The following is a 144,179-nucleotide window of genomic DNA, read 5'->3' on the forward strand; positions in this document are numbered from 1 at the left end:
TTGGGGTCACTGGCCTGCACAATACCTGATAATGTCAAAGTGGAATTATGTTTTTTGCAATTTTTATAAATTATTTAAACATTTTAAGCTGAAATGTCTTGAGTTAGTAAGTATTCAACCCCTTTGTTATGGCAAGCCTAAATAAGTTCAGGAGTAAAAATGTGCATAGCAATTCCCAGAATACGTTGCATGGACTCACTCTGTGTGCAATAATAGTGTTTAACATGATTTTTGAATGACTACCTCATCTCTGTAACCCACACATATCTGTAAGGTCCCGCAGTCGAGCAGTGAATTTCAAACACAGATTGAACCACAAAGACCAGGGAGGTTTTCCAATGCCTCGCAAAGAAGGGAACCTATTGGTAGATGGGTAAAAAAACAAAAGTCACTACAAAGATACAGGCGTCCCTCCTAAAGTTGCGAGAGGAAGGGAACCGCTGAGGGATTGTCACACCCTGACCTTAGAGAGCCGTTTAATTTCTCTATTTGGTTAGGTCAGGGTGTGATTTGGGGTGGGCATTCTATGTTTTGGCCGGGTATGGTTCTCAATCAGGGACAGCTGTCTATCATTGTCTCTGATTGGGAATCACACTTAGGCAGCCTTTTTTCCTTTGTATTTTGTGGGTAGTTGTCTGTGTTAGTGGCCTGTATAGCCCTAGTAAGCTTCACGTTTGTTTTTGTTGTTTCTTGTTTTGTTGGCGACATTTATAACATTAAAAGAATATGTACGCTCACCATGCTGCACCTTGGTCCGGTCATTTCCCTGACGACGTTAGTGACAGGGATTTCATCATGAAACAGTTACAGAGTTTAATGGCTGTGATAGGAGAAAACTAAGGATGGATCAACAACATTGCAGCTACTCCACAATACTAACCTAATTGACAGTGAAAAGAAGGAAGGCTGTACAGAATGAAACATATTCCAAAACATGCATCTAGTTTGCAAAAAGACACTAAAGTAATACTGCAAAAAAATGTGGCAAAGCTTTTTGTGTTATGTTTGGGGCAAATCTAATACAACACATTACTGAGTACCACTCTCCATATTTTCAAGCATAGTGGTGGCTGTAGTCTTGTAATCGTAAAGGACTAGGAAGTTTTTCAGGATGAAAATGAAACAGAATGGCGCTAAGCAAAGGCTAAATCCTAGAGGGAAACCTGGTTCAGTCCATTTTCCACCAGACACTGGGAGATGAATTCAGAACAATAATCCAAAACACAAGGCCAAATCTACACTGGAGTTGCTTACCAAGAAGACCGTGAATGTTCTTGAGTGTCCGAGTTCCAATTTCGACTTAAATCTACTGTCAAGACAAATCTATGTCAAGACTTGAAATGGTTGTCTAGCAATGATTGACAACCAATTTGACAGAGCTTGAAGAATGTTGGAAATAATAATATGCAAATATTGCAGAAACCAAGTGTGGAAAGCTCTTAGAGACTTACCCAGAAAGACTCACAGCTGTAGTCGCTGCTAAAGGTGATTCTAACATGTATTGACTCAGGGGAGTGAATACTTATCTAAATGAGATATTTATGTATTTCAATTTTAAATAAATGTGCAAACATTTCTAAAAACATGTTTTCACTTTGTCTTTATGGGCTGTAGATGGGTGACAAAAACATTTATGTAATCCATCTTGAATTCAGGCTTTAACATAACAAAATGTTGAATAAGTCAAGGGGTATGAATACTTTCTGAAGGCACTGTAGGAACAATGGTGACATTTTTTTTATTTAACCTTTATTTAACTAGGCAAGTCAGTTAAGAACAAATTCTTATTTACAATGACGGCCTACCAAAAGGCAAAAGGCCTCCTGCGGGGACGGGGGTCTGGGATTGAAAAAATTAAAAACAATATAGATATAGGACAAAACACACATCACAACAAGAGAGACACAACACTACATAAAGAGAGACCTAATAAGCTAGCATTCTCAGGCTAACATTCTTCAAGAGTCATCCACAGGAGGTTGGCGGCACTTTAATTGGGGAGGACGGGCTCGTGGTAATGGCTGGAGCAGAATAGGTTAAATGGTATCAAATACGTTTTTTATATATTTGATGCCATTCCATTTGCTCCATTACAGCCATTATTATGAGTTGTCCTCCACTGAAGTCATCACAGGGACCTTAGAAGGACAGGATCTACATCCGAATGACATTTGACACATTAAAAAGAAAGAAGTTTAAGTTGCTTGCCACTCTAATACTGTATATTTGGTTTTTCTTTGAATCGGGTAAACAACATCTACTAGCCATTCACATTGAACCCCAGTGAACAGAGTGGATTGTGAATGAACATATTGTACCAGGAGAGGGCAGCAGAGAGTCAACATCAGCATGTTAACCCTGGAGAATACTGTGACACACACGTGCAGGAACACACACTCACATTGACATACGTTTCATACTGACACAGACTTGTATTCACACGCACCTAAAGCAACAGAGAGTCTCAGACCAATGAGTCGCTCTTTCCCTTTTAATAGATTAAATCCTTTACCTGAACAGATGGCATCAGGTTGACCATCTGATCTGCAGCCAAGTCAGTATTCACCATCCATGTCTGAGGACGTCGGGAGATGATGTTGAAACCTGTCACTAGGGGCAACAGTGAGCGCTGTTACCTTCAAGTAGGTTTCGGGTTTGCTAGGGCGTTATGAACGGGGATGGGGGATGGGCGTTAGCATCTGCCTCTGATTCCAAAGGTTGCAAGTTTGAATGCAAAGTTGACGTTTGGAATAACTTCGTAATGTTAGATTTGTGAAACAACGATGACCGTCTAACTCTTACGTGAGACTGTGAGAGCTGGTAGCTGTTTCATTACTCTTTCATGAGAACTGTTCTGAGTGCTCTGGACCTCAAGGCAACATGGGTCTCACAGATCACTGCCTTCCAGCATAGGAGTGATACCAATAACACATGCAAGCACACAAACACACACAATGAAATGCATGCATACACAAGTACACACACGTGCGCACCATCAAACATTCTCACACGCTAAGTCACACCAAGTACTTTCCATGTTCTTCACACACTGTTAGTGATCAGCGCATGATGAATAATTTCATGAGCATCAAGATGGAGGAGGGAATAAAGATATGAGTGTCCGTGGTGACAGCAGTCACGTTTTGCTGAGTCACTCACGACTCATGCCCCAGACAGAAGATGGGGGGGGGGGGGCACTGGAGATTATGTCATCAACAAGATCTAGACTGAAGCAGACGTCTCAGACTCACACGCACACTCACGTGCGCACACACACAAACACCACAGGAGACGTATAGCGTCAGGCCAGATGGTGTGCTCTGTTACAGTATGCAGAATACAGCAGGCAACGCCAACACAGCAAGCAGAGAACTGCCGAGAACTGGAACACCCCAGAGCCCAATGCCTAGTCTGCAACATCAGCACAGAGAGGGAGAGCAAGGTTATCTGTGTGATCTGTCATACTCACACACTCAGACAAACATGGTCACACTGTCTCACCTTCACACCAACACACACCTATGCCTTGACCTTAGTGACATTTCATCAAAGCACAGCAACTGAGGAGTCAGAGAAACACATCGAAACACATGATGATGAACTGTTGTTGTTGTACACTTTCAAATTAAATCAATCAAATCAAAGGGGGTAATGTAAATAGTCTGGGTGGCCATTTGAAGCTCATCCAGAAGTGGCGCTCCTATTGGCCGGGGATTTTACAGCAGGCAAACTTGCAAGCAAAATTAGTTTAACCTAATTTCTACCAGGATGTCACATGTGCAACCAGTGGGGTCAAAAAACCTAGCCCACCTTTACTCCACACACAGAGACGCATACAAAGCTCTCCCCCGTCCTCCATTTGGCAAATCTGACGATAATTATATCCTCCTGATTCCTGCTTACAAGCAAAAACTAAAGCAGGAAGTACCAGTGACTCACTCAATACGGAAGAGGTCAGTACGTGTATAAGTGCACTCAACTACGTACCAGGCGTACGTGTGTCTGGAAGGACCAGGAGGATGTGAGAATAGTCTGGATCAATTCATTATTTATGAGTGTGACTCCAGCACTGTTCCTCCAGTGCAGTGTGCCAGGCCCAGTTATTTACAACGTCTGCTGATGTCTGGAGACACAGTCGCATTGGAGAGTTCTACCAACACTGAGGGATAGGAAGAGAGAGAGAGAGAGAGAGAGAGAGAGAGAGAGAGAGAGAGAGAGAGAGAGAGAGAGAGAGAGAGAGAGAGAGAGAGAGAGAGAGAGAGAGAGAGAGAGAGAGAGAGAGAGAGAGAGAGAGAGAGAGAGAAATGGAAAGACAAAGAGAGAGCGAGAGAGAGAGAGAGAGAGAGAGAGAGAGAGAGAGAGAGAGAGAGAGAGAGAGAAATGGAAAGACAAAGACAAAGAGAGAGTGAGAGCGAGAGAGAGAGAGACAGAGAGAGAAAGAGATCTATAACAAAGAACAAACAGCAAAATATACACATGATCAATTACAAATCTTAGAATCAGCTATTAAAGACTACCAGAACCCACTGGATTCTCCAATGACATTGAATGAACTACAGGACAAAATACAACCTTCCAACCCAAAAAGGCCTGTGGTGTTGATGGTATCCTACATGAAATTATATAATATACAGACCACAAATTCCAATTGGCTATACATAAACTCTTTAACTTCATCCTCAGACCTGGCATCTTCCGCAATATTTGGAACCAAGGACTGATAACCCCAATCTACAAAAGTGGACACAAATTTGACCCCAATAACTGCAAAATTGTCTTTTTACCAAATTACCGTAGGACAGACCACATATTCACCCTGCACACCCTAATTGACAAACAAACCAAAACAAAGGCAATGTCCACATGCTTTGTTGACTTCAAAAAAGCTTTTGAATCAATTTGGCATGAGGGTCTGCTATACAAATTGATGGAAAGTGGTGTTGGGGGAAAAAAAGGACACATTTCTTTCCGGAGGGCCGTGGGGTGAGACATGGTTGCAGCTTAAGCCCCACCCTCTTCAACCTGTATTTCAAAAAATTGGCGAGGGCAATAGAACAGTCTGCAGCACCCGGCCTCACCCTACTAGAATCTAAAGTCAAATGTCTACAATTTGCTGATGATCTGGTGCTTCTGTCCCTGACCAAGGAGGGCCTACAGCAGCACCTAGATCTTCTGCACAGATTCTGTCAGACCTGGGCCCTGACAGTAAATCTCAGTAAGACAAAAATAATGGTTTTCCAAAAAAGGTCCAGTTGACAGGACCACAAATACAAATTCCATCTAGACACCGTTGCCCTAGAGCACACAAAAAACTATACATACTGTACCTCGGCCTAAACATCAGCGCCACAGGTAACTTCCACAAAGATGTGAACGATCTGAGAAACAAGACAAGAAGGGCCTTCTATGCCATCAAAAGGAACACAAAATTTGACATACCAATTAGGATCTGCCTAAAAATACTTAAATCAGTTATAAAACCCATTGTCCTTTATGGTTGTGAGGTCTGGGTTGCGCTCAACAACCAAGAATTCACAAAATGGTACAAACACCAAATTGAGACTGCATGCAAAATTCCGCAAAGGTATCCTCCGTGTACAACGTAAAACAACAAATAATATATGCGGAGCAGAATTAGGCCGATTCCCAATAATGATCAAAATCCAGAAAAGAGACGTTAAATTATACATTCACCTAAAAGGAAGCGATTCCCAAACCTTCCATAACAAAGCCATAACCTACAGAGAGTTGAACCTGGAGAAGAGTCCCCTAAGCAAGCTGGTCCTGGGGCTCTGTTCACAAACAAAAACAGACCCCACAGAGCCCCAGGACAGCAACATAATTAGACCCAACCAAATCATGAGAAAACAGACTCAGTGAGCATAGCCTTGCTATTGAGAAACGTCGCCGTAGTCAGACCTGGCTTTCAAGAGAAGACAGGCTATGTGCACACTGCCCACAAAATGAGGTGGAAACTGAGCTGCACTTCCTAACCTCCTTCCAAATGTATGACAATATTAGAGACACATATTTCCCTCAGATTACACAGAGCCACAAAGAATTTGAAAACAAACCCAATTTTGATCAAATCCCATATCTACTGGGTGAAATACCACAGTGTGCCATCACAGCAGCAATATTTGTGACATGTTGCCATAAGAAAATGCAACCAGTGAAGAACAAACACCATTGTAAATAAAATCCATATTTATGTTTATTTATTTTCCCTTTAGTACTTTAACTATTTGCACATCGTTACAACATATGTGTGTGTGTGTGTGTGTGTGTGTGTGTGTGTGTGTGTGTGTGTGTGTGTGTGTGTGTGTGTGTGTGTGTGTGTGTGTGTGTGTGTGTGTGTGTGTGTGTGTGTGCGTCCATACGTGCGTGATTGTTGGTCGAGACAGGAGGAATACCAAGTCGTGGTAAAGTCATGCTACCACAATGTCTACTGCTCTAATCCAGTTCTCCACGACAACAGTCTACATAGTTAACTGTCTATACACAGTGCCAAGCGAACTCTGACCCCAGTAGAAGACATAATGATTCATAGCCATACCACAGACCTAATATGATTGTTACGTGTACTGACTTTGCAAGTGTTTGCATTCTATTAGTAGAATTGCGTCTCTTTGTTATTGCTTGAATGAGAGAGTATTACTGACACACACAAATCACACAAGGCATTTCCTCTGGTATGAAACCATTTCCTTTCTTCTGGTATGAAACCATTTCCTTTCCTCTGGTATGAAACCATTTCCTTTCCTCTGGTATGAAACCATTTCCTTTCCTCTGGTATGGAACCATTTCCTTTCCTCTGGTATGAAACCATTTCCTTTCCTCTGGTAAGGAACCATTTCATTTCCTCTGGTATGGAACCATTTCCTTTCCTCTGGTATGGAACCATTTCCTTTCCTCTGGTATGGAACCATTTCCTTTCCTCTGGTATGGAACCATTTCCTTTCCTCTGGTATGAAACCATTTCCTTTCCTCTGTTATGAAACCATTTCCTTTCATCTGGTATGAAACCAATTCATTTCCATCTCATAACACTGACCCTGAATTTCACACTAATGGACATCCTGTCCTTTTTACCTGTGAATGTGGTGTTGACAACACCAGAGTTGTGAGTTTGATTCCCACATGGACCATTATTACTTCAGATTACAAACATCTAAATGGCCACAAGTTGAGAAACCTTTAATGATTGCAATGACAAACCTGCTTCCTCATGTCTTGTTGTTCTCATTACAGGGGAGTTTTCACTGGCTTCAGAACTGGGTCTTTCCATAAATAGAGTACTGGAATTGAATCCTGATGAGGGGAGGATGCCTGGAATCACTAAAGGCTTAGAGTACAATGGGAACAGGAGGCATGTGTTCTCCCCTCTTCACTGAATAAGTGTGTGTGTGTGTGTGTGTGTGTGTGTGTGTGTGTGTGTGTGTGTGTGTGTGTGTGTGTGTGTGTGTGTGTGTGTGTGTGTGTGTGTGTGTGTGTGTGTGTGTGTGTGTGTGTGTGGGGGGGGGGGGGGGGGACAATAATGGAGCGCCACACAGAGGGCAGGCAGACACTCCCACTCCACAAATAAATCAAATCAAATCAAACTTTATTTGCCACATGCGCCGAATACAAGTGTAGACTTTACCGTGAAATACTTACTTACAAGCCCTTAACCAACAGTGCAGATCAAGAAGATGAAAATATTTACCAAGTAGACTAAAATAAAAAAGTAATAATAAAAAGTAACACAATAAAAAAAACAATAGCCAGGCTATATACAGGGGCACCGGTACTGAGTCAGTGTGCAGGGGTACAGGTTAGTTGAGGTAATCTGTACATGTAGGTAGGGGTGATGTGACTATGCATACATAATACAGCTCTGACTCACTCCTCGTGATACACTTGCCACTTGCCTTTACAGTAAAATTATATGAATATACAATTACTTTCAGCACCATTCTACGTATTGCTTAGCTGACATTCATAAATAAACAGTGTGCTTGTTCACATCCGGCAGCAATGAAACTCAGGAGAGTTAGTCACCTCTTGCACCTTGAATAACTGTGGTAAACTGCTGTTGGCAGAGGTTTACTGTAAACACTTTGGGGTATTCTAAAAAAGTTACCAAGGAAGGAGAATAATTAAATGCGATGTCAGAGGCTGAGAAGTAGCACAACTGATCACAATTACCAAGAGAGAGGCGCGATGCAGAGAAGGAGGGATGACGAGACCAGACGGAGAGAGCGTGTGAGAATGATTCGGTTTGACTGCCGTCACTCCTTATATCCATCTGTGTGTGTGTGTGTGTGTGTGTGTGTGTGTGTGTGTGTGTGTGTGTGTGTGTGTGTGTGTGTGTGTGTGTGTGTGTGTGTGTGTGTGTGTGTGTGTGTGTGTGTGTGTGTGTGTGTGTGTGTGTGTGTGTGTGTGTGTGTGTGTGTGTGTGCGCGCTTGTGGCGAGATGGCGAGACAGAGAGTGGGCATCATTAGAAATGGTAAGAGAACAGCTGAGGTATAAAGCGAGAGGGAGAGAGGGATGAGAGAGAGGGAGAGATGGATGGAGAGAGAGAGATGGAGAGAGAGTGAGAGATAGAGAGAGAGGGAGACAGAGGGGGCATCATTAGGAATGGTAAGAGAACAGCTGAGGTATATTGCGGGTGAAGTGAAATGCTTGTGCTTCTAGTTCCGACAGTGCAGCAATACCTAACAAGTAATATCTAACAATTTCGCAACATATACCCAATACACACAAATCTAAGTAAAGGAATGGAATTAAGAATACATAAATATATGGACGAGCAATATCAGAGCGGCATAGAGTAAGATACAGTAGATAGTATAGAATACAGTATACACATATGAGATGAGTAATGCAAGATATGTAAACATTATTAAAGTGACATTATTAAAGTGACTAGTGATCCATTTATTAAAGTGGCCAATGATTTCAAGTCTGGGTATATAGGCAGCAGCCTGTCTGTAACGATATGCGCTGAGAGTCGGGAAGCAAGTTCAGGGAGTGAGTGTTTTAATAAAATAAACATAATCCAAAACAAGAAACACTAACAGCACACAGACATGAAACAGAAACAGAAACAATGACGCCTGGGGAAGGAACCAAAGGGAGTGACATATATAGGGAAGGTAATCAGGGAAGTGATGGAGTCCAGGTGAGTGCAGGTGCGCGTAACGATGGTGACAGGTGTGCGCCATAATGAGCAGCCTGGTGACCTAGAGGCCGGAGAGGGAGCACACGTGACACTCTCTGTGCTAGTGATGGCTATTTAACAGGCTGATGGCCTTGAGATAGAAGCTGTTTTTCAGTCTCTCTGTCCCAGCTTTGATGCACCCGTACTGACCCTGCCTTCTGGATGATAGTGGGGTGGACAGGCAGTGGCTTGGGTGGTTGTTGTCCTTGATGATCTTTTTGGCCTTCCTGTGACATCGGGTGTCCTGGAGGGCAGGTAGTTTGCCCCCGGTGATGCATTGTGCAGACCGCACCACTCTTTGGAGAGCCCTGCGGTTGTGGGCAGTTTCCATACCAGGCATGATACAGCATGACAGAATGCTCTTAATTGTGCAAGTTTGTGAGGGTTTTAGGTGACAAGCCAAATGTCTTGAACAGCAGACTGCCAACATACACTATATATACAAAAGTATGTGGACACCCCTTCAAATGAGTGGATCCGGCTATTTCAGCCACACCCGTTGCTGACAGGTGTATAAAATCATGCACACAGCCATGCAATCTCCATAGACAAGCATTGGCTGTAGAATGGCCTTACTGAAGAGCTCAGTGACTTTCAACGTGGCACCGTCATAGGATGCCACCTTTCCAACAAATTTCTGCCCTGCTAGAGCTGCCCTGGTCAACAGTAAGTGCTTTTATTGTGAAGTGAAAATGTCTAGGAGCAACAACGGTTCAGCCACCAAGAGGTAGGCCACATAAGCTCAAAGAATGGGACCGCCGAGTGCTGAAACGCGTAGCGCCTAAAAATCGTCTGTCCTCGGTTGCAACACTCACTAACAAGTGATATTACAGTGTATTGACACCCTGGTTAAAGATGAGCAAAAATGACCGTATAAAATACATAATATAAATACTGAGCTATATTGTATGAAAAAGAAAATGGGGAAAATATATTATTTTTTTCTAATACAGTTTCACAGCACTGGTATGCGTGGCCAAAGAGCTCTATTTTCAAATCTGACCTAATCCAAGTGTCAATCCCGTTTAGCAAACTCCAGGCGTTTACATTTGTTGGATGACATGAAAATAGAGCCCTTTGGCCACGCACACCAGTGGTGGGTTTGGTGTTGAAATGAGAATGCATGAGCAGAACATAACCCAATACCTACTGTAAAATATGGCTTTGATGAAATGGGGCTATTTTGCTTCAACTGGTCCTGGGGCCCTTGTTAAGGTCAACGGCATCATGAACTTTACCAAGCACCAGGACATTTTAGCCAAAAACCTGTTTGCCTCTGTCAGGAGGCTGAAACTTGGCCGCAAGTGGATCTTCCAGCAAGACAACAACCCCAAGCACACATCAATATTCACAAAGAAATGGTTAATTGCACACAATGCAAATAGTCTGGGTAGCCATTTGATTACCTGTTCAAGAGTCTTGTGGCTTGAGGATAAACTGAGAAGCCTTTTTGTCCTAGACTTGGTACTCAAGGAACAGCTTGCCATGTGGTAGTAGAGAACAGTCTATGACTGGGGTGGGTGGGGTCTTTGACAATTTTTAGGGCCTTCCTCTGACACCACCTGGTGTAGAGGTCCTGGATGGCAGGCAGAGGACAGTCCATACGCGCAGACGAAGGATATCAAGGATCGGGATGGATTCTGTATGGAAGAATGGTCTAAGATCCTTCCCAGTGGGTTCTCCAACTAATAAAACATTTTAGAAAAAGGCTCAATGCCGTTATCCTTGCAAGGGGAGGTATTGAAAGATATTGAAAACAGGGGTGTCAATAATTTTGACCCCTACCTTTTTGAGAAAAACATTTGTATTAGTAATTGTATTAGTATAAATTCATATTTTTTTGCATACAATAGACATCAGCTCAGTATTTCAATAATTTATACAGTTTTTTGTAATATCTTTAATTAAGTGTGTCAATAATTTCAGACTCCACTGTATATGCATCTGTGTTCTGCATGTTTTAGCAGTAAAGGCCTGCGAGTAACATTTGCATGACCATCTTTCAAGATAAACACTGAGTATACCAAACATTAGTAACAAGCTGTCTAGCATCTAAATATAGCACTGAGGCTGTGGTGATGTGATAACATCCCAGGGCAGGGAGGCACAATCATCAGATGGGCACATTAACACAGTGGTTATGTCACACAGCACATGAATTTACGTCTGATTACCACTCCATGATGAGAGACTGATAAATGAGCGCATACGCATGCAAGCATGAACGTACACACACAAGCACACACACAAGTCACACACACATGTGTCACCCACACAAGTCACATGTGTCACACAAACACACACACATATATGTGTCTCACATCCATACACCCACCCACCCACGCACGCACGCACGCGCACGCACGCACGCACGCACGCACGCACGCACGCACGCACGCACACACACACACACACACACACACACACACACACACACACACACACACACACACACACACACACACACACACACAGACTGATATAGTACTACATTTGAGCATTCTATCTTGGTTTAGGGCGGTGTGTAATGTTTTATAAATGAAGCTATATCATTTCCGGAGCCTTTTATAATGTATGACAAATAAATGCCACGTAAATTCATGTCACACACCAGAACCAGGATTGGAAACACCTAGAATAAGGTATGCAAAGTGACCTGCTGGGCCTGTTGTGCAGCTATAAACATGACATGACCATCAACATGACCATGCCTAAGCACCACTCCACATTCCCCTTCCATCTAACTGTGAGCCAGCACAGGTCACTCACCACTCTGGGGAGAAGCACAGCCTAACTAAGCATGGGGGGGAGCACAAGGGAACGTGACACGAATGTGACACATACATGATACCTTAACATACAGTAACGTTACAGACCAGGCCTAGATAATGTGTCATACTGTAGGATTACTCAGAATAACCTTGTTCTTCTTACACCCTAAAGGTTCAATAACACAGTCACTATACAGTGTATACCAACACAATCCAATAGAGCACATTCACACATTCATTTAGTTATGTTTAATTAAGAATGATAGATGTTGACATTGAGGTTTTGGATTGAACCAATATTGTCAATCAATGGTTCAATTGTTTTAATTAAATCCTTGGGCTCCCGAGTGGTGCAACGGTCGAAGGCACTGCATGTCAGTGCTAGAGGTGTCACTACAGACCCCAGGCTGTATCACAACCGATTCCAGGCTGTAGCACAACTGATTCCAGGCTGTATCACAACCGATTCCAGGCTATATCACAACCGGCCGTTATTGGGAGTCCCATAGTGCGGCACACAATTGGCTCAGCGCCGTCAGGGTTTGGCCGGGGTAGGCCGTCATTGTAAATAAGAATTTGTTCTTAACTGACTTGTCTAGTTAAATAAAGTTTAAATAAAAAATACAAATTATTGATCCCATCTCCTTCTCATGTGATTAACCACATAGAACTATGACTGTAACACTGCCAGGGTTAGAGGTAGGGTTAGGATCAACCCATTTGGTGATATTCATATAGTGGAAAGGCACCTTACTGTACTTCATGCTCTGGTTCTACATCAGCTCTCTAAAAAGCTTGTTGCCAAGATGTTCAAAAGAAGACCTTGAATCTGTAATGACATAGTGCTCATAAAGTCAATGGGTGATTTTGGACGGCAGGCTCCCTGCTGCTGACTCAACGAGATTTTCTTTTGTGATTTCTATTCGGATCCCCATTAGATGTTGAAGAAGCAGCAGCTATTCTTCCTGAGGTCCACACAAAACATAGACCATGACAAAATACAAAACACTAATGGACAAGAACAGCAACACACATTTAAACTAAGAACAATAACAAATGGTGGTCAATAATATCAAAGGCTGAAATCTAACAGTACAGCTCCCACAATCGTGTTATTATCAATTTCTTTCAGCCAATCATCAATACTTTGTGTAAGTTCAGAACATGTTTTGTGTCCTTCCCTATAAGTGTGCTTAAAGTCAGTTGTTTAATTGTTCACAGAGAAATAGCATTGTATCTGGTCAAACACAATCTTTTCCATAAGTTTGCTAAGAACTGGCAGCAAGCTGATTGGTCGGCTGTTAGAACCAGCAAAAGGAGCTTTACCGTTTTTTGGTAGCAGAATTACTTTTGCTTCCCTCCAGGTCTGTGGAAAAACACTCTACAGACTCAGATTAAAGACGTGGCAAATAGAAGTGGCAATATACAGTAGTTAAATTTTTTCAATAATATTTCACCTTTATTTAACCAGGTAGGCTAGTTGAGAACAAGTTCTCATTTGCAACTGTGACCTGGCCAAGATAAAGCATAGCAATTCGACACATACAACAACACAGAGTTACACATGGAATAAACAAAACATAGTCAATAATACAGTAGAACAAAAGAAAACAAATAGTCTATATACAGTGAGTGCAAATGAGGTAAGATAAGGGAGTTAAGGCAATAAATAGGCCACGGTCGCGAAATAATTACAATATAGCAATTTAACACTGGAATGGTAGGATGTACAGAAGATGAATGTGCAAGTAGAGATACTGGGGTGCAAAGGAGCAAGATAAATAAATAAATACTGTATGGGGATGAGGTAGGTAGATAGATAGGCTGTTTACAGATGGGCTATGTACAGGTGCAGTGATCTGTGAGCTGCTCTGACAGCTGGTGCTTAAAGCTAGTGAGGGAGATACGAGTCTCCAGCTTCAGATTTTTGCAGTTTGTTCCAGTCATTGGCAGCAGAGAACTGGAAGTAAAGACGACCAAAGGAGGAATTGGCTTTGGGGGTGACCAGTGAGATATACCTGCTGTAGCGCGTGCTACGAGTGGGTGCTGCTATGGTGACCATTGAGTTGAGATAAGGCGGGGCTTTACCTAGCAGAGACTTGTAGATGACCTGTAGCCAGTGGGTTTGGCGACGAGTATGAAGCGAGGGCCAGCCAACGAGAGCGTACAGGTTGCAATGGCGGGTAGTGTATGGGGCTTTGGTGACAAAACGGATGGCACTGTGATAGACTGCATCCAGTTTGTTGAGTAGAGTGTTGGAGGCTATTTTATAGATTACATCACCGAAGTCGAGGATCGATGGTCAGTTTTACGAGGGTATGTGTAACGCCCGTCGTCAGAAGGAGTGGACCAAAGCGCAGCGTGGTAAGTGTTCATGATTTTATTTATTATCAAAAACACTCGGACAAAGTAACAAAACGAAAGCGCACAGTTCTGTCAGGTAACAGAGACTAAACAGAAAATAACTACCCACAAAACACAGGTGGCAAAAAAGGCTGCCTAAGTATGATTCCCAATCAGAGACGATAGACAGCTGCCTCTGATTGGGAACCACACTCTGCCAAAAACAAAGAAATAGAAAACGTAGAAATAAAGAAACTAGAATGCCCACCCTAGTCACACCCTGGCCTAACCAAAATAGAGAATAAAAACCTCTCTATTTATTTAGTTATTTATTTCACCTTTATTTAACCAGGTAGGCAAATTGAGAACACGTTCTCATTTACAATTTTGACCTGGCCAAGATAAAGCAAAGCAGTTCGATACATACAACAACACATAGTTACACATGGAGTAGAACAAACATACAGTCAATAAAACAGTGAAAAATAAGTCTATTTACAATGGGAGCAAGTGAGGTGAGATAAGGGAGGTGAAGGCAAACAAAATATATATAAAAATAAATAAAAATATAAAAAGGCCATGGTGGCAAAGTAAATACAATATAGCAAGTAAAAAAAAAAAAACACTGGAATGGTTGGTTTGCAGTGGAAGAAAGTGCAAAGTAGAGATAGAAATATTGGGGTGCAAAGGAACAAAAATAAATAAATGAATACAGTAGGTAAAGAGGTAGTTGTTTGGGCTAAATTATAGATGGGTTATGTACAGGTGCAGTAATCTATGAGCTGCTCTGACAGCTGGTGCTTAAAGCTAGTGAGGGAGATAAGTGTTTCCAGTTTCAGAGATTTTTGTAGTTCGTTCCAGTCATTGGCAGCAGAGAACTGGAAGGAGAGGCGGCCAAAGGAAGAATTGGTTTTGGGGGTGACCAGAGAGATATACCTGCTGGAGCGCGTGCTACAGGTAGGTGCTGCTATGGTGACCAGTGAGCTGAGATAAAGCGGGGACTTTACCTAGCAGGGTCTTGTAGATGACCTGGAGCCAGTGGGTTTGGCGACGAGTATGAAGCGAGGGCCAGCCAACGAGAGTGTACAGGTCGCAGTGGTGGGTAGTGTAAGGGGCTTTGGTGACAAAACGGATGGCACTGTGATAGACTGCATCCAATTTATTGAGTAGGGTATTGGAGGCTATTTTGTAAATGACATCACCGAAGTCGGGGATTGGTAGGATGCTCAATTTTACAAGGGTATGTTTGGCAGCATGAGTGAAGGATGCTTTGTTGCGGAATATGAAGCCAATTCTAGATTTAACTTTGGATTGGAGATGTTTGATGTGAGTCTGGAAGGAGAGTTTACAGTCTAACCAGACACCTAGGTATTTGTAGTTGTCCACATATTCTAAGTCAAAGCCGTCTAGAGTAGTGATGTTGGACAGGCGGGCAGGTGCAGGCAGCGATCGGTTGAAGAGCATGCATTTAGTTTTACTTGTATTTAAGAGCAATTGAAGGCCACGGAGAGTTGTATGGCATTGAAGCTCGCCTGGAGGGTTGTTAACACAGTGTCAAAGAAGGGCCAGAAGTATACAGAATAGTGTCGTCTGCGTAGAGGTGGATCAGAGACTCACCAGCAGCAAGAGCGACATCATTGATGTATACAGAGAAGAGAGTCGGTCCAAGAATTGAACCCTGAGGTGGCTGAGGTGCACCCATGACCAGCTCTGAAACCAGATTGCATAGCGGAGAAGGTATGGTGGGATTCGAAATGGTCGGTAATCTGTTTGTAAACTTGGCTTTCGAAGACCTTAGAAAGGCAGGGTAGGATAGATATGGGTCGGTAGCTGTTTGGGTCAAGAGTGTCCCCCCCTTTGAAGAGGGGGATAACCGCAGCTGCTTTCCAATCTTTGGGAATCTCAGACGACACGAAAGAGAGATTGAAAAGGCTAGTAATAGGGGTGGCAACAATTTCAGCAGATAGTTTTAGAAAGAAAGGGTCCAGATTATCTAGCCCGGCTGATTTGTAAGGGTCCAGATTTTGCAGCTCTTTCAGAACATCAGCTCACTGTATTTGGGAGAAAGAGAAATGGGGAAGGCTTGGGCGAATTGCTGTGGGGGGTGCAGTGCTGTTGACCGGGGTAGGGGTAGCCAGGTGGAAAGCATGACCAGCCGTAGAAAAATGCTTATTGAAATTCTCAATTATTGTGGATTTGTCGGTGGTGACAGTGTTTCCTATCTTCAGTGCAGTTGGAAGCTGGGAGGAGGTGTTCTTATTCTCCATGGACTTTACAGTGTCCCAGAACTTTTTTGAGTTTGTGTTGCAGGAAGCAAATTTCTGCTTGAAAAAGCTAGCCTTGGCTTTTCTAACTGCCTATATTGGTTCCTAGCTTCCCTGAAAAGTTGCATATCACGGGGGCTGTTCGATGCTAATGCAGAACGCCATAGGATGTTTTTCTGTTGGTTAAGGGCAGTCAGGTCAGGAGAGAACCAAGGGCTATATCTGTTCCTGGTTCTAAATTTCTTGAATGGGGCATGCTTATTCAAGATGGTGAGGAAGGCATTTTTAAAAAATATCCAGGCATCCTCTACTGACGGGATGAGATCAATATCCTTCCAGGATACCCCGGCCAGGTCGATTAGAAAGGCCTGCTCGCTGAAGTGTTTCAGGGAGCGTTTGACAGTGATGAGTGGAGGTCGTTTGACCGCTGACCCATTACGGATGCAGGCAATGAGGCAGTGATCGCTGAGATCTTGGTTGAAAACAGCAGAGGTATATTTGGAGGGCAAGTTGGTTAGGATGATATCTATGAGGGTACCCATGTTTACGGAATTGGGGTTGTACCTGGTAGGTTCATTGATAATTTGTGTGAGATTGAGGGCCAGGGCATGACAGTATGTTTTGCTGCATGAGTGAAGGATGCTTTGTTGCGCTATAGGAAGCCAATTCTAGATTTAATTTTGGATTGGAGATGCTTAATGTGAGTGTGGAAGGAGAGTTTACAGTCTAACCAGACACCTAGGTATTTGTAGTTGTCCACGTATTCTAAGTCAGAGCCGTCCAGAGTAGTGATGCTGGACTGGCGAGCAGGTGCGAGCAGTGATCGGTTGAATAGCATGTATTTAGTTTGACTTGCGTTTAAGAGCAGTTGTAGGCCACGGAAGGAGAGTTGTATGGCATTGAAGCTCTTCTCACCAGCAGCAAGAGCAACATCATTGATGTATACAGAGAAGAGAGTCGGCCTGAGGATTGAACCCTGTGGCACCCCCATAGAGACTGCCTGTAGTCTGCTAGCATCCTCTGTTGAGGATTGAGGGCGCTATTTTCACTTTGGGGAAAAATTGTGCCCAATTTAAACGGCCTCGTACTCTATTCTTGCTCGTACAATATGCATTTTATTCTTACTATTGGATAGAAAACTCTCTCAAGTTTCTAAAACAGGTTGAATTATATCTGTGAGTAAAACAGAACTCATTTTGCAGCAAACTTCCTGTCAGAAAGTGATAAATCTGAAATCGAGGCTCTGTTCCAGGGCCTCCCTATCAATTTGCTTGAAATGTATGACTATACATGCACTTCATATGGCTTCCAGTAGATGTCTATAGGCTGTGAGAGGTGAAATGGGGTTTCTAGGTATTTCTATGGTCAAAAGAGAGAGCTTGGAATGACATGACCCCCGAATTCCTTCGTTCAGTAAGCTTATAAAGGTCATCAGTATTGGCTTCTGAAAAGCATTCGCTATAGACCTCTAATATCTCCGGCTTTGATTTTATTTGATAAATGTGATAATATCATCGTAAAGTATGTTTTTTCAAAAAGGTTTATCCGATTATTGAAATTTTTTCGGGAGTTTAGGCGTGTTGCGTTCTTTGCGTTTGGTGACGATGGACAGCTTAGCGCCACTCAGCTAGTTTTGCTTGCTAATTCGAGAGGGAAAAAGGCCATTCTAAAACCAAACAACGATTGTTCTGGACAAAGGACCCCTTGTACAACATTCTGATAGAAGATCATCAAAAGTAGGACCCATTTATGATGTTATTTTGTATATCTGTCGAACATGTTTACTATTAGTTTGCGCCCAGATTTTGGGCGCTCTCTCGCTATAACGTAAGCTGCATGTCGTAATTAAGTTATTTTTAGAATTCTAACACGGCGATTGCATTAAGAACTAGTGTATCTATTATTTCCTATACAACATGTATTTTTTAGTAAAGTTTATGAATAGTTATTTGGTCAGAATAGGTGAGTGTCAGAAATATATCCGGACATTCTGGGAAAAAGATGCTAAGTTTTCACAATATATAACCACGGATTTCAGCTCTAAATATGCACATTTTTGAACAAACCATATATGTATTGTGTAATATGATGTTATAGGACTGTCATCTGATGAAGTTTATGAAGGTTAGTGAAAAAATGTATATCTTTTGCTGGTTTATTCGCTATCGCTAACGTGCCTATCGCTATCGCTAACGTGCCTTGAATGAATGAATGCGGTTGTGTGGTAGGCTATTGTAGTAAGCTAATATAATGCTATATTGTGTAAAACACTTAAAAAATCGGAAATATTGTCTGGATTCACAAGATGTTTGTCTTTCATTTGCTGTACACCATGCATTTTTCAGAAATGTTTTATGATGAGTATTTAGGTATTTCACGTTGGTCTCTATAATTACTCGGCTGCTTCGGTGCTATTTCTGATGGTAGCTGTGATGGTAGCTGCAATGTAAAACTGATTTATACCTCAAATATGCAAATTTTTCGAACAAAACATAGATTTATTGTATAACATGTTATAAGACTGTGATCTGATGAAGTTGTTTCTTGGTTAGTTTGGTTGGTTCTTGGTTAGTTTGGTTGGTTATGTGCAAGCTACCTGTGCTGTGAAAAATTTCTGTGCTTTTTTGTATTTGGTGGTGAGCTAACATAAATATACGTGGTGTTTTCGCTGTAAAACATTTTAAAAAACAGACGTGTTGACTGGATTCACAAGATGTTTATCTTTCATTTTCTGTATTGGACTTGTTAATGTGTGAAAGTTAAATATTTCTAAAAAATATTTTTTGAAAGAGGAACCCCGGGGCTAGACAGGTTAATCTAGGTTGTCAATGTAGCCCCAATTGTTTGGCTGCTCTGTTTGTCTGGTTCTCTGACTACTTGTGTACTGATGCGGTCCACCAGACACTGCTGACTGATACACACTGAGTCAGAGCAGGCTAGGTTGGAGTATAATAACATTATCAATCATATTCACTAGTGATGAATGTTTGGATTGGTGGACGATTGTTATAAAACAACGGTCTAAACTCAGTTTATTCACATCAACTCAAAGGGGTGAGCTGGAGGTTACCTGTGACAAATTCAACTAATGTTGTTGTGTTTTTAAACCCAGAAGGTATTTCAAAAAGGGACTATGTACCCAAAACGACCTCTACACCCATTCCACACAGACTCTTGGATGACATCTAGAATCAGAACTGAGATTTTCTAACTGCCCCTTTACATTTAGGAGAGGCAACTGCACGCACGCACGCACACACGCACGCACGCACGCACACACGCACACACACACACACACACACACACAGGTAGAGTTGTCATCTGGCGAGAAGCAAAACAGCTTGACTGTTTCCTCAGGGTATACCCCTTCTACCACCCTTCTCTCTTATCCTTCCTCAGCCCTCATCGTTGGTTTGTGAATAACAAAAATAACAGGGGCTGAGGCCTCAGTTCAATATGTCCTCATTCATATCTAACTGGGTCAGAGTCAAGGGAATCAATGATGGATATGGTGCCTGATTTCATGGCATAATTACTACTGCATTAAGTACAGTCAAGATTGGACATATTCTTTCACCATTAAGATTCCATCCTATAGTCTTTCACTATTAAGATTCCATCCTATAGAAGTGTGCTCCAGAACAATCAATCTTTTGAGAGGAAACTAGTCAATGGAGAGCTCAATGCAATCTATTGAACAATGACTAGCTAATGAAATGTCATGGTAATATCATACAGCTGTAACTGGAACTCTGTGTGCCCTTGCATATAAAATAGATACCCTATACCATGAAGACATTATAAGAATATGCCCATCCATCAGAATGGAAAAAGTCAAGGACACCAAGAGTACCTGTTCTCTGATATACAGCCTACATGTCAGAGACAAAATTGTGTCTGAAGCCAACCCTCCTGATGACAAGAGATCCCTCAGCCTGTCCTCATGCCCTCCAAAACCACCCATGCAACCCCACCCATGCAACACTGAGGGGCGTGCCGACAAAGCTGATCAAATCAAGGATATGTGTCTCGTTATGACTGCGGCGAGTGGCTGGGTAGCTGGCATCCGCAGCGCAGCAAGACATTTTATGGCCTACAGGACTAGGGCCCTGTGTGGATTAGACGGTCGTCTGATAAATGAGCCAGCCAGCTCAGAGCAGACAGACAGCAGTGGAGCATTCAGAGGAGAAAATGAGATTTCTCATAATACAATCAAAATCACACCCTGCAGGGAAATTAATCTGTAGAGTTTTGTATTGAACCTGTTTCATCTCAGAGGATACTGTGACATTGATTCTAATTGAGTTAATAAAGCTATTGTAATGAAAGGTTAAGGTAAAGGTTATTATAAACTGGGTGGTTTGAGCACTGAATGCTGATTGGCTGACAGCCGTGGTATATCAAACCATATACCATGAGTATGACAAAACAGTTATTTTTAATGATCTAATTACATTGGTAACCAATTTATAATAGCAGTAAGGCACCTTGGGGGTTTGTGGTATATGGCCAATATATGACGGCTAAGGGCTGTGTCCAGGCACTCCGCGATGCGTCGTGGTTAAAAACAGCCCTTATCTGTGGTATATTGGCCATATACAACACCCCCTCATGCCTTATTGCTTAAATATACCATGCTGCTGACTGTAGCATGATAAAGGAAATGGACAAAACTAAAACACGTTTCAATTTTCCATCACAAAGGCCTTTATTGCCGTTGTTTCAATAAAATATAGGATAGATTACAAACTCACCATAAAAATAACAGGGGTACTTCCGCCGTGCATGCAAACAGCCAGAATACAGTGATAAACATTAGCTCCAAACAATACGTCAGACACCAAGACACATCAACACAGACAGATGATGGATTGCAGTACTAAGGTTTGCATAGGTTCAAAAGAAGAATACTGATAACTATATAGGTCAAACCAATTCACTTCCTCCACTCCACATATGAGTAAAATGAACTTGAATTAAACTATTTCAGAAGTATAACATTTCACAGTGAGAGAGAAAGCTGTGTATCAAACATGACTGGGGATGGAGAACCTCTTAGTTAGTAGCAATTCACAGGAATACATGTAAAGTCAGAAGAGGCATACCAAACCAAACCATGCCTCTTTTCCTAGCTTACCTACTCAAAGTGCACTATGCACTTTGAGTAGCTCAATATTACAATCATTAGTCACCCCTTTCAGATGTTTCAGATACTCCAAAGTGTATGTTGTCTTTAGTGGCATGCATGCAACTCTTTAGGCTAAAGATTCCCTCAGCTTAGTCCCAGTACATACTGTCCAGTATGATTTGACTGCTCGAGACTGTTAGCACATGTTGATCAACCTACCATAACATCCCTTCACAGCTTAGACCTCTTATGTGCTAATTTCAGTATGAACTCTAAGCATAAGGCAATGGAACCATCTTTAGTTACACCTTATACAATAACCCTATCATTCCTGGGACCCCGCCCGCATTTTGGCATAAGGTTCAGTGGCGTACCGCAGTTTTAAAGGAAATTTCCTGAAATTCTATTTTGTTCAGATTGTTTTTAGTTTACTTTGTAGTTCTGAGTTGGGTATCCATCCACCGCTTGCAATCCTGTTTTTGAAATGCTATTATACGACATAATATGATAGCAGAAAGACATTCAATATGCGACACATAAAAAACAGATAAACATCAGCGAGTGATCATAAAATGTGGTTATATTTCCCTATATTGGATCCCTCCAATTTACTGGTATCACTCCACGGCGGAGGGATACATCCGAGGTGAGGATTTACAGATTTACTCCTGTGTACACCTGAGTCACGGCTGGGGTCCACCCCTATATATAGGCCCCATGGCCGTGACAAGTTCTCTTTCATTTTCTTGGCGGACATCTGTATGGTTTGAGGTACAAACTTTCTGAACTTCGCTTGGTAATTCACTGGTAAGTGTAATATCTTGCGTGGAGGTATACTCACTGGCTATTTTGCAGCCTGGAGCAGCTGGCCACATGGCCAGCCCCTCCTCTTGAGTGCATCACTTGCTGCACACGGTTGATCTGTATCTTCCGCCCGCGGTTTGTTGTGCTTGTGTTTTGTTAGCTTTACACTACGACTCCATGGCCCTGCGGTCTTTCCTTCCACATCTGAAAGGAAGACATGTCTTGGTGAGAACGGACAACACCACATTGGTGGCTTACATCAACCATCAGGGTGGACTGAGGTCCCACTGGTTCAATCTTATAGCATGGGAGCTCTGGGCTGTCTAGCATCTCTACGCGCAGCGCATGTACCTAACATCCTGAGTGTGTCAGTGGATATGCTCTCGAGGGAGGGCCCGTCATCTTGGGACTGGAGCCTACATCCCCAGGTGGTGCAGCACCCGTGGGACATGTTCGGGAGGGCGCAGGTGGACCTGTTTGCCTCCCTGGACAATGCACACTGCCCCCTGTGGTACTAAATGTCGGAGCCACCAGGGCCTCTGGGCTTGGATGCTCTGGCTCACGATTGGCCAGGGCTGGAGCTTTACGCATTCCCCCCTTTTCCCCTAATCCAGGCTGCGCTGGACAGGACCAGGTTGGCAGAGCATCGTCTGCTTCTGGTGGCCCCATACTGGCCCAGATGACCCTGGTTCAGCCTTCTCCTGTCTCTGTTGTCTGGGACATCTTGGCAACTTCCCCTGAGACTGGACTTGCTGTCTCAGGTCGGGGGAACTCTGTGGCATCCGAGACCGCACCACCTCAGTCTGTGGGCTTGGCCACTAAACGGCACCAATGGTCCATGTTAGGACTACAGGAGGGTGTAATGAACACCATGCAGAGTGCAAGGGCGCCGGCTACAACCGCGGCATACCAGTTGCACTGGCGGATGTTCTGCTCTTGGCGCACTGGTATTAAGGTTGTGCCCGAGTCATGCGGGGTGCAGTATGTCCTCCAATACCTGCACTCGATTGGATGAGGGCTTGGCAGCCTCTACACTGAGTGGGTATGTAGCCACTATATCTGCCTGCCATGTGGGGTGGATGGACAGGCCAGTGGGGCGCAATACCTTGGTCTCCAGGTTTATGAAGGGTGTTCGTCGCCTGCGTCCAGCTAGGACCCGCTCAATGGCGAGCTGGGATCTGGATGTAGTCTTGGCAGCTTTGGCAAAGCCGCCTTTCGAACCGTTGGAGTCTGCCTCTCTGAAACACCTCTTTATGAATGTGGCTTTCTTGAAGAGGTGTGAGCTCCATGCTCTTTCGGTAAGTTCTAAGTGCTACCGGATGGACCCCGGGGGGAGGAGTATATCTCTCTGCCCCAACCCTTCATTCCCCCTGAAGGTTCTGTCAGACAGCCATGTGAACACCCTTTTTATCCTGTCTGCTTACGGCCCCCCAGCAGTGGTGGGGGAGTCTGGGCCTCCCTCTGGCATGCTGTGCACTGGTTGCCTATGTGGAGTGAACATGGTCAGTGAGAACAACAGACCAGCTCTTTGTCTGCTATGGTGAGAGAGTCCCGGGGGCTGGGCAATCAAAGCAGAGGCTCTCTCACTGGATCGTGGACACGATTACGACAGCATCCAGCCTGGCTGGCATGCCAGTGCTGGGATCTGTGGTAGCACATTCAACACGAGGTGTGGCTGCGTCCTGGGCTCTACTGAGAGCCCCTCGCTGAGATCTGTGTTACGGCCAGCTGGGCTTCTTCTTGCACATTTGCTAGGTACTATCGGGTAAATGTGGCACCTCCCTCTGCGGTTGGTTCAGCAGTCCTGGGCGTCGCCTCCCCTTCCTGGGACAGGGCCGGGACCCCGTTCCACATTTACGGCCCCTGCGTCTCGGTCCCGCACTGGGACTTCGCCGCTGGCTGGCCATGTCCCTCTAGCACTGACTAATCTGGTATATGTATAGCAATATATTGGAGTGATCCAATATAGTGAAACATAACGAAGGTTACGTATGTAACCACGGTTATGTGAGCTATATGGATCATTCCAATCCTCTACGGTGCTAGAGGCGCCTCAAAAATGATGTAGAGAAGGTGTCGCGGCCATGGGGTCTATATATAGGGGCGGACCCCAGCTGTGACACAGGTGTACACGGGAGTAAATCTGTAAATCCTCACCTCGGATGTATCCCTCCGGCGCAGAGTGATACAATATATTAGAGTGATTCATATAGCTCACATTGTGTTAACAAACCCTATACTGTCTGTTTCTGGAAGCCTTTCATCCTTCCCCTATAAAACATCTTTACCTCCATCACATATTTACAAAGTGAAATGTTTTGATTGAAACAATTCATGAGTGAAATCATACTGTACTACATGTACACTAATTGAGATAATATTTACAGTTAACAGAAATCATAAGCAAAAAGCTACATGAGGAAAAATACCCATTATATTTAATCAGACTTAAGAACATAAAACAATCTCTGACAAGGCGTGACATCTTGTTGACCACAGTAGTCTTTGTGGAGATACAGCTGCCGTGTGTGGAACTCACTGACTGCACAGACTAGCATGCTTCTGAACACAGTGAGGCCAACCAGTGTCAACCAATGGTCATGTCTCAACTCAAGAGTGGGCTGCACAATGAATCGAATTCACATCAAAATCACATATTGACATGTGCAATATCCATATCGTAAAATATCCATATCATAAGCAATATTTTTTAAACGCATCTCAGCCTTGAGTAACTTTAGGTCTTAGAGTTAACTCCGTTTTTTTCTCCTCTTGCGGCTGCTTCACACACACACTAAGCCTCGCCCCCTGTCACTCAAGCAGCGCAGTTCCTCCCCTTCGCTGTTAGATGATTAACTATACATGTGCATGTTGTTCCGTCAGGTCAATGCAGTCAACAAATTGTTCCAAACAAGAACGATGCTGCTTTCCACTTAGCTATAATTCAGACTATTTCTATAATTCCAACAGTTCACACAAATATTTTGATATTTATCGCACGTCAAATCGCAATAACCATATTTGTTAAAAATAAAAATCGCTATTACATTTGTTTGCCCATATCGTGCAGCCCTAGAGGTCGGTTGATGTCATGGTGGACGTGAGACCATGAGTGCGGTTATTTTGGTCCAACCAGGCTCTACAGATTTCCCATGGAGATATTAGAAAGAGCCAACCGCTCTGGAAACCAAACAACTCTGCTATAAGCCAAACAGCTCTGCTAAATTGTTTGAGTCATTTGGACATGCTCAGTGGTCACATGAGTAGTCTATTTTCCATTTTAAATCTCAAGGGTTGAATTATCTGACCAAGCTCCCTCCAAGTCCTGGATCATGTAAACACAGGCTTTTCTAACTGACCACCATAGCCAGTCAACAGTAACTAACTATATTATATAACTACATTTGTTAGTCTCAGAGATGCATTCCATTTTCTAAACAGATACATTCCAAGTTGCTGATCTCTCAGAGGCGTCCTACTCAAAACAAAATATCGATACATTCCAAGCATTCACGTCATAGAAAACTCCCACAAATTATAACAACCCAAATAAATACAAACTCGAATGTAAACATGCTGTACATCCAGTACACATGTAGACAAACCGTTTGTGTAATGTGGGCTGTTGCGTTACATAACCTAAGTTTAGTTTGACATCCATCCATAATGAGGTCACTCACCTCATGTCAGGGGTGTCAAATACAACCAGGTGAGAGGAGTTCCTTACTAATTGTTGACCTAAATTCATCAATCAAGTACAAGGGTGGAGCAAAAACCCGCCGACACTCGGCCCTCAGTGGAAGGAGTTTGACACATGCATTATGTGATGCCAATGTGTCAACAAATGATTTCAGCATGAAGCACCAGTGCAATAGCATCAACTGTAGAATATGTAGTCCTACCAAACAAACACGGCTCTTTTCTATATCATCAGCCAAGTCTAACACTACAACTTTGAAATCAGTAAAAGTAGTTTAGATGCTGTCATCACCATAGTCCTACTGTAAAATACAACATTGCACAGTGGAAGTTATTTACAAAATACTGACAATGAAATGCTACTGTTTTACTGGACTGGATGTGTTTTAAAAATGGCGTGAGTTTGACTATTTTGGTTCTACTGTACTTCATAAAAAAATAATGTTTTGTTTTGTTCAACCTGAATAAAAGGAGAGAAACCTGGAATTTTTGGAAGATCGTCAGGTCCGCACTCTAGAAACGATCTGAGGTAAATGTATAATTTTCCACAGGAACAGTTGCATTTCAGGTCCAACAAGGAACAGAAACAAAAGTCCAACAGTATCTGTCTCTGTAATTTATCATTGTGTAATAACAGTTATAAAATGGAGTGATATGCCTGTGGATTTTGTCATTAAAGCTCAACCTTGAAGAAGGTAGAGATACTGTATGGGTGAGGCAGTGGTGACTGACTCTGCAGTGGACCTTAGGGTTAGAGCTATCCTCAACTATTGTTTACAAGACACCTGGTGAATTATTGTGACTGGTTGAGATCAAGAGTGTCACAACAGGAATATTGTAAAATATCACCTGTCAGATACATGCAGGCTGCACTGCAGAGAAAGATCTAGCATAAGATCCTGTACAAAATGTTCTGTACAATAGTTTTTTGTTGTTGTCAAATATACATGTCCTCTAGTTTAAAATAATGCATATAGCATATGCATTATTTGGCATTTGAGAGTGGTAAAGATCCACATATTATTATGTAACATGTTTGGGGTCATACCAGAGCATCCTAATAGGCTAGCATACTGCTAGACTGTAGGGCTCCACTCTGACACAGTCTACTCTCCTGCTATTGGTTACCATCCTCTGGAGAAAATATTCTGGTGCATTTATAACCAGCGAACAAGGCTCGTGGGATGATTTCCTTTTTCTATCATCATCTCGTGGAGCAGTGCTATAGAGAGGGTTTAAACATTTCCCCAACATTGAAATATTCATGTTCAAATAGTTATAAAACTGAATACACCCAATATTGATCAAGATAAAAGCACAGCAGCGTTCCCCTTTAGTTATAAGGCAGATCCAAGAAGATGAAAAGATGAGGAATTGGTAAAACAAATGACAATTTGATATTTCCTTTGTTGATCCAGTGCGAATATTGTTGTGACTGAGCTTTGGCCTGCCCCACCCGCTGGAGTTTTCAGAGGAGAGAATCGGATTGAAATCCGGCATGACAGGTACACAGGGGGATGCACGTGAGCACAGTCCCATGCTATCGGAAATAAACAGAGAGAAGACTGTCTTAGTGTTTTTCATAACCATTTTCTTCAGTTTTGTATAAGCAGTCGTTGACAGTTAAGACATCGCACAAGATGTTTAATGAAATAGTCAAAAGTGGGGATTGAAGAGAGTATCGCTGCGTTTTAGAGAGGGACAGTGACGCTTAAATGGGGTATATTCCTGGCACGTTTTCAATGGCACATGTCCCTGCATTACATAAGAGTATATTCGTGCCACACCTAAGGGCACAACACCAAGGCTAATTATCATACAGCAGATTTACCTCTCACGGCGGACACCTAATGAATGGCTTGTCTTTCAATTCTGTCAAATCTGTCAAACATAATGACATGAAACAAAATCAATGTGACGGTCGTGAAAAAAACTATGTAAAAGATTACTGAGTTTACAGCTGGACACGGCAGTTGGACCATTAACACAATGTGTAGAGGGTATAGCCTATGGTAGCCCTATTCTTTATTATGGTAAAGCCGTGCCCGTTGTGAGATTGCGTGCTTTACACACACAGTGCGCTGGTGAGAACGCCAAGGACGCATGCAGGTTAGATGAAGTGAATCCAGCCGTCCTCCCACTCACGGGGTGGGGAAATCTTAAACCTGTGGCGTCGCACTTTGTAGTTGACCCCGTTATTATTGTCCCAATACTCATCTCCACCAACACAGTATCTAATGGCAAACTGGAATGTGCCTCCGCTCTCCAGAAACGTTGTTGGGGTGATTATCTTAAAGGAGAATTTGTCTGTCACACCGTCGCTTGATTCTGGGACATATGATGTCAGACTGTCCATGAAGGTTATCCAGTTGTTGATTGAGAACCTCAAATATACACTTTTCTCGAAAGCCATGTTCAAAACCCGCACGAAGCCCGACAGACTGAACTCGTCGGCTTCAGCACACTCCAACAACACTTTCACTTCTTTCACTTTCTCAGTAAAGCCTGGCAGGGTCCCGGGGTTCTTGAATTGCAGCTCCATAAAACTTGACTGGTTGGTCGGTGCCCTGGGGAACTTGTCAAAGGGGTTCAGATGGAGGGGACCCCTGTCGAATCTGGCCATTATGCGCTCCGGCACATCGGGCATGTCTGTGTCATTGAAGTGCTTCACAGAGGTGAGCTCCAGACCCAGAGAGTCGGCGAAACGGACCTTTTTCTGGCTGCAGGGACTCCGGCTGCGGGAGATCTCAAGCTTCGCTCTCTCTATGGGGGTCGGCAGAGACTTGCACCTCCGGCGTAGGTTCGGACTCTGCGGGGGTTTGAGGAAGGATTCCCGGCCTCTTGGTCTCTCATCCACCACATGGTGCATCTCGATGGTCTCGCTTGTTCCGTTCAGCTCCATCCCCTCTTCGTCTTCTAGTCTCGGGTCTGCTGTCAAGCTCCCGAACAACCCAGCTATGCAGCTGTAGTTCCTCGGGAGGCAGTTCTTGGGAGGCAGCATGACCACAACAGAACGCACAGCCTCGGTTTCCATAAAGCGGGAGAGTCGCTGGTCTGCAGTCGAAGTGGTCGTGATCAGGGGCACGGAGAAAGCAACACGCCGTCAGGTGTCAGATATAAACACACGGATAGGCGCCGTAGTATCACGTCAGACTGTGACACTGCGCATTTCTGAACCAATAAGCCAAGCTTCTGCAAGTGTAGCTAGAACAACGCACCACAAATAACAGACATGCCTACCTAACGTCATTTTAGATTTCATTCACAGGCATACAAATTCGTTCATTATTAAAGAATATGAAATATGGGATTCCCTTATCTTTGTTCGCGTTTCCAGCAGCATGCCCCAGTCAAGGTGTGTGTGTGTGGCTGAGCTTTTTATTTATTTAACCTTTATTTAACTAGGCAAGTCAGTTAAGAACACATTCTTATTTACAATGACGGCCTACCAAAAGGCCTTTGGCGGGGACGGGGCCTGGGATTATTTAAAAAGTAAATCAATACAATATAAGAAAACAACATAGCAATGCAGAAACACATGACAACACAACATGGTAGCAACACAACATAGTAGCAGCACAAAACATGGTACAAACATTATTGGGCACAGACAACAGCACAAATGTCAAGGAGGTAGAGACAACAATGCAGCACACAAAACAGCCACAGTGCATATAAAATTGCACAGAGCTAGGGGGAACCAGTGAGAGGCATGACATTACAGTCATAAGGTTTGTGCCTGGCTGGACCACGACGTGCTGAACAGCACGTCTCATTTCTTGCCTGACGACTCATCCTGAATTTAATTCCGCTGCTATACCGATTGCTTCACAGAGAAGAAACGTTAGTGGCGTGGCGTTTGGCAGGAGAGATGTGGATGGGCAGCTAGGCAATCTCATTTCGGCCATGAGCTAAAAACACACAACTTCCCTTCTCAGTTTTTTTTATACCGAAACAGAGGTGGGTGGCCACTTTGTTATTGTTTCAACAAGGACTCTAGCTTTGAGTGTATATTCTAGATACCTGTAAATAATTTACATAATGTAAAATTGTAGGCCTATGTAAAGGACGTCACGCCGCTTGCGAGTACCACCGCCACAGAGAAGCGACAGTCGATGCCACTCGAAAAGCTAACTATTCGCTGGCGCAAGTGGGGACAGTTCAGGCTGAGGAGTTTCATACATCGCCATGTGCTACACCTACTGTAGCCAAGATATGAAGCATTGGCCAATCTGAACCAGTGCTTGACTTGGGTAGGAGCTCCATCACCTCAAATGTTTTACTGCTTGAGCTCCTGTTAATATTATAGAATGTTAGCTCAAAAGTGTCGTGCATAGCTCAAAAGTGTCGTGGAGCTCCTGCACCTAAATATAAACAGTACTGCCACCTAAACGAGTACCGGAAGCTATTTCAATCTAATTCAAGCACTGATCTGAATCAAATTAACATAGGCCCATGCCCACTATTTTATAGCCTTACGTTATAGTATGCATATTATAATACTGTTATAATGGGCTATTTGAAAATATATTGTATATGACATCTTACTATAAATTACAGAAATGTTAAGGTTAGTCTTAATTATAGATATTGAATGAAATAGTCAGCAACATAGTGGACACACCATGCTGTAAATCCCGAATTGTAACAAGCAGCAAATCCAGGTCTAGAAATTGTTACATTTTCTTAGATAACATGGAAATGAGCAACAACCTGTCAACTGCAATTTGTTTACTCACGCCCCCTCCCATTTTCCCTCTACATTTCCACCACGTCACTTCTGAGCGCCCTGTTGTAGCGGAGTTGTCATGGCAACGACGTTCTATCCACTCCAAACACTTCGTGGGCCAAGCACGTCTTTGACTTTGTTTGGGGTTGTCTCCTGATAGCTGCAAAACTGTAATAAATATTTGATGACTATTCTATGTTACTGCCTATTAAGTTGAATGTAAAACCCCCAGGGAGCAAATGCTTGTATGGTATTGCTGAGGAAAATGTCGAACTCGACCCCCTTTAATGGTAAGTTGTCTCTTTTACAGCCTTGCTTATGGCTTCAGCTAACGTTAGATCAAGTTTCCTACTTAAGTTGCCAGTGTTTACCTAACGTTAACGTTAGTAGATAGGGAGAAATGTGAGGTTCTCTTGCTAGCTAGCGAGAATGTTTCTGAATAATTTTAATGGACAGGTTTTGTAAACAGGGTTAACAAGTTTGTTAACACTGAGTTAACATGTCATAAAGTTGACGTCAAAGGCTACATGTCTTCAGATATCTTACAAATAGTTTTGCAACGCTTACAATTAATTATAGGTTGCTTGCTGTTTGTGTACATTTATCTCCACTCTTACCAACGAGCGTACATGATGAGTGCCTAATTAGAGATGTTTTTTCACTCTCAACAGATTTCACCCTGAAAGGCTCATCTTAGAATGGACAAATTCAAGGAATGGGATCAGGCGCCTGTAGAAGTGGCTGAAGACAGAAGTGTGGCAGTCGAGTACACAGGATGGGACCAGAGTTGCCAACTACCCAACAGGGGCCATGTCAATGCCCTTTTGGATATCAGTGATGATACCTCATCCAAAGAGCAGGAGCCATTTGAGTTTCTCTGTCTCTCCGGATGGGAGGAAGCTGTGAGTAATACACTGCGGTTACTCTTTTATTTTTGGCTAGATTGTGAATGATATTCAGCCAGTGTCACATTATTACGTAGGCACCAGATACACACTTCAATTTCATGTGAGTTAAGACAAAGTGAAACAGTGTTAGTATGTTTATTCACTGTTTATAACTACATTCAATCTCAGAAATCATCTTAAAAGGCGAAACTTCATTTTCTCTTAATTGCGATACACTGATTAAAATGTAATTACGTTTCCCTTAATGCTGTTGTGTTTGTTGTTGAGACAGATTCGGGGCTGGGGCAGAACTACTCCACTTGGCTGCCTGGTTCAGACCCAGAGGAGAGGAAAGAGGGTCAAGACTGGAGACACAGACCACCACTGCCACCTGTGTGTGGACCTCGTGAAGCTCTCGGACCCCCCTGACTCTGAATTCAGCTTAACCCACTCCCATGAGTCCTTCTGGGATTCCACCGTGGACCCATGGGAGAACCCCCCCCCCACAACCCTGGGAGACTTCCTGAACAGACCCTACAGTCAAACCTCTAGCATCTCTTCAGAGGAGTCCCCACCAGAGTTCTTCAGGGACCTTCAGAAAGCCACACAGCAACTGACACTCCGAGACAAGATGGTGGAGGACAAGGCTGAGGTGTGTGAGATCAGTGACTCACTGCTGGGCTCGGCCCCCTCCCAGGGTCACCACCACTCAGCCTCAGAGTGTCCCATGACGCTGATCATCAACAGCTTCGCCGTCCTACCGCCCGTGAAGACCTCCCAGCCCAGACACCCTAAGGTCACCAGCCAGCTCCGGAGGGGGGACGCTGGACCGGGACGCAGCGCCTCAGACGGGGAGACCGCAGAGGCTGGGTCAGACGGTGTCACCCCTGCCAGGGAGAGTGGAGGAGGTGTGGAGAGCCAGCAGAGCTGCCACCTGTTGTCTGCTTTCAGCATCCCCATCCTCAAGAGATGTGACATGCCCCTCAGCACACTGTCAGATCCTCTACCCCGTGCCACCTACCCCCTGGACAGACACCTCAGACAGGATCCCCGGACCAGCAGTGCTCATAGACTCTACTTTGGACTGAAGACCAAGAGCCTGAAGCGTGCAGAGCCCCAGCTGCCCATTCTGTTTGGAACCAGGGTGCCCATCCCAGCCTCTCCACATAGACTACTCTGAACAGAGACTGTTACTTTGCACTCCATACTCTCTCCCAACCCAAAAGCTCAGCCTTTGTGGGTTTGTGATTAAAAATAAAATTTCTGTGAAATTTCTTCATATTTTTTGTATGACACTGATGACTGTATAAAAAAAAAAAAAAGCTGTGACGAATTCAACTTGGTCGTATTAAACTACATGGAATTGGCATATGAGTTTCCAGATTTGTTAGTTCTATGTGATTTATAAGCTATACTACCTCAGCCTCATTGTATAACCAGTTTATTAATGCGTTACATGAGTATCAAAAGATAGAATTTGGTCCATCATCACTGTGATAATATGCCATCAATCTAGCATCAGCAATACAAAGTAGTCCAGATTGCTAGAATACATTGTGTAGACATGGTATGCTAATTTGTTACCACTGATTATTCAGAGTGAAATAATTTAACTGTTACATGAGCCTTCCTTAATTACAAACACTCCACGCACCTGGACATGAGTGAATCATTTTAAAATGGAGTGATAAATGTATGTATGATTTCAGTCCTACATTTTGCATGAGCTTTTATTGTGGTGCTCACACTTGAGCTTTTAGTTTCTCAGCAACTATGCTACCTACTCTACAATGCTGAGGTCTAGGTCGGTTTCTTGGATTCCTGAATGTTAAACTGCAGACATTCATGCACTCTAATGGAATGAGCAGTCAGTGATTGTAGTGTTCCAACCCATGTGAAGATGTCTGTGGTAGCCTATTGAATTACATGCTAGAAGTGAACCACACTGTGATTCTCAGGGGTTGTGACAGCATAGGTGTGTGGGCGGAGGGATTAGTATCGTATTCCAAATGACTTACACAATTACAATATTGTATTCAAACGGACTGAGCATAATACATGTACATAGTAAACTAACTTGTACTGCCACACAACCCAGGTGAAAACTGTGACTGACATTTACTGAAAAAGAGCACATTGAGTGTGTACAATATTGAGTATGGTGTTGTAACTCAAAAGTAGTGTGTGCTTTAACCAGTAACAAAATATTTGACTTGGCTTTATACAGCACTGTATTACTGTCCTTTGATTTGAAGTGAACTGAAACGAAGCTAGTACAAACAACCAGCTACTACATCAACTCAAACAATCAACCCTTTTTGAACAGTTTATTTTTTAGCATCTACTGAATAGCATCAACAACCAAACAAATAGCGAGAGGGAACCTTTATCGACCTTCTACACATTCAGGCAACTGAAATACAACAGATAATGCTGCAAACAGAAAAGCAACTGAAATAAATTATATTGGCACCAAAGACTGCATGCACTCCCTACTGAGAAAAACCAAAGCGCTGAGTTGACATCCCCATGTAGCATGGTTAGGATCAATTCCATTTAATTCAGGAAGTACATTGAAACTCCAGTTCTCTTCAAAATGAGGAAAATTCAGAATTGGAATTTGGTTTACTTTACTTTTTCAATTGCCTGGAATACAAATGGAATTGACTTCAACCCTGCAATGTAGTCTAATGTACATGTTTTTTAAGCAAGGCAGTTTCTCCCCTCAACGCTATTATAATCAAGTTCAAGAACGCTAAATTAAATATAAGTAGTGTTTTCAGTACAGCACAATACATTGTTATGAAATGTGGTTGAGTATGAAAGTCTGTTATAAACTGGAATGAAACAGTCCCGTTTCGATTACTTTAAGATGCAGTGCAAAAACTAAGCCATGTTGTGTAGTATGGGCACAGTGTCATGTAGACTACATTCTGCCGTTTCTGGGTACAATTCTTTACATATTGATAGTGTACCACAGTAGGACAAATGCTGCCTTGGAAAAGAATACTGCATTGCATTCTTAGAACATGGATGTATAATACAAAACAGCTTTTTCCAAATACAACTCATAGAAGGCATTCAAACATATTCAACATGCAAACTAAAGACACTCAAGTATTTGAAGTATTCTTCCAAAACACCCTCCACAAATAAATATAATGTAAGTGTTAAATACATTTTGATCCTGAACTTCTTCCTACCTAATAAAGCTGCTTAGAGCATCACTGACCAATGGAAACATAACAAAATACATCGTGAAAAAAAAACGTGTTTTAAGGCACCAACAGATCGAAATCTAACATGGAGAAATACTCAAAACTTGGAGCTATTTTTATTGAATGTGAACTTCACAAAAGGTCTCAACAAATGTCTGTTTCTTGAGATTTGAATTGGATGCATGTGCAAATGAGGTAAAATATTGTAATGATACCAACAGCTAGCGTTGACTAATATGGTAGACTTTAGAGTATAGTTCAAGAAAATGTTGATAGAAATTGTAATATTTCATCAGTTAATGTTCAGTAACATTTAGTGGGGTGTTATACAGTACCTTCAGAAAGTATTCACACCCATTTCCCCCCCCCAAAATGTTTTTGTGTTACAGCCTGAATTTAAACTGAATTCAATTAAGATTTGTTTTGTCACTGGCCTTATCACAATACCCCATAATGTCAAAGTGGAATTACGTTTTAGGAAATTGTACAAATGAATGTAAAATGAAAAGCTGAAATGGCTGGTGTCAGTAAGTATTCAACACCTTTGTTATGGCAAGCCTAAATAAATTCAGGGGTAAAAATAACAACTTGCATGGACTCACACTGTGTACACTAAGTGTTTAACATAGTCATAAAAAAAATAAAAAATCTAATCTCCGTACCCGCCACACACAATTATCTGTAAGGTCCCTCAGCCAAGCAGTGAATTTCAAACACAGATTCAACCACAAAGACCAGGGAGGTTTTCCAATGCCTCGCAAAGAAGGGCACCTATTGGTAGATGGGTAAAAATAAAGAAATCAGACATTGAATAAACCTTTGTGCATGGTGAGGTTATTAATTACACTTTGGATGGTGTATTCCTAACTCAGTTGCAGGAGAGGAAGGAAACTGCACAGGTTTGAGGTCAATGGTGACTTTAAAACAGTTAAGAGTTTAATGGCTGTGATAGGAGAAAATGGAGGATGGATCAACATTGTATTTACTCCACAATACAAAAAATGTGGCAAAGCAATACACCTTTTGTCCTGAATACAAAGTATTATGTTTGGGGTACCACTCTCCATATTTTCAAGCATAGTGGTGGCTGCATCATGTTATGGGTATGCTTGTAATCATTAAGGACTGGGTAGTTTTTCAGGATAAAAAAGAAACGTAATGGAGCTAAGCACAGGGGAAATCCTAGAGGAAAACCTGGTCCAGTCTGCTTTCCACCAGACACGGAGATGAATTCCCCTTTCAGCAGGATAATAATCTACAACACAAGGCCAAATCTACACTGGAGTTGCTTACCAAGAAGACAGTGAATGTTACCGAATGTTCGAGTTACAGTTTTGACTTAAATCTACTTGAAAATCTATGGCAAGACCCAAAAAAGCTTGTCTAGCAATGATCAACAACCAATTCATCAGAGTTTGAATAATTCAGAAAATAATAAATGGGCAAATGTTGCACAATCCAGGTGTGGAAAGCTCTTAAAGACTTACCCAGAAAGACTCACAGTTGTAATTGAAAGGTGCTTCTAACATGCATTTACTCAGGGGGTTGAATACTTATTTAATGAAGATATATTCGTTATATTTTCCATTTTTTGTTCCACTTAATCCCACTTTGTCACAACAAAATGTGGAAAAAGTCAAGGGGTGTGAACACTTTAAGGCACTGTATATGGTGGTGGTGGACATACAGAACCACAATGTAATCACAGTGACTAGTGAGTAGCTAGATCCTCATAGTGTTTCTCTACAGTGTTGTATCACTTCAGCACACTGTGCTGCTATATACTTACAGCCAGCTAATAAATAAGTCAAAGACCATGACAGGCTAGTCTGCTAACGTGGTGACCCAGTTTATAGGTGAGTGGCCCTGTAACAATGGGGCAATTCTACAAGACTGTACTTCACAATCACATGTCAACAATGGGAGTGTGGCAAGTATTTTAGAATTTCACTAGTATGTTTGTGCCACATCAAATCTGCCGGAAGCCATTCAATAGCAGTATGATTAAGGAAAGGCTCAACAGGCATTACATACTCTCTTACAGCAAAGTGTTAAAACTTTGAAAACGGACTAAACTTGCTTTTCAGACAAAATATATATTTTAAGTAGTAAGACGTGCAAATAAACATGTAAACAAGAATAGGAAATCATATCCATGAACTGATAATAAAGTGCTTTAGAGCTAGCATGAGGGAGATGTCTGGAAATGTTATCCTAGACATGCTACCCCTCTGTAGAATGTCCTAAGACTTCTTAAGGCGGCTCACTTCTACACCTAAACCTTCAGTAGTAGAGGGACATAGACTGTAGAGGATGATGAGTAGGAGCCCAGGACCTCCTTGACGGAAACCAGAAACCCATTGTGTGGGCTGAGGTGGTAGCCCTGTGTGTGTGTGTGGGGGGGGGGGGTTCAGCTGATGGGCTTCTCAGAGTGCTGAAAGAGCAAACAGCTCCTCACACGTCTGCGTTTCCACCGAGCTGAAGTGGGACTCCATGTTCCAGGCCATGTCAGCTGACAGGAAGTCGTCCATGACTGTCTGGGTCTCATTGCTGGTCAGGAAGAGGTTTCCGAGGCCCTCAGAAGATGCGTCGGTCACCGTCTGAGTCTCCGTGCTGCTCAAGAGCCTGGCCTGGTCACCCTGGGACACGGAGGGAAGGGTGTTGGAGTTTGGTGTTGGTGTCAGCGATCGGCGGAGGTCGGTCTGCGTCTCAGTGTCAGAGGACTCTGTGCTCATGGAGAAGCTGGACTGGCGCGGAATGTTGCCCAGTGGCATGTGGCATCCGGCTTTCAGCAGGAAGTTGAGGTCCGTCTGGGTCTGGGTGTCAAACATCTCCAGTTCCAGGTCGCTGGCCTGGCTCCGACCCGGCCCCTCACCATTTCCCAGGCCCTCCAGGAGGAGGAAGTCTGTCTGGGTTTGGATGTCCAGGACCTCCAGGGGCGTGTCAGCCCCCAGACCGCTCAGCTCGCTCTCCTCCGTCTGGGTCTGGATGTGGGCTGCGTTCAGGAATTCCTCAAAGTCAAAGTCAATGCCCGTGTGCTGTTCCTGAACAGAGCCCAGACCTGACCCACAGCCTGTTGAAGAATCCATCTGCGTCTGGTGACCGGACAGAGAGTGACCTGACAAGATATTCTCCAGGTCGTTGAACAGAGCCAAGGTGGTCTGGGTTTGGTTGTCCGCCATGCTGCCCGACTGGAGATCGTCTGTCTGTACGCCAAAACACATGCCTCCTGCTGACTTGTCGTCGTCATAGAGACCGTTACCGACGCCGGAGAGGGGGTCTACACCGTGGGTTCTGAAGCGTCCGTCTGTCAGTGCAGTCTGTGTTGAGACACTGAGGGAATAACTGTCGAAGAGGTCTGAGCACATGATGGCCTGGTCCATCTGAGCCCTCTCTTCTGACCCAGCCAGGGCGAGTCTGGTCTGAGTCTGCTTGGTAATGTAGGGGGACTGGGATGGGGAGGAATAGAGGCATGGCAGCTGGCTGAGGGTGTGGGTGTCTGTCTGCGCCCCGATGGTGGTGGAGGCTTTGGCCTTAGAAGGGAACGTCTGGGTCTCTACACTGACCGGCAGCAGGATCTGAGCACTCACACTAATATCTGTCTGAGAACACGATGAGACTGACGACTCACCAACGGGGCACACCTCCATCCCCACCCCGACAGGCATCCTGGACAAGTATGAGATGTCTGTCTGGATGTTGGTGGAGGTATTGCTCCCCCTGGTTCCTCCTAGGTCATCGCCAGAGCCCAATGACTCCAGACTTACCTGCACCCCCATGCTGACAGGCCCCAGACTGGAGCGGGAGACAGGCATGCTGCCCCTGAAGCCCAGGGTCTTAGGGTCCAGGTGGGGGACAATGGCCCCCATGGACTGGGGCATGAGGTGGAGGGTGCTGAAGGAGCCCTGGCTGTCCATGGCCAGCACCACAGACCTCAGAACCCCACTCTCTGTGGAGGGGAGGAGGACGGGGAGATGGGCCAGCTGCATCACAGGGAAATTCACCAGAGCCACTTCGGGCTTGGGTAGGAGGAGTTTGTGGAGGTGTTTAGGGGGGATGTTGTGGCAGACCCTGTCTGGAGGGAGGGAGTCCTCTGAAAGTTCTCTGTCTGTTTTTATGATCTGACACATGAATTCAGTGGGCTTGACTTTTTCTGCTCCATTTATCTGTCTCTCCATCTTCCGCTTTTTCACTGGTGGATACCTGCAAACACAGGGCAGAGGAGAGAATACGTCAAGCTGACAAAACAGCAGTAGGTAGTTATAAAGCTTTGACAAACACTAATAAAAGCAAGGTGCAGTGGCAGCACTCTCATTTAATCGTTGTGCAGTCATATTCAAGGTCTGTTCTCAAGCCACGTTGTGCATGCAGGCGTTTGTCCCAACATGACCTGTTATTGAATAATTACATGGTTTACTGGATAAACTGCATGACACTTGAAGACTTTGAGCCTCTCTGCCACCACGTGTCCACACCATCTTTAAATCCCCTCCAACAGCATGTCAACCAAATACAAGACTTATTTAATAGAAACCCATTTGAATGTCATGTGTAGAATAATGCTTTTAGGAGCACCCACTGCCGAGTCAATGACACCACATGGAAGTGACTGCAATATGCAAGTAGGAAGGATAGCCTACCAAGTGAAGGTTGGCTCCTTGCACAATGCATGTCTCAATCTGTCCATCTGGCTTGTCAAAATCCTTTGTTCCAGTGTCTATTTGTCCACTTGTCTGTACCTCCATCCTTGGTTCAGTAGCTAGACAAGTATTTTTGAGTTAACTACACAAACAGGCAGTAGATAAGAGGAAGAGTAGGGAAGCACGATTATTTAATATCCTATATTCCTCCTAGGTGGATATTACTGTAAATTCTATTTTAGGGAGATTCATGTAGCATAAAATCATCCTTCTCCCTTGAGTCACGTGCATGCAGCGGTGCGTCACAGACTGGCATGTGAACATTTTGTGGGCCAGTTCCAGTTGATACAATGCTAATTTGCTAGTGAGAGCATGAGCTCAAGACAGACAGGCAGGCAGTTAAACAAGCAAAGTAGAGAGATCATTGAAAGATGACGTGAACCAACCTCCATGTGTAGCTAATGTGATTTATGGAGGATGTTTTTTTGCTGGAAAATGTCTCCGGCAATGCTTATATTTTATGCCTTTTGTGTATTTAATATATATATATATATATATATTTTTTAAAATTATTATTTTTTTTTTTTAAATCGGCCAAAACCCGTCAATAACCTGCTAATGGAAACACTGCCCTCCAGTATGATATCCAGTATACACCGAGTTAACAAAACATTACTAATATTGATTTGCATACCACCCCCCCCCCCCCCCCCCCGCATGAGCATGACAAACCCAGCAACGTTGCAGTTCTTGACACAAACCAGTGTGCCTGGCATCTACTACTATAGCCCGTACAAAAGCATTTAAATATTTTGTACTGCCCAGTCACCCTCTGAATAGCACACATACACGTCTCAATTGTCTCAAACCTTACAAATATTTATTTAACCTGTCTCCTCCCCTTCATCTACACTGAAGTGGATTTAACAAGTGACATCAATAAGGGATCATAGACTGACCAGGTGAAAGCTATGTCATGGAAAGAGCACATGTTTCTTATGTTTTGTACATTCTGTGTCTACCTGTGTTCTGTGGGGACCTCGTGGCCGGTCCTGTAGATATGTGACAGTAGCGCTGCTCTGCTGGCGTAGGGACAGCCACACGTGCAGCGGTAGGTCCTCCCACAGTCCTCTATGTGGCGCCTCAGGTCCCACTCTGTGCTGTAGCCGTTGTTGCACTTGGAACACTTGTGCTTCTTCTCTGCGTGCATCTTCATAAAGTGCTGGATAGAAGAGAATATACAGTTGAAGTCGGAAGTTAACATACACCTTAGCCAAATACATTTAAACCTAGTTCTTCACAATTCCTGACATTTAAATCCTAGTAAAACTTCCCTGTCCTAGGTCTGTTAGGATCACCACTTGATTTTAAGAATGTGAAATGTCAGAATAATAGTAGAGAGAATGATTTATTTCAGCTTTTATTTCTTTCATCACATTCCCAGTGGGTCAGAAGCTTACATACACTCAATTAGTATTTGTAACATTGCCTTTAAATTGTTTAACTTGGGTCAAACGTTTCAGGTAGCCTTCCACAAGCTTCCCACAATAAGTTGGGTGAATTTTGGCCCATTCCTCCTGACAGAGCTGGTGTAACTGTCAGGTTTGTAGGCCTCCTTGCTCGCACACGCTTCTTCAGTTCTGCCCACAAATTTTCTATGGGATTAAGGTCAGGGCTTTGTGATGGCCACTCCAATACCTTGACTTTGTTGTCCTGAAGCCATTTTGCCACAACTTTGGAAGTATGTTTGGAGTCATTGTCCATTTGGAAGACTCATTTGCGACCAAGCTTTAACTTCATGATTGACATCTTGAGATGTTGCTTCAATATATCCACAAGAAATGTCTTCCTCATGATGTCATCTATTTTGTGAATTGCACCAGTCCCTCCTGCAGCAAAGCACCCCCACAACATGATGCTGCCACCCCTGTGCTAACCGGTTGGGATGGTGTTCTTTGGCTTGCAAGTCTCCCCCTTTTACCTTCAAACATAACGATGGTCATTACAGCCAAACAGTTATATTTTTGTTTCAGCAGAACAGAGGACATTTCTCCAAAAAAGTACGATCTTTGTCCCCATGTGCAGTTGCAAACCGTAGTCTGGCTTTTTATGGCGGTTTTGGAGCAGTGGCTTCTTCCTTGCTGAGTGTCCTTTCAGGTTATGTCGATATAGGACTCATTTTCCTATGGATATAGATACTTTTGTACCTGATCCCTTCAGCATCTTCACAAGGTCCTTTGCTGTTGTTCTGGGATTGATTTGCACTTTCGCACCAAAGTACGTTCATCTCTAGGAGACAGAATGCGTCTCCTTCCCAAGAGGTATGACGGCTGCGTAGCCCCATGGTGTTTATACTTGCATACTATTGTTTGTACAGATGAACGTGGTACCTTCAGGCGTTTGGAAATAGCTCCCAAGGATGAACCAGACTTGTGGAGGTCCACTATTCTTTTTCTTCTGAGGTCTTGACTGATTTCCATATGATGTCAAGCAAAGAGGCTCTGAGTTTGAAGGTAGGCCTTAAAATACATCCACAGGTACACCTCCAAATGAGTCAAATTATGTCAATTAGCCTTTCAGAAGCTTCTAAAGCCATGACATCATTTTCTGGAATTTTCCAAGCTGTTTAAAGGCACAGTCAACTTAGTGTATGTAAACTTCAGACTCAATGTGTTGTGTATTGAAATTCTAGTTTTGTCCCTTTAGGGTACCTGTAACGCCCCCCCCCCCCCCACGTTGAAATGCTTGGAATGTTCTTCCTGTGAAACGCATTAAACAATGCCCACGTTAATTTCTACTCCCGTCTCATGTCCTGTCCTTATATTAGTTGTATAATTAATACAGTGTGCTATACAACACATTGGAATTGTGATAGTGAATTATAAGTGAAATAATCTGTCTTTAAACAATTGTTGGAAAAATTGTGTCATGCAGAAAGTAGATGTCCTAACCGACTTGCCAAAACTATAGTTTGTTAACAATAAATTTGTGGAGTGGTTGAAAAACGAGTTTTAATGACTCCAACCTAAGTGTATGTAAACTTCCGACTTCAACTGTACATAGGGCTATGAGAGGAGGTTACTCGTTACATGAACTGGAAAAAAGCTATAAAGGAATGTATTATTCCCTTCTTGTTCACTAATTCCAATTTCCTAGTTATACTTCAAAAGCCTCTCTATTGAGACATAATTATTAGACACACTTTCCTGTCATTTACAATTCCCATCCACCATGAGGATCTCAGGGGAGATCCAAAGCAGGACTGGAAAGTGATTAAGGGAAAACCAGGAGGTAATGTCTGTCTCAGTCTTTCCATTCATTAGACAATCTGCATGAGTCTATGATAACGGAATTAAATAATTCCTCTATGTACTCATTAATTAAAATCAATCTGTCTATTTATAAGAACTTGTAAGATACTTATTAACATAAAATAGACAGGATACAGTCTTATTAAAATTAGATAATAGTATTTATTCTCGGAGCACGCTACCATTTGACCATAAACAACAGTTTATATACAAGATATGACGTCATAGGTTACAGAATAAATCTCCTCCTGACCAATATAAAACAGGTTCAAAAGTTAATTCCAACTCCCCAGCGCATACACATGACACACAATATAATCTATTCTCCTGAAGGCTCACTATAATTTATTACCACTTTAGCAGACAACTCAAGATAATGGAAGACCTAAAAAGTTACTCACTGCCTTATCTAAACATCTCAGGGCTAAGTTGGGTCAGTTCAACCATAGTTTAATGACCCTTTTTGCTTACTTTATAACCCACAGCACAAATCTCTTTCACTAGGCATGCAGAGTTCAATTAGTTATAGTTTTATCTAAATCTAGAAATTGTTTTAGTTATTATTAACAAAATTCCTAACAGTCTAACTTGGGTGGTTTCAGTCAGGCCATCTCTGGCATTATACAGATCTTAGACTGACTGTAGGGATGTGGTACCTGTTTAACCAGGGAAAACTGGGAGAAGGGTCTGTTGGGGCCTCGCGGACAGCCCTCTATGGGACAACAGTAGAGCTTCTGAGAACCCTTCATGACCTTCCTGATGGTGGGGTTAACAAGACCGTCCTATGGAGAGAGAGAGAGGATGAATGATTAGATTGTGATATTATAGGCTTAAGATTTAGTGTCATCTATCAGCACTGAAATAATGTAGGCTAACCAACAACAAGTAGAAAGGTAGGCCATCAGCACCACTCTCAAGACTGCTGAGCTAAAGGCTAGGCCTAGTTATACTTTAGTTAGTGATGATTTTAGCCTCTGAGTACCATTACAATGAAAACATCCAGCAGATGGACACGCCAATTATCCTTTGTAGAAAAACATACGAATGGCAAATACACAGACGAAGGTGGTCCAGATGGACGGTCCACATCTATGACTTTAAGGAGGTTGAGATGAAAGTTATTAGTTTAACAGCACATCGAGTTTGTGCTTTCCAGTGTGCTACATCACTCCACACTCCTGGCAGTCTCCAGACAGCCGTGCCGAAGCAGCTGTCAGCAGCACATTGTATTAACTCAATGAACAGCAGCATGATGCTTATGTAAGAGTACAGCACACACTCACAGGCCACAGATAGACCTCAGCATCGACCCGTGTGTACAGCCTAACCATCATTATTAGCATTGCAATATTTCACTGGCCAAGGTCACCTAGCAGGCTACATCTACTGTGTCATTGGTTTTTATTAAACCTTCATTTAACTAGGCAAGTCAACTAAGAACAAATTCTTATTGACAATGACGGCCTACCCCGGCCAAAACCGGACGACGCTGGGCCAATTGTGCACCGCCTTATGGGACTCCCAATCACAGCCGGATGTGATGAAGCCTGGGTTTGAATTAGGGACTGCAGTGATGCCTCTTGCATTGAGATGCAGTGTCTTAGACCGTTACACCACTCGGGAGTCCAAAATTGGTACAGTACTAGTAAAAGAGACATTTCGATGGAAGTTAGGCTAATATACATAAACATCCTGCATAGTGCTAAAATGATCTGTCTTCACAGTAAACAGACACAGTGTATCTTATATTATTGTAAAGGTTACGTCAGAGGCATACAGTTCTGCATAGGCTACTTGCAGCAGCAGATGGACTCACTGGTGTTGTGCAGCAGCAGATGAGCAGGTTAACATTCAGACGGTCTGTTCTAGGCCAGAGCACAGTCCCTGAGCTGCTCTCCATGACACTATTATGTCCCTTCCCAGCAGACAGACCAGGCACAGTGCATCGCCAGACGGTGATACAGGCAGACAGGGCAGAGATAGCTTTGTTTCTGTCTGCTACAAGACAGCTTGTGTAGGGTCTGCTGAGCAGCATAGCAGCTAGGAAATACAAACTGAAAATCTGTCAGTAGGCTACTTCAAGAAGTCAGGTCATCAGAGGTGTTTAATATGCAAAGTGTGACTAGTCGACACTACAGCCTGCTTAGTACAGTAGGCAAGTATTTGAGTACCCGTTGTAATGTTCAGAAGTGTGTGAAATTAAATTGATTGTCCTGTTACACACACATCCAGCAGTTGGCCAGCAAATGTGATATGGCAGTTCAGCCGAGCTAAGACACAGTGAGTGTCCAGCGACAACCTTGGTATAACCCAAATCATAGCGACAACCGTGTTATAACACAAATCACATCTCTTTCTGCATCCCTTAATAAAACAGAACAAGCCTGGCCAGTGCGTAACAGCGGAGGCACAGTAAGCAGCCTGTGCTTTCCTGGCCTGATGACTCCGGTTGAGTAGCGTTAGCCCATAACTACCTTTAGTGTCTATTTATGAAGGTATCTTCTGGCCGGGGGAGTTCTGTTATGAGCCCCGACGCTAATTCTGAATGTTAAACACGCACTGCTTGCGATACGGTTTTGGAAACGTAATAAGTAACACGTCTTTAATATCAGTGAGATATAAATATTTTTAAACGAAATGTTAAATTACTACACACCTTTAAATGGTTAGTGTTCCCACGCGGCCATAGCTCCATGTTACAGCGGTTTTATACGGAAGACAGAGGTGACCACCTGTGCTAACTAGCTATCTAGCGTGCTCGAACACCTGTGTGTAAGCGTAACCGGGGAGGATGTGTCGTGTGTGGCTGGAGGCACACAGCCGTATGGATCTGTGCAAACCTGCTACAGTAAATGTATTTTATTGAAAGATTATTTCTCCTTGAAATGAAAGTTAAGTTCCATATGTTTCGAAAACCGTATCGCAAGTGATAATTGACGTTTCTAAACGTTAAAACAGAGCGTTGGGATTGTAGTCACATGGTCCCAGCGGTAAACGGTGCTTTTAGCGGAGAACCTGATAAGGAAGAATGCCTTGCCTCTACTGTCAGCCCTTTCACAGTCATAGACATCTAAGACTATGCTCACTTGACACAATTTTGTTCAGATTGACATTGAGAGATGGAGGAGAAAATGCATGGTGCAGCAGTTCATGAAGGAAACATTCTCCTGCATTAGGCCCAGTTTAATTAGTTCAATATTGAGAACAGTTAGCACTTATGTGGGGAAATGAGGAACATGAAGTGCTTTTCAGACCTAATTCAAATTCAAACATTCACATTTTCTTTTTTTTCAACGAACTCCGTCTGTAGAAAGCCAAAGGATTGCTAGATCCCAGCAGAGAACAGCATTCATTTGGGGGAAACTGGAATCACTAGGACTCCCACGGGGCAGCAAGACTAGGCGAGGACATTGCATACATTTCAGTTAAGAGGAGGACCAATGTCTCCAAGACTTTCCCTAACTATAACTAGTTTTCATATTTAGCCTAAAGACAGTGTGACAGTTGGTTGTATGAACAGACTGATTTCATTGCACATCTCAGGCTTAGCCCATCTTCAGCCATTTAAACATTAATTCACTCAGGGTTATTTTAAATTGCTTGAATTTACAGAAACTTCTTGAGAACCAAATGACTCTCAATAATATGACACGTAGTTAGGCCATGTGGGCATGGAGACATGTATGTTTACATGCACACTAATAATTCGATATTAAACTGAGTATGGCATTAGTCATGTAAACACCTTACTCTGCTTATCATCGAAGTAAACATAAACCGATTAAAACACCTGGTTTTCGGAGCAACCTTCGAATTATGGCATGTAAACAGTTTAATTGGCGTTCCAGCGGTGTATTTGATCTGGGCATGTGCTAGCACCCGTAGCGCAAGCCTCCCTCGTGCGTGAGTTCGGTAAAACTGAAAGTATGCATCTTTTCACTTAGGACATATGTTTGTAACGCAGAATCAGATCGTCTTCTCAAATATAACATGGTCAATGTGGTAGAACGTTTATTTTGATTGGCGATTTTCGGCATTTATCAAAAGTCCCATCAGTAGCCTAATTTCAGATGTCTATATAAAGCAGAATTATTAGTGAAATCGTTGTTCTTGCAAAGCATGTAAACGTTTTAAACGTACTATTATATTAATCTGAATATCCAAAATATTCGTATTATTGTGCACATCTAACCGTGTGGATTTTAACATAATATATTTGTATGGCTGACATGTAAAGGCAGTACAAGAAAGCTAGTTAACGTAACATTAGCGCGGATAATCAGTCTCATACAGCTATGATCCTAGCCTAGGATGATTGAAACATTATTTATTATTAAAGAAATGTAACACAATAGTAAGAAAGTAACGTTGTCAACAATATACAGTTGTAGCTAGCCAACTTCAAAGAACTGGCCTCAAACAGTGCACAATGACTTGCCGTTTTCCCAATAAGCATGCCTCTAACGAGCTCGCGTTAGTGATACAAGCATCATGAATTGAAAAATAGAAAGACGACGTGTTGGAATATGTCAGTAGCCCCTTTGATTAACTTACAAATAGGCTAACAAGCTAGCTACCTTTACTCTGTGGGACTTCACGAGATGCATGTTCAGGGCTGGCGTGTTCGGTAGAATCTTGCCACATCCTTCCACCGTACATAGGATATTGGTCCGCACTTCTTTGGTGAGCTCCATGATTGACGGTTTGATAATCTCCCGCGTCGGTGCGGGGGGCTCTTCGATGCAGTTTTGACTGCCCATGGAAGCGTTATCGTTTCGGTATGCTTTCCCGGACGCAGAGGCAGCCATGTTTCTGTTGACAAGTCACCAAACCAACTGCTCCTCAAGCAGCAGAAACGCTGCTGCAAACAAGCCAGGAAAATATGGTCCGGAAAATACGAGGACGGGTCCACTTCCGGGAGACCTTTCGTAGCAACAGATAGCCACTCCCACACAAGCGTCCTGGCAACATCAGAGGGCTGGGCAAGTGGCAATACTGTAGCTACTTCATGACATATTACATGTGCAAAAATGTAAAACAAGCAAACCATGACCCTTTGCTGTACACTACTCAAGTAACAAAGTAAAAAAAATCCATCCAATAACATTTATTCGAGTACAGATTGTAGTATATTAATTGAGAAACAATACAATATGATTATTATTGTTAACACTTGGGCGAAGGACAGAATGAATGGGTAAACAAGGTGTTCTAAAAAAATATGTTAAACCCCATAAAATGTTAACACATTTAATACAAAATATACACTACTTGTTCTGATAGTTTTTATAGTTAAATTTGATTTAAACTCCTTTGTCTGTGATAACAAAATAGTTTCTCCCTTTCTGTGTGATGGATGAGAGAAGAGGGGTGACTGGGGTTGACGCCATACCTGTAAAACACAAGCAATTACTAAGGGGATTAATTTTTACCCACCCTGTTCACGGGGTAGGGCTGAGTTTGCACAGGGTTAAAAGTGATTGATTTTGTTTTTTAAATCTGTGCGTCTTCTCTGGCATGAGCCGGGTGCCCCGCACGAAACAAAAGTGATGTAACACATGGAGTAATGAGTTAGGATATATCACTATCTACTGTCCAAAAGAAAACTAGTTTGAAAATGTGAACATACATTTTTATGGAAAAGACGTATTTTTCTGAATGATCCATCACGCTGCCATGTTGACAATATGGCCAGGTTGAGCATATTACTGTTCAATTTGAGCAGGGTACTCTGCCCTCACCGGTTTTAGCCGGTCATGTGACTGGCCATTGCCTGATTCACCCCAGTTCAGTCTAATCGAATCCACTCACTTATTAGCAGACCCTCCAAAAAGCATCAAACAACTCAGCACATCTGTCTGGAGAATGAGAAGGACACAATGAAAGTCTGTCATGGTTCCTCTGCCCCCTTGTGGCCATGGACAGAATTGAATAAAGAAGCGGAGCCATATATATATGAGCAGTTAACTAACTATAACCACATCAAATAAAATGTTATAACGCTGAGCATCACCTGGAAGACGTGACTTCTAAACCTGAGGGTATGGAACAAAGTGCAGAAAGAGAGAGCTATTGTTCATAATTTGTTGTCTCTGCGCTCTAATGGGGCACCCGAGTGGCGCAACGTTCTAAGGCACTGCATTTCAGTGCTAGAGGCGTGGTTCGATTCCAGGCTGTATCAGAACCGGCCGTGATTGGGAGTCCCATAGGATGGCTCACAATTGGCCCAGCGTTGTTAGGGTTTGGCTTGGGTAGGCCGTCATTGTAAATAAAAAATTGTTCTTAACTGACTTGCCAAGTTAAATAAAGGTTAAAAAAAACTAGAAGATGTAGCTCTTCCCATTGACAGAGATTAAAGGGGATATTAAACAAAGCCCAGCCCCAGACTTATAGATACTGTACCTGAGGACACACAGTGCCTGAGTGACTCTAGGAGGTTGGTGCTGGCAAACTCCACCACTCCTCTGAAGGGCTCTTCTCTGCCTGTCAACGTTTTGTTAGAGTTATCTCGGAACTTGGTCTCCAGCTGAAAATAGAGCAGAATACATTGTCACACACAGCATAGCAGGCACACGAGGAGAAAGATTTTTGTAAACAACCCATAGTTCAACTTCGTGCACCTTGTAGACAGCTTTTTGCATTTGAGGTATCGCCGAAGGCCACACAGGCCATCTGAAGACGGTTCTCTGTATTCTCAGCCTGTTCTTTCTCTATATTGGGGTCTAAAATTAGAAAATAGAATGTCAGTGAAACATAAACTATGTCAATATTCTATTGATATCTAATTAGATGTGGTTGTCACCATGATTATGTTCATCTATACATTACAATTGTATTTTATAAGCAGACAACAAAACATACTTCTAGGGACAGGATTATTTTCCTGAAGAGGTTTTGGATGTTTGGTGGGGAACACCTATGAATGAATGAAAAGGTGCAGAACTCAGAATCTCTATAGTTAGTTCTATAGGTTTTACTTGTTTATAGTAAGCAGTGGGATGGTCATGATAAAGGCTTTTATATGGCCCGTGTCCCCTCATAGGAGACAGGGCCAAGGACTACCTGTTGGTACTGCCTCATCAGTAGGTCTCTGATGGCGGTGAGGTTCCGTCCACTGAGGTGAGCGTCCTTCATAGAGCCATATCTGGTGGCCAGAACCAAGGCCTGTATGACAGAACTCAGTCTGTTTAACAGGCGATACAGACCATAGAAACAGAATTCAAAGCATTGCATGACGTATGACGTTATGAATCCCCCCAGGGGCAATTTAAAAAGCATCCTTGCCTGGTTTAAAAGAGGCTTATGCTTTGAAGTCACGCCGGTCACAAAGACATAAGGGGTCTGAAGATGGTGGACAACGTATGTGGGTTTAAGGTGGTAAGGCTTTGTGAAGTTGTCGCCCCAGGCAACACGTATCCATATGGCCTCATCTGTGTGTTTCTTTATTTTAATAGACACCTTGGAAGGAAAGACAAACACAGGCATTGACAGAGATGGCACATGCAAACACAGCAATTGAGGGACATTACAAGCCAATGTTCATTTTAATGAATGTTAGTTCTGTCTTTTCTACCAAGCATATAAAAGCTGGAAGTCATACATACATGGCTGATGAGCTCTGTGAGGTTGGCCTTGAACTGTTCCTTGAACTGTGTCAGCTCAATGGATGGTGCATCCTCTGTGAAGAAAAATATACTTGAAATGAACAGTAATGCTGATTAGGCTACCTCTAATACCTTGGAACTCTAATATTGATTAGGGTCCATTTTCAAATGGAACTTTGTGAGTGTCAGTGAAAGCACCAGATACTAAATGTAGACTTTCATTTACCCTCTGCATCAAGGAGCTGGAAGCCATGCCACATTCCCTGGTTCGGATTCTCAATGATATCTGGAAAGCATTGGTGAAATGTATTATCTATTACTGACAACTAAGTAGACCATTGGCTACTGAGGGGTAAATTAGTTAATTCACACTGTCAGATAACACTTACAGATCATTTCGAGTTCTGTGATGTGTTTCACTGTCAAGCCCTTCTCCTGGGAAAGATAAAAGTATTGTATCAGAAAGGTTGAAAGTATAACAAAAAATGTTGATTACACTTAGCCCACGATGAACTGTTAAGGTGAGCTAGATTAAATGAACAAGTTAGCTAAAGAGAACATCACATCACTAGAAAGCTACTTAGATAGGTAACGTTAACTATATAGTCAAGCAGCTACATCTACCTCACAGAGAGCCAGTAGATGTTCTGTCAACACCCATTTTGGTTGTGTGAAGTCCAGCGAATGCAGGTCCTCCCTTGATAGATGAGCCCACTTGCCAAACATTGTCTGGAGCATTTGATAAGGGATACGTCGTATCAAACGTTGCAATATACGATTTGTAGAGTCACCCATGCTTAAAATGTATGTTTTAACCAAGTAAACTCTTAAAACGCATTAGATAGCAAGCTAACAGCAGACACGCAAATACAAAACAAACCGCCGAACGAGAGTCAACCAATAGGAATTATTTGGTGGGTCGCACTTCCTGTTTCGTCATTTCCTCTTCAAATAACGTTTACCACATATTCACATCCTTTAGAGATGCTTTAGAGATGTTTACAGGTTATGTTGGGTTAAATGGGTTTAATATTGTCCTAAATTATACAAAAAACGTGTAAAAACAAAATAAATAGAAAACTGAGCTCTGGGATTTTGTTTCGTAAAAATGTATTCGTCTTTCCACTGCCATATGCGATGGCGCCGTCTGCTGGAGAGGCATAGATGCACAGTGTTTAGGATTAATTACATTTGATGATATAGGTATAATGCATACATATTACAATCGTACATAAATATGTAATAAAATGTGTTTTATGTTCCAGTCGTGCAATGACTGGAGTTATTTGCTGTGTGCCCGTTGAGGGAGTGCCCGCCCACATGTGATCAACAATTAATGTGATTGGACCACCATTCAACGGTAGCAGGTGTCTGATTTGCTACTGTAGTGTCAATCAGGTTATCATTTTCCACTGAGTGTACTGTCTTTGCTGTTACGAAAGAGTGAGAGAAGTGTAGCTAGCTAGCTAGCATGTTACCAGCATGTCCTCCTTTTATCAAATACATTATTAGGTTTACAATTGAATGCTATGTCAGAATTGTTAAACACATTTTTCAAGATTTGTACAGTAGCTAGTTAGATGTAAATACATCGACAGTAACCTGGCAGTAATAGGAGTTAAAACAAGGGGTTGAAAGAACGTTGCATTTGCCCTTAAGTGGTATTTCTCGCTACTAGGCATTGGCAGCTAGCTACATTTGGTCAACTTGCTATCTACGATATATTCTATTCCTGGAAGATAGATATCTCAATGATATCCCAACTGAACTGGTAATATCTTTATTTAACTAGCTACCTTATTCTATTCACAGCTTTTAAAGGTAATTCCAGTCTATTTTGGTAGCTACAGTACCAGCTACCAGTCTGTGAGTTGTACTGTAGCTAGAACAGTCTGTAACTAACTAGCTAGCTAGCATCATTCAATTTCACAACTTGGCCCCTTTGCTGCATACAGATTTGAGTCTATTTCAACCGGTCTCTGAATATGTAACAAAGTCCATTTCTATACAACCACAACTTTATGACTGTTTATAACAACGCTGCCAACTTCTAGCCTACTTGTTACAGTAGAGGCTGAAATCACTATTCGGGTAATCACAGTTTTGAGATGAATCAGGATGAAAGGATGGGTTTGTATGACAATTGCCACTCCTCATTGTGTCTGGTACTCTGTCCTTCATTAACCCACACAGGCAATGCTATCCATGTCTTTACCTAGACTTGTATTAGTTTTAACCTGCCCACCTGTGTTTTACACCTGTTTTCTCTTTCATTGCAGGTAAGTGTAAACAGAAAACGGATCATCCCCATGAGTTTGCAGGATGGAGAGGGACTGGGTGGATGGAGTATCCTTTAGAGTAGACACACATTACAGAAACCCAAATAGTCAAATAGTAATTTTCAGCATGCATTGTAGTCACAAACATGGTTGGTATTGTTTGTCTTTCCAGTATTGTTGGAGTGGTAAGCCCTTAACTCAGAATGCATCCTGATCTGTCGCCTCACCTGCACACGGACGAGTGCAACATACTGATAAACCTGCTGAAGCAGTGCCACACGGAGGTAAGTTATTTTATACTTGCCTGAGAACCATAGACTGAGTCATTTCATTACATGTCATTTCAGCAAGCCTTTACACCCACCATCTCAGATTGTTCGGAAATCGTTTCTCTAGTTAGAACCAGATAAGATTAGCATTCCTGAAACATTATTTTGTTGAAATTTTATTTTATTTCTGAGAAATTAAGCTCATTGATTGCTCCTGAATGGGCCCTTTTAATTTATAGAATTCACATAATATTCAACAAATATAGTACCCAACATCTGATTTGGATCAAACTTCTTCCTACCATTGCATAAGGCATAAGAAATCCAAGAAAATGGTCAAAAGCCACCCACGGACCCACCACACCCCAGGCCAATCCCACCCCAACAACCAGTATACAGTATCAGTTTTCTGTGTCTCAGAAGTAGTATGGAGCTGTGAGGCTTGGAGTATTGCTTCTTGACCCTTTTTTATTGTATTCTCTGGGAATCTGGTGATGGTTTTTCCCCATTTAGAGAAGTTATCCATTGAAGTCTCTTGCATTATTTACCATAAATTAGTGTGAAAGTACCAGGTTTTGCACACTAGATGCCGCTGTTCTGGCTACTGCCACCACACACTTATCCATTTTGCTGGTCTCTTGTGGTTCTTATCAAAGGCCCAGTGAAGTCAAATATGTGATTTGCCTGTGTTTTATTTATATTTCCAATTCAATAATGATGATAATGAAATGAATATAATGAAATAATGATCATGCCCTTTTAGTGTAAGAGCTTTTTGAAAAGACTGCCTAATATTCCAGCTTGTTTTGGCAGTATGGAGTTTTAAGAAAGAGTTCCAAAACTCTCTGCCAGTAACAGCTAGTTTTCAGGTGTGTGGGGGTGGGGGGTCTAAGTTTTCCCCTCCCCACTTAGACCACTTCCAGACAGTCCTAGCTAAATTCTTGCTTGAGAAGTTGCTTTTTGCTAAGAAGCTATTTTTTTTTTCAATTTGGACAATTTTAATGGAAAACAACCACAGTAAGTTGCTTAATTGGTACCCAGAAGTTATTTGATATTGATGTAAAAAAATGGTTGCTTTGGGACCTTTAAGTTATTGACGTTTTTTTCTCCCATGTGTAACTCTGTGTTGTTGTTTTTGTCGCACTGCTTTGCTTTATCTTGGCCAGGTTGCAGTTGTAAATGAGAACCTATTCTCAACTGGCCTACCTGGTTAAATAAAGGTGGAAAAATAATAATAATTTAAAAAAATGGATCACAGTGTTTTCTTTGAAACTTAGGGTTGAAAACCAATAGCTTTTGCTCATGGTGAAAATAAATAGTGTGGTCAAGCCAGTCCTCCATGAAAGCAATTCAGTTTGTCCTTCTTTTAACAACCTAATGCTTCAACCCAACTTCCCATGAATAGCCCAACAAATGGCAGCTTTCTGAGAGGGCTATACGTATGTAGCAATTCCCATATGAACACTTTTCCTACAAGCCCAAAACTTTGCCTAGTAACTAAAATGTTATGACAACCCTAATAAAATAATACAATTATAAACCATTGCATGGCATTCCATGTTTTTCAATAAAATGATTAGAAAACATCTCTGTATGTAGTGTGATTAGTGACATGTACCATTAAACCCAACCCAAAACCATTACCAATGCAAAAACACTATACAGTGTGTGTTTGGGACTTTTACCATTGAAACAGTTAGAACTGCTATAGCCTAATGGTTTGCTTGTTCGCCAGGAATGGCCTAACTAACCCAGACCATTTTTGAAGGGATATAAATCACACACACAGAGGGGCCGTTTCCTGGACACAAATTAAGCCTAAGAGAAGGACAAACGGAATTGCTTTCATGGAGGACTGGCTTTAATTGTGAGGATGACCATACAATTTATTTTCATCATGAGCAAAAGATATTGGTTTTCTACCCAAAGTTGCAAAGAAAATGTTTTGATATTTAATAAACACAAGAGACCAGCGAAATGGATAAAAGGTTGTGGTGGCAGTAGCAGAAACAGCGGCATCTAGTAGGCAAAACCTGGTACTTTCACACTAATTTATGGTAAATAACATCACAGGGAATATATGACAAAGGATGAAGACGCAATACTCCAAGCAGCAGCTCCATACTACTTGTCAGACATTTTATTTTTATTTGACCTTTATTTAACTAGGCAAGTCAGTTAAGAACAAATTGTTATTTTCAATGACGGCCTAGGAACAGTGGGTTAACTGCCTTGTTCAGGGGCAGAACGACACATTTTTACCTTGTCAGCTCGGGGATTCAATCTTGCAACCTTTCGGTTACTAGTCCAACGCTCTAACCACTAGGCTACCTGCCTCTCTAACCGCTAGGCTACCTGCCACATAGAGTACTATATCCTAGTTGTTAAGGTGGGATTGGTGGGGAGGTCTGGGTGGCTTTTGATTTTTGGATTTCTCATGCTAGGAAAAATTATGGTCCAAATCAGAAGTTAGGTATTATCCTGAAAAAAATATAAAAACGCAACATGCAACAATTTCAACGATTTTACAGTTACAGTTCATATAAAGAAATCATTAAATTGAAGTAAATTAATTTGGCCCAATCTATGTATTTCACATGACTTGGCAGGGGCACCACTGGGGAACCAGGCCCAGCCAATCAGAATGAATTTTTCACCACAAACGGGCTTTATTACAGACAGAAATACTCCTGTTTCATCAACTGTCCAGGTGGCTGGTTTCAGATGATGCTGCAGGCGAAGAAGCCTGGGTTGGTGTGGTTACACGTGGTCTGCAGTTGTGAGGCTGGTTTGACATACTACCAAATTCTCTAAAACGACGTTTGAGGCAGCTTATGGTAGAGAAATGAAGATTGAATTCTCTGGCAACAGCTTTGGTGGACATTCCTGCACTCTGCATGCCAAAACTTGATATCTGTGGCATTGTGTTGTGTGACAAAACTGCACATTTTAGTGGCCTTTTATTGTCCCCAACACAAGGTACACCTGTGTAATGATCACGCTGTTTAATCCGCTTCTTGATATGCAACACCTGTCAGGTGGATGGATGATCTTGCCTAAGGAGAAATTCTGACTAACAGGGATGTAAACAAATTTGTGCGAAAATACGCTTTTTATGCTTATGGAGATGTCAGTGATCTTTTATTTCACCTCATGAAACCAACACTTTACACCTTGCGTTTATATTTTTGTTCAGTATATATTTATTAAAGATAATATGAATCCTAGAAATTAAAATGGCCAATTAGGGTGCAATCAATTAGCTTAATTTCTCAGCGATCAAATTATATTTCAACAAATTAATGTTTCAGGAGTGCTAATCTAATATGTTTAACTACAGAAACGATTTCAGAACAATCTGAGATGGTGGGTGTAAAAATCCTATTCTTTGTGCTTTTTGAGGTGGAACGACTCAACAGCGTCTAAGAACATGTCCAACATAGACCACCTGAAATATCTACTGTATTGCTCTACACTGTAGCTGTTCTGAACTAATGTGTAGGAGCAGTCAAGTACAGCTACACTCTTACCTGTCAAAAACATGTTGTAATGTCTCATCCTCAGCACAATGTCAAGAAGTTCTTTGGCCATTGCAATGATATGGACCGTGCCATGAGAGCTTGTTTGAAGGACGAGGTGAGGACTACCAGCAATTTGGTTTTAATTCGAAAGGGATGCCTCACCAGATGACTACTTTTGTCATATTTCATTGATGGGAGCACTTTGGTATTTTCAACAATGTGTGTGTGTTTCTCTTTCTGATCAACAGCGGATTGCAAAGAGGGAGAAAAGCAAACAGCATGCTAAAGAGATGAGACAGAGGCTGAAAGACGGCCCTAAGGAAGACTTCTGAATGGCAGTACTGGCTGAGCCGATGCTCCAGAAAGGGGCACAGGAACTGGGTATTGGAGGACTTGAGACTTACGGGGGCCTACCAGGAGAAGCCTACCTTACTGCCTGGACATCTGGCCACAAGAGGTCTCTCATAGTGTCGGTTTCAGTATGTGTGTTGAATAGTGTTGGGTGGATTGTCATAGACAGTGGTGGATGATCATTTCGCTACTCAGGGATCAGAGCTCATATGGGGGGTCTGTTTCGAGGACTGCTACCCAACACCCATGCAATCATGGTTGATTGCATATTTAAAGTACTTAACAAAATAATTGTTTTAAATTGTCTGCGTATCTGACTGGGGATGATGAATGAACACTGGATTTCTATTGAATAAAGTGTATCAAAACACAGAATTGCCTTGTTATTTTCTTATGGGTAGTCAACAGATGCTTTACTTATATGTGAAACCTCCAAGCTCACAGGACATTTAATTCATTTACAAATGTGTCAGTGTCATATTCACAGCCTTATTCTGTTAAGGCTAGGGCTGATTTCAAGGTTTTACTGCTAACCTACAAAGCATTACATGGCCTTGCTCCCTACCTATCTTTCACGATTTGGTCCTGCTGTACATACGTACACGTACGCTATGGTCACAAGACGCAGGCCTCCTTACTGCCCCTAGAATTTCTAAGTAAACAGCTGGAGGCAGGGCTTTCTCCTACAGAGCTCCATTTTAATGGAATGGTCTCTCTATCCATGTGAGAGACGCAGACTCGGTCTCGACCTTTAAGTCTTTATTGAAGACTCATCTCTTCAGTAGGTGCTATGATTGAGTGTAGTCTGGCCCAGGGGTGTGAAGGTGAACGGAAAGGCACTGGAGAGACGAACCGCCCTTGCTGTTTCAACCTGGCCGGTTCCCCTCTCTCCACTGGGATTCTCTGCCTCTAACCCTATTAGGCTGAGTCACTGGCTTACTGGTGCTCTTCCATGCTGTCCCTAGGAGGGGTGCGTCACTTGAGTGGGTTGAGTCACTGACGTGATCTTCCTGTCTCGGATGGCGCCCCTCTCAGGTTCGTGCCGTGGTGGAGATTTCCGTGGGCTATGCTCGGCCTTGTCTCAGGGTAGTAGGTTGGTGGTTGAAGATATCCCATAGTGGTGTGGGGGCTGTGCTTTGGCAAAGTGGGTGGGGTTATATCCTGCCTCTCTATTTCTCTCTCTTTTTCTTTTTCGCTCTCTTTCTCTTCTCTCGGAGGACCTGAGCCCTAGGACCATGCCTCAGAACTACCTGGCCTGATGACTCCTTGCTGTCCCAAGTCCATCTGGTCATGCTGCTGCTCCAGTTTCAACTGTTCTGCCTGCGGCTATGGAACACTGACGTGCTACCTTGTCCCGGACCTGCTGTTTTGGACTCTCTCTACCGCACCTGCTGTCTCTAACTCTGAATGATCAGCTATGAAAAGCCAATTGACATTTACTCCTGAGGTGCTGACCTGTTGCACCCTCTAAAACCACTGTGACTATTATCTGACCCTGCTGGTCATCTATGAACGTTTGAACATCTTGGCCATGTTCTGTTATAATCTCTACCCAGCACAGCCAGAAGAGGACTGGCCACCCCTCAGAGCCTGGTTCCTCTTTTGGTGTCTTCATAGGTTCTGGCCTTTCTAGGGAGTTTTTCCTAGCCACCGTGCTTCTACATCTGCATTGCTTGCTGTTTGGGGTTTTAGGCTGGGTTTCTGCACAGCACTTTGTGACATCAGCTGATGTAAAAATGGCTTTATAAATACATTTGATTGATTAATGGATTCACTCAAGTGCTCATCGGATGCTTGTTCATATCCAGCTTCCATTCATCCTGAACAATCCACTGTATTTGTTATCACCAGCCTAATCTCGGGAGTTGATAGGCTTGAATTCATAAACAGCAGAGCTGCTGGCAAAAAGCACGAAAGTGCTGTTTGAATGAATGCTTACGAGCCTGCTGGTGCCCACCATCGCTCAGTCAGACTGCTCTATCAAATCATAGACTTAATTATAACATAATAACACACAGAAATACGAGCCTTAGGTCATTAATATGGTCGAATCCGGAAACTATCTCGAAAACAAAACATTTATTCTTTCAGTGAAATACCGTTCCGTATTTTATCTAACGGGTGGCATCCATCAGTCTAAATATTGCTGTTACATTGCACAACCTTCAATGTTATGTCATAATTACGTAAAATTCTGGCAAATTAGTTCGCAATGAGCCAGGCGGCCCAAACTGTTGCATATACCCTGACTCTACCTGCAATGAACGCAAGAGAAGTGACACAATTAATGGTTAATATTGCCTGCTAACCTGGATTTCTTCTAGATAAATATGCAGGTTTAAAAATATATACTTCTGTGCATTGATTTTAAGAAAGGCATTGATGTTTATGGTTAGGTACACGTTGGAGCAACGACAGTCCTTTTTCGCGAATGCGCACCGCATCGATTATATGCAACGCAGGACACGCTAGATAAACTAGTAATATCATCAACCATGTGTAGTTATAACTAGTGATTATGATTGATTGTTTTTATAAGATACGTTTAATGCTAGCTAGCAACTTACCTTGACTTCTTACTGCATTCGCGTAACAGGCGGGCTCCTCGTGAGGCAGGTGGTTAGAGCGTTGGACTAGTTAACTGTGAGGTTGCAAGATTGAATCACTGAGCTGACAAGATAAAAGTCTGTCGTTCTGCCCCTGAACAAGGCAGTTAAACCACCGTTCCTAGGCCGTCATTGTAAATAAGAATGTGTTCTTAACTGACTTGCCTAGTTAAATAAAGGTGTAAAAAGAAAAATCGGCAAAATCGGCATCCAAAATTACCGATTTCCGATTGTTATGAAAACTTGAAATCGGCCCTAATTAATTGGCCATTCCGATTAATTGGTCGACCTCTAATCTGGACATCCATAAGGTTAGTGGATCTTCCAGAGAAACATAATACAATGACCATCTATACAGCAGTTAGCACTAGGAATACCATGCACTTTGTAAATGTTAAGTGATGATCATCTTAATTATGCAGAATGAAATGCTACAGAGACAGCCATGGTTGGTATTGCCTAAATCCTGAACGAATGCCACTAGGTAATTGTGTGCAACATTGTAATATTTCATTCAGAGCAAAAATCCTCCTCCTCTTCCTGTCCAGATGACTCACAGCGGTTTAGCATTAGGCCCCCAGTCATTTCTGGAAAGCAGAGTGACGGTGAAAAAAATGCTGAAGAGGGTTATAGTGAGAGTGCCATAGAGGAGCAACCCATTCATGTTTATTTTAAGTGGCGTGTTTCAATGGAGAGTATCCCAAGGACAGAAGGATGCTCTTTTAGTTTGTATTTATCTGATCCAAATTATGTGTGCTTTTATCCAAACAAGGACATTGGTACTATACAAATGCAGCAAACAAAAATAAAGTTTGTAGGAGTGATGACTAAGTAGGAACAAAACAGTTTTTAAACACACAACAAAAACACCATGTTTAAATTAATGTCATAGTTTATTCAAAGCAGCTCGACACCCAAAACTCACAACGTATGGATACAGCATCCTACAGACAAAAGATACCTAAGGCACCCCGAGGTGTGATTTTAGACTAGAGAAAGGAGTAGAAACTCAACATGTAATAGGTTTGTAAATGCTTGGAAGATGCATAGAAACATCATATGGAGATGGGAGTTTACAAACTAAACCTAAACACATGGCTTACAGGGCCGGTCATAATTTTCAAGGGTAAGTCCTCAAATGAATTATAACGGTTTTACTTAAAATTATTCAAATGCATCATTCAAACACAATGTTACTCTATTTGGGTCCTGGGAGAGCAGCCTTGTCTCATACTATACGTAACAAAGTAAATGTAAACCGAGAGACAAATTTGTATGATATGTTACGTTTGGTATGGTTAGATAAGACAGATGTTAACTTAAGCCAAAAATTAGTTGGTTTGGTGTGGATGGGTTGGTGTATAACGTGAACGTCTAGCAACCTAGAGGTTGCGAGTTCGAATCATCACGACCAAGTTTAGCATTTTAGCTAATTAGTAACTTTTCCTCTACTTGCTACTTTTTAGCTAGTTTTCAACTACTTAGCATGTTAGCTAACCCTTCCCTAACTTTAATACTAACCCCTAACCTCAGCTAATGTTAGCCAGCTAGCTAATGTTAACCACCTAGCTAGAATTCGTAACATATCATACGTTTAGCAAATCATAATATAATTGTATATTTTGCAAATTCGTAACATATCATACGAAACGGTTGATGGACATCCACAAATGAATACATACCATACAGAAGTAACATCGCATACTAAATGGAGTGTATGGGTTTACGTACAGAATAATACAAAATGCTCTGAGACCAGGTTGGAGAGAGGTACAGGCAAAACTCAAATATATTAATATACATTTAATCTTACACTATACTTTAGCAATACACTGATCAACACGCAAATAATAAATCAATTGGGGAAATTCAGGGAAAGTGTTATTCAAATATAATTGGGAATGGTTGATTAGAAATTGATAGAGCTTTGATTTGTCAGAGCTGTTAATAGCAATATTACTTTAAATGTTTTAAAGTTTTGCATAAAGTGGTTATCAACAGCCTTTAAACATAATTATGCTACATGTAACCATTTTTTGTGTGTGTTTGTTGTGTCACTACTATCACACAGTGCAGATCTAGGGAAAAAAGCAATTTACTGAGAATATCTGGAACAGAAGATAAGAGAGAAAGATGCCTCTTGGGAAAGGGAAACATTATGGCACTGCAGCCCCAAGGGGAACTTGAGCACTAACTTTAAATAAATACAAATAATAATTGTGCAAGATTTCTAACATTGCTTACTATGGCAATACAAAACATACCTTGAAATGTAAAGTATTTTGACAGGCAACACACGTATCTACAATATTGTACATGCATATAGTTACACCATATAACACCTACATGGTTCATATATGTGTACAACTGCAAAAACCCACCATTTCCTGTATGATACAAAACAATTTCCACAAAACTACATTTCATTATTGGGTAAACCAAAAATAGATATCCATACATACAATATATGTAGATATATATTTCCCATTTCCTGAAGCCATCATCACATGCAGGTATTATCTGCACTACTACTGCATCTTCACAACACAGACAGCCAACAGACGAAAAGTGCAGTGATTACTTTGGGACAAAACTTCTTTCTGTGGTTACAAAAATACACAATGTCTCACTAATAACCGATTGCAAGGTAATATCAAAATAATTATCTGTCCAAATATCATAGCTACACTCTTCACAATGTAATATACATGCCTTTATAATCAAAGGGGTATCAAACCCTGGTCGTCTTCACGATTCAAGACTGCAGTAGCCCACTGAGCTAAAGGCAGGGCATTAGCTCTGGGAGCCAAAAGAAGTCTTCAGGTCTCAGGCAAGGTTAGTCAACACAGAAGAGTAGTTAAGAAAACCACCCCCGCTACACCTTTGTACTGTAATACATGTCATATATGTACCTTGATGATAATGATGACGCTGCACATATTGCTGCTGATATAATAATGATGACGACGTATGTCTCACCCTCTTTCTCTCATTCTCTCTCTTTCCTCCCTTTCCCAGGGAGAGGTCTCCTTTTGATCTATCGACAGTCTCCACATTCTAATGAAAAGATGCCATCAGACAGCTCTGGTTCTCTATGGGAGTGCTGGTCGTGGTCAAAGAGGGCCCTTCTATATATTCACATTCAATCAGAGGTCAAACACACCCTTACTGACAAACCAAATACAAGCAATTGAATAAACACTTCCAAAAGAGCATCGCAAAACGGCCTATATAAATCCAGAAAAAGTTCACTGTCAACACTGCCCATTCACATTGACTTCCCAATTATGGGTGTGTATCATTGGGCATGACCTACCTCTAACTCTTCCCCAGTGGCCCTCCTATTACACCACACCTAATTCAATGGACAGGTTTCACTTAAATTATTATTTACTTCTTTGGCCAGGGTTACTGCTATGTAAGGTGAGAAAATCTATGTTCCACTCTGACCTCAAGCATAGCTTTGATTTTCACTACACCTCAGAGCCCAGGAGGACACTTCACCTCAAAACAGAAAGACTAAAGCACGATACAAAAAAAACAGCAGCAGACTAATAGAAAATATATACACGTGGTATGCTTTTTTTCTATTTAGGATCAAATCTAAATACCTTTTCAAATAAATAATTGAACAATGACATTAGCCATCAGATGAGCTCTTTTGGCTCCACACACTCCCACAACGTTCTGCTGCGGTGCATCCGTTTCCTGAAGAGTCTTGTTCACGGTCACTGGACTCCCAGCAGGCCATTATGAACGCAGACTGAATCCTACAGATGAATCCTCTCCAGAAGTTGATGCTTTGCGGATCCCCTCTTACAGGCAGGGAAGTTGAGGGATGACCAAAGTTAAAAAAAACATTGATGGTGGTGCTCTGCAGACCCAGATGTTGATGTGCGGAGATAAGGCCTCAGAGACTGGCAAACTACGCTCTGCTGGTTGTTAAAGAAGACTGTTGGTAACTGAAGATCAAAGCCCTATATCTTCAGGGATGTTGCTCAGTAGGTAACTGAAGACCAGATCTCGTGGCCCATAGATAGTTCTGCAGGTGTGTAGAGGTCAGTTATCATACACCTTGCTCTGCAGGTAGCTGAAGAGCGCCTCCAGTCCCTTGGTGGAGCACCACAGCTGTTTGAGCATCTGACACTCCTTCTCATTCACCTCCTCCAGGACCGACTTCAGGATGCTCCGCACCAGGCATTTAGACTCTTCCAGAACCTTCCACACACAGGGTCAAACAGAAAGTAAGAGGCAGCCTGCGTCATAGATCGAGGCCCTTCATTTTTACACTTGATCTGGCAGCATTGTACTGTATTAGTTACAGAACCCATACACACACACACACACACATATACACATATATATATATACATATATATACACACACATACATATATACACACACACACACACACACACACACACACACACATATACATATATATATATATATATATCCCTTTTCACTTATTTGTGGTTTCTGTTTGTGGTTAGATAATATTATCTGAGAGTTATATTCAATTTATAGACCAATGCTCCTGCCAGGCTCCTAGCGCAAGGCCTGGGATATAGCATTTCAGCTCTACATGACTATCTCAGAAAAGCCTACCATAGCACTGCAGGTGGACATCTCCTTCACGCGCAGCATCACTTCCTGGTTGAACGTGGTTGGCCAGAATACCTGTGACACCAGGCCCCGGCTGCAGGCTTCCTGTGCCGTGAGCTTCCTCCCGCAGAACAGCATCTCATTGGTCTGTCAGGGTGAGAGGCGGTGACAGGGAGATCATTTTTTAAAATGTACAACAAGGTAATATAGATGTAAAACTTTGAATAATTAGTTGAATCGTGTTTTACTGCAGAGCTTGAACAAAAACCTGCACAGTGGACCAGGCAACCAGACTCACCAAAGCAACTCCCAGGATCTGGGGGAAGGTGTAGGAGGAGCAGCCAGAGGGGGTGAGGCGGAGGGCGGCACAGGGCGTTTGGAACCAGGCCCGTTCACTGGCCCACACCACGTCACATAGAGGCAGGATAGCGGCCCCCAGGCCCAGGGCAGGCCCGTTGATGGCCACCACGATGGGCTTCTTAAAGTGGATAAACGCCAGCACAAAGTCCCTGGGAGAGGAGACACAAAACAGTGAGTATAAACTATACAGTACAATATGACTGTGTCTTTGTGTTTATTCGTGCTTATCCTGCTTTAGGCGAATCAGGGCAAGCAGACTTAGTTTTTAGTATGAAAAATTATTTGCCAGTGCACTAAGATAATGAGATGTCTTACCAAGACAAATTAAGATCAAATATCTTTAAATAAGATCCTTTATCTTACCCACTTGTATCAAGCCTTTTTTAGGTTAAAATAAGCAAAATGATCTTCCAGTGCGCTAAGATAATTTACCTTGGTAAGACGTCAAGTCAATGCACTAACGGTAAGAGATGTCTAGGTAAGTGTGTAGGTGTGTGTGCATGTGTGCTGTGTTCTCTGTTCCTGCTGTAGCCTTCTTTAGGTGGATAACTGCAATTGTGTGTTACTTCTGCGCGTGCGTGTGTGTGTGGCTATAGCTTATGTTCCTCTCTTACCGTACAGCGTCAGCAATGCGACTGCTCTCTTTCCTTCGGTCTGTAGAGAGGCGTCCTATCAGGTAGGACGGGTCCAGGCCACTGCAGAAGACACTCCCCACAGCACTGAGCAGCAACAGCTTACTGTCATCAGCTGCTGCATTCCCCAGAGCCCGACACACCTCCTTCATTATCTACACAGAGAGAGAGGGAGGAGAGAAAGTGAGAAAGAGAGTTAGGGTGGGGAGAGAGAGAGAGATAGAGGGAGGGGGGAGGAAGAGAGAGGGAAGATTGAACTATCAGATCAGAGCCCTGCTGTACATTACCCCCATGATCTACAGACAAGATGAGAGTGTACACACTACAGGAAATGCAAGCGTAGCTGTAGGATACCTTCTTTATCTATAGCTAGAGACAGGTAAAACAGGTTATACAGTTGATGTCGGAAGTTTACATACTTTGAGTCATTAAAACTCGTTTTTCAACCACTCCACACATTTCTTGTCAACAAACTATAGTTTTCGCAAGTCGGTTAGGGCATCTACTTTGTGCATGACACAACAAATTTTTCCAACAATTGTTACCAGACAGATTATTTCACTGTTTCACAATTCCAGTGGGCCAGAAGTTTACATACACTAAGTTGACTGTGCCTTTAAACAGCTTGGAAAATTCCAGAAAATTATGTCATGGCGTTAGAAGTTTCTGATAGGCTAAATGACATCATTTGAGTCAATTGGAGGTGTACCTGAGGATGTATTTCAAGGCCTACCTTCAAACTCTGTGGCTCTTTGCTTGACATCATGGGAAAATCCAAATAAAAAAGACCTCAGAGAAAAAAATTGTAGACCTCCACAAGCCTGGTTCATCCTTGGGAGCAATTTACAAATGCCTAAAGGTACCACGTTCATCTGTACAAACAATAGTACGCAAGTATAAACACCATGGGACCACGCAGCCATCATACCGCTCAGGACGGAGACGCGTTCTGTCTCCTAGAGTTGAACATATTTTGGTGCGAAAAGGGCCAATCAATCCCAGAACAACAGCAAAGGACCTTGTGAAGATGCTGGAGGATACCGGTACAAAAGTATCTATATCCACAGTCAAACGAGTCCTATATCGACATAACCTGAAAGGCCACTCAGCAAGGAAAAAGCTACTGCTCCAAAACTGCCATAAAAAAGCCAGACTACAGTTTGCAACTGCACATGGGGACAAAGATCGTACTTTTTGGAGAAATGTCCTCTGGACTGATGAAACAAAAATAGAACTGTTGGGCCATAATGACCATCGTTATGTTAGGAGGAAAAAGGGGAAGGCTCGCAAGTCGAAGAACACCATCCCAACCGTGAAGCACAGGGGTGGCAGCATCATGTTGTGGGGGTGCTTTGCTGCAGGATGGACTGGTACACTTCACAAAATAGATGGCGTCAGGATGAAGAAAATATTTGTGGATATATTGAAGCAACATCTCAAGACATCAGTCAGGAAGTTAAAGCTTGGTTGCAAATGGGTCTTCCAAATGGACAATGACCCCAAGCATACTTCCAAAGTTGTGGCAAATGGCGTAAGGACAGCAAAGTCAAGGTATCACAAGGCCCTGACCTCAATCCTATAGAATATTTGTGGGCAGAACTGAAGAAGCGTGTGCGAGCAAGGAGGCCTACAAACCTGACTCAGCTACACTAGCTCTGTCAGGAGGAATGGGCCAAAATTCAGCAAACTTATTGTGGGAAGCTTGTGAAAGGCTACCCGAAACATTTGACCCAAGTTAAACAATTTAAAGACAATGCTACCAAATACTAATTGAGTGTATGCAAACTTCTGACCCACTGGGAATGTGATGAAAGAAATACAAGCTGAAATAAATCATTCTCTACTATTATTCTGACATTTCATATTCTTAAAATAAAGTGGTGATCCTAACTGACCAAAGACAGGGAATTTTGACTAGGATTAAATGTCAGGAATTGTGAAAAACTGAGTTTAAATGTATTTGGCTAAGGTGTATGTAAACGTCCGACTTAAATGTATCTAACTGAGCAATCAGATCAATATTTAATGAACAAAAATAAACGCAACATGAAACAATTTAAAAGATTTTACTGAGTTACAGTTCATATAAGGAAATCAGTCAATTGAAATAAATTCATTCGGCCCTAATCTATGGATTTCACATGACTGGGAATACAGATACGCATCTGTTGGTCACAGACACTTTAAAACCTCTCGGGTATGTGGGACGCTAGCGTCCCACCTGGCCAACATCCGGTAAAATTGCAGAGCGCCAAATTCAAAATACAGGAATACACATAATAAGCATTCATAAAATATACAAGTGTTATACATCGGCTTAAATATTAACTTCTTGTTAATCCAGCCGCTGTGTCAGATTTCAAAAAGGCTTTACAGCAAAAGCATACCATGCAATTATCTGAGGACAGCGCCCCGTGTAAAAAAAGCATACAAACATTTACCAGCCAAGTAGAGGAGTCACTAAAGTCAGAAATAGCAATAACATTAATCACTTACCTTTGATGATCTTCATATGGTTGCACTCACAAGACTCACAGTTACACAGCAAATGTTCGTTTTGTTTGATTAAGTCCCTCTTTATGTCCCAAAAACTCAGTTTTGGTGGCGCGTTTTGTTCAGTTATCCAATGGCTCCAAGGCGGTCACAACAGGCAGACGAATACATACTAAAATACCAGTAAAGTTTGTCGAAACATGTCGAATAATGTCTATTATTAATCCTCAGGTTGTTTATTGTCTTTATAATCAATAATATTTCAACCGAACAATACCGTTTAATAGAAAGGAAAAATAACAAACTGCGCGCTCATGGGAGTGCGCCGAATCAGGTCTGCAAAGTTCCTCTGTCCTCTGACCAAAATGTCTGTTTACTCGTAGTTTTTCCAAAATAAAAGCCTGATACCATGTCCAAAGACTGTTGACATCTAGTGGAAGCCATAGGAACTGCAATCTGATTCCTAACCTATTGGATTCTCTATAAGCACTGAGTTAAAAAACAGCCACATGAAAATAATTCCACTTCCTGGATGGATTTTTCTCAGGTTTCGCCTCACAGACATTATTCTAACAGTTTTGGGAACTTTAGAGTGTTTTCTATCCAAATGTACCAATTATATGCATATCCTAGCTTCTGGGCCTGAGTAACAGGCAGCTTACTTTGGGCACGCTTTTCATCCGGAGGTGAAAATACTGCTCCCTACCCAAGAGAGGTTAAAAGAAAACTAGGGGCATTGATCAGAAAACCAGTCAGTCATCATGTAACAGAGTTGATCAGGCTGTTGATTGTGGCTTGTGGAAAGTTGTCCCACTCCTCTTCAATTGCTGTGACGAAGTTGCGGGAACTGGAACATGCTGTCGAGCACATCAATGCAGAGCATCCCAGGAATTGTGTACAGATCTTTGCGACATGGGGCTGTGCATTATCATGCTGAAACATGAGGTGATGGTGGCGGATGAATGGCACGATAAATGGGCCTCAGGTTCTCTTCACGCTAACTCAGTGCATTCAAATTGTCATCGATAAAATGCAATGGTGTTTGTTTGGCCGTAGCTTATGCCTGCTCATACCATAACCCCACCGTCACAATGGAACACTTGTTCACAATGTCACATCAGCAAACAAGTCGCCGTGGTCTGCAGTTGTGAGGCCGGTTTATCTAAAATTAGATTTGGTGGACATTCCTGTAGTCAGCACACTCCCTCAACTTGACATCTGTGGCATTGTGTTGTGTGACAAAACCGCACATTTTAGAGTGGCCTTTTATTGTCCCCAGCACAAGCTGCACCTGTGTAATGATTATTCTGTTTAATCAGATTCTTGGTATGCAACACCTGTCAGGTGGATTGATTATCTTGGCAAAGGAGAAATACTTAAAATACTTAAAAAACAAATGTCTGCACAACATTTGAGAGAAGTAAGCATTTTGTGTGTATGGAACATTTCAGGGATCTTTTATTTCAGATCATGAAACATGGCACCAACACTTTACACCTTGCGTTTATATTTTTGTTCAGTGTAATTCTTCACACCTGTCCAAAAAAAAACTGAGGCTACAGACAGAGCCATCAGTGTGCATGGCTCTAGATCCCAGCATAAATCCTCCCCTTAATTACAGAGAAGGCAGAATCCTAACTTGACATAGCAGCAGCAATCAAACCTCCTCTCTACAGTGTCTTCGGAAAGTATTCAGACCCCTTCACTATTTCCACATTTTGTTACGTTACAGCCTTATTCTAAAATGTATTAAATATTTGTTTCCCCTCAATCTACACACAATACCCCATAATGACAAAGTCAAGACAGGTTTTTATTTTTCTGCAACAAAATAAAAAAATACCTTATTTACATAAGTATTCAGAACCTTTGCTATGAGACTCGAAATTTAGCTCAGATGCATCATGTTTCCATTGATCATCCTTGAGATGTTTCTACAACTTGATTGGAGTCCACCTGTGGTAAATTCAATTGACTGGAAAGTATTTGGAAAGGCACACACCTGTCTATATAAGATCCCAACGTTGACAGAGCATGTCAGAGCAAAAACCAAGCCATGAGGTCGAAGGAATTGTCCGTAGAGCGCCGAGACAGGATTGTGTCGCAGCACAGGTCTGGGGAAGGGTACCGAAAATGTCTGCAGCATTGAAGGTCCCCAAGAACACAGTGGCCTACATCATTCTTAAATGGAAGAAGTTTGGAACAACCAAGACTCTTCCTAGAGCTGGCTGCCTAGCCCAACTGAGCAATCGGGGTAGAAGGGCCTTGGTCAGGGAGGTGACCAAGAACCCAATGGTCACTCTGACAGAGCTCCAGAGTTCCTCTGTGGAGAAAGACAACCATCTCTGCAGCACTCCACCAATCATGCCTTTATGGAGAGTGGCCAGACAAAAGCCACATGACAGCTCGCTTGGAGTTTGCCAATAGGCACCTAAAGAACTCTGACCATGAGAAACAAGATTATCTGGTGTGATGAAACCAAGATTGAACTCTTTGGCCTGAATGCCAAGCGTCACGTCTGGAGGAAACCTGGCACCATCCCTACGATGAAGCATGGTGGTGGCAGCATCATGCTGTGGGGATGTTTTTCAGCGGCAGGGACTGGGAGACCAGTCAGGATCGAGGGAAAGCTGAACGGAGTACAGAGAGATCCTTGATGAAAACCTGCACCAGTGCGCTCAAGACCTCAGACTGGGGCGAAGGTTCACCTTCCACCAGGACAACGACCCAAAGCACACAGCCAAGATCATGCATGAGTGGCTTCCGGACAAGTCTCAATGTCCTTGAGTGGCCCAGCCAGAGCCCGGACTTAGACCCGATCAAACATCTCTGGAGAGACCGGGAAATAGATGTGCAGCAACGCATCCAACCTGCCAGAGCTAGAGAGGATCTGCAGAGAACAATGTGAGAAACTCTCCAAATACAGGTGTGCCAATCTTGTAGCGTTATACCCAAAAAGACTTGAGGCTGTAATCGCTGCCAAAGAAGCTTCAACCAAGTACTGAGTAAAGGGTCTGAATACTTATGTAAATGTCATATTTCAGTTTTTTTATTTATTTATACATTTTGCAGAAATGTCTAAACTGTTTTTGCTTTGTCATTATGGGTTATTGTGTGTAGATTGATGGGGGGGGAAAAAACTATTTAATCAATTTTAGAATAAGGCTGTAAAATAACAAAATATGGAATAAGTCAAGTGGTCTGAATACCTTCCCGGATGCACTGTATGTATCCTGATGATTCACCCCTATACACAATCACTGCAACCCTAAATAAAGAGTTGCAGTCAGCTTTAGAATGGGTGGCCAGTAACAAACTATTCCTGAACATCTCTAAAACTAAGAGCATTTTATTTGGTACAAATCATTCCCTAAGTTCTAGGCCTCAGCTGAATCTGAATAAGAATACATGGGGCTGTTGAGCAAGACTAAATTACCTGGTTTTACCTTAGATTGTAAACTGTCATGGTCAAAACATTTTGGTTCAATGGTTGAAAAGATGGGGAGAGGTCTGTCAGTGATAAAGCGATGCTCTGCTTTTTTGGACACCCCACTCCACAAAGCTAGCCCTGCCGGCTCTAGTTTAATCTTATCTTCATTATTGCTCAGTCATATGGTCAGGTGCTGCAAAGAATGTCCTAGAAAAACTGCAGCTGCCCAGAAGAGCGGCACATCTTGTTCCTGACTGTAATTAGAGGACTAATATCAATACTATGCATGCCAGTCTCTCTTGGCTAAAAGTAGAGGAGAGACTGACTGCAACACTTCTTTTTTATAAGAAACACTATTTAAATATTCCTAATTGTTTGCATAGTCAACCTACACACTGCTCTGAAACACACACTTATCCCACCAGACATGCCACTAGGGGTCTTTTCACAGTCCCCAAATCCAGAACAAATGCAAGAAAACACAGTATTATATAGAATCATGATTGCATGGAACTCCCATCTCAGATTGCTCAAATAAACAGCAAACCTGGTTTAAAAAACAGATAAAGCAACACTTCACGGCACAACGCCTCTCCCCTATTTGACCTAGATATTGTGTGGGTATGTACTGATATGTAGGCTGTGTTTGATGTTTTAAATGTATGTAGTTCTGTCCTTGAGCTGTTCTGTTTATTAATGTCTTTATTATGACATGTTTTGTTTGGACCCCAGGAAGAGTGCTGCTTTCGCAACAGCAAATGGGAATCCTAATAAAATACCAAAGAAGTGGTTAGCTTGTATGAAGAGTTGAGGAAGGGCTGAAAGGGAGTTGTCAAACAGAAATTATAAAAAAGACTGCTTAATTAGATGTCAAAGGGGTTTCCTTTGTAGCAGCTATAGTGAGTTCCCATTTCTAGTATTATTTCTTTCATAAGTCCCTCAGAGGGATATAGGATTTAAGTTGTACTAGCAGGAGTGTTACCTGGCTTTAGTGTGCTACCGCTGTTTCCCCTGGTGGATAGCTCTCTGTGGAGGGGTGCTTAGCCCGCTGACCTCAATCCACACAGACGCTGCATGGAGTGGAAAGACACACGGCCCAGAGGCCAAGCCTAGGGCAGCACGCACACACACACATAGTGCAAAGACAAGCCCAGTGCGAACACACATGCACAAGCACACGCAAAGGACACACAAGCACACGCTGACAAATTAACACACACGTATTGCATACACATGCATTTTGCTTTTAGAATATATATGCATGGTTCACCTTTACACTATTCATTCTACACCACACACACACACACAGCTTTTGGCTGTCTGTCCCTGATGTGGTGTAATTTCCCTTCTCAGGGAGCTGACACGTAATATGGTTCTAGTCCAATTTGTTGTGGATGCCCCCCACTGCTTCCTGGAAATGGCTCCCAGGCAGGGCCTGTGTACAGGACTGGCTTCTGAATGACACTGTATGGCTGCAGTGTCTTCACCACCGCTACAGACAGCCTACCATGCCAGCCCCACCCCTTCCAGTTGTGTCAGTATCACTCTCCTACCCTGTCTGTCTGTCCCCAGGTTAAATTGAGCCGGATTAATTAATCTGACATCGACACACACACACACAGGAGCAGGCATGCACACACAAACACACACACCACATCCGGCTGAAGTTCAGGAGGGATTATGCAGTGTGTAGGAGATGTTGAATTGAGTTGACTGGGAGACTGGTTCATTTGGGTCAGGGGGTAATCAGTAGGACTGGACTATACCAGTATCGTGATACTCGTTAGTGTCGTGGAAAGGAAACAAAACACGAAGCGGACTTAACTTCTTTAGGAAAACAGCCCTAATATTGGAAACAAACATTATTGTGTTGTCATCCATCCATCTATTTATTTTCCAAACTATAGCACACCATTTAACATACAGCAGGTTTTGAAAAAGGACCAAAGACTTGCTTCGTGCTTTCATTGTTGCCATGGGAAAAATATTGAGATACCGGTATTGTCCCTGCCCTAGTAACCAGATTACCATGGTTAAGGTCAGTGAGTGGGGTGATGGCAGGGTTATAGAGGCTCCAGATGACCTCGGGGTTCATGGAATAATGGTCTCACCCAGTGAGGGTTCCACAAATACTGCATAGACTGAGACTAAAATAAACGTAATACAGAATGACTGATTGACTGCTGCTCTATGACATCAATAGATGCATGACATACAGTGCATTCGGAAAGTATTCAGACCCCTTGACTTTACACATTTTGTTACGTTACAGCCTTATTCTAAAATTGACACTTTTTCTTCCTAATCAATCAAAACACAATACCCCATAATGACAAAAAAAAAAAAGTTTTGACATTTTTACAAATGTATTACAAATAAACTGAAGTATCACATTTACATAAATATTCAGACTCAGTACATTGTTGAAGCTCCTTTGGCAGTGTTTACAGCCTTGAGTCTTCTTTGGTATGACGCTACAACCTAGGCACACCCATACCACCGTTTCAAAGTTTGGGGTCACTTAGAAATGTCCTTGTTTTTGAAAGAAAAGCAAATCTTTTGTCCATTAAAATAACATCAAATTGAACAGAAATAGAGTGTAGACATTGTTAATGTTGTAAATGACTATTGTAGCTGGAAACGGCTGATTTTTTATGTAATATCTACATAGGCCCATTATCAGCAACCATCACTCCTGTGTTCCAATGGCATGTTGTGTTATGATATCTATGAGGGTGCCTGTGTTTACGGATTTAGGGTTGTACCTGGTAGGTTCCATGATAATTTGTTAGATCGTTATTATGTTATAATTAAGTCTATGATTTGATAGAGCAGTCTGACTGAGCGATGGTGGGCACCAGCAGGCTCGTAAGCATTCATTCAAACAGCACTTTCGTGCTTTTTGCCAGCAGCTCTGCTGTTTATGAATTCAAGCCTATCAACTCCCGAGATTAGGCTGGTGATAACAAATACAGTGGATTGTTCAGGATGAATGGAAGCTGGATATGAACAAGCATCCGATGAGGACTTGAGTGAATCCATTAATCAATCAAATGTATTTATAAAGCCATTTTTTCATCAGCTGATGTCACAAAGTGCTGTGCAGAAACCCAGCCTATCTATGAGAGTGCCCGTGTTTACGGATTTAGCGTTGTACCTGGTAGGTTCCATGATAATTTGTTAGATTGAGGGCATCTAGCTTAGATGCCCTCTTGCTCAGTTGTGCACCAGGGCCTCCCACTCCTCTTTCTATTCTGGTTAGAATGAGTTTGTGCTGTTGTACACAGCGTTGTATGAGATCTTCAGTTTCTTGGCAATTTCTCACATAGAATAGCCTACATTTCTTAGAACAAGAATAGACTGACGAGTTTCAGAAGAAAGTTATTTGTTTCTGGCCATTTTGAGCCTGTAATCAAACTCACAAATGCTGATGCTATAGATACTCAACTAGTCTAAATAAGGCCAGTTTTATTTCTTTTTTAAAATCAGGACAACAGTTTTCAGCTGTGCTAACATGATTGCAAAAGGGTTTTCTAATGATACATTAGCCTTTGAAGATTATAAACTTGGATTAGCTAACACGTGCCATTGGAACACAGGAGTGATGGTTGCTGATAATGCGCCTTCTGTACACCTGTATGTAGATATTCCATAAAATAAAAAAAAATCTGCAGTTTCCAGCTACAATAGTCATTTACAACATTAACAATATCTACACTGTATTTCTGATCAATTTAATGTTATTTCAATAGACACATTTTTTTAGCTATTCTTTAAAAAATAAGGACATTTCTAAGTGACCACAAACTTTTGAATGGTAGTGTATATTTGGGGAGTTTCTCCCATTCTAGTCTGCAGCTCCTTTCAAGCTCTGTCAGGTTGGATGCGTAGCATCGCTGCACAGCTATTTTCAGGTCTCTCCAGAGATGTTCGATCGGGTTCAAGTCTGGGCTTTGGCTGGGCCACTCAAGGACATTCAGAGACTTGTCCCGAAGCGACTCCTGCATTGTCTTGGCTGTGTACTCAGGATCATTGTCCTGTTGGAAGGTGAACCTTTGCCCCAGTCTGAGGTCCTAAGTGCTCCGGAGCAGGTTTCCACCAAGGATCTCTCTGGTCTTTGCTCCGTTCATCTTTCCCTCAATCCTGACTAGTCTCCCAGTCCCTGCCGCTGAAAAACATCACCACAGCATGATGCTGCCACCACCATGCTTCACCGTAGGGATGGTGCCAGGTTTCTTCCAGATGTGACGCTTGGCATTCAGGCCAAAGAGATAAATCTTGGTTTCATCAGACCAGAGAATCTTGTTTCTCATGGTCATAGTCCTTTTGGTGCCTCTTGGCAAACTCCAAGCAGGCTGTCGTGCCTTTTACTGAGGAGTGGCTTCCGTCTGGCCACTCTACCTTAAAGTAATTGGCAACATCAAAAGGTTGTGTGACAAACGAGGCATTTGATTCAATGAAAGATTGAGTTGAATTAGTCTTTCTGACGATAATTTCATTTAAAGTATTCAAAACTTGTATCCATCATACTTTGTCATTTATCTTAGTTTCATAATACAATTTATTCATATTTTTGTTCAGTTTAGTCACATAATTTCTCAATTTACAGTAAGTTTGCCAAATCAGATGTGCAGCCAGACTTTTTAAACATAATTCCAAATTTACAATATGGGGTATTGTGTGTAGGCCAGTGACCAATTTTTTTTCAATATAATCCATTTTAAATTCAGGCTGTAACAACTAAATTTGGAAAATATCAAGGGGTGTGATGACTTTCTGAAGGCACTGTTTGAATGTTAACTGATTTTAGCAATTTATTGATTTCATAAACCTTATTTCTCAGGCTAAATATATTAATATGGGCTATTTGTTGCCCTTTCCTGGGTAGCTTATCGGAAATAGACATAATATGAAGAAAAAAAGACAAAGCATGAGTGATTCCACAGACTGAAGGTTTTCACCCACAATGATCCCTAATTTATGTGGCACAACTGGAGGAACATACAGCAGAGGGCAAATGTTCCATGAAAAATACTGGGTTGCATTTGACCTTGTATAAGATCACGTCAAGCACTCTCCAGAGCCAGTTAAATATGCATTTCCATAGACAGAGTAATGGTCATCTACAGGCTCGGTAAAAGGAAAGAAAGTGTCCAAAGGTGGTAAGAGGGTAAGAGAGTGATTGAGGGAGCGAGCACATTAACATGGAGAAGACGAGAGGTGGTAAGAGGGTAAGAGAGTGATTGAGGGAGCGAGCACATTAACATGGAGAAGACGAGAGGTGGTAAGAGGGTAAGAGAGTGATTGAGGGAGCGAGCACATTAACATGGAGAAGACGAGAGGTGGTAAGAGGGTAAGAGAGTGATTGAGGGAGCGAGCACATTAACATGGAGAAGACGAGAGGTGGTAAGAGTGAGACTGCTGTCGCTAAGTAACATCTGCTCGCAATAACATCTGCATGTGACCAATAACATTTGATTTGCCTGCGGCTATGGAACCCTGACCTGTCCCAGACCTGCTGTTTTCAACTCTCCAGAGACAGCAGGAGCGGTAGAGATACTCTTAATGAGCGGCTATGAAAAGCCAACTGACATTTACTCCTGAGGTGCTGACTTGCTGCTTTTCCTCGACAACTACTGTGATTATTATTATTTGACCATGCTGGTCATTTATGAACATCTTGGCCATGTTCTGTTATAATCTCCACCTGGCACAGCCAGAAGAGGACTGGACCCCTCATAGCCTGGTTCCTCTCTAGGTTTCGGCCTTTCTAGGGAGTTTTCCTAGCCACCGTGCTTCTACACCTGCATTGCTTGCTGTTTGTGGTTTTAGGCTGGGTTTCTGTACAACACTTTAAGATATCAGCTGATGTAAGAAGGGTTATATAAATACATTTGATTTGATTTACAATACAAACATATAATTATGTCATGGCCTACTGGGATGCACAGGGAAGTGTCAGACTCATACAGCTTTTTATTTTACTGAACTAGGCAAGTCAGTCCGTCAGGGGTAGAACGACAGATGTTTACCTTGTCAGCTCGGGGATTTGATCTTGCAACCTATCGGTTACTAGTCCAACGCTCTAACCACTAGGCTACCTGCCATCCCATTAATAGCTTGATGCCTGGGGAAATAAGTAGTCAGCTGTCAGTCAAACACACACATAGACAGATACACATCTCCTAAGAGAAGATGTTCTAAAGGAGGACCACTCAGCTCGGAAATCTATGGAATATATCATAGAAGAGCAGTATGGAAATACAGCACTTGAGTGGATGAATAAGCCTTATTCCACACTTAAGCAGAAGGATTTTGTGCAAGGGAATCTTGCATATAACTAGAGCTTCTCCGGTAGCTCATGGCAGTTTTCTACAGTAACAGTCGCCAATGACATAAGCTCTTTTGAGGGTGCGAAAAAGTAAATTGAACAAACATTGGCCCTAGTTGTTACAGCCATGTTGTGAGTTAGCCAGGACAAAGCCTCCAGTACCGTGGAGTCAGAGCAGTAGAGGAACTAATTGGCCAATTAATACCAGCTTTTCAGCAGTGGTAATGATTAGTTAAGGACTCGCTGATAACTTGGCACCAGTGTCATTTGAGAGGCAGTGGGTTCTCCTGTATCAAGACTCCCCCCAAAAATTTGCCGTCGCTAATCTTCCTATTGAGATATCCTTAGAAATTACATCAAACAATAGTCTGCGATGGGCCGTAATTCAGTCGAGTCATATTTTTACTCATTAAAATGTGAGCCAATGCATAGTGACATATACATTATGTAATGCTCCAGTACATACATGGGAAAAAACACTAGGTACTGAATTATTCAAAAAGGTAATGCACAGCTTGAGTCCAATTTCTGTGTCAAAGCTTTTACCTCTGGTGTTAGTGCGTTGTTGTTGTGTGTGTGTATCGTATCCCCTACCTCTGGTGTTAGTGCGTTGTTGTTGTGTGTGTGTATCGTATCCCCTACCTCTGGTGTTAGTGCGTTGTTGTTGTGTGTGTGTATCGTATCCCCTACCTCTGGTGTTAGTGCGTTGTTGTTGTGTGTGTGTGTATCGTATCCCCTACCTCTGGTGTTAGTGCGTTGTTGTTGTTGTGTGTGTGTGTGTGTATCGTATCCCCTACCTCTGGTGTTAGTGCGTTGTTGTTGTTGTGTGTGTGTATCGTATCCCCTACCTCTGGTGTTAGTGCGTTGTTGTTGTGTGTGTGTGTGTGTGTGTATCGTATCCCCTACCTCTGGTGTTAGTGCGTTGTTGTTGTGTGTGTGTGTGTGTGTATCGTATCCCCTACCTCTGGTGTTAGTGCGTTGTTGTTGTTGTGTGTGTGTATCGTATCCCCTACCTCTGGTGTTAGTGCGTTGTTGTTGTGTGTGTGTGTGTGTGTGTATCGTATCCCCTACCTCTGGTGTTAGTGCGTTGTTGTTGTTGTGTGTGTGTATCGTATCCCCTACCTCTGGTGTTAGTGCGTTGTTGTTGTGTGTGTGTGTGTGTGTATCGTATCCCCTACCTCTGGTGTTAGTGCGTTGTTGTTGTGTGTGTGGGTGTGTGTATCGTATCCCCTACCTCTGGTGTTAGTGCTTTGTTGTTGGTGTGTGTGTGTATCGTATCCCCTACCTCTGGTGTTAGTGCGTTGTTGTTGTGGTGTGTGTGTGTGTGTGTGTGTGTGTGTGTGTGTGTGTGTGTATCGTATCCCCTACCTCTGGTGTTAGTGCGTTGTTGTTGTGGTGTGTGTGTGTGTGTGTGTGTGTGTGTGTGTGTGTATCGTATCCCCTACCTCTGGTGTTAGTGCGTTGTTGTTGTGGTGTGTGTGTGTGTGTGTATCGTATCCCCTACCTCTGGTGTTAGTGCGTTGTTGTTGTGGTGTGTGTGTGTGTGTGTGTGTGTGTGTATCGTATCCCCTACCTCTGGTGTTAGTGCGTTGTTGTTGTTGTTGTTGTTGTGGTGTGTGTGTGTGTGTGTGTGTGTGTGTGTGTGTGTGTGTGTGTGTGTGTGTGTGTGTGTGTGTGTATCGTATCCCCTACCTCTGGTGTTAGTGCGTTGTTGTTGTGTGTGTGGGTGTGTGTATCGTATCCCCTACCTCTGGTGTTAGTGCGTTGTTGTTGTTGTGTGTGTGTGTGTGTGTGTGTGTGTGTGTGTGTGTATCGTATCCCCTACCTCTGGTGTTAGTGCGTTGTTGTTGTTGTGTGTGTGTGTGTGTGTGTGTGTGTGTGTGTGTGTGTGCGCGTGTGTGTGTGTGTGTGTGTGTGTGTGTGTGTGTGTGTATCGTATCCCCTACCTCTGGTGTTAGTGCGTTGTTGTTGTGGTGTGTGTGTGTGTGTGTGTGTGTGTGTATCGTATCCCCTACCTCTGGTGTTAGTGCGTTGTTGTTGTGTGTGTGTGTGTGTGTGTGTGTGTGTGTGTGTGTGTGTGTGTGTGTGTGTGTATCGTATCCCCTACCTCTGGTGTTAGTGCGTTGTGTGTGTGTGTGTGTGTATCGTATCCCCTACCTCTGGTGTTAGTGCGTTGTGTGTGTGTGTGTGTGTGTGTATCGTATCCCCTACCTCTGGTGTTAGTGCGTTGTTGTTGTGTGTGTGTGTGTGTATCGTATCCCCTACCTCTGGTGTTAGTGCGTTGTGTGTGTGTGTGTGTGTGTATCGTATCCCCTACCTCTGGTGTTAGTGCGTTGTTGTTGTGTGTGTGTGTGTGTATCGTATCCCCTACCTCTGGTGTTAGTGCGTTGTGTGTGTGTGTGTGTGTGTATCGTATCCCCTACCTCTGGTGTTAGTGCGTTGTTGTTGTGTGTGTGTGTGTGTGTGTGTGTGTGTGTGTATCGTATCCCCTACCTCTGGTGTTAATGCGTTGTTGTTGTGGTGTGTGTGTGTGTGTGTGTGTGTGTGTGTGTGTGTGTGTGTGTGTGTGTGTGTGTGTGTGTGTGTGTGTGTGTGTGTGTGTGTGTGTGTATCGTATCCCCTACCTCTGGTGTTAGTGCGTTGTTGTTTGTGTGTGTATCGTATCCCCTACCTCTGGTGTTAGTGCGTTGTTGTTGTTGTGTGTATCGTATCCCCTACCTCTGGTGTTAGTGCGTTGTTGTTGTTGTGTGTGTGTGTGTGTGTGTGTGTGTGTGTGTGTGTGTGTGTGTGTGTGTGTGTGTGTGTGTGTGTGTGTGTGTATCGTATCCCCTACCTCTGGTGTTAATGCGTTGTTGTTGTGTGTGTGTGTGTGTGTGTGTGTGTGTGTGTGTGTGTGTGTGTGTGTGTGTGTGTGTGTGTGTGTGTGTATCGTATCCCCTACCTCTGGTGTTAATGCGTTGTTGTTGTGGTGTGTGTGTGTGTGTGTGTGTGTGTGTGTGTGTGTGTGTGTGTGTGTGTGTGTGTGTGTGTGTATCGTATCCCCTACCTCTGGTGTTAGTGCGTTGTTGTTGTGTGTGTGTATCGTATCCCCTACCTCTGGTGTTAGTGCGTTGTTGTTGTTGTTGTTGTGTGTGGGTGTGTGTATCGTATCCCCTACCTCTGGTGTTAGTGAGTTGTTGTTGTTGTGTGTGTGTGTGTGTATCGTATCCCCTACCTCTGGTGTTAGTGCGTTGTTGTCAGACGTCTGGCTGGAGAGCAGCACGTGCGTGAAGCCCTCCTCCTTCCTGACGACAATGTCACGGAATCGACAGTTGGTCTCGTTCTGCCGCACGTTGTACCTCAGCCGCTTGTGGAACACGTAGCCTTTGTCCTCTCCAAGCTTCCTCTTCACAGAGCTGTGCAGATTCACCTCACCGTTGGAGAGTGTGGAGCCTGTTGGAACATATGGAGCAGAATGAATGATGGGCAGAGTGAATGATGGGCAGAGTGCATGATGGGCAGAGTGCATGATGGGCAGAGTGCATGATGGGCAGAGTGCATGATGGGCAGAGTGCATGATGGGCAGAGTGCATGATGGGCTGAGGATCCATCAGGAGTCAGAGCAGTGTTCCCTACTTTAAGAGAGACTTTCCTGGAAAACGACATGGTGCATCTCAAGGGGTGTACTTGAGCCTCTTCACTGGAAGACATATTGAGAGACAGCGTTTGTGCACACAGTAGTACTGCAAGTGCCAGCTCAGCTTGTGACACAATAGACATGCAAATAATATTTTAACTTCTGTAGAGCTGGGATGTGCATTACTGATATCGAAGAAAAAAAACTAAAATCAACTATATTGTTCTGTTTGCATGTCAATAGTTGTCTATTCACACTTTCTTAAAATACTCCCTTGAAAGAGTGAGAAGGCTATATCAATTTTTCTCATCAGGAAACATCATCCTCATTCTGCATGCTGCTCCTGTCAACGTATCATAACTACTGAATCAGACCCCATCTGGATTCTATTCGTTTCTAAGACAATGAAAGAGGCATGACTGCAAATGAGCACAGCGAATGGATTCACACCAATTCCCCAGTCTGGGGTAAACTGTGGCTGTGACAACATTCAAATGCAAGACTAGGATCCTCAGAGAGACACAAAGTGACTTTTTGATTTTGTTTACAGGTCAACATAGAACAGTTACTGAGCACAGAAGACCAAACACGGACCAACATTCAGTTACTGACCAAGGAAAACATAACTTGACCCATTGAGACATTACCAACTACAATGATCATTTATTCTATTTCTACAAATATATTTCATCACAACAAATGTTTCAGCACAAGGATTCTATGATCTGATTTGACCATGGGAAAAAGAGCTAGATCGTAAATGCTGGAAAACCGTGTCCAAACCTTGGTTTGATCCCTCAGGGGTAGGTAGGCCTTTCAGAGTCCCCAGACCCCAGCCAGATGTTAGAATCCAAGGCTCTGTCATCCTCTGTCATCTCGTGACATTAGACATCGTAGGTCAATGTTATCACCCAACCAATAAACTATTACACTCGTTGCGATGGGACCATATTGAGGCAAATGTTTCTATGAAGGTAAACCAAAGATTTCAAGACTAAAAGTGGTGAATGTAGTAGCTTACAATAAGGAAAAACTCCAGGTAACAATACACTATGTAGTCCTTTGCCTATATACTAATCTGCCTTTGGTGCAGGCAATGTTGTTGTTCACATTACCGTCTCTGGTAATCACACACTATATCAAACAAAATCAAAGTTTTTTTGTCACATGGACAGGATACAAAAGGTGTAAATGGTACAGTGAAACGGTTACTTGTATATTTCCATAGTAGCAATATCAAAATAGAAAGTGTTCAGATAGAAATGTTGTACAAATATGTTATAATTATTAGATGATGCTTACCGAGACACACTTGTCTAAATTGATGGGTCATGTGAAAGAAATGCTATAACCCCAGCCACATCTAGATATGTGGATGAGTCACTATTGTCTAGACATGTACACATGCTCATGAAATACAATAGATGACCGTATTCACCCCCAGACACACCTAACTTGATGGGTCATGTAATCTGGTGAATTGGAGTCTTTTGTTTAGACATGTAGCTAGCTAGGTAAACAATTAATCATAGTCCCCAACCCATACTACTAGCAATACAAACTGATTGTCATAGCTAGCCACCATGCATGAAATTCTGTAGTATGTTTCTGCAGGTAGCTAAAGCTAACCAACTAGGTAACCAACATAAGGAAGTGGATGGCTGAAAACTTTCTACTTTTAAACTCGGACAAAACAGAGATGCTTGTTCTAGGTCCCAAGAAACAAAGCGATTTTCTGTTAAATCTGACAATTCATCTTGATGGTTGTAAAGTCGTCTCAAATAAAACTGTGAAGGACCTCGGCGTTACTCTTGACCCTGATCTCTCTTTTGACGAACATATCAAGACTGTTTCAAGGACAGCTTTTTTCCATCTACGTAACATTGCAAAAATCAGAAATTTTCTGTCCAAAAATGATGCAGAAAAATTTATCCATGCATTTGTTACTTCTAGGTTAGACTACTGCAATGCTCTACTTTCCGGCTACCCGGATAAAGCACTAAATAAACTTCAGTTAGTGCTAAATACGGCTGCTAGAATCCTGACTAGAACCAAGAAATTTGATCATATTACTCCAGTGCTAGCTTCCCTACACTGGCTTCCTGTTAAGGCAAGGGCTGATTTCAAGGTTTTACTGTTAACCTATAAAGCGTTACATGGGCTTGCTCCTACCTATCTTTCCGAGTTGGTCCTGCCGTACATACCAATACGTACGCTACGGTCACAAGACGCAGGCCTCCTAATTGTCCCTAGAATTTCTAAGCAAACAGCGGGAGGCAGGGCTTTCTCCTATAGATCTCCATTTTTATGGAACAGTCTGCCTACCCATGTGAGAGACGCAGACTCGGTCTCAACCTTTAAGTCTTTACTGAAGACTCATCTCTTCAGTAGGTCATATGATTGAGTGTAGTCTGGCCCAGGAGTGTGAAGGTGAACGGAAAGGCTCTGGAGCAACGAACCGCCCTTGCTGTCTCTGCCTGGCCGGTTCCCCTCTCTCCACTGTGATTCTCTGCCTCTAACCCTGTTACAGGGGCTGAGTCACTGGCTTACTGGTGCTCTTTCATGCCGTCCCTGGGAGGGGTGCGTCACTTGAGTGGGTTGAGTTACTGACGTGATCTTCCTGTCTGGGTTGGCGCCCCCCCTTGGTTTGTGCTGTGGTGGAGATCTTTGTTGGCTATACTCGGCCTTGTCTCAGGATTATAAGTTGGTGGTTGAAGATATCCCTCCAGTGGTGCGGGGGCTGTGCTTTGGTAAAGTGGGTGGGGTTATATCCTTCCTATTTGGCCCTGTCCGGGGGTATCTTCGGATGGGGCCACAGTGTCTCCTGACCGCTCCTGTCTCAGCCTCCAGTATTTATGCTGCAGTAGTTTGTGTCGGGGGGCTAGGGTCAGTTGGTTATACCTGGAGTACTTCTCCTGTCTTATCCAGTGTCCTGTGTGAATTTAAGTATGCTTTCTCTAATTCTCTCGTTCTCTCTTTCTTTCTCTCTCTGAGAACCTGAGCCCTAGGACCATACGTCAGGACTACCGGGCATGACGACTCCCTGCTGCCCCCAGTCCGCCTGGCCTTGCTGCTATTCCAGTTTCAACGGTTCTGCCTGCGGTTACGGAACCCCTACCTGTCCCAGACCTGCTGTTTTCAACTCTTAATGATCGGCTATGAAAAGCCAACTGAATATTATTCCTGATTATTATTTGACCATGCTTGTCATTTATGAACATTTTGAAAATCTTGGCTCTCTCTAATTTTCTCCTTCTCTCTTTCTTTCTCTCGGAGGACCTGAGCCCTGGGACCATACGTCGGGACTGCCGGGCGTGGTGGCTCCTTGCTGTCCCCAGTCCGCCTGGCCTTGCTGCTGTTCTGCCTGCGGTTATGGAACTGCCACCTGTCCCAGACCTGTTGTTTTTCAACTCTTAATGATCGGCTATGAAAAGCCAACTGAATATTATTCATGATTATTATTTGACCATGCTTGTCACTTATGAACATTTTTGAACATCTTGGCATAGTTCTGTTATAATCTCCACCCGGCACAGCCAGAAGAGGACTGGCCACCCCTCATAGCCTGGTTCCTCTCTAGGTTTCTTCCTAGGTTTTGGCCTTTCTAGGGAGTTTTTCCTAGCCACCGTGCTTCTACACCTGCATTCTAGCTGTTTGGGGTTTTAGGCTGGGTCTCTGTACAGCACTTCGAGACATTAGCTGATGTACGAAGGGCTATATAAAATAAACTTGATTGATTGATTGATGGTTCATTGTTAGCTATTTAGCTAACATTAGGCTATAACTAGCAATGCAAAAGGCATTCTGAGATACAAATAATATTACTACACAGATCACACGCAACAGTAGCTAGCGAGCCAGCAAGCTAACGGTTGCTAGGTAACAGTACATTTTAACTAGCAATGATAACGACTTTCTGACTAAATTAGAAATGTATAATATCTGAAAGTGTAGCTAGACTCTTACCCGTAAACATGGATGGATGCTTCAAAGCAGCCTGGAACCCCTTTAGTTGACTAAATAAGACGTCCCGTGTTTCTGTTTTGTTTGTACAACTTGTTTGGCCTGCGTTGTGTCAAGTCACTCCAGTTCACACTGACCGTGTGCAGAAAGTAGTCCACAACTTTTCCCCACTTTGTCAATAGCACCTGCTAAATTCAGGGAAGCAATGTTGTTTCGAGCACTAGGAACACTTTTGCAGTTCTCCATGGCTAACGTTAAATCTTTCAAAAAATCTGCGGTAGGAAGGCTTCTGTTATTGACAGAAGCATGCTACATGGCAGACCAATCCAAACTCATCTCTCGGCAAGTCCAGCCCAGCAATTATCTCAGCCAATCATGGCTAGCGGGAAGGTTCCTGTCTTTTTCCGTGGCTAAACCAACTAGGCTCGTAATTTAACAATTGTATTTCTATTTACACATGGCATACAAGTTTGTTATTAAGACAGATGAACGTTCACATATTCCAGAAGGCATTTCTGCCCAAAAACAAATTTTTATAAAAATAAAACAATTACGTTCAAATGCCTCTCCTGTGAAGTAGTGAGGTACGACATAAGCCTAGCTTCTTGAAACAGGTCACATTTATGAGCCCATTGCTGTGCCTTTCAGCTGGGTTCTACTGATTCTGGATAGGAAAACAATAATTGTCTGTGGAAACACACAGATTGTTTATGCTTTTTACAAGGGTAATACAAGCATGCCTGCTTTTGGCTTTTCTTCGTAGTTTGACGCAAATAAATGCAGTGACTTTCCATGTCTTGTTCTAGTCAGATAACCAAACATTATTCAACATCTTCACAGCTCTACCGTGGCCTAGGGCTCCAGCTTATCCTGAGTGATAATAGAGAACAGTAACAATTAAATGCTTTACAGAACATGATTCACACCTAACACAAATATGAGGTGTACAATAGTATTGTGTTTCAAGTTGTAAAGTGTAACACACTGTGGTAATGTGGCCATTAACTGCCTTCAGTATATCATCAGTATGCTGTAATGTGTTAAATTTGCCACATGGCACTGATTTGCTTGGGTATGAGATTGTACTAAAACAAAATCAGAATAAGAGTGCAAAATACTACCACTATCAATGTGATGACAAACAGCCAGTCTATCCAGATAAATGTAGAAGAATCTAACTATCAATGTGATGACAAACAGCTCCCACACATTGTGATTTGACCCTGACATAGGTGGAAAGGACTTTATAAATATAATCATTAACTCAACGAGGCTAGTCTTGGACTGTGGGACTGAAATTCACTGTCCTTATCACCACTCTCAGTAGTACAATACTGAACCATAAGGACCTCACAGAGCATGCATTCAACTATAGGCTACGGAGGCATCCTCTGGCTGTCTCATCTACATCTTATACATCTGGTACAATGCTGAGATACAACCTGGTTTACCAAATCCACTATGGCATGTAGCTAACTGTCCAGGATACAATGCGTTTCCATTTAAAATATTCCCATCCCGCTGGAATCACTGTAATTCAATAGAGAACAAAACTACATTGAATCGGAATTGAGTGAAAACGAAAATGACAACAACAATATAACAATGTCATTTCCACTGGGCTATTATGTAAGCTAACATTGGCAAGATAGCAAGCTGACTGAGCAAACCAGCATCACCTCAAGCTGTGATGTAAATGTTCCGTCTATCCCTCTGTCTATCAATCCTAGAGTTCTCTGCACATGTTCATTCAATCAATAGCTAGGGGCCCGAATGTTTCCTGGCCAGGACAAACTCATGGTCCAACTATCTATAATAAAGGTATATATACACCATCCAGAGTGCGTCACTTACCTAGTTCATTGACCAGCGGTGTCCCGGAGGTTTCCATGCCCCCCATCACCCTCTCCGTGTCATGGGTCAGTCGGTGTGTCCCGGCTGCTGCCCGGTACAGGACAGGGTCCATCTCTCCATTCTGTAGTCCGTTATGAGGGGCCCTTACCGGGGGCACAAACTGCAGTCCCCCCGGAGGAGCCTTGTACGGCATAGCTTTGGTCATCCTGTGTGGAGAGACATGCTTCCCCCCCCCTCCTCCTCCAGCTCCTCCTCCGCTCACCTTCTTCTGCTTCTGAGAAGCTCCAGTACCAACCCCCAAACCCATTCCCTCCCTTACTCCTGCCTCTGGATTAACCCCGGCCCCTGGACTAACACTAGTCCTTTTCTTCTTACGTGCCTCTGCTCGTGCTCTCGGGGTGTCTGGGGCGGGAGGACGGGCGGATAGGAGGTGTGGTCCAACCCCCCCTGGGGGCCCTCCCGGCCTCCATGGTCCCCCTGCCGTCCCGGGGAGCAGCTTGGGGGGTTTGGGTCGTTTGTGTTGGGTGTGCAGATGCAGGCCGTCGATGAACTCCTCACAGTGCAGCAGGTGGTGCTCGGGCTCCCAGGTATCCTCCTTGCTGCCGTAACCCTTCCACCGGATCAGGTACTCCCACTTGCCCTTCTTGTTGCGCCGCTTGTCCATGATCCGCTCCACCTAGAGGGAGAAAATCAAGAAAGAGAGTCAGACATGATCACAATTCAATGACATTATCCTTACCTAATAAATACCTATCAGTTTCTTGGCGATTCATCCATACATTTGCACACGATACCATTTGTAATGATTTCAAATCAGATTAAAAAATACCACCTGTCACCATGACATTCTCTAGTAAGCATGTGTAATAGGGATGTAAATCAAATCTGACCAGGTTAGAGCTCCACTTTGAATCTCTCCTCTTTAATGTTAGCATAACCAGTGATTCTGTTCTGGAATTGCTGTGCTGATAGGCAAGCTCTCACCATGCGTTAGAGAGAGCGGTTATGGGAGATGTAGGAGAGGAACAATGGGAGCAGCACTGTGATCACACCATACAGATGAACCAGATATCTGTTCTGTGGATGATGATAGAGGATTGATCAGCAAGTCAGAGTGGTACATTTCAAGTTTGTAACTTCAATAATGTCAAATGTGGAGCTGACAGACTGAGTATTTTGGCATTCGGGTAGTTCTATATGGATTCAATCACTTTCTGACTACCCCACTTTGGATTTGAACGAAACCTCCCATGCATGTTTGCCCATGGTAAAAGTGGTCAGAAAGTGACTTGCTTGACATAATTGCCAAAACATTCAGGAGATAAAGGTGCTTAAAGTTGACCCCTTTTGCATACCCACCCTACCATGAGACATCCATGTTTCATCACTGAAAAAAGATAAACAGTTGGGTTTGATATCATTTGAAAGCTTACAAACAGGGTTGTCAAACTATTTAATAATCACTTTAAGGTGAAAGCCATGTCGTGCCTATAGACAAGTGAGAAGCGTGACGCCAAACTGCTGTCTGAAAGCAATGGGTACTTTCTCATTCACTTGAGAGATTTCATTGTTTTAGAAACATGAAATGGGTGATTATAGTGCCTACACTACAGTCTAGTTTGTCCATTGTGTAACAGACAGGCAGGGTGTTTTTGACATATTCTCAAATGCACAATAACTAGACTCAGGAGAGCTGGTAATGATGGAGACAATGTTTGGCAGCACTGAACAAGTCCATTACCAACGAGGAAGCGTTCAATGTTCAGCGACTATATCTGGAATACACAAATAATACAAATCACAAACCTTAAAGTGTAGACTGACACAGACAGACTCAATAAGAACAGCACACACACAAACAGAAAGACCAACAATAGAAGCAATTAATCCTGGCTCCAACACAGAAGGACTGGCAGAGGAACACAAATGTACTGATAAAGAGGAGAAGTCAGTGGAATAGTGTACACACACACACACACACACACACACACACACACACACACACACACACACACACACACACACACACACACACACACACACACACACACACACACACACACACACACACACACACACACACACACACACACACACACACACACACACACACACCTGACTAAACAGAAGGATCTCTGAAGGGGAAGAATCTGTTTCAAAGCTGACCAAATAATTTGGTTTTGACATATAGACACTTACAGTATAAGCTACAGACACAAGCACTTCTTCTTCCTCAACTCTATGTTGACACTACTCAAGCCGGCCAATAGTACCAACTCCAGAGAGCTGGGAACTTCAGGGCAGCATATCTCATCTCCATTCAAAATTAGAGTAAAACTTAACATCTCAGACTATTCTAGCACAGATAACTTCATGAATTACTTAGACATATGCAAATGTATGCGGACACATCTTCAAATGAGTGGATTTGGCTATTTCAGCCACACCCGTTGTTGACAGGTGTATACAATCTAGAACACAGCCATGCAATCTGCATAGACAAACATTGGCAGAAGAATGGCCTTGCTGAAGAGCTCAGTGACTTTCAATGTGGCACCGTCATAGCATGCCACCTTTCCCAACAAGTCAGTTTGTCAAATTTCTGCCCTGCTAGAGCTGCCCCGGTCAACTGTAAGTGCTGTTATTGTGAAGGGAAAATGTTTAAGAGCAACAACGGCTCAGCCGTGAAGTGGTAGGCCACACAAGCTCACAGAACAGGACTGGCGAGTGCTGGAGCGCACAGCTCGCAAAAATTGTCTGTCCTCAGTGGCAACACTCACTACAGAGTTCCAAACTGCCTCTGGAACCAACGTCAGCACAAGAACTGTTCGTTGGGAGCTTCATGAAATGGGTTTCCATGGCCGAGCAGCCGTACACAAGCCTAAGATCACCATGCGCAATGCCAAGTCTCGGCTGGAGTGGTGTAAAGATTGCCGCTATTGGACTCTGGGGCAGTGGAAACTAGTTCTCCGGAGTGATGAATAACACTTCACCATCTGGCAGTCTGACGGATTAATCTGGGTTTGGCGGATGCCAGGAGAATATGCCCCAATGCATAGTGCCAACTGTAAAGTTTGGTGGAGGAGGAATAATGGACTAGGGTTGTTTTTTATGGTTCGGGCTAGGCCCCTTAGTTCCAGTGAAGGGAAATCTTAACGCTACAGCATACAATGGCATTCTAGACAATTATTTGCCTCTAACTTTGTGGCAACAGTTTGGGGAAGGCCCTTTCCTGTTTCAGCATGACAATGCCCACGTGTACAAAGCGAGGTCCATACAGAAATGATTTCTCGAGATCAGTGTGGAATAACTTGACTGGCCTGCACAGAGCCCTGGCCTCAACCCCATTGAACACATTTGGGATGAATTGAAACGCCGACTGCGAGTCAGGCCTAATCTCCCAACATCTGTAACCGACCTCACTAATGCTCGTGGCTGAATGGAAGCAAGTCCCTCCCTGCAGCAATGTTCCAACATCTAGTGGAAAGCCTTCCCAGAAGAGTGGAGGCTGATATAGCAGCAAAGGAGGGACCAACTCCCATGTAAATGCCCATGATTCTGGAATGAGATGTCCAACAAGCAGGTGTCCACATACTTTTGTAGTGGTGTCATGTAGTGTATGTCTCTCGGCTTCCGGGGATAGTTGATTCCTAAAAGTACATTTGTAACGTCTTGCTGGTTGCAGATACAGTAGGACCCACTGCGGGAAGGAGATAAGAACCCATAGGCTGACATGTAGGCTGCTATCATGGAGAACCCTTAAATATGACTGTGGATATTCATGGTCACACACACACACACACACAGGTTGAACATGACATTTGACAGAGCCATTATGAATGACCACAGAATACAAATAGTCAAGGGGGAGCTTTCTCCATTCTACACACAGACACCCGGATGCATAATAAAGGTTATGTTCTCTGGGTCATGGGTCATGACCCTTTCAGTGGTCTATATTATTCTGTATAACATTCTGTTTTCGGAGTATGTTCATGTGTGTATAGATGTGCGTGTAGTACAGGTGTTCTCCTGTTTGCCTGTTGCATGTCCTCCCCCAGAGACCAAGCAGACAGAAACAAGCCTAATTGGTTGACAGCAGCTCTCTCACGCCCTCCACCCTCATCTCAGGAGGGACCTTCCCCCTAGATCTCCTGTTCTCATGGAAGCAGTTGATAATGGCACTGGAGAAACTAGCAGCAGACCGTGATGCTTCAGGGACCTCACTGACGTTCTCTGTTGCCATTCATGCTTTATTCCAATAACCATCATTACATGCTGCAGAAAAGCAATAATAGGCTCATTCAATCTTTATTATCACATTTAGGAAGCCACACACTGTAGAATTCAAGTGTGTTATTAGACAACTCGATATCTATGATCTCCTCTTTCAATAATCTGTGATGGGCTCTTAGTTTGCAAATGAATATACAGTACACTGATTGTCAGCTACTAACGTGAACTGTTGACCTAGGTTGTTCTCTGACAGTACAACAAAGATAGAAACCAAATTAGTTTTGGAAAGGGGGCGTTTTATAGAGAACAGAGTCTGTTTTATACTGCAATCCATTTCTTGATCCAGTCCTCCATTCATCACACAACCTCACATCTTGCCAAGAGTTGTTTTTCTTCAGCAGTTGACCTTGTACCAGATGGAAGTGCCCTGCCATTTAGCCCCAGCATTTCCTTGGTGTTTAGTGGTCTCATACACAATGCTGCGGATGACATGCTGTGGGAAGACAAGCAGACTCCCACACAAAGGAGCATGCAGACATCAGTCTGGCTACTATACTTTACCCTCCCAACTAGCTATGTAGCTGCCTGCCTCCAGTTCAAATGCTTTTCTCCTTTCCTTTAGAAAACATCCTCCTTCCCACATGACTTCAATGGAGCTTGACTTAGCCCTCGCATCGAAGGTGGGAGGGGCAGTGTGTGTGTGTGTGTGTGTGTGTATATAGAGGAGAGTGTAATGAAATGCCTTTTTAAAAGAAAAAAGGAGTAACAAAAAGTAGTAATTTACTCCCACAGGAGAGAGCGAGCAGAGCTCAACACGACATACACATCTGTGTAACACACACACACAGAAAGCCGGAATGGCCGTTTGCCTCCCAGCAAGCCCATTAACACATAGTAGGACACTGAGCCCAAATGGCCATCTGCCCATTACCAGACAGTGATGGGATGAGCAACAGGTACATATAAATACAGAGCCGCTCCACATTGATACTATGCTGGCCTGTGTATAACAGTTACAGTGCATTCAGAAAGTATTCAGACCCCACTTTTTCCACAATTTGTTACATTACAGCTTAAAATGGATTAAACACCCCCCAATCTACACACCATACCCCATAATGACAAAGCAAAAACAGGTTTTTTGAAATGTTGGCAAATTTACAAAATAAATAAATAAATAAATATGACATTTACATAAGCATTCAGACCCTTTACTCGGTACTTTGTTGAAGCACCTATGGCAGCGATTACAGCCTTGATTATTGGGTATGACGCTACAAGCTTGGCACACCTGTATTTGGGGAGTGTCACCCATTCTTCTCTGCAGATCCTCTCAAGCTGTGCAGAGCTATTTTCAGGTCTCTCCAGAGATGTTCGATCAGGTTCAAGTCCGGGCGCTGGCTGGGCCACTCAAGGACATTCAGAGACTTGTCCCGAAGCCACTCCTCCATTGTCTTGGCTGTGTGCTTTGGGTCGTTGTCCTGTTGGAAGGTGAACCCCAGTCTGAGGTCCTGAGTGCTCTGGAGCAGGTTTTCAGCAAGGATATCTCTACTTTGCTCAGTTCATCTTTCCCTCGATCCTGACTAGTCTCCCAGTCCCTGCCACTGAAAAACATCCCCACAGCATGATGCTGCCATCACCATGCTTCACCGTAGGGATGGTATTGGCCAGGTGATGAGCTGTGCCTGGTTTCCTCCATATGTGACACTTGGCATTCAGGCCAAAGAATTCAATCTTGGTTTCATCAGACCAGAGAATCTTGTTTCTCATGGTCTGAGAGTCCTTTAGGTGCCTTTTGGCAAACTCCTGTCATGTGCCTTTTACTGAGGAGTGGCTCCTGCCTGGCCAATCTACCATAAAGGCCTAATTGGTGGTGCTGCACAGATGGTTGTCCTTCTGGAAGGTTCTCCCATCTCCACAGATGAGGTCTGTCAGAGTGGCCATCGTGTTCTTGGTCACCACCCTGACCAAGGCCCTTCTCCCCCGATTGCTCAGTTTGACCAGGAGGACAGTTCTAGAAATAGTCTTGGTGGTTCCAAACTTCTTCCATTTAAGAATGATGGAGGCCACTGTGTTCTTGAGTACCTTCAATGCCACAGAACATTTTTTGGTACCCTTCCCCATATCTGTGGCTCGACACAATTCTGTCTCAGAGTTCTACGGACAATTTCATCGACTTCATGGCTTGTTTTTTTGCTCTGCCATGCACTGTCAACTGTGGGACATTATATAGACAGGTGTGTGCCTTTCCAAATCATGTCCAATCAATTTAATTTACCACAGGTGGACTCCAATCAAGTTGTAGAAACATCTGAAGGATGATCAATTTAGAGTCTCATAACAAAGAGTCTGAATACTTATGTAAATAAGGTATTTTTTTAAATAAATTTGCAAAAATGTCTAAACCTGTTTTCGCTTTGTCATTCTGGGAAATTGTGTGTCGATTGATGAGGATTTTTATTTATTTAATACATTTTAGAATTAGGCTGTAACGTAACAAAATGTGGAAATAGTGAAGGGGTCTGAATACTTTCCAAATGCACTGTACACAGTGTATCATATTGAGCCTGAATGGTGGTTTGTGCCCAGCTTGCTCATTACCAGAGAGAGGAGATATATTAAAGAGACTTGTGCTGTGGAGTCTTCACCTCATTCCCTGGAGCCAGCTGCTTCTTACAGCACCATGGTGGCCCTGGCCAGTCTGCTCCTTCTGACAATGACCACCCCCAAGGGGGACAATCAGCAGGGGGCAGACGTTCAATCTCAGTAGCGCACACACACACACACACACACACACACACCCGTGCATGCATATACACAGACACACACACCGTTGGGCTGGTGTAATGAGACCGTAACATCCTCTTTCTCACTCTGACATAAGGGCCATTGTTAGTGGCCGGACCTGACATGTCACCCTGTTGGGTTCTTACTTCCAAATGGATTATTTCTGTATGCCTGTTCACCAACTATTCAATAGGAGTCACAAGCCAAGAAACACTGATTACGTGCACATTTGCAGACAAGTGGACATAAACACGAGAAACAAAAAATAAATACACACACACACCTCCTCTATTCCCTCTGCATTCCAACTAGTCTATCAGGAGAATGTTTAATGTTAAAGGCTTTAGGTGTGGATGTGGAGCTGTTGAGCTCCAGCAGTGACAAATGCTCCTGCCACCCAAGGTGCTGTGCACATTAGTATAACTAAACAACCTAAGATGGGCGAGCAGCAGGGATGTCATGAAGAGACGATTATGATGCTCACCGCCCCGCGCACTGTCACACAAACCAGATCAAAGCCGACTTCAGAGAGAGAAAACACTCTCCTTCCTCAGGTTAGTAAAACAGACAAGGGGAGTGAGTTGGAGAGGGGTTCAACAACACACACAATACATGACTATGAGCTGGCAGGGAATCAGTGGAGGGGGAGATGCCTGTCCTGAGCATCCTGTTCACAGTACCCAGAGCCTAGGTCTAGCAGGAACACACTGAGGTCTTCCAGGGATGAGTCCTGCAGTTTAAAGGTTGTCATAGGGGTTAATTTAGTCCTACAATTAAATTGACATTTATGTTTGTTGGTGAACACCGAATTCATGAAAGAAGCCAAATCTCAAATTAAGCAATGGGCTTGAAGACTCAAAGAACACATTGTGAGTATACTGTCTCTGAGACAGCTTCAGTGTATTTGGCGACCCATTAAGTGCTGTATATCTCCCATGCAATGCATAGTTTATTGCCCTCATGTTTCCCCCCTGCGAGGCCAACCCGTTTCCTCCAGTCTCTCTCCACCGCTCCCAATGGCCAGTTACAACTACGTTTGTTTTGAACAAGAACTTGTGGTCATGTGTTGTGTCTTTCAATTGTGCTGATAAAGGCTGCATGTTGATGGTTAACAACTTGATTACTTTATGAATTTTAAATGAAGAGAATAATGAACTGATGATTATTTCAGCTGCACCTTGACAGCTCATCAAGTTGAACAATATTTATATCACTTGTTGACTAATCAAAAGGTTCTAATTTAGCTCACTCCATGACCACTTTTATGACATTTTCTGGAGGCGTACAAATGTGATTTATTTCTATAACAGAATATTCATATTTCCCTACATCATATCATGCATTTCTTGATAACATAACACAAACTCCTAAATATAGCCTATCTATTGCTAATCCATAGGATTGCTGCTGCTCAGTCACACAGCAGAGGATTTAGCAGAACTGCAGGTGTTCTGAGACATTGGAGCATCTAGTGTAGGTGGCCATTTGAATAGACCAGACCATCTCAATCAATATGAGATATGGAGAGGGAGAACATAAAATGAGTGTGTGTGTGTGTGAGAGCGAGAGAGTGTGTGTGGACAGAGAGAAGCAGAAAGAGAAGCAGAGAGAGAGAAACAGAGAGATTAATGTTTGAGTGATGGTGCATAAGAAAGTAGCATAATTGTACAATCATAGGCCTATTATATTTCAAAGATATTCCTCTGAAAACTTTGTGAAATTAAGTTGAGACATGATCTTGAAATATCAATAATTCTGAGCTCTTCAATGTTTCAAATCTGATTCAGATCATTTTGATTCAACTTGCATGGCATTTAACTGGGTGTACAGGCCTAGATGTTGTAGTTCCTAATTGGAAAATAAAAACTACAGTTCAAATTCCTCTTCGGCACATCATAGCTTCTTAATTCTTCTAAAGGAAGTGTATCATAGTCCTACAGTTTGTTAGGTAGCCTAAACACACCTTCATGTGTAACACACTTACAGGCCTACATTTCCTGAATCCAATTCATGAGTCATACAGAGGGACACTATTGATAGTGAAGTCTTCCTCTCATACTTGTATTACCACATGTGATTGAACCAGTTTACCTCGCTTACTGGAATACACAGATCTATGTGCAAAAAAGGCACTTCCAGAAGGAACATGTGCTACCTGTCAATTTCAATAAGTGATCGCCACCATTTTGACAGTAAGAAATTGCACATCTACATTGTAGCCAATTAATATGCCATATGAAATGTGACCTGGGCTTGTTAGGTTATACAGAGCAACAGACCTCCCATCATTTAAGTGCATTTCTCATTACTGCATTGTTTTTTAAGGTCAACTGTTTACGGTGCAACGATTAAAATGAATATGGATTTAAACACCTGAAGAGGAGTAATTGGTGGAAAGTGGACATGCACATTTTCCAACTATGTCAGCAAACACAGGAAATGTAGGCCTTATGACAATGTTATTCCTAATGACTAAAAATGACTTGTTATTACTAATGGCTCAGTTGGTAGAGCATGGCGGTTGCTACACCAGGGTTGTGGGTTCGATTCCCAAGGGGGGTCAGTATGAAAATGTATGCACTCACTCCTGTAAGTCGCTCTGGATAAGAGCGTCTGCTAAATGACTCAAATGTAAATGTAATGAATAAGAATTATAATAAATCACTACAGCCTAAGGAAAACAGTCAGACGGGGATAATTTCAGAAGCCATTTCAACTGACTAAACCATTTCTCAAAGCAATAGTGAAACAATGTCACAGAGAATTCCTAGCCAATAAATCAGAGGAAAGCACACATTTTAGTTATGACAACAAACCGCAGGAAATAGCTCACAGCTGAGAACAAGCACTAATGTCAACCTGGTCAACAGTTGATGGTGACATGCCACACAATAGGTCAAGTGCAAGGCAACTTATTTACCTATCTGGTGATGACCAGGCAATCCAACTAGTTGATGACCTTGTAGTGCCACTGGTATAGGCCATGGTGAAAAGAAACTGAAACAAGGTCGCATGACACCACTCCTCCAATAAAGAAGAGTTGGAGTCAGCAACATTGACAACAATAGGCCTACAATAAGCACAATAAAAGCATGGAAGACTGTATTTATTGCTGCCAACATCTTGGTCAATCTATCACCATAAAAGTTATGCCACCCCCATTGGGCCAAAATTGGTTGAATCAACGTTGTTTCCACATAATTTCCACCCCCGAAAAGCAATGTGATGACGTTGAATCAACGTGGAAAACTGGATTTGCAAAAAGTAATCAACATAAGGGCATCTTTATTCACCCAACTTTTAACCTAAATCCAACAAAAAAAATGCACCATGTCAATGATTTTACGTTGAATTCACGTTGGTTGAAAACTCAACCAAATCTAGGCCTAAATCAAAACTAGACGTTGAACTGACGTATGTGCCCAGTGGGATGTGCGCGTAATCATCGAGACCTTCTAGGCTATTCCATCCATCCATCACCCAACATGTAGCAAACTTTTCGCCCCGGAATTGTTGAGGCGCACATTCTGGCATGACACATGCATCATCTAGTTAAACCACAATAACTCCATCGAAGCTTCTCCACTACATTGTTGTCACCTCCACTAAATGTTTGCTAGGCTAATAATACATTGCCTATCCTCTGGCATGCGCACCTTCCTAACCAACACCAGTCTGGAGCAATTTAACGTGTACGTTTAGTGCTCTTGTCACTTTATCATGACTTTCAACAAGCGCGACCGATAGGGAGTTTATATTTTATGATCTTATCGCTTACTCGAACACTCACAACTCTATACAATTCACCCGATACAAAAGTCGCCGAGGCACATCGAAAAAAAGACGAGCCTCATCTTCTCGAGAGGGTTGGTTAGTTACGCCTGTTAAAGGGTTTAGGACTTCGTTTTTTCACCATAAACGAGGACCTCCCCTTACTTCCTAATTCCAGTATTCGTCAATACTACAGAGTATGTCGCTTAGACATGGTTTCACAGTACCTCGTAAAGGTCTCCCGAAGCCATCCTGTGGTGCGGACTTCGGCGGCGCGGCGTTCTTGCTTGCCTTGTTGGCTTTTTTGGATCCTATTCGCTCGGTGTTTTGGTGAAAGCCCCGATACACAGGTATTAGCGAGCAGCCTTGTTATTCTGAGCCAGCCGCAGTAGCAGATCATCAGACAGTGTCAATCGAGCCCGGCGCTCTGCGATGGATCGCTCTTCACTTAAAACAAACAACCAAGGGGAGATTGGGGCGGTGCTGTTTATTCAGTGCGGAGTGGATGACCGAAATTAGTCAACGTATGAACGTAATCATGTGTGAAATGTGCTCCAGTCCCCTGCGCTGTCTGCGCTGTAGAGGTAGCCCAATCTCCATGAACCAAATGGCTGATGAAAGACGTCTTCCGTTGAGGGACACCAAATGAGTCCAATTTGCTTTCCTGTCTGTCCAGTTGAATTGAGACGATCATTTGAAGAACTAATTGGTTTTAGAATCAATTTCACTTAGCACATGTGTTATTGGGATGTATGCAATGTAGTACATTTTATTAAAGAACTGTCATTGCACATTATAGTAAACATATTGCCTTCTTCCATTTTACTGCAATTTTTTCACATTAAATGTTAAAATGACACGAGGACCCTGACACTCACTGCAATGACTGTTGTCCATGTAATAACATGGTTGTTAACATGTATTTACCCTAAATGAGATAGGCCTACTTTTCCAATAATGAATGGGTTACATTTACTCACCAGGTGTAAATGAAATGCTTAATAAAATAGGCGTGCTCCTCTGAATGCCTTCGTGTTTTAGTTGGTGCCTAAACTCAACTGGTTATTCATTTCATTAAGAATACGATTATCACTGCTTTTTCAATACTGACATAGTGTGGACTCACATTTGTTTATTTACATTTTAAAACATAATCCTTCAGAACCTGTTGCATTCCACATCCAGGGTTGCCCAGCCTTGACTTGACAAATGGGCAATAGCCATAATGCAATGCAAAGAAGACCGAAGACAGTGATAAGCAACAGTATGGTACTTTAAACAGTTGTGTATGTCACATCGGCAATTATTGACAGTTTACAGTTTAGTGGAAAGTGTATGAGGGAAATAGATAGATAATTTAGATTTTATTGCTCTACATATTATAGTCATGTGATACCCCTTTAATTGGCTGTGGTTTGCTTTCATATTAAACTCTTAAATGCTCAACACACATTTAGCCCCTACTCACCAGATATTTAGAGATATTTGGTTTATCTCCACAGAGACATACAGTAGGGGTTGTTTGTGTTCCAGTAAGGCTGTGTGTGTGTGTGTGTGTGTGTGTGTGTGTGTGTGTGTGTGTGTGTGTGTGTGTGTGTGTGTGTGTGTGTGTGTGTGTGTGTGTGTGTGGCTGACAACAAACCACACCCTTCAACCCCACCCCCAACAACGGCCTCTAAGCCAACACAGCAGCACGGTTGATGGGAAATTAGGGCTTGTGGATCTTCCTGTGACCCCATTTACTCTCCACTGTCTGCGTCTCTCTCTCCTACTGCAGTTCATACAGCCTCATTCTGAATCATGGGTTTTCCCTGGCCATTTAATGACAGGCAAAATAAACCTAGGAGTTTCCTCAATGTTGGAGTATGAACACCATTTATAACTGTATAACAAACCCTCTCTTGGAGTATGAAACAAGTGCTGAACATTTTTGTGAGAAGGATTTGTAGGGATGTTACTGGCATGTTAAAACATTGACCTCAGACACGTTTTGCTTTTAAAATTAGGGACATCTCTGGCAGCAAGGGAATGAGGAAATGACAGAGGAGGAAGTCTAGTCTGAGTAGATTCCAGTTTGCTGTATGAGATCCCTCTGAGGATAAGTCACCTTTTCCATTTGCTGAGAACTGTTTGGACTGTTTAGCCGGAGGTGCACCAACACCAAGTCTATCATATACCTCCAGCGGCTCTGCATTTCATTGTATTTGGCATGACTAGGCAAAGTGTTATGTGCAAAGCAAGGCCAAAACTGAGAGAGGGAGAGAGAAGAATAAGAAATGACATCCCTGAAAAAGTTCAATTCTCTGTATTTCTAGTTGTGAAAACACTATACGGTATTGGTATGATGGACACAAATGTCTCCCGTCTACAAAACCGATGTAGGCCTGTCATGTACAGTACTACTAAGATATGATGGGGTTATAACTTATAAGTGCTCCTGATAAGTGCTACAATGACTTATGACTGCATAATAACCCATCGTACCTGTTAACCTTAAGTAACATGTTACTGCTGCTTTGGCAAACGCCCATGTTTAGCCATGGCTATTTACAGACCATGACAAAGGGTTTATGCCCTTCACTGTTAGAATGACAACACAATTATCAGGCACAACGGAAGGTGTGCCCTTTTGAACACATGATGTCAGCTCTCTGTTTGCACTTTCACCTCATACCTTACTCCCAAATCATTTGTCACAGAGAGCAAAAAGGAGGAAGGGACAGAACTGCAAGGACTCTACTCTACTTTGGATATACAGCAGTGAATGTAAACCTCTGTGTCCTACATTCTATATGTTACCAGACAAACCCAGCAGTAAAGTAGTGGGTGTGTGTGTGGTTTGTGATCACTTCTAAATGTCATACATGCCAGTGTTTGTCTAATAAAAAAACAACCAGTGTGAATCCCATAGCAGTGGTCATTTTCCGTAGTCTATTTAAATTTTAAAACCCCATTTTACACTTCATCTATTCTAGAAAATCTGAACTTGTATGTTTTGCCATCAAGCCTTTAAAGTCATGGTGCTTATGTGGCTTGCTTCTTTGACAGCGCTAGGTTTTAACTATGCCTTTTGCCTCTGAGGTGTTCATACAATAAACAAATCTGCTACAAAAGCCTTTATCTATCTCAATTATTCCCCCTGTAGTTTACACATCAAGGTTCAGCCTGTCTTTTACAGCACTTGAAGTCATTATAAACCAATAGAATTTTGTGTTTGAGCCACAGAGTCCTCACAGACATATTTGACCTTGTATCAGTTGGGAGTGATTACTCATTATTTGGCGATATTTAAGACATTGTCTTTCTCAAACAACCTGTCCTCCCAACAGACTTCATTCAGGTAATTGTTTGATTCGTGTCTTTTATCAACCATGTCAGGCAGTTTCTTTAGTCCACTGTTGTTCCATTGCATCAGAAAGATTTATCAGAACTATCATATATTGTTGTGGATGCCTTTCTTAAACAACTGATGTCTGCAGAACACTTGCCCAGAGCAGTAAACATATGGCACATGATACATATCTCAGAATAATCTGAAGTCACTCAGAGACTCAACTGTATAATGGCACACCTGTTATCCTGTGACACAGTACCTGAGGTGTTTGAGAAAGGTGCATTGCATAGAACCTTTGAGAGGGTTTGGAGGTGTGTGTGTGTGTGTGTGTGTGTGTGTGTGTGTGTGTGTGTGTGTGTGTGTGTGTGTGTGTGTGTGTGTGTGTGTGTGTGTGTGTGTGTGTGTGTGTGTGTGTGTGTGTGTGTGTGTGAGAAGGCATCAACAATGAACAGTGTCTGATATCCTATCAACCCTATAGGCCAAAAGATGATTGGGAAGAATCCCAACATTGACCTCCAATCACACGAACTAGGAGAATGTCCCCTCTACTTTTATTACATCCAGTTCCAGGCTCTTCAACCAAGGTAGAGAGGAAGGGGGTATGCACCATTCCATCCCTGATACCTCAGTTCTGAAGCAGGGGACAGGGCTGGCCCTAGCCTTTTGGGGGTCCTAAGCACTCACACCCATAGACAGGTTGAAATGGCAGATTTGGGCACTGATAAGTGCCTAAAATGGAACGCATTGGCTGCACAGTAACATGCTATAAATTAAGTCAGGGTTTTGCCTGACAGTTGTTCTGAACATGCACACATTTGCGACAAGAAGTTGCCCCCATCCCTCCCGGTAATTGTCTGAGTGAGAGAAATGCTGTAAATTAAGAGGACTCAATGTATTTTGAAAGATGAGACATTGACGATTCAAGTACAGTTGATGTCGGAAGTTTACATACACCTTAGCCAAATACATTTAAACTCAGTTTTTCACAATTCCTGACATTTAATCCTAGTAACAATTCAATGTCTTAGGTCAGTTAGGATCACCACTTTATTTTAAGAGTGTGAAATGTGGGGGACAAAATGGCGCCGTAGAGAGAACACTGTGTTTCAGCGAGCTCCCGTGGCATTCGTAAATTTATATTCTTTCATTAATCTCCTAGCTTGAAAAAGTGGTAGAATTGGCTAAATAAGTTATCCTGCAATGAGTCTTGATGGTTATTTCTCAAAAATCTCCGACAACATGCCCAGCAGAGCTACTAAGAACTCGACCAAAACCACCATCCCTGTAGAGGTGCAGGAGGAGCTAGCTTACGTTAGCGAAGCGGATCCAGGCACAATGGACCTGGTGATTCAAAAGATGACGGACAACATTACTAAAGTGATCGATGTTAAGATAAGAACGGTCTTGGAAGCAATAGCAGGCCATTCAGCTGAATTACAGAGGGTGGTCAAACGTGTCGATGAGGCGGAAGGAAGAATTGCTACAGTGGAAGCTTCAACTACATCTATGGACACTAAGATGAAAGCACTTGAAAACAGGTGCGCGAAATGGCGGAGCACATTGACGACTTGGATAATCGAGGACGCAGATGCAATATTCGTGTTGTGGGACTCCCGGAAAATTCTGAAGGAACACGTTCAGTAAAAATTTTTGAGGAATGGATCCCTGACTACTTACAAATGGACACTAAGGCTGGTCGTGTGAAGCTGGACAGAGCCCATCGCTCTCAAGCACCGATACCCGGTCCCAACCAGCGCCCACGGCCAGTGGTTATAAAGTTCCACAACTTCACCGACAAGCAGCGCGTTATGGATGCGGCTAGAAACATCGGCTCTGACGGTAGTCAACGTAAAGGTCCAAAGGTCTCATTCTTCAATGATTACTCCACAGCGGTTGTACGAAGACGCAAAGGGTTTGATGAGGCGAAGGCTCGACTCAGGAGAATGAAGATGGACTACGCACTGTTGTACCCGGCCACATTGAAGATTATGGTCAACGGATCGCCTAAGAAACTCTCCACACCTGCAGAGGCTGCTGCGTTTATTGACTCTCTCGGGTAAATAACTTTAAGCTGCGCCGCCGCAGCATTGGATAACTTTATTATCTTCTTTGAATCTGATCATGAAACAGTGGTGTGAGTTCTCACATGCTCCGGTTCAGTAATATTCGTATTTTTATTATTTTTCTTGCTAAAGTAACTGCCGCTATAGCTCAGGCTGAGATATGGGTGAATCTATATTGGTGCCCAGGCTTGGTTTTAGGTGGAAGAGCCTCAATCTTCATATATTGATTTTAATTTTCATATGTATAAAGGACGAGGCTATTGAGTGGCAATGCAGACTTAAGTCTACATTGGAAAGTTGAAATCCCCTGCATGTTAGCTAGTGGGAAAACCCCCTTTTGGATCTTTACATGTTTAATTTTTGGGTTTAGTATAGTTAGAGTTCAGGGTTCATATCGTTTGTTTATGCTCGGTGAGATAGAAGAGAGTTCAACACATACATTGAATTGTTACTAGGATTAAATGTCAGGAATTGTGAAAAACTGAGTTTAAATGTATTTGGCTAAGGTGTATGTAAACTTCCGACATCAACTGTACTTGAATCGTCAATGTCTCATCTTTCAAAATACATTGAGTCCTCTTAATTTACAGCATTTCTCATAAGGTGAATGCACCAATTTGTAAGTCGCTCTGGATAAGAGCGTCTGCTAAATGACTTAAATGTAAATGTAAATGTAAAAAGGTACCACCCCATTTTTACGGTGGGATTCAGTCTGAATATGAAACGGTCAAAGTGCAATGGCAGGTAACACACTGCGGGTATGTACATGGAACATTAGAGGGAGCCATAATCCCATTAAAAGGATGAAGGTACTGTCGTTTTTGAAAAAAGAAAATATTGATATTGCCCTGTTGCAAGAAACTCATTTGGATGATAAGGAGCATCTGAAATTACAACAAGGGGGGTTTGGTCAAGTGTTTTTCTCATCATTTACATCCAGAAGTAGAGGTGTAGCAATTCTTGTGAAAAAGAACTTACCACTTAAGGTCTTGAATTGTGTGAAAGATAAATTTGGTCGCTTTGTTATAATTAATGGTACTTTACAAGGGCAGAAAATCTCCATAATGAATATTTACTTTCCCCCTGCCCACCCCCCTGATTTCCTCACTAAGGTATTTCTAGACTTTTCAGAATTAAACTCAGACACTGCAGTGGTTGGAGGAGATTTTAATTGTTTGTTGAACCCCCTTATTGATAAGTTTCCCAGCGGTATAGCTTCACTCTCTCCTCGAGCTAAGTCACTTAAAGCTATTTGTGATGATCTGGGGTATGCGGATGTTTGGAGAACTTTTCACCCCTCCAACATAGAGTTCACTTTTTTCTCTGCACCTCATGGATGTCAGACTAGAATAGATTACTTTTTTATGCCCAGGACGTCTTTGCAGTCTGTTTTATCCGCTAGGATAGGAAGTATAGTCATATCTGATCATGCGGAGGTGATCCTGGACATAAAACTCAACGGGGCATTCAATCTGTCAAGACATTGGAGGTTGAATACAACCATCCTTAAAGACCATACGTTCACATCATATTTTATTACAGAGTTTAAAGCATTTTTCTCTATTAACTCTCAATCAACAGATAATCCCTCGCTCCTTTGGGAAACCTGTAAAGCGTACGCCAGGGGTCTGATTATGTCATACACAGCCACTAAGAGGCGGAAAAAGCGTGAAAAGCAAAAAAGTTTAGAGGGTGAATTGGGAACTAAAGAGAAGGACTACATTAAAACTCCCACGCCTGCCCTATTAAAGGAAATATCAGTTCTTAGATCAACGTTGGACTCTCTCCTAACACAGGACGCTGAAAAGAAAATGGGATTTGTCAGGCAAAAGCTATATGAACATGGCGATAAGCCAGGAAGGTACTTGGCGTACCTAGCTAAAAAGAGAGCTGACTCACAGTCAATTGCTACTATTACCGATTCGGATGGCAATCATTTATATGAAAATAAATTGATAAATGACTCATTTAAGAAATTTTATGCAAATCTTTATGCCTCAGAACTGCCAAATGACGCACCCAAATTAATGGAGAACTTATTTTCTAAGATTGAGCTCCCTACTATCTCTGAAGAACAGAGGTCTCTCCTTAATGCCCCTATCACCGAGGAAGAGATAATGTTCGCAATTAAGAATCTGCAAAACGGTAAGGCTCCAGGACCAGACGGGTTTGGTAGTGAATTCTATAAAGAGTTTCATGGCCTGATCCTTGAGCCATTGCGTGATATGTTTAACCACTCATTTTCAAATGACCAGCTCCCTCAAACGCTGAGGGAAGCCAACATATCACTTATTCTTAAAAAGGGAAAATGTCCAGAGTCTTGTTCCTCGTACAGACCAATTTCCCTTCTGAATGTGGATAGAAAATTACTTTCTAAAATTCTAGCCACAAGATTAGAGGACTCACGGCCACTAATTGTGAAAGGAGACCAAACTGGCTTTATTAAGGGCCGTAAGTCGTGCAACAATGTCAGGCGGCTTCTTAATGTAATTCAAGCCTACCAACAAAGTGCTAGGGATGGTCTTGTGCTCTCCCTAGATGCTGAGAAAGCATTTGACCGTGTGGAGTGGTCTTACCTACTCTTTGCTCTAAATAAATTTGGTCTAGGGGACAACTTTATAAAATGGGTGAAAGTTTTATATGATGATCCTCAGGCTGCTGTCCTTACTAATGGGCTAAGGTCAAATAGCTTCTCTATATACAGAGCTACCAGACAGGGCTGCCCTTTGTCCCCCCTCCTATTTGCACTCGCTATGGAACCACTGGCCGAGGCCATCAGGGTAACGCCTGCTATACAGGGGCTGCTCATTGGTGATGTTCACCATAAAATAAGCTTGTATGCTGATGATGTCCTGATATTCATCTCTAATTCCGAGACCTCAACTACATCTCTTATTAATATTATTCAATTATTCAGCGAATTCTCAGGCTACAAGATTAACTTAACTAAATCAGAGGCTATGCCACTTGGTAGCCTTCACTCTGTACCTAATACTTCTCCCCCCTTCCCTTTTAAATGGTCTCCCTCAGGCTTTACGTATCTGGGTATATTTGTAACTCCTAAATTCCAGCAAATGTACAAAGCCAATTTTGTTCCCTTGTTTGATACAATAAGACAGGATCTGGAGCGCTGGAACTCTCTCCCGATTTCTTGGTTGGGTAGAATATCCCTCTTGAAAATGAACATTTTACCTAGACTACTTTACCCAATCCAAATGATCCCAGTATTACTCTCCAATAAGATAATAAAGGATGTAAATGGATGGCTAAGTTCCTTCATATGGAGTAAACGCAAGCCAAGGCTTAAGATGGCAATGTTGCAGCTGCCAAGTTCTATGGGGGGCTTGGATCTGCCCAATATCAGGTTCTATCAGTGGTGTGCCCACCTATGTTATATTTCTGATTGGATCACAAATGATGACTCCTCTATTTGGTTAGACATTGAGACTTCTCTTTCAAAATACCCCTTACAGGATCTTCTATTTTTCAGAAGTTTCAAGTCTGTAGAAGATCACTGCAATAATCCTATTACACTTAACACACTCAAGGTTTGGAGGTCAGTTCAGCGCTTCCTGGGAAGGTCCAAACTAACCTCTGCTCTTACCCCAATTCTTAACAACCCAGATTTTGGTCCAGGATTGCTGGATGCTGGCTTTAACTTTTGGCTTAATAAGGGCATACGCAGACTAAATGACTTATTTGCTGATAAGATTCTATTGTCATTTGAGCAGATGGTGGAGAAATATCGACTCCCAAAGCAGGACTTTTTCCGCTTCCTACAAGTAAGACATTATATTGTGAAGAGCACCACCTTAATTGGTAACCCTGATATGTCTGTCATTGAGAGAATGCTTTTTTTCCCACAAAGGAAAATGTCTGTAAGTCTGTTTTATGATGCTTTAAGGTCCTTTCCTGCTGTCGACACACAGAGGGTGAAACAAGTGTGGGAGAAAGAATTGTCTGTGACTATTGACGAAGAGATGTGGGAGGACATTTGGAGATATGCAAAAACAATATCTATATGTAATCGTACTAAAGCAATTCAATTAAGAATAATACACAGATTGCATATATCCCCAAATCGCAGACATGCCTTTAGCCCCTCTTCCTCTTCTCCTCAGTGTCTTAAATGCAAAACTGATACAGGCACCCTAACACATTGTTTATGGTCATGTACCAAAATACAACGATACTGGTCTGGTGTTCTGCAAGAAATTGAAAAGATCCTAGGGGTTGATCTAGAATTGGACCCAGTTTCGTTACTGTTAGGTCTCCCTAGTAGGCATGTTACTTCTGTGAGTAAGAGGAGGCTTTACAACATCCTTACCTTTGCTGCAAGGAAAAACATCCTTTTACAGTGGATTAGTGATAAGGTTCCTTCTATTAAAGATTGGCATAAGATACTTTTTGAATGGGTGCCTCTGGAATATCTGACATGTACATTGCATTCTAAAACAGATCAGTTCTACAAAGTGTGGGAACCCTATCTAAATTACCTAGAACCTGAGGTATCAGCTATTATGCTGCAAGGATTCTCTTAGAATGGTGGTGATCTATGTATTCAGAATTACACTATGTTCCATGTGTGGAACCTAACTTCTTAGTTTAAACCGAGCTTTTTTTGTTTAATTTCTGTTTGTAAGTTTGTTTAAAATGTGTGTATTGAGAGACGCAATGATGGGGATAGGGTGGGAGAAGCGGGGGGAGGAGGATGGTGTGCGTATGTGTGTGTATGTATATGTATATGTGTATATATATATGTATGCGCAGGTATGTGTAGGCGGGTGCTGTTTTTCTTTGTTGTTTTTTTTTGCCTGGTCTCTGTTGTCGTATCTCTTTAATATGGGTGAAAATTGTGAAATTTCAATAAAAATACTGTTAAAAAAAAAAAGAGTGTGAAATGTCAGAATAATAGTAGAGAGAATGATTTATTTCAGCTTTTGTTTCTTTCATCACATTCCCAGTGGTTCAGAAGTTTACATACACTCAATTAGTATTTGGTGGCATTGTCTTTGAATTGTTTAACTTGGGTCAAATGTTTCGGGTAGCCTTTCACAAGCTTCCCACAATAAGTTGGCTGAATTTTGTCCCATTCTTCCTGACAGAGCTGGTGTAACTGAGTCAGGTTTGTAGGCCTCCTTGCACGTACACGCTTTTTCAGTTCTGCCCACAAATTTTCTATAGGATTGAGGTCAGGGCTTTGTGATGGCCACTCCAATACCTTGACTTTGTTGTCCTCAAGCCATTTTGCCACAACTTTGGAAGTATGCTTGGGGTCATTGTCCATTTGGAAGACTCATTTCTTCAACCGTTCGCTGCCCGCACCTGCCCGCTCGTCCAGTATCAATACTCTGGACGGTTCTGACTTAGAATATGTGGACAACTACAAATACCTAGGTGTCTGGTTAGACTGTAAACACTCCTTCCAGACTCACATTAAACATCTCCAATCCAAAATGAAATCTAGAATCGGCTTCCTATTTCACAACAAAGCATCCTTCACTCATGCTGTCAAACATACCCTCGTAAAACTGACCATCCTACCAATCCTCGACTTCGGTGATGTCATTTACAAAATAGCCTCCAACACTCTACTCAACAAATTGGATGCAGTCTATCACAGTGCCATCCGTTCTGTCACCAAAGCCCCATATACTACTCACCACTGCGACCTGTATGCTCTCGTTGGCTGGCCCTCGCTTCATACTCGTCGCCAAAACCACTGGCTCCAGGTCTTCTACAAGTCTCTGCTAGGTAAAGCCCCGCCTTATCTCAGCTCACTGGTCACCATAGCAACACCCACCCGTAGCACGCGCTCCAGCAGGTGTATATCACTGGTCACCCCCAAAGCCAATCCTTCCTTTGGCCTCCTCTCCTTCCAGTTCTCTGCTGCCAATGACTGGAACGAACTGCAAAAATCTCTGAAACTGGAGACTCTTACCTCCCTCACTAGCTTTAAGCACCAGCTGTCAGAGCAGCTCACAGATCACTGCACCTGTACATAGCCGATCTGTAAATAGCCCATCCAATCTACCTCATCCCCATACTGTTATGTATTTATTTATCTTGCTCCTTTGAACCCCAGTATCTCTACTTGCATATTCATCTTCTGCACATCTATCACTCCAATGTTTAATGGTATATTGTAATTACTTCGCCACCATGGCCTATTTATTGATTTACCTCTCTTACCTCATTTGCACATGCTGTATATAGATGTTTCTACTGTATTATTGTTTGATTTGATTGATTGATTGTGTGTTTGTTTATTCCATGTGTAACTCTGTGATGTTGTATGTGAGAACTTGTTCTCAACTAGCCTACCTGGTTAAATAAAGGTGAAAAAAAATAAAACATTTATGACCAAGCTTTAACTTCCTGACTGATGTCTTGAGATGTTGCTTCAATATATCCACGTAATTTTCCTCCCTCATGATGCCATCTATTTTGTGAAGTGCACCAGTCCCTCTTGCAGCAAAGCACCCCCACAACATGATGCTGCCACCCCGTGCTTCACAGTTGGGATGGTGTTCTTCGGCTTGCAAGCCTCCCCCTTTTTCCTCCAAACATAACGATGGTCATTATGGCCAAACAGTTCCATTTTTGTTTCATTAGACCAGAGGACATTTCTCCAAAAAGTACGATCTTTGTCCCCATGTGCAGTTGCAAACCATAGTCTGGCTTTTTTATGGCGGGTTTGGAGCAGTGGCTTCTTCCTTGCTGACTGGCCTTTCAGGTTATGTCGATATAGGACTCGTTTGACTGTGGATATAGATACTTTTGTACCGGTTTCCTTCAGCATCTTCACAAGGTCCTTTGCTGTTGTTCTGGGATTGATTTGCACTTTCGCACCAAAGTACGTTCATCACTAGGAGACAGAATGCATCTTCTTCCTGGGCGGTATGACGGTTGCGTTGTCCCATGGTGTTTATACTTGCTTACTATTGTTTGTACAGATGAATATGGTACCTTCAGGCATTTGGAAACTGCTCCCAAGGATGAACCAGACTTGTGGAGGTCTACAATTTTTTTCTGAGGTCTTTGCTGATTTCTTTTGATTTCCCGTTATGTCAAGCGAAGTGGCACTGAGCTTGAAGGTAGGCCTTGAAATACATCCACAGGTACACCTCCAATTGACTCAAATGATATCAATTAGCCTATCAGAAGCTTCTAAAGCCATTACATAATTTTCTGGAATTTTCCAAGCTGTTTAAAGGCACAGTCAACTTAGCGTATGTAAACTTCTGACCCACTGGAATTGTGATACAGTGAATTATAAGTGAAATAATCTGTCTGTAAACAATTGTTGGAAAAATGACTTGTGTCATGCACAAAGTAGATGCCCTAACCGACTTGCCAAAACTATAGTTTGTTAACAAGAAATTTGTGGAGTGGTTGAAAATGAGTTTTAATGACTCCAACGTAAGTGTATGTAAATTTACCACTTCAACTGTAAATACCGCTTTGATGTCATACAAGCAAGCCAAATGTTCACTTCACATTTCGTCAACATAAAACTAATGTCATGTACAGTGTCACCGTTTATAATCGCTATGTTTGATGTACGGTTACAAGATGACATAGCGTCATACTCTGGGTTGTTCTGAACAGAATGAGCCTATCTTTGTCTATTGTTAAGAAAACAGACAAACGTGGCGTGTCTATCTCCTTTCTATACGCACCAACATTATGATCTGTTTTTCTGAATTGCCCTGTGAAAGCCTAACATTGTAAGATCATATTTTATAACTTAGCTAGTCATGTTGGCAATAGAACAACCTTTCAAATGATGCCCACCTGACCCAGATTGTCATTTATAATGGACGTTTTTGGATTGCGTAAACAACAGTAATTGTGTGTTGGCGCGGATGCAGGGCTGTGTTCCAAACAAAACAACTACAAGTGTTCTTGCTCTAGTTCCTCAACAGCACAGCTAGGAGAGCTCAAAAAAGCACCTTATAGTTGAAGACTCTTCTTTGAGTCATACAAGTGCATTGAAATTACTTAGGAACTGTCAACACTTTGGAGAGATGTGTGGCTACTTGGAGACACCAGTTTCCTCTTACTCAAACCCTTATCACTGTCGTTGTCTTATGTTGCACCTACCCCACATTTTAAAGAATATTCTTATCATTTTACTGAACTTATCCAGAGTATTTTCACATTTCGTTATCATACAAATGTGGCAAATGTGTACAGTAAATGTAAAATTCACAGTGTAATCAACAGTGTAATGTTTGGAGTCGGTCTTGTGTTAGGTGAACTGTTGTGTCCTCAACCGGTCTAATAATATTCCCATAATCTCCAAACGGTTCCCTTTCAATTGCTACCATGCTTATGCATTAAAAGCAAGTTAAAAGAAGGTTTGCTGCAATTCTACACATTTTTCCATGGGGTGGAGAGAAGATTTTTCAGTTTTATAGCTAATTTCCTGCAATTATATAGATTCTTCCAAGACTTATGCCATGTTAATATGATATCTGAGTGAGAGTGACGAACAAAATCAATGGGGGCCCCCTGTAGGTCAGGGCACCTGGGCACATGCCCTGCGTGCCCGGTCGGTTATTTGACCATGATTACTACAAGTTTAGACAGCTGGGTAGACTAACTTACCAATACCAAAATAAATAGCTGTCAAGGGATAATTGAGTGACAGTCAGTGACTGACATAACAAGTCAAAACTGCTGATGCACAATCACATTTTGAAATTGCTATTCTAATTCTCAACAGTAAGTGGAGACCCAGACTTAGTTCCTAAAAAAGTATGTATTTCTTGTGGTCGGGGGTTGCTAATGTCTAGGGCCGGCCCTGACACGGGGTAATGTGTTTCAGCTCTAACAGGGTCAAACCATAGTCATGTGGCAGGTAGCCAGGAGAGAGGAGCAGGGAGCACTGCATATGAATAAATAAAGCCTTCTAGAGAGAGAGGAAGAGTGTGAGTTAGTGAGGAAGAGAAACAAGAGAGATAGTGAGGAGAAGAGAAAGAGAGAGAAAGACAGAGAGAGTAAGCAATAGAGACAATGACAGATAGGGAGAAATAGAAAGAAATAGACAGAGAAAGACAGAAAGAGTGAGAGTGAGACAACTGATTGGAGGACGAATCAAAAATGGCTGCCACGAGCAATGTTCCAGAATTTGGGTTAAACAACATCCTGATGCTGAGTTGATATCATCAATTGTGTGAGAAATGGAACATGCACCACAACAACTGCTTTTTAGAGAGCTGAATATTTCCTTCTGCACCACAGAACAGGCAGTGTGGTTACACAGTAACAGTTTGTGAATCCTTGACCAGAGAAAGAGGAACCATTCCACTCTATCACAGTAGCCATTCCTCCTCGCAGCAGCCCCATGCTCTACATAGCTTATTGATTTCTCTCCTGGTGGCCCGCAAAGGATTCAGTCAAAAACAGTCATGAGGCATCAGACAAAAGTAATACATAACTTCAGGCTTTATCGCATTATGTGAGACTCCCCAGAACTTTGATTTATTTTGCTCCTCAAGTGGCTGTTGGTTCTGGAGCAGCCTTTGCTGGGGAATTACTTTTATTCATCATTGCCAATGTCTGGGGTAGGGATGTTCTCATTGCAGAAGAGCAGATTTAGGTTTCTTTCTAAAGCAATGCATTGGGCGGGGGAAAAATGAAAACATAGAGCTGTCCCATTTCAATGCATTAGGAGAAAAAGGAAACTGGATTGGGTGAGCCAAGCTCACATAATGATCTCCCTTGTTTGAGACCTGCAGACTTGCATTTGCAAATGCCCCGACTTTAGCTAGCATGCTAACACAGCCACATGGCAAATATACAACATGGTTTCAAACCTGACTGTTCACATACATTTTTGTTAACATCGCCAAATATACTCTGTGTGTTTGACAGCAGCCACACAGCACCATGTAAACACAGGTGGATAAACTAGCCCTTAACACTGATCTTAGGTCAGTGTTTGTATTTTCCCCTTTCCTCAAAGGTTACAATTCAAAGAGTGTAAGCTGACCCAGATCCTACATCAGTTCCTAAGGGCAACATCTAGCTGGAGTTATGTAAACACTACCAGGAAATGCCCACTTCCTCATTGAGTGTAGGAGTGCGTGTTGTGTACACACAGGCTCTGAACAGTATAGGGGCTATGTCACAAAGCAGCATCAATGAATTATCCAGCTTTAACAACTTTATATTTCTGATTATCTAGATTCTCTAAATGTCCCATATTCATATATTTTTATCCAACCTTTTATTCAACATTCATCTGGGAATTAAAATCCAGGTTCATGGACCCTGATGAAACCAACTCCTGGACCAAAAAAATCAGTATTTTTGGAGAGTCTCTATTCAAAGTTTATAAAAGTTAGATTGCTAACGTATTGATCCTATTGTGCAACGTAGAAATACAACCCCTTTGGTCCCATTGGTGCAGAAATACAATCTTTGTCACAGCCCAGTGCACAACACACTCAGCACTGCACACTCTGGAGTCGACGTTGTGATCTTTAGCCAGGGGAGGATAATGTGCAGGAACAGAAAGAGACCACAAGAGCATCTAGCTGGATCAGATGAAAATGGACAATTAGGAAAAATGTACATCAGTTCTAAGGTGTTCAGTGGAACTCCAGAGTCTATTTGAAGTTTGTATACATGTTTGGTAGGAAACCGAATTGTACACTGGATACTTGTGTTCATGCAGGGTTCTGAAAACACAGGGACTGGACATAATACAGGAATGTACATATGTACATATTTTACTATATTCATTTTACTATGTGAGTTCAAATCCCAGGTGAAGAGATGTTGAATACTAATAACTGTATGAAGGAACATTCACAATGTAATCATGTCAATGCGTGTCAAATATGTACATTTAAAACGTATGTTAAAAGCACTGTGTGCGTGTAACTAGTTTTAGGTAAGATAATAAAAAATAAAAAAAATTTCTAGTTGAATGAACATATGAGGAAAATTGAGCAAACACATCATTTTAAGTTGACAGAATTTTTACCTACGTTTTTCTCATGTTGGAGCTAAGTTTGGGCAAACTAAAAATGTCAAGTTCAGGTGACACTTTGACTGAAGAGTTGAGTAAAGAAAAAAAGGCTGTGGAACCAATTACTTAATTACCTCGACAAACCGGTGCCCCCGCAAATTGACTCTATACCGGTACCCCCTGTATAGAGCCTCACTATTGTGATTTTACTGCTACTCTTTAATTATTTGTTACTTTTATTTCTTATTTGATTAGGTATTTTTCTTAAAACTGCATTGTTGGTTAAGGGCTTGTAAGTAAGCATTTCACTGTAAGGTTGTTGTATTTGGTGCATTTTTAAATAGCGTGGTCACGCTGCAATATCTACTATGAGAACTTTTATTACAGTGAGGATAGGAAAATATTGCCTGGCTACCCAGACTCCATTCTCCGGCAAAGCTCTACGCCACACCTACAGACGCTAGTTTCTTCTCCACAGTGAGTCTGGATCTGAGTACCCCCCCGACCCTTCACTGAATGCAAACACATTCAGGACGGTGTGATTTGTTCAGAATTCAGTGGGTTGGGCTAAAGCCAAAACACACGTGGGTAAAGCGGCATTTGATACGCTGATTGGTTAGAGACAATCCAATAGCTGATTACTTTGTTTCGTACAATGCCCCTCGTCACCACAAACGACTTCAATGATCAGTCACAGACTAACGTACAGTGCATTCGGAAGTATTCAGACCCCTTGACTTTTTCCACATTTTGTTACGTTATGGCCTTATTCTAAAATGGTTTAAATTGTTTTTTCCCCTCATCAATTTACACACAATACCCCATAATGACAAAACAAAAACAGATTTTGATTTACATTTTTGCAAATGTATATACACTGCTCAAAAAAATAAAGGGAACACTTAAACAACACAATGTAACTCCAAGTCAATCACACTTCTGTGAAATCAAACTGTCCACTTAGGAAGCAACACTGATTGACAATAAATTTCACATGCTGTTGTGCAAATGGAATAGACAAAAGGTGGAAATGATAGGCAATTAGCAAGACACCCCCCAAAACAGGAGTGATTCTGCAGGTGGTGACCACAGACCACTTCTCAGTTCCTATGCTTCCTGGCTGATGTTTGGTCACTTTTGAATGCTGGCAATGCTCTCACTCTAGTGGTAGCATGAGACGGAGTCTACAACCCACACAAGTGGCTCAGGTAGTGCAGTTCATCCAGGATGGCACATCAATGCAAACTGTGGCAAAAAGGTTTGCTGTGTCTGTCAGCGTAGTGTCCAGAGCATGCAGGCGCTACCAGGAGACAGGCCAGTACATCAGGAGACGTGGAGGAGGCCGTAGGAGGGCAACAACCCAGCAGCAGGACCGCTACCTCCGCCTTTGTGCAAGGAGGTGCACTGCCAGCGCCCTGCAAAATGACCTACAGCAGGCCACAAATGTGCATCCAGCCAGAACCCAGCCTCCAGAGACGGCCTCCAGTCCGGGGCCCGCAGCGAGGGTGCCCAGTCCGGGGACCGCAGCAATGGTGCCCAGTCCGTGGCCCGCAGCGAGGGTGCCCAGTCCGGGGCCCGCAACGAGGGTGCCCAGTCCGGGGCCCGCTACGAGGGTTCCCAGACCGGGGTCGGCGGCGATGGTCCCCGCACCAGAGGCGCTACCAAAGTGGGGGGAGCCAGAGGCGGAGGGGGGTCTACGTCCCGCACCAGAGGCCCACCCGGACCCTCCCCTTTAGAGTCAGGTTTTTTTTCTCTATTTTGTTAGGCCAGGGTGTGACTAGGGTGGGCATTCTAGTTTCTTTATTTCTATGTTTTCTTTTTCTTTGGCCGGGTGTGGTTCTCAATCAGAGGCAGCTGTCTATCGTTATCTCTGATTGGGAACCATACTTAGGTAGCTCTTTTTCCCACCTGTGTTGGTGGGAAGTTGACTTTGTTTAGGGCACTTTGCCTTTAGCTTCACGGTTTGTTTTGTAGTGTTTATTATTTTGTTCGGTGTCATTTCGATTAAAATAAAGAAAATGAATGCTCACCACGCTGCACCTTGGTCCTCTCCTTTCAACAGCTGTGATAGGTGGGCTATCAGCTGATCATTGATGATGATAATTGATGTAAATCTGCTAGTTAGCTAGCTCCATTTCTTTTACTGATTGTATTTGAGGCCTACCTCTATGTCTTTCTGCCTCTCTCTACTGTGTATCAGCCAACCAGACCGAATATTGATGATGGTGTAGGCTAAACCAAGTGTTATAAAGTGTTAATGAAGTGTAATGCTGCTGTGGCAGTATTGATATTTAAACTAGGTAGCTAGCTAGCTACACACACTCTACCGGTAACCACATCTCTCAAGCCATGTTCGTTTGGATACCAGGCGCAACTGGGCGCACACGAGCTCTGTAGGCTACAGGTTAGATCAACAGGTGGAACCAACGAACAGGGTGTGGGTGTGGCGAACTTGATGATGATATGCGGGCAGTCAGTTCCGAACAAAAATGACAAAAACAATATTTAAAAAATAAATAATAATTATACCATCACCCAAAAGTACACTTTGGAGACTGGAAGGGCAAAGGGGCATGTGCTTTGCACAGGTAGAGCCCTATCTCTGCACCTGCCTGCAACACAATACACTCTCCCCTAGGGTTAGCGACAAGGCCTAGCATCACCAAAACCACATGATAATTGCCGCTTCTGAATACCGCTTTGTTTTTAAATTATTATAACTTTTTTTTACTAGGCAAGTCAGTTAAGAACAAATTCTTATTTACAATGACGGCCTAGGAACAGTGGGTTAACTGCCTTGTTCAGGGGCAGAACGACAGATTTTTACCTTATCAGCTTGGGGATTTGATCTAGCAACCTTTCAGTTACTGGCTCAGTGCTCTAACCACTAGTCTACTTGCTGTTTGAGTCACCTACCTGCAAGCAAGACAGAAATAAATTCCCAAAATGTCACCTCTTCAGCTAGAAAGAATGCAGGTAGGTCTAAGTTCTAAACACGATCTCTCGTGATCTCATTACCCCAAAACATGTGCACTTGTTAGTGATTACATTTAAATTAACAAAAGAAATGATAAGACAAATTAACCTAGCGGAGCAACAAACAAATGTTTGGCGCCAAAACCAATTGAACGACTGTGTCAGAGTACAAACTTAGAAAATATTGTCTTTGTATTTAGAGTTCTCTGACATCGTCCTACATACTGTCATCGGCAGCTAGCTGTTCAATGGTTTGGCCACAATGAGACACAGATAGAGACTTGACATGTCTTCCCTTGAACAAACACAGTGGTTTGCTGAATACAAAATATGACTTATATTCTCCCTTTAACTGAATAAATACGAAATCAACAATTAATCTCTTTATTGATTTATTTTATTGCTCGTGTCTGCAACTTGACATGTAAGCGGATTGGCTTCATGACGTCTGTATGGTTGCTCTGTTGTAGTTAAGGTAGCTCTGGAGAACCCAAGGCCATATAACCACATGTTCTCATTTGAACAATTGACCACAGCAGGGTCAATGTGTACAGCTGCCCCGACCCTCCGTCTAACCGTAAATAATCATCGCCAGGGCCGGCCCTACAGCCGTGATTAACTACACAGCGATACTTTGCCTAGCCATGCTAGTTTCACCCATCAGGTGGGTGCTAGTAAGCCGACAGCATTGTACGTAGTGCTAGGTATCAACAGCCAATCCAGTAGGGTCTGGAAGCTATGGTGAGCTTCGATTGGTTAATTGCGCCGCAATATTGCTGAGCATTTGTATAAAGTTCAGCTTTCCCCAACTTCAGTCCCGCCCTGTTCATGCTCTCTTGATCCTGCTCGCCTTCACCCAACGCTCCCCCGCCCACTCAGCGTCTCATCGCTTTCCCTCCATTGAAAATTAATGTTTCATCGCATGACGTCGTCCCTAGTCAATATGGGTCGCTAGCATAGAGAATGATAAAGGACTCTTCTTTGTATATGTCCCTTTATGGCAGCTGTGAGTGCACAGACTGTGTTATTGAGGTCATCTATGATTGGTAAACAAACTGAAAGGAGGCATACTGCCACCAGGAGTGTGTTTCTGAACAGGTATAAAGCCAAGGTTGGGGATTCAATGCCACCTGCAGTTATTGAATGTTTGCTCACGAGCATAATTCATTGGCTGATCCCTCCTGATGCCCCGGTTTAATTACTTGAGCCTTCCTTAACCCATAGGAAGTCCCACCCAGTTGCCTACTTCAAAATTGGGAAAGTCCTCAATGGCACTGCCCATGATGAAACAGGCTTTTAAATCCTCTATCTAGCCGCTAGCCACTAAGCCACATACGCAACCGCTTAGGGTCCCGTGGTCGCTAAGGGGCACCCCACCCCAATTAAAAAATGTTACTTACTGTTGAGAGTTAGAATACTAGAATACACAAGGTGCTATTTAAACATGTGGTTGTCCATCAGCACTTTTTCTCTTGTTATGTTATGTAAACATGTTATACATATATTTTTTATTTATTTATTTTATTGGTAAGTTAGTCTAGCCAGCTATCTAAACTTGTAGTAATCATGGTCGAATTATCGGCCGGGCACACAGAGCACTTGTCCAGAGGTCCTGACTTCCAGGGGGCCCACATAGATTTCGTTAGTCACTCATATCATATTAACATAGCATAAGTCATGACAAAATGTGTAGAATTGCAGCAAACTTGCTTTAAAACTTCAAAAGAAAATCTACGCCGAATGGCAAAAAATGTAGTATTGCAGGAAAAATTATTCTCCACCATCAAGTTGGGGCCACTAAAACAGGGTCCCCCAAAAGACTAGGACTGGCCCTGATCACTGCACACAATATTGTTTTGGAAAACTCGGCTGCTAGAATCCTGACTAGAACCAAGAAATTTGATCATATTACTCCAGTGCTAGCTTCCCTACACTGGCTTCCTGTTAAGGCAAGGGCTGATTTCAAGGTTTTACTGTTAACCTATAAAGCGTTACATGGGCTTGCTCCTACCCATCTTTCCGAGTTGGTCCTGCCGTACATACCAATACGTACGCTACGGTCACAAGACGCAGGCCTCCTAATTGTCCCTAGAATTTCTAAGCAAACAGCGGGAGGCAGGGCTTTCTCCTATAGATCTCCATTTTTATGGAACAGTCTGCCTACCCATGTGAGAGACGCAGACTCGGTCTCAACCTTTAAGTCTTTACTGAAGACTTATCTCTTCAGTAGGTCATATGATTGAGTGTAGTCTGGCCCAGGAGTGTGAAGGTGAACGGAAAGGCTCTGGAGCAACGAACCGCCCTTGCTGTCTCTGCCTGGCCGGTTCCCCTCTCTCCACTGTGATTCTCTGCCTCTAACCCTGTTACAGGGGCTGAGTCACTGGCTTACTGGTGCTCTTTCATGCCGTCCCTGGGAGGGGTGCGTCACTTGAGTGGGTTGAGTTACTGACGTGATCTTCCTGTCTGGGTTGGCGCCCCCCCTTGGTTTGTGCTGTGGTGGAAATCTTTGTTGGCTATACTCGGCCTTGTCTCAGGATTATAAGTTGGTGGTTGAAGATATCTTTCCAGTGGTGCGGGGGCTGTGCTGGCAAAGTGGGTGGGGTTATATCCTTCCTATTTGGCCCTGTCCCGGGGTATCTTCGGATGGGGCCACAGTGTCTCCTGACCGCTCCTGTCTCAGCCTCCAGTATTTATGCTGCAGTAGTTTGTGTCGGGGGGCTAGGGTCAGTTGGTTATACCTGGAGTACTTCTCCTGTCTTATCCAGTGTCCTGTGTGAATTTAAGTATGCTTTCTCTAATTCTCTCGTTCTCTCTTTCTTTCTCTCTCTCTGAGAACCTGAGCCCTAGGACCATACGTCAGGACTACCGGGCATGACGACTCCCTGCTGTCCCCAGTCCGCCTGGCCTTGCTGCTATTCCAGTTTCAACTGTTCTGCCTGCGGTTACGGAACCCCTACCTGTCCCAGACCTGCTGTTTTCAACTCTTAATGATCGGCAATGAAAAGCCAACAGATTTATTCCTGATTATTATTTGACCATGCTTGTCATTTATGAACATTTTGAAAATCTTGGCTCTCTCTAATTTTCTCCTTCTCTCTTTCTTTCTCTCGGAGGACCTGAGCCCTGGGACCATACGTCGGGACTGCCGGGCGTGGTGGCTCCTTGCTGTCCCCAGTCCGCCTGGCCTTGCTGCTGTTCCGGTTTCAGCTGTTCTGCCTGCGGTTATGGAACCGCCACCTGTCCCAGACCTGTTGTTTTTCAACTCTTAATGATCGGCTATGAAAAGCCAACTGAAAATTATCCATGATTATAATTTGACCATGCTTGTCACTTATGAACATTTTTGAACATCTTGGCATAGTTCTGTTATAATCTCCACCCGGCACAGCCAGAAGAGGACTGGCCACCCCTCATAGCCTGGTTCCTCTCTAGGTTTCTTCCTAGGTTTTGGCCCTTCTAGGGAGTTTTTCCTAGCCACCGTGCTTCTTCACCTGCATTCTAGCTGTTTGGGGTTTTAGGCTGGGTCTCTGTACAGCACTTCGAGATATTAGCTGATGTACGAAGGGCTATATAAAATAAACTTGATTGATTGATTGAACTTTCATATCATATTTTTACATTGTAAAAACTATTTTGGCTCAAAACTGTTACAAAAAAAATCGGTGGAAAAAACGGCCAAAAATAAGTGCATATTTTGTATTTGTACATTTATTTTTCGATAATATTTAAGTGTTCAAGGTTTCCAATCACACTCAAATAACAATTGTTTCTAGATATGCGTTTCACAGTTGACCGAATCACCTCAGCTAATCAAAAGGGATGTGGAATGACTCTTGAGAAGGCCTATAGTTACGGCTAATGTTAGCAGAGGCAATTGTAAGACAGGGCTTGTCCTGCAGTGCTGGTCAAATGCAGGCCATATCACAAAGTTTACCCCAAGGATACTACTTGCTGAATAAAATGTGACTTTGGGCAGACAATGTCCTTCAGCTCAAATGTGTGCCTGATTTGCATTTAATTGTGTAAACATTTGCATGGCTGAGTAAACTCCTAATCTAATTTTGCTGTTCATGTCCATGCAAAATATCACTTTAGCTAACAACATCTATGAAATTTCACTGGGTGTTCTCTTCATGGAGGCTTTTTAAAACATGGGCCCTGTTCAAAAACCTAACACCCTCCTTATATTGGAGGTATTTAAAGAGGGCCTGTGGAAATAGATGAGATGAGAGGATAGATATGGACATACAGATGGAGAGGAGAGGGGAGGACACCTAGATGAGATGAGAGGATTCTGGAGCATAGATGGAAAATATGATTGAAAGGTTGGATGGAGGCTAGAGAAGCCTGCCAATACTAAGGAAGAGAACAGTTTGAGAGAAGAGAGAGAGGATAGGGAAGTAGGGAGGAAGAGAGGACACAGAAGAGGAGGAGAGGAGGGCAGGAAACCTTAGAAGTCATGAAACATTCAGGCTTTTACGGCTGTTTGTCTTCATCTCTAGTTCATCTCGAAGGCAATTAATGGCCAGTACATAATGCATGAATTCACTGTCTTGAGTCCTCATCTAGCGCTTCAAATAAAAGGACTTTACAGACTCCATTGACCAGTAAAACAGATATGCCGCACTGTACCAGTACTCACCTAACTTTTCACAAGCTTATTATTGTAGGAGAGATCTTACAAGACCCCGGTGCTGTGACGCACATAACCCAATTAATTAATTAAGATCATATCATTATCATAATAATACATATTTTAATAGTTTATCCACTGTATAATGGTCTGTACTTTTCATAAAAAAAGGTTTCACCCAAAAAGCGTATAAAACGGTTAGCCGGGTAGTGCAATCTGATGGGCCGAGAGGTGTCCATAGACCTGCAGGGTTTTTGTTCAGGTACTAAATCAGCCAGCACTCAAATAATAGAATGCCACAAATGGATTGAGCGTCTATTTCAATCAGAACCGAACCGTATATTTCCGATCAAACTTTAATCACCTGCTGATCCAGGCAGCAGGTTTCTGCCAAAAGACATTTTGTATATAAATGTCTCCGGACGTCTGCTGAAAGCTGCAGGTCAGTAAAAGTTGGGAGGCTGGGCGGGTAATTAATTGAAGGGCAATAATGTTTTTCATATATTCTGTAGTGCGGACGTCCTGCCAGTCAGGTCCATTTCTTATACATCTCCAGTGTTGAGGCTGAGAAAACGAACCCCCATCAACACATCACCTCAAACACTTGGTGTTTGGTGTAAAGCTTGCGGTGTTATGCTGGTGTAAAGTGACGTAAAGCTTGCCGTTATTGTACACTGGAGCAGTGGAAATGCGTTCTCTGGAGTGATGAATCACAGTTTACCATCTGCCAGTCTGACCCACGAATCTGGGTTTTGCAGATACGCTACCTGCACCAATGCATAGTGCCAACTGTAAAGTTTGGTGGAAGAGGAATAATGGTCTGGGGCTGATTTTTGGCCCTTTAGTTCCAATGAAGGGAAATCTTAACACTACAGCATACAATGACATTCTAGGTGATTCTGTGCTTCCAACTTTGTTTGGGGAAGTTTGGGGAAGCTTTGTTTGGGGAAGCTTCCAACAGTTTTGGGAAGTACCTTTCCTGTTTCAGCATGACAATGCCCCCGTGCAAAAAGCGAGAAGCATTCAAAAATGGTTTGCCGAGATCGGTGAGGAAGAACTTGACTGGCCTGCACAGAGCCCTGACCTCAGTCCCTTTGAACACCTTTGGGATGAATTTGAATGCCAACTGCGAGCCAGGCCTAACCGCTCAACATCAGTGCCCGACCACAGTAATGTTCTTGTGGCTGAATGGAAGGAAGTCCCCACAGCAATGTTACAACATCTAATGGAAAACCTTCCCAGAAGAGTGGATGGAGGCTGTTATAGCATCAAAGGAGGGACCAACTCCATAGTAATGCCCATGATGTTGGAATGAGACGTTCAACGAGCAAGTGTCCACATACCTTTGGCCATATAGTGTATCTTTACTTTTACTCAAGTATGACAATTGGGTTCTTTTTCCACCACTGTTCTTGGCTGTATTTTTGTCCTCTGTGCTGTAAAGTCTAACACTATGCAAACATACCCATCCCACAACAGGACTTTCAGAGAGAGAGAGAGAGCAGAGCTGTATTGCTTGGCTCTACATGAAGAACTGAGGCCGTACAGGAGTTGAATGAGAGGAGGACATCAAGGACCCACCTGAATACATCAAGGTAAAGAACAGTATCACCTCTAATTGTTAACCTGGTCTTAATGTAGTCTACTCTATACAATCTGTTTACTTAAGGACAGGTTGACTGAAATGGGACACCACGGCACGCTTCAGTTGATCACTCACTAGATGGCGTTGTTGTATTATAGAAGAAAACGTTGCTACACTGCTACCTCTCCTACAGACCACCACATTACCTGTATATAGCCTCGTAATTGTTTAGTCATTTTCTTGTGTTACTTTTAGATTATAATTTTTTTCCCACTTTAGTCTATTTAGTAAATATTTTATTAACTCTATTTCTTGAACTGCATTGTTGGTTAAGGGCTTGTAAGCATTTCACGGTAAGGTCTACACTTGTTGTATTCGGCACATTTGACAAATACAATTTGATTTGATTGGATTTGAGACAGACGCATCCCCTCCACAACATCTGACTGACTGAATGGCAGTGTCATGTCCTAATTGGAAATTACATTACATCTTATTTGCAGTTGTGCGAATTAGCTTGTAGATTGGAGAAATTAGACCCAAAGAGTGATGTGTGTTTTTCCAGTCACTCCTCTCACAAGCCACTCCAATCTGTTAGGAAGATGAAACTCCCTGTTCAGTTTTAATTAAACTTGTAGCTAAACTTGTAATGCAATGACATTTAGATATTAGAATATAACTAATTATTTTCTATTTCATAACGTAGTAAAATACGAGGTGTTTGGTGAATGAGATGACTGTGTCTCTTCTCACCCTGCAGAGGGCAGACAAGTCCTTCACAAAGAATTTACGGAGCCAAATTAATCACAATATCTACATCCATGCTAACATACTGTACACACACTGTTTCCATCTAAGGAATTTAGCACAATGTGACTGGTGAATTTGTTTACCAGCACTTTAGAGCATGGGAATATTTTAATAACTTGAGCACATTCTGTATTTGTTGGTCATCTGTATTCAGCAGCAACAGTATCCTGATTTAAATTCAGATAATGTCTCACCTCCTTAACCATGAACTACGACCTGAACTGAGATGGGGAACAGTAAAATAATACAATAAAACAATATTATGATTCTATTTCCAATTAGCGACTGGCGTCACTGCTGTTGCACCCGGGTTAAGGGCTGCTGTAGCCACCTCACCTTTCCTGGCCCCTCCTCTCCACAACACTAAATATTAATTATTCAGCTACAATTAGCAAGATGTCAATAGTAATTGTCAGCAGTACACTGCTCCTCTGACATTCAAACGGCATAATTGTGAAACCGTGCTTACGCCTCGCACATGCTAATCTCCCCCGGTTTTAATCAAGGCAAGCTACTGTGTACACAGACACAAAGAAACAAGCACTCACACACACTTGTTTTTCTATCCTCGTGGGGGCTTAAAATTGATTTCCATTCAAAATCCTATTTTCCATAACGTCTAAACCTTAACCCCTAAACCTAACCCCTAACTCTAATTCTAACCCTAACATTCATTTTAACCCTAAACCTAACCCCTAAGCTTGGGATGTGGGAAATGTCCCCACGAGGGAGAATTTTCTTTGTTTTACTATCCTTGTGGGGACTTTTGGGGATTTACACACACACACACCACACCACAACACAACACAACACGACAGACAGACAGACAGACAGACAGACAGACAGACACACAACGCATGCCCGCCCACACTGCATTTATGAGAGAACAAGCAGATCTACAGTATTAGATGAAAGATAGAAAAAATGTAACATTATCTAACAGGGAAATAATCCAAGGAAACATTTCCTGCTGCATTATTTCTTCTGTGGTATTTACTGGCAGTTCCACCCCTACCCACTTCTTCTGCAGTTTACGGGCAGATCCAGCCCTCTCTCTCGCTCTCGCTCTCTCTCTCTCCCTCTCTCTGGCTGATGTCTACCATTCATCCCCATTAGTGATCCTGTGTCTTCTCCTCACCCCTAATTCCTTTACATTGGCCTAAGTGACTGTTACTTACCTGCCTCTGTCGTCCCTTCGTCCATAATTCCCTTCCATTGGCCTAACTGTTATTTACTGAGCTGGAAGCCTGGGCCTGCTCTGTGGTTTTCCTCATCATGTTCTGAATGATAAGGATGGGTGTAGTGTCTTCTACTGAGAGACATTGGTTTGATAAGACTATGGAACTATGTACTTGAATTATGCCTTTTGTACACAGACTTTACACTTACACATGCACAGTTGTGTTTGAGTTTCCACTGAATGTGCCTCTGTGTGTGCAACACAGCCAACAGTGTGATGTATGATGACCTCTGCGTATTTACATGTCACTATTCCATTTCATGGTAGGCCTCTGTGTATTTATAAACCAGCTCTATTTATCTCCTCACCTCAATCGATCTCTGTCTGTTAAGGTAGTCCAGAATATGGGCTCATTTGTTCTACTTTGTCCCTCTGTCATGAACAACAGCCTCATCTCCTGTGGTTTGATGCCTCAGCAGGCAACATACTGGAGCCTCCACGCTCCTGGCAGACAACCATCAACAACATTATAGTGAAAACACTTTTTCCCATTTCGGTCACATGTTTAAGAAGTGTTTGAAATAGATTAGCATTAAAATATCAATAATAAAAGGTTTACTTTGACAATATAGATTTACCATATAAATTGATATTGAATGTCTTTGTAAACCATTTTGAAACGATGTTCATAGACTCAGCACTGAGACCCAGTATACAATATTGCCTGTGAACATCTCTGTTACTCTGAGTGATTTGCTAGGTGGTGTGCTGGTTTGATTTATTTAAGATTTAATTTGAATTTTTTCAGGACACCACCCCCATCCCCTCTTACCCCTCCTCCATCCCTCATCGGCCCACTCCCCTTTGGCCGACACCTGGAAATGTCCCACACTCCAAAAACATGATCTGCATTCAATATGGGTTTTGTATTTCGTTGAAAACTCCGGGGCTGGACTTGGAAAGACTAACCTTGGACTAAGAGGAAGGAAATGGCAGATGGATTTGTGGTGAAGTTATTAAACGACTAGAGGAGAGATGTGTGTTTATAAAGTGTTCGCTTTAAATGTGTGTGAAACATATGACATATGTATGAGAGGAGCGGTATGGAAATTATGGAACACATTTTCCCTTTCTTTATTTGTGGTTTCTTCTCTCATCTCTTCTTCTGGTGATTCCTTGTCATTATTCCTGTCCCTGTCTTATCTGTGTAGGTTAAGAGTTTGAGAAATGGAGTTGGATTTCTCAGTGATGTCTATTTAATCTCCTTTTGATTCATTTGTTTATCAGGACTGTAACAAAACCTCCACATGCTTGGTTAGTCAAATTATCGAACCTCTGCATTCCTCAGAGGACAACACTGAGCAGCCAACCTGTATTAACATGCGAGAAAATTACATCCAAGCCCAGTGATCAATACTGATTATCTTCTCCATATAACTGAAGTGGTGACGATGTGGGATAGAGAATACATAAACTACAAGCTGGAATGTAACATATGCTGTATTTACACAATTCTAAATAATGCTTTAGTGCTTTGGCCAACTAGGATCATCATACGGCGTAACACACACACACACACACACACACACACACACACACACACACACACACACACACACACACACACACACACACACACACACACACACACACACACACACACACACACACACACACACACAGGGTGGTGGAGGAGTATTGATGGTGGTGATAAAGAGATGTAATAATGTCATAAAGAGAGAGGAGACAAGGTCCTGTAAGTGGAAATAGGCTAGACAGTGTTACCAGTAATCAGAGCAGTGGGGTGAAGAACTACATGGGATGGCAGGTGTGTGAGTGTTGTTGTTTGTGTGTGTGAGTGAGAGAGAGAGAGAGGACGTGGTGGATAAAGGGTGGAGGTTGTGAAGCCTAAGGAGGAGAGGAGGATGGAGAGAACAGGAGGAGGAGGAGTGGGACTAGAGGTCACCTCTGAAGGGGACAGGGCCTTTGTAGACTGATTACAAACTGTATGTCTCAATTTATCACGACAGCACCATGAACTTTAATTCAGCTGTGGGGTAACTTCAGTGTCATGGGATGGAATATAAAGCTCCCATGGGTTAACGTTGTCTCCCTCAAAATATATATTGTAGAGAACAAAATGTTGAGGCCGAATAAAAACGTACCATTACATATAGTGGAACTCTCAATAGCTACTTCTCTTCATCTTCTCCATCTCTCCATCACTCCTTCTCTCCATCCTGTGGTGTGATAGGTTGGGTTTCAGCTCATTGTGTTGAGAGTCTGTTTTTGGACCTGTTCCGCTGCGGCCATTCAGTATTATTTCTTTGTAAAGTTCCATTTCCTCCCTGAGGTCCAAGAGTGTCAAGACCCTGGCACTGGAGAGACGTCTTCTTTAAAGACATATTATATAAGAACATGATCCACTTGTCCAATATGGCTTCATGGAAGAGGGTTTGGCCTTAACATATCTGGCTCATGTAACCTTCTATAATGCTCTTTATTTCATATTGAATGCAAGACAAATAGTTTTAAAGGTTGAGAGTTTGAGGTGGACATAACGCATTATCACATTTGAAATGTGAACTAACGAGAATCATAATCATTATGGGTGTAATGGTTCACCAAACCCACGGTATTGCGGTTTTGGGGTCACGGTTCAGTTTCAGTACAGTGGGGAAATGAAATAGAAACTGTTCGGTATTCATGATTCCATATGATCATGAGTAATATAATCCCTGATGAGTCCAACTAGGAATAACAACACTTTGTATTTTCTTCAATGAAAACACACAGTTACTCTGTCACGTTCCTGACCTGTTTTCTGTTAGTTTTTGCATGTGTTAGTTGGTCAGGACGTGAGTTTGGGTGGGCAGTCTATGTTTTCTGTTTCTATGTTGGTTTAAAGGGTGACCTGATATGGCTCTCAATTAGAGGCAGGTGGTTTTCATTTCCTCTGATTGAGAGTCATATTAAGGTAGGTGTTTTCACACTGTTGGGGGTGGGTGGTTCTGTAATGGCTTTCTTCGGATGAAGAGGAGGAGCAGGGATTGAACCAAAATGCAGCGTTTGAAGTCGACATAATATTTATTTACAAAACGGAAAACACGACAACACTTTAACAAACTACAAAACAATAAACGACGTAGACAGACCTGGACGACGAACTTACATGAAACACGAAGAACGCATGAACAGGGAAACTGACTACATAAAAGAACGAACATACAAACAAACCGAAAACAGTCCCGTGTGGCCCAACGACATACACAGACACAGGAGACAACCACCCACCACCAACAGTGTGAAAACACCTACCTTAATATGACACTCAATCAGAGGAAATGAAAACCACCTGCCTCTAATTGAGAGCCATATCAGGTCACCCTTTAAACCAACATAGAAACAGAAAACATAGACTGCCCACCCAAACTCACGTCCTGACCAACTAACACATGCAAAAACTAACAGAAAACAGGTCAGGAACGTGACATACTCATCAACAACACTAAGATAAAGTGCAATATGCTCGTGCAGTCAATATTTAACATGGCTCAGACCTGTATAGACCTATTCTACCATGCTTTCTTACGAAGAGAATAATATGCACATTTGTGTGACTCTCATGAAGGGGGCGTGTCTGTAGCACTGCACTTCTAATTTCCCACTCCAGGGTAATGTGATGGACTGTCACTGTGAAGTAGCTCTCTGTAGCCCTGCTGGTCCATCCATCTGCAGTAAGCGCAACTCAGGGTGCATTGGCCAATTCATTGACATCTTCGGCTTTAGCTTGCTTAGAGCGGGTACTTCGTGTTAGCTGTAATGGGTGCTCGAGGGTGACGTTCGTAATGTTGCTCGAGCATTTCCATGAGGTGCTGACACCCACTATTCTTCTCAACCACTGAGAATGGGCGCATATCCGTGGCTATAAACATACCTATCGCACTTGTAATTTATTTGGCCCAGTCAGAATCAGCTGCAAAGGACTGCTTGACTGCAGAAAGGAAAAGAAGTCATGTTGTTTTTTTGCGTTTCCGTCTTGTTCTGGTGGCAGGAATACTGGGGTGATGTCTGCGTAAACGTGTCAACATGTTTGAGGTTGTAACGTTCGTCTGGTGGTGTATGAACGGACCAAGGCGCAGCGGGTGATGAATACATACTGACTTTATTACAAACAGACGAAACACTGACAAAACACTAGAACAAACTACAAAACAATAAACGAAGGCAACAGACCAGAAACAAACGAACTTACATATAGACGAAGGACGCAAGAACCGGAACAGACTACCTTAAACGAACGGACAAACGAAACAGTCCCATGTGGAATACACTGACACAGGAACAATCACCCACAAACAAACAGTGAGAACAACCTACCTTAATATGACTCTCAATCAGAGGAAATGAAAACCACCTGCCTCTAATTGAGAGCCATACCAGGCAACCCATTAACCCAACATAGAAAACACATAACATAGACTACCCACCCAAACTCACGCCCTGACCAATTAAACACATACCAAACAACAGAAAACAGGTCAGGAACGTGACAGAGGTGTTGTTGCTGCATAGGCTATTCTCGTTAAACAGTGGCGATATACCCTCTCTGTCCATCGCCGTTAATCTAACGATGACGGAGAATCCTCCTGGTTTATCGACCCCACCACTCGCCACTGTACAGAACTATACAGAACTAGTTCCCGGCTGCACTTTACAAAAGGACAGTTTGAAATGCGCCAAATTTGATTAGAATTTTGATTACAACATGTGCATAGGCTCTTGTTGTTTTAATGGAATAGCCTGAAATGTTTTACTCAACAGGCATACCAAGCATAGAAAGCAGCTTGTTTTTCTTTGTTCAATATTTATTTGATGTATTCATTCAGGTTCACAGTGCGGACCGAACTGAGGTCTATGTAGGAACGGTTCGGTATGAATACTTGTACCATTACACCCCTAGTACACACACCATATTTTGCCCTCACTCCTCTTCTGGAAGTTCATAATCAGATAAGTAACCCTTGGAAAACAACTTCAATCAAAGGCTTGGCCATGTGTGCTGTTCTAGAGAACCCAGCTCTCCTCTCAATGGACAGATGTCTTTTCCACTGTGAGACACAGAGAGGAACAACAACAGGGGAAGAGGGGCATTGGGGCTCATTCATGCCTGCATTAGCAGAGGACAGAGAAGAGGATAGGAGGAGACTGAACAGAAGGGATACTCAGAAATGAAGTGTTCTTCTGAAACAGACAGAAAAGCTCCATGAGGAAAACCCAAACTCAAACATGTTGTGCAGAAAGGATATGTACGTTCACGTTCAGATGAAAGAGAAGAGCAGATATGAGTGGTACATAAGTGAAGAGGAGAAGAGAGGAGATAGTTAGCTGGGTAGAAGAATGGGCCAGGAATAATGGAGAAGAGGAACAGAGTGGTTTAAAACCAGAGAAGATGAGAGAGGAAAAGAGAGAAGAATAGGATGGGGGAGGGCCCGCACCTCAGCCCAGCTCCTGGAGTTTGGCTTGTCGCCTTCTCCGCTGGTGGCTTCCAACATCAACAGTCTCTCTCTCTCTCTCTCTCTCTCTCTCTCTCTCTCTCTCTCTCTCTCTCTCTCTCTCTCTCTCTCTCTCTCTCTCTCTCTCTCTCTCTCTCTCTCTCTCTCTCTCTCTCTCTCTCTCTCTCTCTTTCCTTCTCTCCTTCTTCCCACTGGGAGGGGCAGGTGCCAGGATGTGGTATATAGCGTGACGGGAGAGTGAGAGCCCCCCTTAGAAAGACCAGAACCGGTTTCTGGGGTGGAGAGTGTGAAGTCTCAGCATGCTGGGCTTGAATAGTCTTGAACACTGGATTAAGTTCTATACACACACACACACACACACACACACACACACACACACACACACACACACACACACACACACACACACACACACACACACACACACACACACACACACACACACACACACACACACACACACACACACACACACACACACACACACACACACACACAGAGAGAGAGACAGTTTGGCTGTGTGCCCTGTGTCTTGCCATCCATTCTGTAAGAGGAGATTTAGGAAAACCTCTTGCTGGGTTACAGTAGTAATTCTGAAATCTCTTGTGCTCCCCTCTACTTACATGTTCCATGAGCTGGTAGAACTTTTATTTGTGTGTGTGTGTGTGTTCATGTGTGTGCATTGGCATTCTACATCTCAGAAAGGGTCAGTGTTAGTTTGTTTCATGTTCCATGTTCATCATTAGAACATGCAGGAGATCAGATGCCATCACCTGTAGCCGTACTGCCTGCAGTATATCTGGATTTGTCTTACAGAACACTACAAGGTTCATGTCTTTCCCATCTGTGTGTTAGCATGATGCTCTGAGGACCACACCTTTTCTTTAAACTGTACTGAGGACAACATTGCATGTTATTACCTAATGGTCAGAGTCAGAGATACATCCAGAGCATTATATAATCACATTGCACAAGGCGTAAGCCCTAATCGCCAGGCGCCAGATTTCTATGACAGTGGTAGGAAATCCTGTGTGGTTCATTGACCGTACTGATGAACATGGGAGAAGAGGGACAGCCCTGGGTCGTCCCGTCATGACTTCGGCATGTCTTGCTTATGTAAGGGAACCGCCACAGAGTAGCCAGTGGGCGTAATGTGGGCACTGTGGGCATTAACAGTAAGCAGATGTGCATGGTGGAAAAACACTGTGTGTCAGTTAAAGTCAGGATATCATTTGATGCTTAGGCATCACTGTCAATTCATCTTGCTTATAGTCACTTGTTGAGTCCTCAAAATGAGCATGGCTGTTTGTCATTTCATCGTTGAAGATTACAGGCCTCACTCTTGTCAACGACTCACAGAAGTCTCAGACTGTGGTAGCTCTTTATCCATTCCCTCTCAGTCTTAAGTGTACAACAGGGTTACGTTAGGAGTGTCCTCACTGGTGCAACATGAAACAACTCTAAACCAAGTGGGATGGACAACATTGGTCAATGGCCTGTCCTCCATACAGAAGCCAAGGTGGGTTAAGTCAAGTAGGTAAAGGAGTGGATCATCCAGTGGATGAGAGGGGCTAGCCTGTGTGACTGGAGAGTTAATGGAAACCAGATGTCAGCCTTAACTGAAGGCCCTAATATCTCCCCCTCTGAGATCAGGCAAACATTAACACCTCATCATGCAGTGTTAATATGGCTCAAATGGAATTACTAACACGGAGACACGAAGACAGGCAGGCTAACAGCAGCCATGGTACTCAGGCCTGGGTTAGTGTACTGTGTGTAGGGACAGGAGTTGGTCCTGGTCATATGACTAAGGCCCAGAGTTATTTCCGGTCAACTCACATTGTCAGTAAAAACCTGGAACTAGCTGTTTTTCCCTTTGCAGGATGTTCAACAAGTAAATATAGGCCTTGCACTCTATACAACAGAGTAAGATTCTCTTGACCTTTCTTGACCTCCGTTGAAATACTGACCCGATTCACTTTATGTTAGTATTGCCACTGACAGGCTTACCATAACATGTCACAGTGCAATATTTCCTAACAGCTATTAGGAATAACAAGATTATGAATGGGAATCAATTCCATAATTCTGTATCTAATATAACTAAAGCGACCACAATATATCTCTTTGAAGTAAGGTTTATTTTATTAATGAAAATAAGTTTTATTACTGCAGGCTACTCTGGCCTGTGAGCATACACGCACATGGACAATTCTCAAGGGATGTGTCATGAACAGCTTAACAGCTGACCTTTGACCCCTTCAATCACAGCCAGTCAGGACTGAGAAAAGAGAGAGGGTCACTGGTAAAGCAACACTGAATCAGTTACCTCTGGATTCAAAACATGCCCAGATCCCTTAACCACAATCTGTGCATCAGATTGGGAAATGTTTCAAAGAAACAGGGAACCAGTTCAAGGGTCAAAGGTTGAGTCTAGAGAAGAAGAGGACTATTTATTAGTGAAATAATCATTGTCTCTGTCGGCTACACCTCTTACAGGTCTTATTTGAAAAGGACATTGTTGTCAATAACCCACCAGGGAAAATAAAGGCATACACTGTACATTAGTCATACGTGTTTTATATACGTATGATTGTTTGTAGCAGTGTGGTTATAAATGACCGGTTCTTAGCATACATTTGAGCACACACCCATCCATAACCAGCATGACGAATAGATATCTGCTCATATTTCACCCAACAGGGAGACATAGAGAACAGCTCACGCTATCCCTGTAATAGCAAATGTGAATGATGGTGTTGAAATGTTGCCTGTTGGCTAGAGAATATGAGTTATGAAGGCCTGGAAGTCTCTCCTCACTCCAGGGAAGTGGAGGGATTCAGGAATACTTTGACATCCATGAAATTGGCCGCTGTAACAGTCATTTCAATGGATGAATGAGGGGAGGAAGATGTTGAATGGGAGTTTCTGTTCTGTGGGCCTGTGAAGACTGTGTGTTGCTTCGATTGCTTGTACGAGAGCATGTCGAGAGTTGAGATGTTTGTAACATAGGTATACAGTATGTTTGTGACACAGGTCCTTGTTTACCCAGCTGTGCAATATTTTGTGCCGCAGTTCTCAGGCAAAGTCTTGACTAGAACAATTGTCCTGTACAATGTAGTTTACTCAATTTACTTTGTTATATGAGTAGGGCAGTGCCATTATCTACCTTCAAAATGTACTTGATCACAGAATGATACTATGGCAATATTTGCCTATGATGTGATTGGTTACAGTTTGAGTCTGTGACATTATCTACCTGTATAGGGTGAGAGTGTGATGTTATCTAATGTAATGTGTTCCAGAAAAAGACAGTGAGATTCCTGAGGCTTGTCACCTGCTGGTGCAGTGTGTTGTGTTACTGTCTTAGACAGGGACAGGAAGAAGATATCATCTCTCTATCTCACTGTGGGGTACCCTTTCTGTCTTAACACCCATGGAGAGAAGATCCCTCTTAGTGTTACAGTGCACTATAGATGCCATGACTAACAGTAAATACACTGCTTCCTAAACACTTGTAAGGTGTCAGAGGGAGGCAGGGAGGGAGAGAGGGAGATGATTCAATTGAGATGATTTGGGATGAGTTGGACCGCAGAGTAAAGGAAAAGCAGCCAACAAGTGCTCAGCATATGTGGGAACTCCCGGTTGGAAAATAATTCTTGGTGAAGCTTGTTGAGAGAATGCCAAGAGGGTTCAAAGCTGTCATCAAGGCTGTTTGAAGAATCTCAAATATAAAATATATTTTGATTTGTTTAACACTTTTTTGGTTGCTACAAGATTCCATATGTGTTATTGCTAAAAATAAAGAAAAACCCTTGAATGAGTAGGTGTTCTAAAACTTTTGACCGGTAGTGTATGTATACAGTAATGTCGTTATTCTAGAATGTTCCCAACACATTTACAAATATTAATTTATAGCAGGTATTCCCAAACTGGGGTACGGGGGTGTGCACAATGCTGTCGGGTGTACACTAAATAAAAATGTGATTCACATTTAACAAAAATTGATATTTTTTCTTCACATTTTCAAACATTCCATTTACATTTTCCAATGGGCTATACGTTTGCGTGAGGTTTTTTTCTCGCCTGAGTAGCCTCATTTCACTGCCAAAAATAAAATTAAACCATCTATTGTTCAGCGAAATAACAACACAATGTCAAATACAGGTAGCCTAGTCAAATAATTAACATCCAATCACATTAACCATTACTCTCTTGCAGGATTTCCATTAATGGTCCGTATGTAGCCAAACGCAGCTGCTGCTCATTCCGTTTGCTCGAAAATGGATAAATGGTTAAAAAAAGTAAGGCCCGCGTCCATAGGGACATATGCCAGCTCTATTGGTAGTACTGCTACTACCAGTAGTACTACACCTGCACCTGTCGACGACACAAGTCGTCGATGTGCTTCTACGAGCACATCCAATGCTAGCATCAGTAACTCTACATTTGTTGATAGCCCAGCTAGCATGGACACTGACAATCTGATGCAGCCGAAGAGCTACTGCCCCCTTACCCAGGAAAATACTGAACAACAGACAGGACATTGGACTATCGAAGAAGCGTAAATATGATGAGAACTACATTGATTTGGGGTTCACTCATATTGGGAGTAGTGCCTTTCCTCAGCCACAGTGTGTTATATGTGCAAAAGTTTCACAACTCGTTGAAGCCTACACTCTTGCACAGACATTTAGAAACAAAACCTGACAATTTGAAAAATAATCCATGGGAGTTTTTTGAGCGACAATTTAGATGACTTTCGAGTAGTAAGACATGTATGAAAGCAACAGATACCATTAATAAGAAGGGACTAGAAGCGTCTTATATGGTGAGCTACCGAGTAGCTAGGACAGGCAAGCCCCATACTATTGTGGAGGACTTAATTCTTCCTGCTGCCGCGGATAAAAAAACTATACAGACAACAACACTGTTTCATGACTTACCAGTGACATGGCAGGAGATGTTTTGAAACAATTACTGCTTCGCATACAAGCCAGTGAATTCTATGCATTACAGCTGGATGAGTCAACAGACGTGGCGGTCCTGGCACAGCTCCTGGTATATGTCTGTTACGTTTATAGAGGGTCAATTAAGGAAGACAAAAGCCATGACAGGGAGACATAGTGAAGTGGTAACGCTCGTGCAAGCAGTTGCTCCCGATGCCACTTGGGTACACTGCAGCATCCACCAAGAGGCTCTTGCTGCTAAGGGAATGCCTGACAGCTTGAAAGATGTTTTGGACACTACAGTGAAAATTGTTAACTTTGTTAAAGCAAGGCCCCTGAACTCTTGTGTATTTTCTGCACTATGCAATGATATGGGCAGTGACTATATAACGCTTTTACAACATACAGAAGTGCACTGGTTACCTAGGGGCAAAGTGTTGCCAAGTTTTTTTGAATTGAGAGACGAGCTTAAAGTTTTCTTTACTGACCATCATTTTCACTTGTCTGACCGGTTGCATGATGACGAGTTTCTCACACGACTGGCCTATCTGGGTGATGTTTTTTCTCACATGAATGATCTGAATCTAGGATTACAGGGACTCTCCACAACTATATTCAATATGCGGGACAGAATTGAGGCTATGATTAAGAAGTTGGAGCTCTTCTCTGTCTGCATTAACAAGGACAACACACAGGTCTTTCCATCATTGTATGATTTTTTTGTGTGCATGGGAACTCAAGCTTACGGACCATGTTAAATGTGATATAGCGAAGCATCAGAGTGAGCTGGGTGTGCTATTACACAGGTATTTTCCTGAAATGGATGACACAAACAACTGGATTCTTTATCCCTTTCATCCCCTACCTCCAGTCCACTTACCGATATCTTAACAAGAGAGCCTCATCGAAATTGCAACAAGCGGTTCTGTGAAAATGTAATTTAATCAGAATCCACTGCCAGATTTCTGGATTGGGCTGTGCTCAGAGTATCCTTCCTTGGCAAATCACACTGTTAAAGATACTGATGCCCTTTGCAACCACATACCTATGTGAGAGTGGATTCTCGGCTCTCACTCGCATGAAAACACAGACTGTGTGTGGAAAATGATTTAAGACTGAGATTCTCCAATACAACCCAACATTGTAGAGTTATGTGCATCCTTTCAAGCACACCCTTCTCATTAACCTGTGGTGAATTATTCACAATCTTCGATGAACAAATAAGCTTTCATATGTAAGATGGTTAAATAAAGAGCAAAATTATTGATTATTATTATATTATTATTTGTGCCCTGGTCCTATAAGAGCTCTTTGTCACTTCCCACGGGCCGAGTTGTGACAAAAACTCTCATTCTTATGTTTAATAAATGTATCGTATAGTGTGTGTGTGGCAGGCTTACAATGATGGCAAAAAACAACATTTGAGAGTGTGCTGACCCTCGTGCTAGAGGGGGTACACAGCTGGACGTTGAATGTTTGAAGGGGTACGGGACTATAGAAAGTTTGGGAACCACTGGTCTATAGCGTAGGGAGTGGTACTGTTGGCTTTGGTAGAGAAACTTGTCTTAAGTCCTTGACAAACAAAATAATTCCACTGTGCCTGTTTTTATTTGGATATGACTTGAGTTTTTCTAAAACAAATATGAGTTAATCATATATGTTTCAGTCTCATGAAATGGCTGACTTTCAATTTTGCTTGGCAAGACCTTTTATTTTCTTACCACAAGGTCTTTGAAAAACTAAATGGGAAATCAGATTTATTTGATGATGAATTCATGGTGGGGGAACGTTGCCAAGAAGTTAATTAAATCAACAAAACAAACATACTACAAAAACTGTTTCAAATGTGTATGCTATTTTGCTGTGAAAGTGGTACTGTACAATCCTCTATTTTGGCAGGTCAAAAGTGCATTCATCCTTTGTTAGCTGTAAAACAGAATGCAAAATGGTGCATGGCTGCATAATAACTTTCAGAGAATGTGTTTACATTTCAGTAAATATTAAAACAAATATTAAGCAATTCAAATACTAAATCATACATCGGTAGTATTACTGTAGTTTAAGATTAATACACAATCCAAACATACACTGAAGTGTGTTCATCACGTTCACATTCAATAAAGCATCTCTCTGATGAGAGGACATGTAGAGAACTTGTAGAGTGTAGTTAAGACAGCAGAGTCTTTGATATACCCCACCTCGACCTCTGTGTTTGACTGTTGCTTAGGGTCAGGTGTTTGTCAGCTGGAATTCCTCAGGAAACGACCACTGGGCTCAGGGGAGAGTACCCAGGGCATCAGGAAGTACAGCATTCACCCACGCATTCACCCACACACACACACACGCACACACACGCGCACACGCACACTCGCACACGCACACGCGCACACGCACACACACACACACACACACACACACACACACACACACACACACACACACACACACACACACACACACACACACACACACACACACACACACACACACACACACACACACACACACACACACACACACACACACACACACACACACACGTCTCCAGTGCTCCGGATTACTTGGCCGGTATAGTGAGAGGTACAGGAGAGGGTGGGCTGCAGACTGACAGGTTTTGGCAGGTCTGGCTGTGTTTCTGGCATGGCCGTAGCCCACAGGTACAGTATAGTTCAGTACAGGCCCAGGGCATGGCGAGTAGAGGAGAGGGAGTCAGACCTCTGTTTACACAGCTGAACTCTGGAGCTTTGGACACTTGGACAGCACGTCAAGAGCCAGGCCACGGTGCTCATGTGTGTGTGTGTTAGGGATGTGGCAAATGGACCATTTTTCTAAATGTTTAAACAGAATTTATTTGAATCGGTTTTCCGTTAAAACGATAAAAATAATGAATAAAATTCCATGTGAATTCACAATGCAGCTGTGCTGCTGCCAGCAACGGTTTGGGTCTCACAGAGCATCCCTTTCAGATGGTTAACCACTGCACATGCACGTTGTACCTCAATTACACCTCACAATGTTTGCATTTCCTTCTCATTTAACTTCTCAAAGTATTGCCATACAGGACATCACTGATGTCGCTTGCCTTTCTCTGATGATGACGTAGTGGTGGAGAGTCGACCCCCAAAAAATGTATTCCTCGACTCCTTGCCCGTCGACTCCCTGTGTTGACTTCCTGAGTGTCAATATTAACTGAATCAACTCCTAAGATTCAGTGTTTTTGGTATGAAGGAGACTGATTTCGTTGCTGTACTTCCGAGAACACAAACATTCACATCTTTCATAGCGAGCTAGCGAGGGACAGAGAGAGAGGGTAGGGGCACATCACAGTACAGGCAGGTCGGCCACGAGGCGGACAGTCAGAACCGTGCACTAGGCCTATCTATCTAACACAATGGAATGCTGCATCTCACAATTTCTTGGCTTGCAATGTCTCACTACTTCTAGCAGGGCCTGTCATCACTGAATAGGCTGGGATATTGTACACTCAACAGACTGAAGTCTCACCATTAGAGAAGAGAAAGAGCAGGGTTGTAATCATTAGTTCAAACAGTTTGCACCTGTTTCTGTTTGACAAACTCAGGTAGGTCACTCCCCATTTCATTCCATTTGCTTCGGTTCCAAAACGTTTTGCTACAGAATCGGCATAATGAATATGCCCCAGGCTGAGCCAGCGTGAGGGAGAGAGAGGAGGAAGCATGCAGAAAGAACCGTGATGTGCATATGTTTAGGTAATCTGAATCTCGCAATGTCTTGCGTGCCTCGCAAATTCACCAAAGTAGCCTAAAGTTCACCTCTTCCTCTCTGGTTTTATTTCAGTTACAGAACTTTCCCCAGGCCTATATCATTTAGTTAGGCCAAAACATGGAAAATAATGTGTTTCGTGATAACTGCACTGCACATTTGAATTTTGTGTTTTTGGTTAGTTTTTTTTCTTTAAGTTAAGGATCCCGATCTCGTTTAAACGTTTTAAAGTTGAAACATTCACCGCCCTAGTGTGTGTCTGGGTCAAACCAGTTCAGAGTAGAATCATCTGCTCGTATTACAGACGGATTCAAATCAGTTTATCAACAGGGTCATTTAGGTATGACTCCAATCCATCTGTATAGTACCTCTGATGTACTGTGCTGCATTCCAACCACATATCTACAGTGTGCATGATTTGGCAGAGAGGCCCTTGTACCCAGGGGACCCTCAGTGAGCCCCTCAGGCAGTAGGCAGATACGGCTTCCCCCCTCTTAAACCTGGCAGGGTGCCAGGCCTGCAAGAATTTATCCCTCCCTCCTTCGATCCTTCCCTTCATATTTCACTTCTGTTTCCGTTCTCTATATCTGATAGCTTGATCACTGCCGTGGGTCAGATGCTGACACCAACATAAGGGGCGCTTAAATCACTCTAAACAACATCTATCATGGACCTTATAAAACCGGCTTCACGGCACAATACCCAACCTGGCCTCGTGCTGGAGAAACGCTCGTCTATCATACGCCCGTTTGACACCAGGAAGCACTTTTTTGATGACGTGCATAAGACGGAGAGAGAGGATATGAGAGAGGGGTACTCTGAATATGGAGTAATAATACTGTATCAGTAATAAGGTAATAAGGATAAAAGCTGGTGTTGGTGAGACCCAGAGAGAGAGATAGAGAGAGAGAGAAGCAGAGCGTGAGAGAGGGAGAGCGACCGAGAGAGAAAGGGAGAAAGCGAAAGAAAAAGACAGAGCGAGGTCCTTAATAGCTGTTGTTTTCAATAGCAGTGAGAGTGGTTTTGAGGGGTGGAGGGAAGGCGGGAGGAGGGAGGAGGGGGAGGTGGGAGAGTGAGGACGATAATTGACTTTGATTATTGGCCTAATATTATGGCACGCTGACAGGTCGCCCAGATTTACGGCTTGAGGAAACAGAAACAAATGAAATGCAGGTGCTTGAGCGGAGAGAGAGGATGCTGTTCTGGCCCTTAAATCACAACACTCCCCTTGGCCGCCGCCGCCACGGCAACCATTTGATTAATTGACGGATGCTAATAGATTACAGCAAATTGTTAGCTCTCTAAAGTCAAACAAAGAGAGAAAAAAACAAGCATTCAAAGAAAAAAACCTATATGACGTGACTAATTTGCCCTCGCGACAATATTGGTGTGTTTAACAAATGTTCTGGTGACTGCGAGGAGCTTTATAGGGACTGGAGTGGGCTGTTTGAAATAATGAGATTTCAGATCCCATGACAGCTGCTTGTTTCTGCTTCCTGCCTCTGGAAAGGAGGCATAAGCCAGACTTTCGTATATTTCTGCTGCAATTATAGTCATTTAAGCTCTTTAAAGTGGGCTAGGTAACAGCCACTTACAATCCATCACTCTAAAGCAAAATACACTAGCCTGCGATAGCTGGAGACGGAGAAAATGGATGCCATGCTTGCCATGTCTACTGGTACACTAACCAGCCCCAAATTAAAGCTTTTTCACAAACACAGAAAACACATCATGGAGCTTTTGAAGGGATAAAGTGACTCCATCCATGCAAATAATATGTGATGTGGCTGTATTCCAACCTCATCGTTCAATTCTACTGTACAACTCCAAAAAACAACAGAATGCCACCAATTTGGATACATGTGGATCAGTGCCCTACTGCTAGAACGACAAACGTGATCTGTATTTGTTGCATTGTTTTAGCACGTCTCAGTATATGACTGGGAAAGTAACATAGACAGGGAAAAGTCTGAAGGTCCTATCCTACCACTGCTAATCCAAACCAGTAACACCTGGGATCTGTGAAAAAGTATTGTTGTCTTGTATGTTGAGTTGAATATATAATTGAAAACATTCATTTTGCAACATAGCCTAAAACAAAGACAGTTTTTGACTTGTCCTGGAAACCCAGCCATTGATTTTGATTGTATCGGGCCCTGGTTAAATAGTACTTATCCCTGAATTGCCACTCACCTTGTCTGGATGAGGACTTACTCAGGCTTGTGCTCTAGAGGGTAGTGTTCTCCCTCCTACCACACATGGGGACTTCATTTAGCCAGTCTCTGATTTTAACATGGCATGGCTTGATCATGGCAAATAACCTCTCATATGGAATAATCATTCTCATTATCGATAACAATAAGTGGACCATGAGTTTAACAAGCTAATCTTAAAACAAATTATTATTTTAATGCTGCCACTGTAGTAGATTATGCACTAAATAATGAAAATGGTTCAATTTAACTCATTAATGAATCACCATTAATGTAATAACAGCGTTAGGACTTTGAAGTGAAGGGGAAGTGAGGGAGGTCAAAGTTGTCCACTGTTGATGAAATATCAGTGCAACTCTTTTGACAGCTCCAAACCTCTCCCTCCACTCTGTGGCTTGAATATGGATTTATAGTAATCGGGAAGGAATCATCGAACGCAAGTCTCCAGCTGAAGAGAGAAATGGGTCTGAGTGAGCCAAAAAGAAGAAAGATCAATGACCGGGAAAAAAGGAATGATTGTCCAAGCCCATCACATAATTGCCTTAAAAGCCTATTGAAATGCAGCGCAGTCCAATGTGCACCCAGTGAAGTTAACACTCCCGATATGCCATACAATTTAATTATCACGACATGATTCCCTCATCGAGTGGTCACCGATTAAATGGCTCCGTTTATGGCAGAATGTATTCTTCCCAGCTCAAGAATCCTCCTTTTGGTCAGTAATCATTGAACTGTATAAATGTAATTTAGATAATTGATTGAAAAGGGGGGGCTTTGCTAATTAAGAGTTTTTGTCGAGTCCATAATCATTTTGGCTCGCTATTCATCAGGAACAATGTGGTTATTAGACCTTGCAGCATTTTGGACTTATATCCCATAGAAAAGGTGCTATTGTATACTGATTGCCCTCATGGGCCAGTGAAACACTTTCAAGTCGGTTTATTTGTCATAATATACTCATAATATACAGTGTGTTCAGCAAGTATTCATACCCCTTGACTTATTCCACATTTTGTTATGTTACAGCCTGAATTCAAAATGGATTAAATATATGTTTTCCTCACCAATCTACGCACAATACCCAATAATAACAAATTGAAAATATGTTTTTAGACATTTTTGCAAATGTATTGTAAATGAAATACAGAAATATTTAATTTACATAAGTATTCACACACCTGAGTCAATGTCTTGTAGAAGCACCTTTGGCAGCGATTACAGCTATGAGTCTTTCTGGGTATGACACTAATTTGCTTGGCACTCCTGTATTTGGGGAGTTTCTCCCATTCTTCTCCACAGATCCTCTCAAGCTCTGTCAGGTTGGATGGGGAGTGTCGCTGCACAGCTATTTTCAGGTCTCTCCAGAGATGTTCGATTGGGTTCAAGTACGGGCTCTGGCTGGGCCACTCAAGGCCACTCAGAGACTTGTACCGAAGCCTCTCCTGCGTTGTCTTGGCTGTGTGCTTTGGGTCGTTGTATTGTTGGAAGGTGAACCTTCACCCCCCAGTCTGAGGTCCTGAGCGCTCTAGAGCAGGTTTTCATCAAGGATCTCTCTGTACTTGGCTCCTTTTCATCTTTCCCTCGATCCTGACTAGTGTCCCAGTCTCTGCCGCTGAAAAACATCTGAAACGCATGATGCTGCCACCACCATGCTTCACCGTAGGGTTGGTGCCAGGTTTCCTCCAGACGTAACGCTTGGCATTCAAGCCAAAGAGTTCAATATTGGTTTCATCAGACTAGAGAATCTTGCTTCTCATGGTCTGAGTCCTTTAGGGCTTTCAACACCTGAATTGTGCATCATTTGCCCATTATTATTTTCTAAATTCTTCAAGCTCTGTCAAATTGGTTGTTGATCATTGGTAGACAACCATTTTCAGGTCTTGACATAGATTTTCAAGTAGATTTAAGTCACAACTGTAACTAGGCCACTCAGGAACATTCACTGTCTTCTTTTTAAGCAACTCCAGTGTAGATTTGGCCTTCAGTTTAAGGTTAATGTCCTGCTGAAAGGTGAAATCATCTCCAGGTATCTGGTGGAAAGCAGACTGAACCAGGTTTTCCTTTAGGTTTTGCCCGTGCTTAGCACTTCTTTTATCCTGACAAACTCCCCAGTCCTTAATGATTACAAGAAAATATGGAGAGTGGTACTCCGTAATGTGTTGTATTGGATTGAATATACTTTGTATTCAGGACAAAAAGTGAATTGCTTTGCCAATTTTTGTGCCTTTAAAAAAAAACTTTTGTGCATTGTTGCAAACAGGATGCACGTATTGGAATATTTTTCCTTCCTTCTTTCCCCTCTGTCAATTAGGTTAGTATTGTGGAGTAACTACAATGTTGTTGATCCATCCTCAGTTTTCTCCTATCACAGCTATTAAACTCTGTAACTGTTTTAAAGTCACTATTGGTGTCACGTTCCTGACCTGTTTTCTTTTGTCTTGTATTTATTTAGTTGGTCAGGGCGTGAGTTGGGTGGGTTTGTCTATGTG

General features: G+C 42.7%; 5 protein-coding genes and 1 pseudogene across 7 annotated transcripts; 2 read left to right on the forward strand and 4 right to left on the reverse strand.

Annotated features, from left to right (window-relative positions):
• Positions 1–21,264: 21,264 nt before the first annotated feature.
• LOC129854350 (protein phosphatase 1 regulatory subunit 3E-like) lies at positions 21,265–29,340 on the reverse strand. Its single transcript, XM_055921293.1, has one exon. It carries the CDS (start codon positions 29,244–29,246, stop codon positions 28,323–28,325), a length of 924 nt encoding a protein of 307 aa, XP_055777268.1. The 5' UTR covers positions 29,247–29,340; the 3' UTR covers positions 21,265–28,322.
• A 127-nt stretch (positions 29,341–29,467) lies between these two features.
• On the forward strand, positions 29,468–34,055 carry LOC129854349 (uncharacterized). Of its 2 annotated transcripts, none has more exons than XM_055921290.1 (4): positions 29,468–30,465; positions 31,174–31,231; positions 31,613–31,843; positions 32,121–34,055. In XM_055921290.1, the coding sequence occupies exons 3-4, from the start codon at positions 31,640–31,642 to the stop codon at positions 33,006–33,008; spliced, it is 1,092 nt and encodes a 363-aa protein (XP_055777265.1). In that variant the 5' UTR covers positions 29,468–30,465; positions 31,174–31,231; positions 31,613–31,639; the 3' UTR covers positions 33,009–34,055. The 2 variants fall into 2 exon arrangements, with proteins under 2 accessions (XP_055777265.1, XP_055777267.1); XM_055921292.1 differs by having other exon boundaries at positions 29,468–30,172.
• A 2,597-nt stretch (positions 34,056–36,652) lies between these two features.
• Positions 36,653–47,896, reverse strand: LOC129854348 (ATM interactor-like). The gene is given in 5 exon segments (XM_055921289.1): positions 36,653–37,496; positions 37,498–39,249; positions 40,709–40,908; positions 43,654–43,779; positions 47,575–47,896. Coding segments are annotated over 5 exon segments (2,349 nt in total). The 5' UTR covers positions 47,806–47,896; the 3' UTR covers positions 36,653–37,456.
• Positions 47,897–48,056: 160 nt separating this feature from the next.
• LOC129854351 (centromere protein N-like) lies at positions 48,057–51,488 on the reverse strand (annotated as a pseudogene).
• A 537-nt stretch (positions 51,489–52,025) lies between these two features.
• LOC129854352 (COX assembly mitochondrial protein 2 homolog) lies at positions 52,026–57,396 on the forward strand. 2 transcript variants are annotated; one of them, XM_055921294.1, is made up of 5 exons: positions 52,026–52,372; positions 52,881–52,947; positions 53,094–53,164; positions 56,714–56,785; positions 56,919–57,396. In XM_055921294.1, exons 2-5 carry the CDS (start codon positions 52,911–52,913, stop codon positions 57,000–57,002), a joined length of 264 nt encoding a protein of 87 aa, XP_055777269.1. In that variant the 5' UTR covers positions 52,026–52,372; positions 52,881–52,910; the 3' UTR covers positions 57,003–57,396. The 2 variants fall into 2 exon arrangements, with proteins under 2 accessions (XP_055777269.1, XP_055777270.1); XM_055921295.1 differs by lacking the exon at positions 52,881–52,947 and having other exon boundaries at positions 52,027–52,372; positions 53,053–53,164.
• A 3,105-nt stretch (positions 57,397–60,501) lies between these two features.
• Positions 60,502–98,356, reverse strand: LOC129854354 (chromodomain Y-like protein 2). The gene is made up of 7 exons (XM_055921296.1): positions 97,934–98,356; positions 86,913–87,588; positions 80,694–80,911; positions 65,208–65,380; positions 64,532–64,742; positions 64,237–64,380; positions 60,502–63,845 (listed from the first exon to the last, which is right to left on the reverse strand). Exons 1-7 carry the CDS (start codon positions 97,955–97,957, stop codon positions 63,687–63,689), a joined length of 1,605 nt encoding a protein of 534 aa, XP_055777271.1. The 5' UTR covers positions 97,958–98,356; the 3' UTR covers positions 60,502–63,686.
• Between the last annotated feature and the right edge of the window lie 45,823 nt (positions 98,357–144,179).

This window comes from Salvelinus fontinalis, chromosome 4 (assembly GCF_029448725.1).
Source record: "Salvelinus fontinalis isolate EN_2023a chromosome 4, ASM2944872v1, whole genome shotgun sequence".
NCBI lineage: Eukaryota > Metazoa > Chordata > Actinopteri > Salmoniformes > Salmonidae > Salvelinus > Salvelinus fontinalis.

Bases quoted from the DNA above. Each gene is read 5' to 3' on its own strand.
- LOC129854350 (XM_055921293.1), bottom strand. From the start codon at position 29,246: ATGGAAACCGAGGCTGTGCGTTCTGTTGTGGTCATGCTGCCTCCCAAG.
- LOC129854354 (XM_055921296.1), bottom strand. From the start codon at position 97,957: ATGGCTTCGGGAGACCTTTACGAG. The intron at 64,743-65,207 runs GTAAGAGAGGAA...CTCCTCTCCCAG, and splicing joins CGCATTGCTGACGCTGTACG to GGACTTTGTGCTGGCGTTTA. The intron at 64,381-64,531 runs GTGAGTCTGGTT...TCACCCTGACAG, and splicing joins AGATCCTGGGAGTTGCTTTG to ACCAATGAGATGCTGTTCTG.
- LOC129854352 (XM_055921294.1), top strand. From the start codon at position 52,911: ATGAGTTTGCAGGATGGAGAGGGACTGGGTGGATGGA. The intron at 52,948-53,093 runs GTATCCTTTAGA...GAATGCATCCTG, and splicing joins AGAGGGACTGGGTGGATGGA to ATCTGTCGCCTCACCTGCAC. The intron at 56,786-56,918 runs GTGAGGACTACC...TCTGATCAACAG, and splicing joins GAGCTTGTTTGAAGGACGAG to CGGATTGCAAAGAGGGAGAA.
- LOC129854349 (XM_055921290.1), top strand. From the start codon at position 31,640: ATGGACAAATTCAAGGAATGGGATCAGGCGCCTGTAGAAGTGGCTGAA. The intron at 31,844-32,120 runs GTGAGTAATACA...TTGTTGAGACAG, and splicing joins TCTCCGGATGGGAGGAAGCT to ATTCGGGGCTGGGGCAGAAC.